This window comes from Syngnathus leptorhynchus, chromosome 6, assembly GCF_054491065.1.
Source record: "Syngnathus leptorhynchus isolate UIUO chromosome 6, UIUO_Slep, whole genome shotgun sequence".
Taxonomy (NCBI): domain Eukaryota; kingdom Metazoa; phylum Chordata; class Actinopteri; order Syngnathiformes; family Syngnathidae; genus Syngnathus; species Syngnathus leptorhynchus.
In genome coordinates, this window is record NC_141200.1 from 10278350 (window position 1) to 10412202 (window position 133853).

The 133853-nt window shown below is 39.9% G+C and overlaps 7 protein-coding genes and 1 long non-coding RNA gene across 11 annotated transcripts; 5 read left to right on the forward strand and 3 right to left on the reverse strand.

Moving 5' to 3' along the window:
* Positions 1 to 2458: 2458 nt before the first annotated feature.
* ptpn5 (protein tyrosine phosphatase non-receptor type 5) lies at positions 2459 to 10846 on the reverse strand. Of its 2 annotated transcripts, XM_085914562.1 has the most exons (13): positions 10727 to 10846; positions 10577 to 10678; positions 9622 to 9744; positions 9212 to 9298; positions 7775 to 8031; positions 6893 to 7085; positions 6443 to 6527; positions 6061 to 6140; positions 5799 to 5936; positions 5601 to 5711; positions 4429 to 4589; positions 4138 to 4251; positions 2459 to 3677 (listed from the first exon to the last, which is right to left on the reverse strand). In XM_085914562.1, exons 1-13 carry the CDS (start codon positions 10844 to 10846, stop codon positions 3584 to 3586), a joined length of 1665 nt encoding a protein of 554 aa, XP_085770688.1. In that variant the 3' UTR covers positions 2459 to 3583. The 2 variants fall into 2 exon arrangements, with proteins under 2 accessions (XP_085770688.1, XP_085770687.1); XM_085914561.1 differs by having other exon boundaries at positions 10577 to 10846.
* A 10675-nt stretch (positions 10847 to 21521) lies between these two features.
* ptprjb.2 (protein tyrosine phosphatase receptor type Jb, tandem duplicate 2) lies at positions 21522 to 45194 on the forward strand. Its single transcript, XM_085914794.1, has 29 exons — positions 21522 to 21678; positions 31601 to 31622; positions 31782 to 31973; positions 32483 to 32743; positions 33210 to 33461; positions 33962 to 34219; positions 34340 to 34612; positions 35278 to 35541; positions 35769 to 36035; positions 36122 to 36367; positions 36441 to 36704; positions 37299 to 37559; positions 37636 to 37896; positions 38119 to 38388; positions 38517 to 38783; positions 39233 to 39508; positions 39580 to 39729; positions 39854 to 40058; positions 40402 to 40517; positions 40609 to 40696; positions 40775 to 40819; positions 40984 to 41071; positions 41161 to 41251; positions 41840 to 41916; positions 42051 to 42185; positions 42573 to 42689; positions 42761 to 42921; positions 43540 to 43675; positions 43749 to 45194. The coding sequence occupies exons 1-29, from the start codon at positions 21610 to 21612 to the stop codon at positions 43905 to 43907; spliced, it is 5271 nt and encodes a 1756-aa protein (XP_085770920.1). The 5' UTR covers positions 21522 to 21609; the 3' UTR covers positions 43908 to 45194.
* Positions 45195 to 46276: 1082 nt separating this feature from the next.
* On the forward strand, positions 46277 to 66694 carry osbpl5 (oxysterol binding protein-like 5). Of its 3 annotated transcripts, XM_085914571.1 has the most exons (24): positions 46280 to 46509; positions 46911 to 47073; positions 52569 to 52630; positions 54395 to 54552; positions 54673 to 54746; positions 56352 to 56432; positions 56709 to 56810; positions 56924 to 57127; positions 57355 to 57439; positions 57695 to 57857; positions 59547 to 59763; positions 59876 to 60060; positions 60141 to 60222; positions 60641 to 60739; positions 60927 to 61023; positions 61402 to 61500; positions 61629 to 61726; positions 61799 to 61888; positions 62243 to 62379; positions 62569 to 62748; positions 62848 to 62977; positions 63181 to 63295; positions 64171 to 64264; positions 64679 to 66693. In XM_085914571.1, exons 2-24 carry the CDS (start codon positions 47068 to 47070, stop codon positions 64812 to 64814), a joined length of 2694 nt encoding a protein of 897 aa, XP_085770697.1. In that variant the 5' UTR covers positions 46280 to 46509; positions 46911 to 47067; the 3' UTR covers positions 64815 to 66693. The 3 variants fall into 3 exon arrangements, with proteins under 3 accessions (XP_085770696.1, XP_085770697.1, XP_085770698.1); XM_085914570.1 differs by having other exon boundaries at positions 46277 to 46509; positions 61629 to 61888; positions 64679 to 66694; XM_085914572.1 differs by lacking the exon at positions 46911 to 47073.
* Positions 66695 to 78872: 12178 nt separating this feature from the next.
* Positions 78873 to 80175, reverse strand: phlda2 (pleckstrin homology-like domain, family A, member 2). The gene is made up of 2 exons (XM_085914408.1): positions 79591 to 80175; positions 78873 to 79210 (listed from the first exon to the last, which is right to left on the reverse strand). Exon 1 carries the CDS (start codon positions 80048 to 80050, stop codon positions 79634 to 79636), a length of 417 nt encoding a protein of 138 aa, XP_085770534.1. The 5' UTR covers positions 80051 to 80175; the 3' UTR covers positions 78873 to 79210; positions 79591 to 79633.
* A 2898-nt stretch (positions 80176 to 83073) lies between these two features.
* LOC147055921 (uncharacterized) lies at positions 83074 to 85234 on the forward strand. Its single transcript, XR_015066321.1, has 3 exons — positions 83074 to 83169; positions 84504 to 84627; positions 84861 to 85234. It is a non-coding gene; the product is annotated as an uncharacterized LOC147055921 (long non-coding RNA).
* Positions 85235 to 87137: 1903 nt separating this feature from the next.
* On the reverse strand, positions 87138 to 95507 carry nap1l4a (nucleosome assembly protein 1-like 4a). Its single transcript, XM_085913736.1, has 16 exons — positions 95395 to 95507; positions 94549 to 94582; positions 94326 to 94398; positions 93721 to 93862; positions 93245 to 93331; positions 92650 to 92784; positions 92497 to 92568; positions 92278 to 92417; positions 91247 to 91392; positions 90085 to 90107; positions 89868 to 89981; positions 89766 to 89795; positions 89434 to 89496; positions 89034 to 89091; positions 88676 to 88699; positions 87138 to 88353 (listed from the first exon to the last, which is right to left on the reverse strand). Exons 2-16 carry the CDS (start codon positions 94562 to 94564, stop codon positions 88328 to 88330), a joined length of 1149 nt encoding a protein of 382 aa, XP_085769862.1. The 5' UTR covers positions 94565 to 94582; positions 95395 to 95507; the 3' UTR covers positions 87138 to 88327.
* A 9781-nt stretch (positions 95508 to 105288) lies between these two features.
* th (tyrosine hydroxylase) lies at positions 105289 to 111771 on the forward strand. The gene is made up of 13 exons (XM_085913344.1): positions 105289 to 105372; positions 105880 to 106083; positions 106155 to 106329; positions 107558 to 107646; positions 107749 to 107816; positions 107914 to 107964; positions 108657 to 108802; positions 108890 to 109025; positions 109554 to 109623; positions 109988 to 110044; positions 110121 to 110216; positions 110310 to 110443; positions 111198 to 111771. Exons 1-13 carry the CDS (start codon positions 105289 to 105291, stop codon positions 111355 to 111357), a joined length of 1470 nt encoding a protein of 489 aa, XP_085769470.1. The 3' UTR covers positions 111358 to 111771.
* A 2617-nt stretch (positions 111772 to 114388) lies between these two features.
* igf2b (insulin-like growth factor 2b) lies at positions 114389 to 119994 on the forward strand. Its single transcript, XM_085913346.1, has 4 exons — positions 114389 to 114675; positions 115307 to 115457; positions 116786 to 116967; positions 118169 to 119994. The coding sequence occupies exons 1-4, from the start codon at positions 114598 to 114600 to the stop codon at positions 118406 to 118408; spliced, it is 651 nt and encodes a 216-aa protein (XP_085769472.1). The 5' UTR covers positions 114389 to 114597; the 3' UTR covers positions 118409 to 119994.
* The last annotated feature ends 13859 nt before the right edge of the window (positions 119995 to 133853 follow it).

Sequence of the window (133853 nt, forward strand, 5' to 3'; positions counted from 1 at the left end):
AAATTTTGGGTGATAAAGCACTAATGGGAAACTATATATATATTACAGCATATTATTTAAGCCCACTAAAAGCAACAAAAATACTTATAAATTGAGTGTAAATGTGTCATCTAGTTTATTATGTTTGACCTAAAAAAACAGCAAATGCGACCACAATGAAGTAAACCAATTTTGCCAACAGCTTTAACATCAGACTTCACCTTTAAGTAATGATACAATTAAAAAAAGGTACAAAATGTCTGACAAAATGGTTTAAAAAAACCTAATGAATTATGTTGAATAATTAATTGGATGAAAGACAATATGCTAGAGATTTAGAAAAAAGTTCTGGAAGGTGTGGCGTTTCAGCAGGTACTTCAGCTCCTGCCCTCCATTCCAAAAACAAGAATGTTTGGTTAATTGAAGGCTAAATTTTCATGAGGTATGCATGTAAATATTTGTTTTTGCGACTCCGGCCACCGGCTGGCAGTTGAAGGTGTATCCTGCTCTTGCCCAAAGTCAACCAGGATAAGCTCCAGCACACGGCCGTTTAGTGAGCATAAACTGTGCAGAAAATGAATGGAGGATTATACTCTTTCTCAATACTATTTCAATAATTTAAAAAACAATTTAAAAACACACTACCCTTGGCTGTGAGGATTTTTGATTGCTTGTTGGGGCCCACTTGTGATCACATAGCTGGGTTTGCTTGTTCTGTATAAAATAATGAATATACTGCAATATTTGATATCTAGTTTTCTCTAACGACCCCTGAGGGTAATGCTGAGAACCCTGACATTTATCATCATACATTTCCTCATGAAGTCATTTTTATTGTTTTACTCACTTTTCTGAACTATTAGCACGTCTGCCTCGCAGTTCTGAGGTTTGGAGTTCGAATTTTGGCTCAGGCTTTACTGTGTGGAGTTAATGTGTTCTTTTGGGTTTTCTGTGGGTATTGCTCACATTTCAAAAACATGCATGATATGTTACAAGGACATGCGCTACAGAGATGAAGTATCAATTCATCACTATGCAAATTTGTAACAGACAATAAAAAAAAAGAAAGAAATTGATATATACTTATTAACTCATAAAGATTTTGTGCCCAAGTGACCAGCTGATTGGTAGTACAGTGCAATAGACACCAATACTTTTTATTTTCCTACACTGACATCTAGTGGCACTGCTATTCCACTGCACCATTGTTGTGCAAGTACAAGTGAAGGAGAAATTTTTATGTGAATGAAATAAAATAAAAGCAAGGCAGGTTCATGAAAATTTTATTTGCAAAAATTCACAACTGAAAGCAATACTGCTGCAGAGAAAAGGAATACTGACTGCTGGTTTGCTGTATTTTCACTATTTTGCTATTTTTATGTCATAATTTATTTCCTTATTCTTACAATGAGATCATGTATGCACTGTAAACAAGAATTATTTTTTTTGTAAATTTCATAGACATAATCAGAGCATTAGGTAGAGATGTTTCTTTCGCCATTATTTTATGCTGGAATCTACACTTTCAATTCAATTGTCGTATTAGATTTTGTTAAAGAAAAAACATGTACGTCTGAACTGTTTTAGCTGCCTTGCACATTGCGATTAATTTAGTTGTTTGAGAGTCAAAGATAGACTGCTGTGGGAAGGTGTTACTCAGTCTGAGGTAAAATTCTCTGAGAAAACAATAAAAACATTCACATATGGCAAAGCATATTAAAGCAAAGCTTCAACGATAACATAATACCACTGAAGACTAAACATAATTGAAATTGTGTGTACTACAAGACAGCTTGTTACATTTTGTTCCGTCTTCAGTCTTGCAATAAAAATGGACGTTTTTTGTAATTCACAGTATGGCCGAGGTATGTATGTACATCATGGTGGAGATGGAAAATGTACACACGGCATCTACACAAAAGGATTGTATCAAAATGTTCTAAAAATATCTCTGGTTGGTTTCACAAAAAGCAAACTGTATCAAAAGCATTGGCTGAGAGCAAGCAATATAGAAGGCTTTAACGCCACTTTACACAACAAAAAGCAGGACAACCAATCACGTCGCTTTGATTGTGAACCTACAGCATCCCGTACAGCACATGCAATGCGTTAAACAATACAGGAGGAAAAAAAAAAAAAAAAAAAACCTTCACAACTAAACATAAGAGAAACAACCTTAGTTGTACCATTGTGCTTCGTACAGATTAGGCTTGACCTGTCTATACAACAATCATGGGCGTCTTACTTTACGTATGTGCTGAAGCTACAACTGAGAGCAGAGGCATTACAGGGCAAGTGGCTCTGAGGAGAACGATAGAAACAGGACACTTACTAGCATCTTTTTGAACATGTCGTAATTGGTTTGAATTGCAGCTCCCTCTCAACTTCGCTGGCTCTGTGATGTCTCTGACAGTTTGTCTATGTGGCTTGAACACAAGAGATGTATGTACACTGTAAACGTCATGAACCATGAGAACTGCACACAACTAGTGCACTGTAGGATGCACAAAAATTCTAATGAGTTCACTAAGAAGTGTTTTACATTTCTTTGTTCCATTACATTGCACATGCCTTGAAGGAACACTTAGCACCATGCAACCTGAAGATGAGGTGGCTCCCTAATGTATCAAATACAGAAACAGGTCTTTTGTATGTGAGTGTGTGCGTGCGTGTGTCTTTAAAATCATATTAGTAAGATGTGATGTATAAGAGGTGTCCAAAATCATAATAGTAAGATGTGATGGAAAAAGATAACCAACCAAAATTTAATGTAATACTGGGGTGTAATAGTGTTTTTCTTATTTTATAAGGAAATACAGGAGAGTTGACCAGCAACTGGCAGAAAACTGAAATAAATGCATGTAAAGTTGCCAATAACCATTGATGTATGGAAACTCTAACGAATCATCCGCAAGACGTTCAGCTAAGAAATTCTGGAAATATTCAGTTGGACTCTTTTCACAGTAGTAATGTCAAATGTCACGACATTTTGAGTGCTGTAATCTGAACATTTATCTTAATGAAAGAGCATTTTCTACTGTCATAAATGGATATGTAGCAAAATCATTTCTCAAAAATACATTTCTTGTCTTTAAATAATTAGTGGCAACTAGTTTAATCCAATCTGGTTTGAAACTACACAAAGGTTGAAAATATATCTCAGTTTCTTGCTCTATATATTCAAGAGTTATACTTAACATTAACATTCCTATTCATTTTGGTTTCCAACTATTAAATTGCTCGCATTTTAACCCCGAATGCACACAAGAGCTCCAGATGCTTGCTCATGACTCTGTGGTGTCTCATGCAGATAAATGGGCTAACCTCAGAATGGCAAATGAGAATATTTCAGAAGAATAAGACTATTATGTTGCAATTTACATGCTTATTTTGTTATTAGGGCAATGTGAATAAGTACAGGTTTCCTGTTCAACAATCCAGCCTGAGCAAGTCTGCCATGGATCAATATAATGATATGGAGGTTTTTTTTTTTTTTTTTAAAGGGTGACACGTGACATGATGCTTGGTACAGTGGTGTGGACCGCCAGAAGCAGCACAGTGTACAGTGGTGTGTCTCGGTGTGGGCGTGGCCACTGTGCAAGCACTATTCTTCGGAGGCGTGAGACAGCTGCTTTTCATACAGGCTGAGAACGTGATGCACAAACTGGTACTGCTCACATGTCTGGATCATCCCGCCCCTGCCAAACACACATTGATAATTAGCTGAGGCACATCACATACAGTCTAAAACACACACACGTGCACACACTTTAAAGAGCATCACGCAAATATCAATTAATTTTTGCTCGATTATTTTTTTAAATGGCACAATAATTCACACTTTTCAAACTGTTAATGTTGCATTTGTCTGCATCATTCATTTCCACAAGGTTCTGCTCAAACTGCTGTTTCATTTTCGATCCCGTCACAACTGTTCGTGTTTACATAAAACACAAGCAGTTTGTTTTGCATTTCGTTTCCTTTAAACTGTAGATGTGAACTGAACCATGACAGTAAAACAAATGTACTGACCCGTGTCACCTGACACCTGACGTTTCACTGTAACAACCGGCCCCATAGCCAATAGAGGTTTAGCTACAGCATAAACATCCAACTCTTTTCTTGACAGACTATAGACAAGGAAGTAGAATCTAGCACCTGTCCAGACGCAGTTGGCAGGTTGTTCCTAAGATGTCAACCACGCCCTCCATCCTTAGCTGCTTGCAGAGGATGGAGGTGGCGATGAAGCAGCCAGTCCGACCGATTCCAGCACTGCAGACACAATCACCGAGAGGAATGTGTTGTCATAACTTTTTGTTCCACCAATGTGACTCATGCTTCAAAAGATGATTGGTAAAAAAGCTAAGCGTTTGATATTGAAGCTGTTTTATTAAAGTGGGACAGTCACTAAACTGCATGCATGAAGATTTACACATTTTAAATAGATACCTGCAATGCACAATTACAGGGCCACTAGTGGGTGGGGCCTCCTCTCTGGCTCTTTCCACTTCCTGTACCAGCTCTAAAAGAGGTGGGGCTTTATCTGGTGTCTTCTGGTCAGGCCATGAGGTGTACCAGTACTGCCGCAGACTCCGCTCCTCATCTCCACACTTGCCAGTGTATACACACACAAACACATGAAATACACACCAACCCATGGGATCGTATTTAATTGTGTTCCTGACGCAGGAGCACAGTAAAGATTTTCTGATCAGCCTTGTTGCTCAATATGTACATAGGAAATTCAACATTTGAGCGCTGTGTGACAGTAATGAGTGCAGAGTGAGATAGTAGAGTCAAAAAATTATTTCCTCTCCTGAACTGATTTTGGTGCCCAATCGCATTCACAGGCTCTCCTTGTGCCTAAGTCCAACAATGATTAATAATTAGACTTTTCCAGGGACTGCAATGTAAACAAGGGTTAATAAGTAGGTATGAAGTAATAAGGTAGTTTGTCCCAAGAACAGAGGCCAGACCTTTTCACACTACTTTTTTTTATTTGCCTCTTTTAACATATTAATAGCACTTCATGAAATTAACTTTGAGTCACCTGTAATTTTGAGATACTAGCATAGACTAAATCAAACATAAACCATGGACAATTAATCATATGAGCTTACAATGGAATTGTTTACTGTATTGTGAAACATCTGTCCATACGTCTGTCCATCCATGCGTCTGTCTATCCATACGTCTGTCCATCCATACGTCTTTCCGTCCGTCCGTCTGTTCGTCCGTTCGTTCGTCCGTCCATCCACCCATCCACCCATCAATCCATCCATCCATCCATCCATCCATCCATCCATCCATCCATCCATCCATCCATCCATCCATCGCGCCAGCTATCCATGGAGAACATGCAAACTTCAAACAGGAAACCCGGATCTGAGTTTTAAACCCACAACCTGCCGAATATGAAGCAGATACATTATCTCGGCTTATATTATCCGATAAAATAAAAAGTACTTCTGTAAAGGTTCTAGCAGGGTTTTGAAATCTTCAATGAACTTGAAATTTTAGGTACCTCAACACGGAAACCTTGACTGTGAAGCAGACCCGATAAAGTCTGTTTTCAATTGTTGTTGTTGTTTTTGTCACGTTTTTACCCTTTCGTGCCTTACCTTCAAAGTAAACACCCTCAGACTGTAGTCGTCCTCCTGTGTTACCGTGACAACGGTGATTTCAATCCCCTCATGGGTCACAGTGTCCTCAGGCCAGTACTCGGCACATTTCTGGAACACGTCACAGACAAAATAGCACAAAATTCAAGAACACGATGGATCACAAATACCACAATATTATCATCACTAGCACCCAACCTCATTTTTCTCCTCCAAGTTGGTGATCATTACAATGATGGGGGTCCTTTCCTGCCACACCATTCTCCAGAAGTCCCCCACCGTGTTTACTGTTGGACCCTGCGTGGCGATGTATGCACGCTCTTCACCTCCATAACCCTGAATAAAATCATCATTTTGTTTTTACAAAAATATAGATTGTCTTTTGGAAACATTTTGAAAAATATGATGAAAAAAAGCTGACATCATCCACGGATAATGATAAATCAACAATTTGACTTACTTTGAGATAATTGCCATTGATGTAAGTAATGAGGAAATCATCTTCATCTTGTGACTTTAGGATCACTCTGCTGTGTGTGTCTGGAGGTAAGCAGTATTAACAACAGACAAAAGGAAATGGGAGACACATTTTACTTTTCCATCCTGCACAAAGAAAGTCTGCTGATAAAATCCCAACCTAACAACACTCTGTTTTGATGGCCATTGTGATGTGATGATCATTAATAATATTGCTCATCTTTTCAAGGACGTCCCCAAATCCTCACTCAGTATAATCTCTCTCTCTCTTTGTCTAGTGTTAGTCTATATCATTAAATCATGATCATCTTTTCTTATGTTATTAATACCACCAATGAAATGATGTTGGAAATCGCCGTACTCACTGGGTAAGATGGTTTTGTAGCGGTTCTTTCTCACAAGCCCTGGGTAGTTGTACTCCTTAGGGTCCACAAAGTTCATTGGCGTTTCCTGCAAATGGACAAATAACAAACAGGAACAATCAAGGCGCAGCAACAATTAGCTACTGTTATGTGGGAGGTGCAATCCATTCCATAAACAAATTAAAATGTTATTTTGTAATACTTAGCAATTGGATATGATTGAGGATTATATGACTAGTTTGAAATTTTAAACACCAATTGCCTGACAGACTGTCGAATCATCTGTGAGTTTATATGTAAATGAAGCTCAGTATCCATCCTTCTTTCGCCCACTGACAAACAGAGGCAAAGCTTCCGGGTGCACAGAGCTCCGTTGGGTGAACACTAAGAGCGGGTAAGTCCTTGTTTCTTTGATAAGTGTGTAGGTGGCTGAGCTACTCTTGCTGCACTCACATAGAACTCCGCCTGCAGGGCCTGGTCATCCATAGCCCGTGTGTGTAGCATGGCAGGGGTGAGAATATGTGTGCCCTGCCGGAGGTACTCTTGGGCCGACTGGTCCCTTGGGGAAAGCTGGGCTCCATACCCGTAAGGCTCCGTGCAGCCCGGTGTACACATGTCCAAGGTCAGGGAAACATTGGAGCCTCTCCTGTGTGGAAAATGTCAGTTCAAATAAAATACCTACATACAAAGCCTTTGTGGCCGTTTTACCATTGTGCTTTGCATGAATATAATTTAAAAGAGCACCATGGCTTGAAAATTAGTCAGCTACTTAGGCGGTCACAGAACGACTTCAACTTTGGGTTTAATGGTTCGTGTTAACTTCTGAATCGGAAAATGCTATATTTGTTTATGTTAGCCTATTTTAGAGCGACATGAATATAATTTGAAAAATGTTGACATATTCAACAGGATGTAAATACTCTTTGGCAACTGTAACCTGTAAGCATTTTTACTGCTGAGCGCATCCGCGGGTTCAATTCTGGCTCCGGCCTTTCTGTGTGGAGTTTGCATGTTCTCCCCGTGCCTGCGTGGGTTTCCTCCGAGTACTCCAGTTTCCTCCCATGTCCCAAAAACATGGGCCAATTGACCTCTCCAAATTCCCCGTAGGTGTGAATGTGAGTGCAGATGGTTGTTTGTCTTTATGTGCCCTGCAACTGGCTGGCAACAATTTAAGGATGTCGCCGGCTTACTGCCCAAAGTCAGCTAAGTTAGGCTCCAGCATGCTCGGGATATCAAAAGCTGTGCTTTGAAGTTCCACAAAAAACAGCAATTTAAAAAAAAGAATGCACAAGCCACATCGATGCAACAACAAACTCCTTGGGGATGGAAACAAACCTCTCTTGAAGCCCCACCGGTGTGACTGTGAGAGTTGCAGCATCTCCCTCTGGCTTGCTGTCGGTTCCCATTTCAAAGACTGGAGTCTGAGGAACGGCATCCAGATCCATCAGGTCCTCTTGGGCGTCCGTCCACTCTGACAGGGTGAAGGAAGGCTGACGGCTCACAGACTGACGTCTGTCTCCAATGTCTCTTGAAGTGCTTCCAGGTGGCCTCAAGCCAGTGCCGTATCGCCACCTACACACCATGTGGACGACCTGAAGATAGATGAATGAAGGAGAATGCGATATGTAGCCACTTGTCAGTCAAGCATACCATTTCAAGAAAAAAAATGTCAAGAATGTCTTTAGGATTCCATAAATAAAGCATAAATTGATCATGAAAAGCGATTTAATCTCCATCTGCAGTAATTCACAACAATCAACAAACACAGTTAGCCATAACTAAAACCACACAAATAATTAGGTAACAGTTTACGATTACGTAGTAGTGGTGGGAAAAGGATGCAAATCTTTTGATTTAAGATCTATGGCAGCAATAACCTCAACCAAATGTTCTCTGTCATTGGAGATCAACCCTGCACAATGGTCAGGTTGAGCCCCCCCTGATATACTACAGTATGATGAATAACTAGTTTTGAAATTAAAAACTAGTACAAACTGTTAAATAAAATAAAAAAAAGAACGGTAATAAAACTTGTGAGCAAGATCTCTATTTGTAAAGACAATGCGTAATTTTAGTATTGACACATAAAGTCGATGCAGAATTTGTCTTGGCGGGCCAAATATAATTATACTGCAGGCCAAATTCGGCCCATGGGCCAGCATTTGACACCCCTGCTCTTTTCTCTTTGCTCTTTTATTTTTCTTCTGTTAAAAACATTCTGTTGCTGATTTACTCCTGTCCATTGGGTCATTGGCTTTGACATAGTATCATGTCAAAACTGTGATTATCGCTAATGCTAGTTCAACTACATAAGGAGGCCAGAGTGGTGGAAAAGAACAAACACTGCGGAGACTTCAAGCTCATTTCAGTTCAGGAGTACGGGAGGCATGGCTAGCCGGTTGAAAACAGAGATGGAAATCGTGCATCCTCTTATAAAAATCTCTTCCTTTTTCCCCCCGAATCCCCAAAAACCTGAATCATGTATCAAACTATGGGTCAGAAATCGAGACAGCAATCAAATTGTGATTATCTCTGGGGTATTGCTACAGACCTGTTTCACAATTTTATTCCTTCAATGCTAAGTATATCCGATTCAGTGATCGTCAATTGCCCTGTATCGAAACACACTTAATATACGCAACACATGCACACAGTCATCACAATAATTGACCAAAATGCACATCAACATGCATTAAGTAAGGTTATTACTCATCTAAGAATGACAAAGGTGTGGAATTGGGCATACAAGTGTGTTACATAGTTTGTGCATACCATAGAAACACAGATGGTCACTCCAATGCCTACAGTGGCGTAGATGATCCATGTTTGTTGTGTTGTGTTTACCACATCCTTCATAGACTGACAAGAGCAGAGAGAGAGAGAGAGAGAAATTGAACACTGGATGTATCACATCTTTGCATTTTGCTTTCATACGTATATACAAGACACAACCTTGAACTTTTTGCTGATATCTGTATTTACTATTGTTGCCATGCTATACAAACTCAGCTAGGGTGATATGGGAAGTCTGTAATAAGTCACATAGTCACATATCTTATCCTAAATGAAATGATGTAAAGTATCAAAATATGACAGTCCAACAAATAAACTGTTGATTATTTACAGCCATTCTGATGGCGTATAAAGAAAACCAATCAGATTGTGTCATTTCTCAAACTTACATCCATTCCAAATATTGGGTGGCAGGGTAAGACAAAGCCCAGATAGAAGTCGATGACCTGGAGGGCTTTATAGATGGAGGCGAAGGGCCCGTTTCCTTCCACCACAAAGAACATCCAGTACCCCTGAGAAGACAGAGCCAAGGTAGACTGTCACAGCGCTGCCCTTCATTCACATGAGAGCAGCACCAAGGCTGTTTTCAGGTGAAAAGAATGGAGCAAAGAAAAGAGCATGGCCAGTTACACAACCATTGAAAAAGGTACAAATTGTCCAAGTGCAGTCTGGTATCCTAATCAGTGGTGGATTTTCAAGGCCTCTCTTATTTCAGTCTATTGTGTACACAGCGATGCGAGGTTTTGTGTGTGATTTAAAAAGGCAGGAAGAAAAGGACAAGCACCTTTCCCATTCCTATTAGTGGACATGTTGATGATAATTCTGCTTATTCTAATCATTGTGAGTGTGTCTTTTAACAGCAACATAGGCCATAGCTATTCTACAATAGCTGACCTTGTAATTGGAACTGGACTCTTGTTAAAGAAGTTTTATGGTAGCCTATACAGTAGATATGCAAATCATGTATGTTACATTTTGTTTTCTTCAAGGGTTGCACAAAATGAAATAATCTGGATTAAGATATATTTTGAAGTAGAGGATACATACATACCAAAATGTAAATGATTTTATTGTGTGTATTATGCAACCACTTGACAAAATGATATGGATTATGAGTACACCGTAAAAAAATAAAATAAATAAATAAATAAAAAAAATGGGAGGTGCACACTGGGATCCATGTATTGGTTGACAGCCATTTTTTTCCATCCATCCATCCATCCATCCATCCATCCATCCATCCATCCATCCGCACTGCACGTCCTCACTGAAGTCAGGTGAGTGAACCATTGTGTGCATCTTTTTTTAGTTTCATTCCACATCCATTTGCATCCATTCACATACCGTGACTTGGGAGATGACAAAGAGGGCGGCCCAGTAGTGGAACTGGACCACCAAACTGTAGACTTTATGCAAAAACACTTCTTCTTGTCGTGAACTTTGCCCCTCTGTGCTTTCATCTTTTCTTCCGAGCAATTCTTCCGTTTTTGAGGCTCCATCTACTCTTTTTCCTGTCTTTGTGGGCTCATCCAGCCAAACAGGGTCCTCATCAGGCCTTAGGAAGATGGAGTCCTCGGTGTGGGAGCGGGTGGAGCTGCTCAGGCGTCGGGTCATGATCCTCCTGTCGATAGAAGGCTCCTACGTATCGTGAAGCATTTGACACATTAATGCTGCGTACACAAGGCAGTTGAAAACAGTTCAAACTACATGGCAATCAATACACAGTACAGATTCCAATGGACAAACGTCAATTGGTGAAATTGTGGTCTATTACAGATGTTTGAAATAAATAAATAAATAATAAATAAAAGCACTTGCTCTGAAACATCTAACTATCCACTGTGGGTCATTGTTACTTATTACTTAGCTTACAAACAACAAAATAGTGTACATAATATCATTATTTCCAGTTCAATGACCTTCTCATTGCCTCTCACTGTGTTTGTCAGTTTGTGTGTGATGGGTGTGATATTTGAAATGAGAGCGAACGAGTGAGTGGGGATGTGTGTGCGTGTGTCAGTGCGCGCGCATGTGTGTGTGTTTGTGTATGTGTGTGTGTGTGTGCATGTGAGTGAGCGAGAGATTCTCCATTGTGGAGGGATGAGTCAGGGGTGATGTGTTTACAGCCCTGTCCGTCGCCTTGGCAACAGAGTGGCTCTCATCCCTGTCATCCGTTCTGAGCATTATCATCTACTGACAACAGACACTCACTCACATATATGCATGCATGCGTGCGTGCACACACACACACGCACACACTCACACACACACACACACACACACACACACACACACACACACACACACACACACACACACACACATGCACACGCAAAGAAATGGTCCTATTATTTTTTAAATGAACATTACACTACCTTGTTTCGTATGAAATTGTGTATTAAATGTTGCCCTTTCTGCATCCATTGCAGCCTACTCAAGGTTGTCAAGGTTTTTCAGTTTTCCTCTACTTTCCTGAGTTTTCCCTTGCTCTTCTGGGTGTTAAGATAAGGGGATGTTGAAAATATTTGTCAACTGTGGGCAATGAAGCCCTTTGAGACATCTCTATGATCAAGGGCTTTACAAACAAACTTGACTTGACAATTCCATTTTTTGAAAACTAGCTGGAACTCAATACTTAGTATTGCTGGCAGTAAGTCACATTTGTTTCCACGGAGGTTGCTTTTTGTCACGGATTTTGTTCATGACCTTTATAGACTGAATTTATCTGCAAAGCCTAAACTTTGCCCGATTTGGTGGGCAGTATTAGGCCTATGCTTTTTGCAGAGCTTCATCAAGCTCTTGCTGGAATAGTATGCAGTCTTCGACAGGGAGATTTTTCTGCAAAGAGATTCAGACTCGTGGTGCCTTTCGGCAAAGCTCTCTATTTGGTGTCTGATTTACATTACCACCCTAACCTATGGTCACGATCTCATGCGATGTGTCATGACCAAACGAGCAAGATTAGGGCTGAAGTGACTGAAATGTGGTCCCTCCATTCCGAGTCCATGCTTTCCCTTTGAGGTGTAAGGTGACAAGCACCATAAAGCCGCTGGTCCTCCTCATTGATTGGATCCAGTTGAGGTCATTTGGGCATCTGGTTAGGGTACAGTTTCCGATGCCTCTCCTTCACAATTTGACCAGGATAAGGAACTCAAGATTTCACACCAGACCAAACCACTGGTGTATCTCTGGTCTGTGGTTGTATTTGACTTTAAGTCTTTACCTTATTGTCATTGTGAACTTTTTTGTACTCCAGTGGAATAACAACTTTGAGTCATCTCATCCACATGCAAAATCTATTTTGAGGTCCAAGCAGTGAGCAATTGATGCAATACAATTTCAGTTTAAGCTTTGTGATGGTATTTGAATGTGAAAGCTTGTCAAGTAGTTTGCAACTATTATTATTTTTTTGATTTATCAATGACTACAAATAAGACAAAAGATACGGAAAGCAGCCAGTCGGTCGCATGGTTCACTCACTTAAGGTAGAGCGAAGAAAAGGATGGCGTGGGAGTCAGATCACATGATGAAGATAAATCCTGTATCTTGCCGCAACCAGTCAACCTTGGCCATTGAGAAGCAACCTACAAGGCAGAAGATGTCAGACATTCTACATATGAATAAAGACATTATTAGACCGTCTAAAGACAACCTAAATCATTTCCCAAAAATACCCACGGAAGCCTGGTTGTGACTCAAGCACGAGCAGTCCTGGTGAGGCAGGGTTAGTAATGCTCCATCTGAGTAGCACTCTTGTCAGCTGCCAGCTGTGCGATCATGCGAGGATGTAAGGTGACACGGTAAACTGTTAATGTCTTCCTTCTTTTCCTTCCCTCACTCTCCCTTGCAAAGAGGCAAAGTTAAATCCAGCCGGACACCCTCCCCAAAAACATTCCGATTGCTCCAGTTTGCAATCTGTATGCACGAGCTCTCTTTTCTCTCGTCTGCAATGGTTTCACTCCGCGCCATGCTGTGAAGAGCTCCGAGCTAAATCAGACCACGTCCCCGTGTGTGTTTACAGGTGATGCATGCGATGAAGATACACCGCTGAGTGTTTTTCTCTCTCCGCTTGCTGTGAAGGTGATTTTGAATTGATGACACCAGTTCGCCCAGCCTGTAGCCATGGCAACAGGCGTACATACAACATACATGAATGCAAAGGCGAACGCTGGGGAAAATTGTGTGTAGGAGGAACTGTGAAATTTCGCAGGGTGCAGATGGGCAGGTGAGTGGATACAGGGATGAATGGGAAGCGCAGTAGGCTGAGTTACTGAGTGACGCAGTGAGGCTGGCGTTTTGGTCACCATGGCAACCCAGATATTATAATGAGCACTCACACGCCCATACACACTCAACCACAGGCTCAAGCGGGAAAAAATCATGTTCAAGTTTGTCAACTAATACTGGTTCTCTTTGCTTTTCAAGGTAAAAGTCTTAGTGTTTAGAACACTTTGTCGGTTTCCCGGTGTTTTATAATTAACTGGTATATTTCTACTATTATGATCAGATAATTCAAAACCTAATTCATTTTAGGTAACATGTAATATTTGTGGTGGCTATGAATGATAGCAAAAAAAGTGTTTGAAGGTAAGCATGAACTAAGAATATATGTTGTCTATATTTGTGGTAGAACTCAACTTCAAGTTAACTTTAACTTCACAACATCATGCACTCACATGCACACATACATATCTGTTGTAAACAGTGAACCCTGAAATGACTCACACTCTGGGCAAATTCATTTTGAACTACATCGTATTTTGGAGCTTGATGAATGGACAGAGGAACGGACGGACGGGTTGAGGGACGAGCAGATGGATGGAGGGATGGACGGATGGATGAACGATAGACGGATATACGGATGGACAGATAGATGGACGGATTTTCTATTGATATAGATAGATAGATGGATAGATGGATAGATGGATAGATGGATAGATAGATAGATAGATAGATAGATAGATAGATAGATAGATAGATAGATAGATAGATAGATAGATAGATAGATAGATAGATAGATAGATAGATAGATAGATAGATAGATAGATAGATAGATAGATAGATAGATAGATAGATAGATAGATAGATAGATAGATAGATAGATAGATAGATAGATAGATAGATAGATAGATAGATAGATAGATAGATAGATAGATAGATAGATAGATAGATAGATAGATAGATAGATAGATAGATAGATAGATAGATAGATAGATAGATAGATAGATAGATAGATAGATAGATAGATAGATAGATAGATAGATAGATAGCGTGATAACTTGATCTGATAACAGAAACAAAATATAATTTAAAAAGGAAATCTAGCCATGATAATATGGACACATATAAAGAGGATTTAAGATGTGTCAAAGCTGATTTGATCTGGTTTCTCAATGAGGGTCCTCCATCTTTGAATCCTTAAAAACCCCCGCCCCCCTCATCTTCATATAGATCATTTACATTGTATTGATCTGCACTCTTTGACACATCAAAGCAAGTGGAAACAAAACCATTCAAGTTAACGGGATCCTGGACTAGGGGCCGGCATTAGAAGGGGAACAAGGGGAATTACTGTCATTATTTTTCTCTTTGAGTGACAGATGGCTCATGTTTTAATGGATGTTCCTGATGATCCTTCTTCCTCTGTCTGGAAAATAATGGAAGCATAACAGCATGTCACCATGTGCCCATTCTATTTTTATATTATTGCACTGCTTTCCGAAGGTCTGGTGTGCAGGTTTTACTAACCATTTCTAGTGGCTTCTTTCCTTTTTTTCAAAGGGAAAATAATAGGGGGACATCAACCGCTGGCAAGAGGCATGCAGTATAATAACAGTATTTTATCCTTAAATTCACTTTGCAATGGCAGTGTAGTAAACCACAGAGATTTTTACAAGACGTATTCTTAAATTCTGGAGCTAGTTTTTAGGTACAACATTGTTTCCTTCTTCCTGGTCAAAACATCGCCTACTTCATTGCTACTTGTTGCAACAATGTACAGTTCAACAATATCAGTCTTAAACGTCAGTACGTAAGTTAAACAAAATGTATCTTAAATATATATAGTGATATATATATATATATGCTTGCTCACTTACATTAGACAAGACCAGCCATCTTAAAATGTGATCATTTTAGCAATACCAGTTTGTCTTGTTTTTCTGCAATTCTTGATCCTTGGTATGCATTTAAAATACCATGGCAACTGTAAAAATGGTGTAAATTGTTATGCTTTATGTTGAATGTGTCATCTGGTGGAGCTAACGGGGCAGCACCCACTTTGCCCCGAATGACAACAACTCACTACAGACCATCTCTATACTCACTACAGACCATTTCTATAATGTCAAGAATAAAATGTACAGCTACAGCAGTATTTCCTCTTTTTCATGCTGACTCAAAGCTGAGTATCATGTGTGGAGCTGAAGTGCTAAAGAGGACGGATGCCCTTTCTGAAGAGTGATGATAGAACGGAAACATGAGATGGAGTCACCTGGGCCAAGACCAAGCTCATTGACCTCTCATAGATGATCATTAATACAAACAGTAGCTTACAAGGAATGACCTTGGAGTTCAAATGTGATATCCTGCAAGTGCATTGTGATGGGACGCAATTAATCGCCATCATTCGTTTACCAGACACAGACTTTCTGCAACATTTGTAGGAATTAAAAGAAAAATCTCATCTCCATCACATGTAAACATACAATTTTGCTTAAGCTGTACTGCATGAATAATTAAAATATACTGCATAGCAAATGGATTTACAGGCTGAAGGAGTTAAATCTGCATTTTGCGGCGACAGAAAATGATATGACATGAATGCGCTGCATCACAACACCGAAGGCAAGAATGGCAATCCCGGGCAGTCATTCATACTTGGACAAAAGACCATTCATATCACGTTGCTATCTACGGTGTGCTCAAGCAAACCACACGAAGCAGACAGGGATGGATTAGTAATGAATCACCCATGGGAGGTGGACTGTTGCATCTCTCGCTGGTAACTCCCCCATCGTCTCACACACACATACACACGCATCACTAAAGCTTTAAATGATAAGAAAACAATGTGAAAATACAAGGTTGATGAAGAACCAACCTGTTGTTCATGCAGGCTACATCATGGTACCTTTTCACAGCCAGGAGAACACAGCAGCCATATGAACCACGGGGGCTTCATTGTGCTATTGGTATTCACCTCATGTCGCACAACCACAGACGGAGGAAGAGGGGGGGGGGGGAACCGAGCGAGGAGAGGGAGGGCCGGACCACTCATCCCCAGTCTTAAGTCTGGTTAGGATAAGTCTTCTTACCTGACTGAGCTTTCCTTCAAACGGCCATCTGGCGCTCTTTTCCCTCTGAGCCAAAGAGCAGCAAGCCAAACACCAATTCCTTTGCTGCTCCCCTGCCTGCTGGAGATGGAGCGTGCTCGCATGCGAGGAAGAGACCGACCGACCGACCGACTGACCGACGGGGACGGGTTGGAAGATGCGTGCGAGGTTAGCGGAGGCCAAGGGGACTTATGCGCTGGGTGTTTGCGTGTGATGGGTTGGCTATTGTTTGTATCCTGGAGCAGAGTGGCAGCAGCAGCTTCATCTAGGTATATGCAGCAAGAGGCTGTGTGGTAGCCTTGGCAACAGAGCGAGAACGAGGGAGTACGAGTGAGAGAGGAGAGAAGGAGAGAGAGGGAGAGAGAGGGAGGGAAAGTGGATTCATCACATAAATCTTCCAATATTTTGCTTACTATAATGTGCTCAACTCATTTGTTTTACATTCATACAGTTTTTAATACGACAGCAGTGGTGTCCAAACTGTGGCCCCGGGGGGCCATTTGTGGCCTGATGTCCATTTTCAACCATATATTGTAGAAATAATATTTGAATGTTATTTTTCATTTTTTTAGATGGTGGGGGTTGGATGGTCAACTGTAAAAATGTGGCTGTTTAAAAAGTGGAGAGAGAAAGAGGACTACCACCAATCCTACTGCAAACTAAAATTTCTAGCTGGAGATGTACATCAGCCATTATCTGATGGAAAATGCATACAATATTTCACTAGATTTTATATTTTATAACTATTTCAAACAAAAAATGTCACGGAAGTACAAACAATTTTCAATATGGCAATTGCCAATTACAACAATTAATTCCAGTCCTTTTCCCTAAACTTGATAGTCTGAAACAGAAGCTGCAAAACTAAGACTGAGGCATGAATCGAGCAAAGTGATTACGAATTGTGAGGTAGGTTTGTACGGATGTTACGGGGACATCTAGTGTTCACTTCTGGATTGACTTCCAGCCAAGTGGATGTCTCCTATGTACATAGTAACGGAAACATTCCTGACTGTTAGAAAATAATCTCACTGTTGCATTATTTAATTGTGTTAGGGATCTCAATTTATTTCATAGCATTTCTCATCTTAGCAAATACATATCTCAGTTTCCAAAAGGAGTAAAAATACTTTCAAGTTTGATATATTATTTTTGGTTTCAAAATGCTCTGTAGTAAATACAAATCGAGATGTCATCTGCTTGATGTTGTCATGCCATTTGATTATTATCTGCGTAAAGGAATTTTATGCAGGAATTGAAATCAAATATATCAAATTCATTATAGAATGTTGAACAGGGGATGCTTTGAGAATAATTGTCAATTGATTGTCTATGTGAAGCCCTTTGAGACTGCTTGTGATTTAGGGCTATACAAATAAACTTGACTTGACTTGACTTGACTTAACTAAATTGGCAATAAACACATTTCTTCAAACATTTTGAGCAACAGATAATTCCGTAACACACAACCGACTGTACCCTGAGAAATTTACATTTTATTCTGTCCCAGAAATGAAAGAAAAAGATGGCCAAGCTGTTGGTGGTAAAACTAGAGCGAAGAGTGGGCACATGAGCAGAGTATAAGTGAGAAAATGAAAACTGTGACTGCATCTAGCCTGGGTGTGACTGACAGGAAAGATGACTCCTTTGGTCTCACACCCAGCAAAATGTTTTTATACTACGAGTGTGAAGCGGAAGTGGGACATTTTCAGATCTTCCTCCCATTTTCATACAGTGACTGTTACTACATGTGTGTTTGCTGCTTGTGTGAGTGAGTGTGTGTTTGTGTATGTACGTATATTTTTCCTGTAAAGCAAAACAGTAAAAATCTAAATTGGGAAGTAGAAAATAATCACCAGGGCCCAGATCCCTTGCTAGTCATTCTCTGATGGTAACCATCCACCCATGGAAACAACATCATTTCAAATATTGAACTTGTTTACTCTGACATTTCAATCCAAACAACACAGCGCGACAATGACAAATATAAACACAACATTCGTCTGACATAGGGGCAATTATGACAATTTGCTTGGCATAAACAAACAACTGAGGCACATGGTTGTGGAGATGGGGAGATGAGATGGGATAGCAAAACAGGGATAACGTCTGTTATGAGAACATTGCTCAAGCATAATTGCGTCAAGCTAAAAACAAATTTAAAGGGATACTGGTCTTGGTTGTACAGATGGTAGCGCAAGTGTCGATTGTATTAGGGAAAATTTTTGTCATCACTGTGTTCCATGGTATGTTTAATACATATGGACAACATCGTCACTTGACTTTACACGCATATTTTGGAAATGTAGGTTTGAGAAAGAGAAAAGGCTGAGATATTATTGGGTGAAAAATCAAACATTCATGCACGCATGCTAAAAGAAGCGCACCCAATCACATTCAAACTCATGTCAAATTGAAGTCAGCAAACACCTGATTTACCTGAAATAAATTCCAGACGTTGTAGTTGTGGGTTCTTGACATTTTTTGTTGTTTTCTAGGAAAAGTCTGACGGTTTTGTGCGAACATTGCAAGCGAATTGTTCATAATTTTGCTCCATATTAAAGCTCAGGGTGAAAAAAAAAACCAACACCCTAAATGACCCCTAACCTCAAACCAGTTACTTTTTGGGCAAAAACAAATAATACAGAGGATCACATTAAGTTCAGTGTGTCCTTTATAGTTGTATTTTTATAGTGTTGTTTATTTAAAATTTGATTGCAAATTTTTATCTGTTTTGTGGTATCACTTACAGTATACAAAAACAGGGCCACACGCCTTTTGGTAGAAGACATGCCAGAACACAAAAAATCATTCTACATACTGTTTGATGATGTTCTTTTTTATTTGCAAATCCCAAAACCAGTGGGACTCGCAATTCTTCGACGATCAGTTCTGACACTGACAACAATAGTTGGTAGTGAGCAGCAATCTACATGTCGTTGACAATGTGAAGTAACCAAATCTTAAAAAAAAAAAAAAAACGGACAATGGAAAACCTCGAGTCATGTTACTATTCCGAATTATCAGCACACAGAAGGCGGTGGAAAAGGTGGTATTTATTGAAATGCCTCGAAGGCATCCTCCCACATTGTTTCATGACCTTAACACAGAAGGAAACTTGCCTTCTTGCCGTGTACTAACTTCTTCGAGACTATGGCTTGAACACTTTATTATCATTGATAAAACATCCATTAAGAGTTCATGGCTGACAGCCAATACATACAAGCATGCATTTGTGCATTCTTCCATTGTCTTCTTTATTTTCTTTGGAACGTCAAACGCTTTGGTTTATTTCCTGCTTATAACATCTTTGAAGGAGGGAAACCACTCATCTTATCAGCCCGATGTTTGGAACTCCAACAAGGTCTTTGTGCCGCACGTCTCTTTGAAGATCTTTCCAACCACATTGCTAAAACAGAGGACACAATTAGAAGTTTTCTTTTGAGGGGTGAGGCGCTTAGGATTACATAACTAAATTGTATAATATTTCAAATTGCATACTGCAACACACACACACATTAACACACATAGTGGGGCAAAAAAATATTTAGTCAGCCACCAATTGTGCAATTGTGCATGACATTCTCCCAATCCTCTTCTGGATCATCCAAATGCTCTCTAGCAAACTTCAGACGGGCCTGGACATGTACTGGCTTAAGCAGAGGGGACACATCTGGCACTCCAGGATTTGAGTCCCTGGTGACATAATGTGTTACTGATGCTAGTCTTTGTTACTTTGGGGCCATCTCTCTGAAGGTCATTCACTAGATCCCCCCGCTGTGGTTTTGGAATTTTTGTTCACCGTCTTTGTGATCATTCTGACCCCACGGGGTGAGATCTTGCGTGGAGCTCCAGATCGAGGCCATTATTGACCAAATAGTTTCACCATAGTTTGCAAAGAAATTCTTTAAAAATCAGACGATGTGATTTTCTGGATTGTTTTTTTTTCATTTTGTCTCTCATAGTTGAAGTGTACCTATAATGAAAATGACAGGCATCTCTCATCTTGTAAGTGGGAGAACTTGCACAATTGGTGGCTGACTAAATACTTTTTTACCACGCTGTGTGTGTGTGTGTGTGTGTGTGTGTGTGTGTGTGTGTGTGTGTGTGTGTGTGTGTGTGTGTGTGTGTGCGCGCGAGGGACTTTTTTTGTATGTTTGTAATTGTTTATAGACGCCACAAGAGAGTAAAAAGGGTAAAATGGGACTTTTGTATGTTTGTAACTGATTATAGATGCCACAAGAGGGCGACAAAGCTGCAATAATGTCTAAATGAAGCTCCTCAACTCACCTCAAGATACTTCCTTGTCAGAAAGATTTTAAAAGATGGTGACAAAACAACACTGTTGAGGGAATGTCACACTTAGTGTATTTTCTAATATTGCAGCGAGTGAAACAAAAAAAAAACATATCTATGGCTCTATTGAAGTGTTGAAGTAAAGAGTTGCACATCTTTATTTATGTGCAGAGGCAAGTCTAGTTGACCATGTTGTAGATTTATCAATTCACCAAATGTCCTTGCAAAAATCCCATTTGTATTCCCATTTGAAATACTTCTCCTTATACTTCACATACACAGCAATATCATCACCTTTGTCCACTGTAAAGAAGATCAAGATAACTTAAAGGGAGTTTTTCTGCAAATATTTTCCTTGGCTTCTCTGTTGAGTACCCTCGAAAGGGGACGATGCATTCCTTCACCGTCTGTGGCCAAGTTATGGTCGGAATGTGGAGCGACTCCTTCAATTCTGCTTGACCAACTTTCCCTCCGTGTTGATGATGGCGAGGAAGAGTAGGAGGAGGCGGGGGGGGGGGGGGGGGGGGGGGAGGAGAGGGAGGGGAGGGGGGGGGCGGTGTCCACTACTTAATGCAACTTTCGCCCAATGACGCGCTCCTCCTTGTTCCCACAGAGAAACAATTTCCCCATCTTACTTAGCCCTTCTTATGTCGTGACAAAGAAACAACAAAGACGTGATTTTCGGCATGTCAAGTGGGTAAGAAAAAAAAAAGTTTTTACGTGAACTTTGTTTGAATAATAGTAGTCATGAAGACGTCGCAGCTGCGCGTCATCGCTTCTCTGTGGAGTTTTCTTCAGTTCAGCGCACTCATAAAGGTAAGACTAATTTCTTTAGCGCTTTCAGTCACGTTTGAGAAGAACGGAGGTTTTCCAAAAGTGCCACTTTGCTTGGATTAAAGGAATGCTCAACCAGTCAAGAATGGATGAGTGCACCTGTTGCGTTTCAGGCTGACTGTTTCGCTACTGGTGCAAAGTTTGCGGAGAAATTTCACACAAGGATGGAGTTTTGTTACAATGGCTGCAATCATGCTATGAATGGGATTTTTTTAATCTGGGTTAAATCCACGTCATCGCATCATAAATACTGTGACATTTAGTTAAGTCAAAAAGGTTAACAATGGTTGACTGTGAAGCAGAAGACAAGACTGGAGTGTATTAATTTAGATTTAGAATTCTGGTTACAAACAATAAGTGAAGTTTCTTGAAAATAAATAATAAAAATGAAAAATTCTAACAATAATAATAAAATAAGAAATATAAGAAAAATAAGAAAATGTTCCATAATACTTGCACACATTTTTTTATTCAAATGTCTTTATAAGTGTAGCATCAGATATTTTATGATTTAAAATTTGCATATTTGAATGTAAGTGTGAATCCAATTCATCACCTGGAAGCCTGTGGGATACAATAATGGTCAGATTTGACTGACAGTGTCAATGAAGTTCAATCAATCGATCGACTGACCAACTCAAAATGCTTCACATAAAAATAAATGCATAATATTGTGGTTGTAGTTTGCACTCAAAATGGTTCACATAAAAATAAATGCATAATATTGTGGTTGTAGTTTGCTGTGATGAACTTCATTGCCAGACTAACCCTAACCCTAACCCTAACCCCTAACACTAATACAACTTCAACCACAACAACATATTGCCATTGTACGCATTAATAGTATAAATCTAATATTTGTAAAGGTGGGATTAATAATACAGCACTTACATTGCCTACATTTGCATCATAAAGTGTAATGTAATGAAGTGTCGCAAAAGTATAGAGGAGAAGCATGGTTATCTATACTGGTTTGTGGATATGTAATATCCAGAGTCATCTAGATTCATCCAGAGTAAACCAGTGTAAAAAATGCATCCCAGTGAAATGTCATTACGTAAATCTGTGTCTGTGGATTGGCCCCACCTGTCCTCGCTGCACTGGTCTTTCAGGATAGAAAAAGGCGAGAGGGGGTGAGAATGGTATGCGGATGTGCGTGGCCAATACCGATGGGTCAGGATTGGAATGAGATACAGTTTACATCACTACCAGTTTTTAGCGATCCAACCTGGTAAAGAGAAATTCGAATTGTTTCCAGTAGTATCTTCTACTTCAATATCTGTCAATGGGCTGACTTTACATCCAGTATGTATGACACAGCAGTGACAACAATGACAAGTGTCCATTGTCTCATCGTCGACATGGTGCATTTAGCCTTACATAAGAAACCACACTGCAATATAACATCCTGTTCAGTTTTGTGCACGTTAAGGGCCATAACACATTCCCACCATCTCTCGGCTGTGTGCACTGGAGTGAACGCAGAAGTGTTTTATTTCTGTAGTGTACAACTTGTAACTGAGGAAGTTGGGCTGAACATTCACAGTATGCCAACTAAAGGTATCATCAGGTTGTTATTGAATTTGTATAAAACACAAAAAGACAGAAAGCAATAAGAGTCCATTTAAAGAACAATGTATATTATGAAGACCTGCGAGAAATGATGAACTGCTTCGATCATGAGTTGTGTTGATATCCGTAGTTCACATGATCTCATCAGTTCACATAGATTCTCATTATACACTGTATTTTAGTCGACTCCTTCAGATCATAGCAAACCTCATTATTAGCTTTACACAATATTGAAACAATTCAACAAGGGCATATTTTGTTGGAGAAAAAACCCCCAATATATGCAACAAAGGAAGTTCAACCTGAAAAGGGGAAATATTAAAGTTCCTCTTTTTTTTTTTTTGCATGCTGATACTATACCCATATGTTTCTTCATCTCTTACCATCAAACAAGAATAGAACAGCATACTTAACTCTGATTTCTTTTAAAGGAGACACTTTGTGATTTTATTTTTTTTCTCAATTTCTCAGTTTTTAGCGTTTGGCCCTCTCCACTTTCCTAATGCTCTGAGACGTAGCAGTTCCTATATAGTAATAAAGTTGATGGCATTTTGTTAAAAGAAGGTGGACTCAGTCTTATTGAGCTTCAAGCAAACATATCTGTTTGCAGCCACTTCCCATTGCATGTTAACCACATGAACGCTTCCTGTAAATGCGTGGCTCAATGTCATACAACTACAATCATTCTTCAAAGTTCATGTATACATCACTCAGTCATATGTCAACTTCAAACGCCCGCAGCAAATATTAAAACGATTGTCTTCAATATTTTAAATTTTATGAACAAAAAACGTCTTCCTCGCCAGACGACATCTTACTGACAAACACGCTAGTTACTGTCCATAACGTCCCAAATATTGCCTCGTTCCTTTTCATAATTTAACAGGTTGACAAATACTAAAGTCTCCTACACACATTTAAACAATAGCCCGTAAATAAGGTGGATAGAACCAAAAAAGAAACTTGATGTACTTATATAGCGATTGACAGCAATTCGTGTTTTTCGAGGAGACTTATTTTTTACAATGTATATCAATTCCCGGCATCTTACTAACACCTGTTGCATGTTCATCTGGGAATACCCAAAGGTCTTATAGAGCACTTGACACACCCTATTTTTTGTCTTGCTGAAATCACGCCATTTGATAGGGGAAGAAACCCTTTCTCATTTAAGTGAGCCAGGTTTAATCCTACAATAAGGATGAATTTTGGACTCTGGCCATAAATTAAAAAGGGCTCTGGAACATCGGCCTGCATATTTAGCCATGTTGCTGGCGGAGAAATTCTTCTTCGGGTTGGTTATTATTACTGATAAAAGAGTTACTTAGTTGTTAAACTTAATACTTGGATGGACAGGTACTTACTATTTATATACAATAGATTGAAAAGTAAATTTTAAATGCTATGTTCCCTTTAAAGTAGCTAAGCAGCCAATAAAGGTTTTATTATGGTGACTTTTACTTTCCATTATGTACTTTTCGAAATGAAAAAAAAAAGAATACAACACTTTTTTTTTTGCTAATTCTTTGTTGCAAATCGTATGCTCTGTTGATTGATGTTTGTTAATATTTGAAACGGGAAATTTGCCATGACTTCATACTGTCCAGTTGAACCTATTGTGGTACACACCAGCTCAAACCAGAACTGAATAAGCACAATGCTTCCTTGTGTCCCTTCATCTGATCAATTAGTTACCAACCCTGTGAACTTCTGAGAGGTCAGACGGTTTGTTTCATCAAAACAGCATTAGGCTTAGCGGGGAATCTGGCCTTCTCATTCCAGGGGAAGAATTTAGTCCTATGTTGGGGTTCAAAATACTAAAATATATATTGACACGTATTACCTGTAAACTGAAGATAAATGTGACATGAATTGAAAAGCCCTGTGCCTGCTTAATGACCAATAAGTACTTCAAAAATCAACACAAAACAGTACAGGGGCGGCACATGCGAACTAACTTGATCCTCACGCTCAAATGATTCAGGAAAAGTACAACACTTTGCATGAGTTTATCATAGTATGGAGCGAATGGCCATGCCTTTATATGGTTTCATTCACTCTCAGCCGGGCCCACTCAAATGAAAAGGTGGTGACACTGCTATCAGTGGGAAACATCTTAGAACAAGGAAATGGAACGTTTGGTAACTTGGCCTGTAGTGAGTATCGACACTATTCTGTGTGTACATACCACTTGTCATTTGGTTCATGCTACTTTTCCTTGCTGAACAAATGACGTATGCAAAAGCGTAATAATACTGTAGTCGTAAAACTGGGAAATAGAATAAATACAAGTGAATAAAAGTCTCTGTCGAATGCTTTTTGTCTAACTGTAGCTAAATGAGCAAAATGTTCCACATAATTGTCTGAATCACAAAGGTCACAATTCAAGTTTTTCTCCGTGGAATGCCGCAGCCTCCGCCCACTCACTAAAACACTTGAGAGGCATGATGATGGTCCAGTTTTCAATTAACATAGTTGCCCGTTACCAAAGCGGCTCCTTCAGTCTGTGCATGTACATGATGAGTTACAAAGAGTCACAGTTCCCCCACTTCATGTAAATGAGACACAGACGTCAAAGCCCTTATTGTCAGCAAAGAGCAGATAATTTTATCTGTGACCTCTGTGCAGGTCAGGGTCAAATGAGGCAGTCAGGTTGAAAAAAAAAAAAAAAAAAAAAGAAGAGACCTTTTATCTTTCGTTTTCTGCTAAAAATGTAGATTTACCTAAGAGTAAGACTTAAGAGTTTTGAATTTAAGATTTGAGAGTTGTGGTTTGAATCTCGGCTCTGGCTCTTCTGTTCACGTGGTTTCCTTGGGCTTTCTTCCTCATTCCGCAAACATGCATTGTCCATAGCTGGCAACATGATTCGTTATAGTTACTTGTTTATGAGTGCTTTCTAAGCGTCACAGTTTACCCCTGCTTACAGTTTCTTGTGTAGTATCGTACTTGGTCAGCCTCGACCTGCCACAGGACACAAGCGATTCTAAATTTGCCCCTTGAGTGCTGACATCAAATTCACTCACTAGCAGATGTCAGTAGAAGCCAAATATGGCAGCCCCATGAGACAGTTAAAAATAGGTGTGATTCTTGTGTGCGTAAATTGTATACCAAAAATGAATATCTTGTTTAGACTTGTATCTCAGGGTAGGGCACAGTGTAACTAAATCTCCAAAAAAAGAGGCAAAAGTTCTTATTTGAACTTTTTGTCACTCCAAAATGCCGCATGCAAAACTGGCATATAAAACAATTGAGAAAACGACAAATGTCCGCTAGAAAAATGCTATTTTACAGTATAAATCTAATAACTAGTATCAAGAACATGGAAAACAAAAGCACGTTTGGGTTCAAATGTCAAGTTCTTTATATCAGTGGTCCCCAACCTTTTTAGCACCATGGACAAGATTACTGCAATGCAAGTTATTTATTGTGCAGCCCGGTACCAAATGATCCACGGACCGGTACCGGTCCACAGCCCAGGGGTTGGGGACCGCTGCTTTACAGAACGCTATGTATATGACTCGTAACCATGGCAGAAGCTCCCGGTGAAAAGAGGTAGACAGTTTTCTTTGCTGCTTGCTTTTTTTTTTGGGTGGTTGGCATATTTGTTCATTTTTTCAAATTTGTGGAAGATTATAATGAAATATTTTAAGCCTTTTCTCCTCGACTACAATGTCAAATGACAATATGTTAGCGAGGATTGACAAGCAATACATTCGCCGGCAATACAAAGTGGGTAAGCCGTAGACCTCCAAACATTATCAGAGGACGTTTTCTTCACATTTGTGCTCCAATGGTTGTCTGCAGCTCACCGTGTATGCTTGTACAGAACTGTGCTCGGGGACAGTATTTCCATGTCCTCTGATCTGCACAGTGATAGAAGAGTCAAGGCTCTGTTGTGGGTGGTGGATACCTGGAGAAACACGCACACACAGAAGCACACACACACTTTGGTAAGATTCAGTATTTGGAATTACCCATTTTGCAAATGGCCAGTGTTACTATGTTGCGCTCACAGTCGTGCTATCACATATAAACAATCTGATTGGCAATGCACAGACAGATAACAGTCCAGATGGATTAACTTTCCAATTATAAGGGAGGGAGAAGAGTCCATTCTGTTCAGTTTGAACCTAATGTTTGTTTTTCAAGATGTTCGAAAAATAGTTTACAAGCCTTCAAATAAAATTGACAACAATGTTATGGTTAATTCAGTTTTGAGTCTGACATAAATACTTTGACTGGAAGTTGAGCATATTCTAGATATTTTTAAATGTGGTAAAGTTTTGAAGGAAATTGCCGCCATAAAAATTAAAGATAACATTTTATGCTGGGAAATATTGTGTTTGTTTCTGTGTCCATGGTAAACATTCACACTCGAGTATCAACAGCCGTCTCCATGAGTTAAAACGCTTTTACTGCTTTGACTTTATGGGTGTACGCTTTTTCCCATGCCCCAGGCACAACGCATTCTCTGGCACGATCAGGCCTCCTGTTACGAACTAGATGGCGAGATGATGAGAGGTAGTTTGTGAAGATTCAGGCCAAAGTCATCATGGTAACTAAATTGGCTGAACAGAGAATGAAGTATTAGGGGCTTGTTACTTACATGAAGTATCATACTGATATTCTTAAAATTCTTGCCACTTGGGCTATAATAACGAAACAAACATGTTCTCAAGACACCTGAGAGCTGTCGCAAATTGTGAATAAAGCACTCTTTGTAATTTCTACCATATTTAAAATGATTAGCATGACATTCAACAAACTAATAATCATCAAGTCACTGGAATGTGTTATCCATACTCGTCGCCATGCCCATCTACCAAAAGACCTCCTTAATACTGAGGTCTGACGACAGGTCTGGTGTTACTCAAAGTCTTGTGGTACTTTTTGTTCTTGGAACTGACCTTAATAAGCCTGAGGTATGAAGTACAGCACAATATTTACCTTCAAATCCCTTTATGTTGATCTGTTATCTGGGGTCTCTGGGTGGGTACAGGAAAGTCATGTTTGCACTGAAACAATGAATGTTTCCCAGGAGAAACCTCTGAGCCAATCAACTTTACAAAGGCTGACTCTGACCTTTGAAAATGAATTAGTGAAATGTGAAATTTAGTCAAGTTGCCGCGGTGATAAATGTGCACATTGTCCCAATGCTTGACATGAAAGGAGAGCAGTGAAAGGGGCTGTCAATCAATCTGTAAACATGAGCATTAATTAAAAACCTGCACTTTAAAAACACTGGTCAACAGCAAATTTTGGATCAACGATGGCTTTTTGTGTCCCTGAATGTATTTTTAATGCCATTTGAAATGATGAATGAAAAAGTACTGGGAGGAAAGACAGCCAGCACATATCCCAATTCTTTTGTCACCAATGAATTGTGTTTCATAGTTTTTGTTCTGAATTGTCATTCGGCACACTTATTGCAACGAGCTGATATGGATGTTTTAAAGTTTATTTTTGTTTGTTTCGTGTATTGTTGGCCCGGGGATCCAAAATGTCACATAAGATGTTGTATTTATATCAACATTATTGATGATATGCAAAAATCGAGATCATTCAAGCTGGAGTTTTACTTTTTTGTTCTTGGTGCTTTTGTGTTCCAAGTCATCAGACTATAAGAAGCTGAGGTCAATAAGGTCCACCCTTGAGTGACAGCGTTGAAGGTGATGTCTTGGTTGTGCTGAGTCTCGTTACAGAGGAAGGAACTTGGGTGTTATCGGAAAGCACGCAGCAAAGATGGGCTGAGCGAGACGCGGGCGGATCGGCTGCCTTTGGGGTTGATGTAATGTTTATGTAGCCGTCGGTGTGGCCACTTCCTCCTCCTCCTCTTTCCCAGACTCCGTCAAAGGGCACAGACTGAGGACACAGAGCCAGAGGGTCAATAGCTGAGTCCCAGCTAAAATGTTTGACCATTCCAAAAAGATTCCAGCATTTAAACATGACTTTTTATTCCAAGGAATCCTTTCCCTCCTGGGATTTTAGAGTACAGTTTACATCTTCTCAGTGAGTCATTTCCGTGGCTTAATGGCTTGAAACATTGTTTTGTTTATTTTGGCAGACGAAAATATGTGATACTTCTGCACATGATGAAAGTATTCAAAGCACATCTAGTCTAAATGCTCAGAGACAGTTTAACACGAATATCTCGATAAAAACAAGACTGTCAAAGTATTATAAGTGATCTTTCACATCTATTTTTCGTTCTATTTGCACTAAAGTCAGACATTTTGTCGACAAGTTTAAATCGATCTATTTAGTGACTGATTAGTCAGTATCTGGAGTTCTGTAAAAAAATGACATCATAAATGACTGAATTTGACTACATTTCCTTGGTGGATAATAGGGAAAAATAACAATTAGTTATTTCAAATATATATGTTATTCAAAGTTGGGTGGCAGGCTCTCTCTCTATGTTTTGAACTAATGTTTTCATAACAATGTCAATATTGAGCAAAATAATCGTGTCAGAAAGAATTGGGCTTCTCATAGCAAACTTACTTTGTATCACAAGTTGAAACTAAAACAACATCACCTCTGCTGGTTGTATTGTTGTAATTGTAAAAGACATGATCATCAGTTCAATCTCATCAGTCCTCATGCCCATCCATAGTATTGCCATTTGTGTAGTTGGCTACATCAGGAAGTGGTACGCATGGGCACAATTTGGCAGCCAGCAGTAGGGTTGCTAGTCATTCAGTTTCAACGTGTTTCCTGTCGAAAGAAGATATGTGACATTGCAGGGGGACAATTGCTTCCTTCAGAATGACAATGCAATCGAAAGGGAACTTTCTCAAAAATGAGACTCCCATCCTTCAATCCTTGAGACTGTCACACTGGAATATGTCCTCAACTCAGTGACATCTTTGCTGAAGATAATTTTGTTGTATTCCAACTCACTTGGGGAAAATGACTACTTCATCCAATTTCACAAGGCCAAGAAAGATAGACATGGTAGTTGATTCCAGTTGTGTTCTCCATCAGCGCATTGTCTGCATCATGTCCTTTGGCAGACTGACATCAATTCAGCACAATAAGAATGCTTGTTGCTTTCATTTGCAGCGTGAAAGCCGAGAAAACTGACCGTGCTCCTGCTTTGTCACGCAGACTGGATAGTCAAGAATTGTGTGAAAGAACAAATTGCCGAATTACATATCTGTGAGCTATTCTTTCAAATAAAATCCATTCAAAACGATTGGATGTTTTTGATCAGCGTTACCAACAAAAACCAGAATGCCCCCTAAACTCAAACAAATTGGTTAATGGCAGAGGTAGTGGCTCTCAGAATTCCAGCCAAAACAATGACACCAAGAGCAAACTTTAAAAAATGTCAAATATGCATTTTGCTTTTTTTTTTTCCTTTTGTGGAAGTTTTGTGAAACTTTAGCCAAAGGAAAGACCAGCGTCAACAAGACATGTTAAGAACTCAAGAATATAATGTAAAAATCCATCCAATGTTAATTAAAAATGCCTTCCTGCTTTTATGCTGTTTCATTTTCCAAATGGGGTTTAAAAATAATAGCTTTGATAAGATTTCCGGAGCAAACTGTTTGACCTTTGAGGTTGCACGCAAATTATGCTCAAGTCAACAACTGCCTGAACAGCCTTGACACGCTCTGCAGCCTTGACCCTCTCAAGGGGCACTCAGATTTGGAAAGAATAGAGGCCCAAAGGGTTTGGGAGGAAGGCTACAGTCACCATTGTAAATAAAAAAAGAAACTAATGCAAAGTTTGGTCTTCAGGGAGAGGTGGGTGGTTGTGCTGCATTAATTAGATAAGCCTTGGAACGCTGACTATTTGAATAGAAGAATACAACTGAAGTTGTGGTACGTGACCTATAGTGATAAAAGGTCAAATAATTTTGGTAAGCTAATTATCAGGTTTATGAAGGACTTTTTTTAAATTGATATTTTAGCCATTAACTGAATGCGTCAACTATAACAGACATTCATGACATTAAACTGCTAAAAATATTAATTACAAGAATTAAAAATGAGTGTTAATTGTTATTAGTTTGCGATGCTCTAACCACAATAGTTTTTTTTCTTTTCTTAGCAATGCAGTTTCGAGAAACAATGAGCTAATTGAGGAGCAACTTTCTAACTTTGCATCTTTTTTTTTTTTTTCTACTGCAAATGAATCCCAGGGCACTGAAGTCATTTTTAAAACCAAAATAAGATAATGAATGAATATTTTTATTTAAAAAAAACTAGAATTAACATTTTTTATTTTTTAAATTTACTTTGTGTGTGCATGTTTGTTTCTGATTGATAATTCAATACTGACATCTGCTGTTGCATGAGACTAAAAGGTGTTTTTATTCTTCCAGGGCTCCCTTGGAAACTGTAAAGGTGGGTCATTTTACACACTGCAAATATTCTTCGGCTAAATATAGGATTTTCTTTATGAATAGCTTGTCTTTTTTTCATATTGCTAATTCAAATGACAAAAATAATTGGGAAGCTTGTTTCTTTTCATTGTGGTCCAATTCTTGTTCCTCTGTTTCACAGATAAGCTATGTGACAGCAATGAAACAATAAGTTTAATAACAACAACAACAACGATCACACTCGCCTCGCCTTCCAGTTGTATTCTATTCGTTGGGAACGTCTCTGGAGATGGTTCACTCACTGAGTTGACTCCTGGAGCCATTTATCATGTCTTCCTCAACTGTTCCAACTGCTGTCAAGAGATCACAATGAGTGAGTCAAACTGAAAAAAAGGAAATTATGCACAACAACTATGTGAACTGTGTTTGGCAATCATAGGACAACGTAAGAAATAAGCCCTTTGACTCACAATACAGCCTCTCAGCTGGGATGCAATCCAGATCTCATTTCCGCCCTGACCAGAATGTGAAAAATATTCATTTGCGCAATATTATTTGAGCAATATTATTCTTAATATTGAAATAGTCACACCCACGTGCGCCCAACCATGCATTCTCTTGTGTTTCTCCGGGGTTGGGTCACGAGGGCAATAGCTTAAATAGGGGAGCCCAGACCTTTCTTCGTCAAACTCTTCCAGGGGTATTCCGAGGCATTACCAGGCCATCCTGGAAACTTACGCTTTTACGCCCATCAAGTCGAATGGAAAGCCCACTTGTGGAGTTTTGGTATTTTTGTAGACGGGCGCAATTAGAAAGTGGCCTTTGCGCCGTTGTTGGAGTGAACACAGACGACTTGATTCCTTTATGTCCCCTTTTGCTCAGAGCCTCAAAAAGTCAGCCTTCTTGAAGTCGGCCAGGTCACTACATCCTCAATGGAGGTGAGCTGGAGCAAACCAGAAGGAAACTACTCGTTCTACATGGTACGATGGACTGATGGAAAAATTGACAATCAAGAAAATGTGACTCAAACATGGATAAATATAACAGAATTGTCTGCTGGGACCATGTACACTGTAAATGTAAATACAGTGGCAGATGACAAAGTGACTGAAGGCGATACTGCAGCTGTGTCCCATTACACAAGTAAGTGCTTTTTTTTTTTATTGTGATTAACAAAATAATGGATAACTGACAAAACTACGGCACACTAGCTCATTTGTTTGATTTGATTTGACATTCTTTTATTAGTCCCACACAGGGAAATTCCAGTATATAGCAGCCAACAGTGTTAGAAAACAACAGAGCTGCTGTAAGAGGCTGCCGCTTGTTCAGCGGCAGAAGTAAAAAAGATAAAATAAAAAAAAAAGAAACACTTTCCAAAAACATATAATATAACAATACATCAGAAAACATCACACTGGCAATAATGCAAACATAATTATCACTTTTCATGCCTTGTTGTTTGAAGCTGTTTTAGATTAAAGAGGAGAGATCAATTTGGCAGTGAACAGAAAGTCAAGGAGCATGTTTTAGCTTTATCTCTTCACAGTTGATAAAGAAAACTTGCTATTTTTTGTGAGCTAATTTTGTTCTCAATCCTGTCATGTAGAACCAGGCATCATTCGCGAACTCTCTGCTTCTGCAAATACATCCGCAATATCTCTGAAATGGATACCACCTCATGGTGAGGTGTTCTTATATAGGATTAAGTGGCACAACGATGGACCGCAGTTCAACACAAATGATGACTTCACTGTGCGATCAGACTTGGCCTCTGGTACATCATACACAGTCACAATTGTTTGCATTGCTGGAGACAACCAAACGGAGGGAGAACCTTACATATTTGACCAAGTCACAAGTAAGATATCTCTGCTAGCATGGCAAATAGAAATGTACAATATTGTTGGTCTTCTGTTGAAGAAATTGAACTCACTCAAACATACTATCTTGAAATTAATTTGAGATTTTTACCAAAACGTACAGTGCATTGACATCTCGACCTAGAAAACAAAGAGATTGTCATTTGGATATTTACATATTTTTTTTCTAAGCACATCAGTGCAATGTTGAGATGCCACTGGTAAGTATAGAAAAATGAAGAACACTATAACTCATTTGAAACTTGGAGGAGTCTGGTCTAGGGTTGCATCTTCATGACTCTGTGCAGTGTACAATGAAATCTCAAAATTTAATTCTGCTGCCTACTGTCAGAGAATTTGGTCTCTGTTGGATTAACAGACATGGGAAGGCATACAAACCAATAGAAAGACACCATAATTCATAAGGGTACACTATCATACTGTTTCATTGGTAGTGGACTGCAAAACTAGCCTAAGATTTGACTTTCTTATTTTCCAGGGCCTGAGAGGCCTGAAAATATTACAGTTACTCCAGGGACTGACTACCTGATAATTAAGTGGACCTTACCCCAAGGGAGAGCTGATTTCTATGAGGTGAACATCTCCAATACAGATCTGTTATATTCCTCCAGCAAAAACACAACAGTCACCACAGCCGAATTTTACGATTTGTATCCGGGGAGAGTTTTTCTCATCACAGTCACCGCTATCGCTGGAAATCTAGGCAACACAGCCGACCAGATTCCATTCGCTACCGGTAAATTGACTTTTTAAGATGTTTCCCAGATTGACCATGATCTGAATTAGTATTTATAGTTGGACATAAAATATGTGAATATCTGAAGCTGTTTTTTTTTTTCTTTTTACAAATGTTCAGTTCCAACACCACCTCGTTCACTCAAGATCATGCAAAGTACAAATTCTTCACTTCACCTTCGATGGGAGACTCCCGCCAAGATGGAGGGTTCTCCCTTTATCAGTTACCATATTACCTACCAAAGACCAGGTGGTGAAATACAGATCACTAACACCACCGATAACAGCATGGTGCTGTTACAGCTCTCTTCTGGAACATTGTACAACACATCCGTGTACACAATTGGACCCCAAAAATTGATGAGCTCTGCTGTGCATATTTCAGGATACACCTGTGAGTACACCACCAAAGCTTAACAATTTCTGTTTTCCTTTTGCTGTCCTGTTATATGTTAGCATACAAATGCTCCTCTGTTTTTAGTGATGTTTAAACTCAATCTGCTATTCTGCTAAAAAAATATGCACACCAACTGTCATGGCAACCTCAGTGTATATCTCTTCATCCATTTTATAAAAGTCTAGGGCTTTTCTTCTTATGACTTCTAGAACATGGCAGCCGTATTTGCTCTTCTAAAAGTGTGCTCACTCGTCCAACTTTCTTCAGTTGTATCAGTGTCAATACTTTGATTTTTTTTTTTCCGTGCCCAACCCTGTGTTACACCTTGTGGCCAGTCCTATCAATACAACCTCAATAAATGTAACATGGTCCAACCCGTATGGAGTGCAGACATCTTACAAATACTTGGTTCAAACCGAACACTTTTGAATGAACAAACAGTCATTGATAACAACACCGATGTACATGGTCTGGAACCTGGAACTAAGTACCATGTTATTGTCACCACATTCGCAGGAGAAAGTAAATCCAAGAGAGAGCAGACATTCACTTACACATGAAAGACAAAATCACTGCATTATCTTGACATGGTCATATTGATTATTACAAAAAGATTTGTCTTATGTTGATTCTGACCAAAACCTGTTCTCTGTTTTGTGTAGTGCCTAAAGCTGTGACTGAACTCAAAGTTCAGGATTATAACACAACAACCATCCAGTTGATATGGTCCAGATCAAGTGACTACAAAGATACTTATAGCTATCTGCTGAATGCATACCAGGATGAAACTCTGGTTCAGAATGGGACAACTAAAAGACAAACTTATACCTTCTTCAATCTGATCCCTGGAACTCTTTACAGTTTTGAGGTGGTCACAGTTGTAGAGGGGCTGAAGTCAACATCGGAATACACATCACAATACACAAGTATGGCCTCATTCGTCTGTAATATCAAATAATAAGAATAAGAATAAGAATTGGTACATAGTACACTTAAATATAAAATATACAACGGAGCAATATAATAGGCAAAATCGTGAGCATTACATTTATTTATATTCATATTATATACATTTGCATTCTTGCAAATAAAGGCCTTATAGTACCTTATGCATTCTAGCCACTGTAATCCGATATTTGTCTTCTTTTTTCAGAACCTGAGATAGTTTCAGACATCTGGGTCATAGGGACAACAACTAATATGTCTGTCTTTTGGACTGCTCCAATGGGCCACGTGGATTCCTACACCGTACACCTGTTGAACAAAGACTCAGGATCTGAAAGTTCAAAAGAGGGTCTGAGTAACTCAACTCTTAGCACATTATTTACGAATCTGAAGCCAGGGACGCTTTATTGTGTGGTGGTGATAAGCAAAAGTGGAACTTTGCAAAGTGACAATTCAACTTACTGCAACGCAACTTGTGAGTTAACTCATCATGGTTTGAAGAGGATTTGTATTTCATTTTCAAACAGTGACTAATAAAAGTATTCTTTTTCTCTTGCTAAGTTCCAAACTCTCCTGGGCCCATAAGCGTTGACCTCCAGACTGTCAGCTCTATCAATTTCACTTGGCACCAACCAGATGATATGGATCATAATCAATACAACTACAGTGTCAATGGCCTTTTCATAACCCCAAATAATTGGTTTGTTTTGAACAAGCTCAATTCTGGAAGCCCGTACTCTATTTCTGTTGAAACAATTGGTGTGATGGGCTATAAAAGCACAGCGGTAAAAGCAACGTTTTATACAAGTAAGTAAATTAGCATCGAAGAATAACTGTAAATCCATAATACTTATGTTGTTTTTGATTCCATTTTTCTCAGAACCATTTTCGGCGACCATGCTGAAAGCGGCAGAAATTACCACAAATGCTGTCATGTTGGTGTGGCAACAACCAGAAATGAATCGTAGCTACTCATACTTGGTGCATGTCACTGACGGATTATTTCAATCAGACGAATTGGTCTCCACAACATTGTCTGCCAATGTCTCTGGCCTTCTCTCTGGCAACAACTACACCTTCAGCGTCACCACAAAAGCAGCAGATGGCACTCCGGCAGCTCCACAGATCAAATCCTTCTTTACACGTATGTACTATGTGAGCATCCTCTTCAAAGAATTTGGTAACAACAACTATCATCAATAATATTTCTTGTATTAATTTGAGATCAAAGAATATTAAATTCAACTTAAAATAGGTTGATTTGACGAAAGAAAACTCGATTGCCAAAATTGAAAGACATTTTTGAGTTTTAATGCTCAAGCTGATGAATCTCGTTGAGAAAAATGAAGCAGTTTGATTTGTTTGATTTTTGTCTGCAATTTATACTGTAAATATCCGGAGTGATATTTGAAATATTGCTCTAAAACTCTCCTTGTAAAATGTGTTTAGAATTTCAGAGTGAAAAAACTACTTTTTTTTTCCAAGTAAATATCACTGAAAAATCTGAAAAAAATAACCGCTGTTTTGGAACATTTTGGAGAAAATATTCCAATAATACTAATAATATTTTATATTACTGTACTGATCAAAAATACTCGGCAGGCACAGTTATATCCACTTTGGTTGAAAATAATCTGAGATAGCAAATTGGACTCATGATATATAGTATGTTAAATGATGCTTATCGGACAGCCATTCTCATTTTCATCAAAGGAAACTTTCTGCCTGTGTTTTATAGGACCACATGCGATTAATGAACTTAAGGCGCTCACCTTAAACTCAACTGCAATCCAACTGAATTGGAAGGAAGCGCTGCAACACAAACCTGAATACACCTATTGGGTTGAGACAACTGGTTGTGGCTTCCAAAACCAAACTGTGACAAAGGACGTTACAGTCATTTCAAACCTCCAACCTGGGACACTGTGTACGTTCTGTGTTTTTGTCCAAGCAGGGGATGGCATACAAGGGGAAAAACGCTGCATTTCCCAGTACACAAGTAAGACTTGAATTTGCCATTTGATTGAAAGCACTTACTTCTCTTCATTTGTTAAACTCAAGTCATTGTTTTGCAGTGCCTGAGGCAGTCCAACTCGGGATCTCCAGTCAAGGCTCAAATATGTCAGTCCTGGTGTCCTGGATTATCCCACAAGGGAATGTCGAGTCATATAGTGTTCACCTCAACAGCTCTTCTACTAATCAATCACAGCCAGTGGAGGCTACCAATAACTCCTTGCTTTTCGAGGGGCTATCTGCTGGTAGTCTGTACAGCGCCAAGGTCATATCCCATTCTGGACCATTCAACGTGTCATCGGAATTTGTTACAAATGCTACCTGTAAGTACCAATTTGTTCATGCCATACTTAGCTACACACTCACCAGCCACTGTATTAGGTACACCATCACATTATGCAACCAACGTTGAGCATGGTTGTTTCATTTGAGCATTTGTCATCTTGAAATTTGTACATAACCTAACATAACACAAACTAACAGAACATCACATGACATTAGTTTACATGTTGATGTTAACACACTGTATTTCCCAATTCCCAAAGTTCCAAACCGACCTGGGCCTATTGAGATCCTTACAAAGTCGACAAACTCAATAGAAGCAAGGTGGACAGACGCCCCCTTGATGAATGGTACATCATTCTTCTACCAGCTAACACGAGCACCATCGGAGGAAAGTGGATACATCAATACCACTAACTCCGGTCATACCTTTGACAACTTGATCTCTGGGACTCCCTACAACATATCCGTAACAACAATTGGGGTCTTGGGTTTTCGGAGTGAAGTGGTTCATGCCTATTTGGTCACCACAGGTAAGCATGCGTTTGTTTATTTATGTATTTATTTAATTATATCTGTCTGTCTGTATGTATTTTTTTATTTTATCATGCGCAAATGTGTCTGATCTCAGGGTTAATGCTTACCTCTCCGATTCCCTTAGAACCCTTGCATGTGCAGTTTCTCAACTCTTCTGCAAAGGAGGACAATATAACAGTCACATGGTTTCAACCTGATGAATACAAGGAAAGCTACGTTTATAATTTGACCTGGCAAAACTCAGACTGGCCTATCAATAACAGTACTGTGACTGACCAAACGATGTATACTATCAAAAACCTGGTCCCTGGCAGTAGGTATAACATTTCTGTTGTCTCTGAGACAAAGGATGGAACTCAGAGTGCTCCCAAAAGGATTTCCACCTGCACGGGTATGATCACAATATCTTACACTCACAATAATGCACCAGTGTGCACTATTCCTATTTTTTTTAGCAAATTTAGCAACTCCATTTTTTTTACTTTCAAATTTTGGAGGCAGTCTCTAAAAAATACATTGTGGCCACAAATGGTTCTACAACCTACAGAGGCCTGCAGGATTTATCAAAAGAAAGAAATAAAATCAATCAGAAATGATTTTTGTTTTGCTCATTGTATGTTTTGCTGCCCAAACCACAAATGCATATCCCTTATTATTTTATCCCTTATATATTTTATATCTTATTATTATATTACTTAAGGAATAAGTAAAATCATCAATAAAACCGTAATAAACGTTACAGTCTATAAACTGTTCACACTGCGCAGGTTGTAAATTCTTAAATAACCTTGTGTGTCTAATAAGTGTTAAAATTACGTTATTTTTGTTAATCTATTTCAGATGCAAACCCGGTGAGAAATCCAACATGCAACGGTCCAGACAATCCAAATGCAGAAATTGTCTTGTCCTGGACTAAACCCAGGGGGGAATTTCATGACATTCGCATCACTATTAATGATGCGGAAATGATGATTGGGGCAAGCCCCTGTAACCAAAGCTGTAGCCAGACCATCTCCAACCTAAGTCACTTCACTTCATACGAGATAATGATGGAGACACTGAGCTGTGGAGAGCCTTCTATTCCAAAGCTTCTACACTGCATGACTGGCATTACAGGTTAGACTTATTTTAAATGTAGCTTTCCTTTTACAGACAAAATCACAATTTTTGCTGTCGTGTTTTGGCAGACCCACCGATTCCAGCAAACTATGAGTCGCTAACTATTGTGAACGAGAAAGTATACAACAAATTCACAATTCTAATCAATTCCAGCCTGATAGTTGAAACCAGTGGGCCAGTCACTCATTTTGGTGTGTTGGTGGGGGAAAACATAAAAGGTTTGTTTCATTCATTTTTGTTTCCACACTATTGTAGTTTCATCATTGTCCCAAGAAATTGAAGAATTGTTTGCTTGGCAAGACTATTAAACTGATAATCATTCTCCTATGTCTGTACCTTCAGAATCTGACATGGCTAATACAACCAGATTCTTGGGAAACACATATAAACAGTGGATTGGCAAACAAACTACAGTATATCTGGCAACCATCAAGGAGAGAAATGGTCAATCACGGAGTCAAGAGAACATGTTGTCTGTAGATATTGGAGATGGTTCAGAATGGGCGGGCTACACCAATGGACCCCTTCATGGCAACCAAAGATACCAGTAAGACTTTAAAACATACCGCTGCATTTAGCAGATCAATTATTTGTCATCCATCCATCCATCCATCCATCCATCCATCCATCCATCCATCCATCCATCCATCCATCCATCCACCCATCAAACGAATTAGTTTGCCTGCATATGTAAATGAAAAACAGTAGAATGGACGGAATCAATTTGGATGTGAACACAGAATCCAATCACATGTCGTCAATATTTTTTAGCCTAGCTATGAATTTATTGCCTTCATTATGCAACACTTATTACATTATTATTACTCGGGAAAAACTTACAGCTTTAGTTGTTTTGATTTTGTCTCACTTTTATTTATTTTATCTTGCAGGTATGCCATCGTATTATTCACTAGATTGTCTCTGCAAGACAACCTAATTATGTCTTATGAATCGAGGGTCTCAATCACAAATTTCTATCCAATGGTAAAACTCCCCCAAGACCCAGGTACCATGCAAGTTCTAAATGAACTGTCTCATTTCATGTGCTCACTTTCTTTTTCTTGAAAACTTACTCATGATCTTTGCTAATGTCATAGTTGTCATCAGTGTCGCTGTCGGAGCAACCCTTGGGATTTTTAGCATCCTCTTCATCATTCTCATTGGCTTCATTGTTTACTGGAAAAGGTTTGTGACATTCACCAAGTCCCGTCATCTGACATATGTAAAAGTCACACCTTTCAACTCATGGTCACTATGCTGTAGGTTATCCAAAAAAGAATCCTCAGACATCCAGATTCATTCCTTGAGGTAAAATATGTTCATTTCAATCATATTTCTATGTATACCAACAGGAGATTTCACTTAAACTTTGTATTCCATAACTGTCCGTCAGTGCTGTTTGTGAACCTTCAAAGATCACGAGAGAAAAACTGAATTGGTTTCTTGTTACTGCACTCTTGTCCTTTGAGCAGAAATGCAGCAGTGAGGGTGGAGGACTATGAAGCTTACTACAAGAAGCAGAAAGCGGACTCCAACTGTGGTTTTGCAGAGGAGTTTGAGGTGAAACTTTTGTGAAACATCTTGTCCATGTCAGTCAACTAGCAAGATTCACTACTAACATTACGTTTTGGTTTTTACTGTCTTTCTAGGACCTAAGGCTGGTTGGTACATCTCAGTCAAAAGCATGTGCCCTTATGCAAGAGAACAAAGCCAAGAATCGCTACAACAATGTACTTCCCTGTGAGTCACCTTCCAGACTACTTAAAAATCAAAAATACTTCTCGTCTGCCTCTCACTACCTTTTGTCGTACAAACCATTCATGTCTCGGCCATATGCCACTAAAATAGTGTACACCGTGAAATTACATAGATGCTCCTGCATAATCGAATGATATCCAGTACAAGAGCTGAAGCATTTTTATAAAAATAAAAGATAATGTTGCTCACTTATGTTTGTCACATAACTAAGAATTGTACTGTTATTGTTAGTGCTGTTATTTCACAACAGATTTTTTTTTTTTTTGCTAAGTACACTGCCTTTTTCTCCACAACGTACAGTTAATAGAAGAGATCTTACATCAAATTTCAGATAGTGTTCCACATGGCATGATCTCATCGTGTCAAATTGAGAATCCGCGTACTGTCTGTCAGGATCATCGTTGCAAAATCTGAATTTTGATACAGCTCTAATATTGGATGTTGTGTCGTAAGGGTGTACTTATGAATTGTCATGATCGGCAATAGCAAGTTTGCAACAACACGAAAAAAAAATTCATAAAATACTCATTTTCATCATAATTCCCATGTCCCACTTGTCATACTTCCTAGATGATTCTTCTCGAGTGAAACTCTCTATCATTCATGGAAATCCATTTGATGACTACATCAATGCTAACTACATGCCGGTGCGTACTGACTCCTTCTGCCTGAGCCATTGCTTCATCATTTCTCACCCATTGTCTTCATCACTTCAGTCAATCTCAAGTTATTGTTTGGACTGTTTGAATGTTTATGCATGGACTGTTGTTTCATTTGGCAGGGTTACAACTCCAAAAAGGAGTTCATCGCAGCCCAGGGTCCTTTGCCTGGCACTGTCAAGGATTTTTGGAGGATGATATGGGAGAAGAATGTGCACACCCTGGTCATGCTTACACGCTGTAATGAGCAAGGCAGAGTGAGTACACACACAACACACACAAAATTTGTTTTTAGTATTGCTGAACAAAATCATGTTCAGAGATACATTGCATGTCTGTTTTTTTGGGGTTTTTTTTGGTTGGTTGCTTGCTTGTTTTCTTTTTTTCTTTCTTTCTTGCTAAATTAAAATGTGCTTACAATTGTGACATTTTAGAATGAATATTCACTTTACATTATACATTTTATTTTGTACATTTTACTAATACACTTTACTTTTTTTCCAAAACAAAAAAACAACAGAGACCAATAAACTGTACTGTATGACAACAGTGATATGACATAAGTTTAGGAAGGATTGAATAATTTTAAATGTATACATTTAATCATGTTTTCATGTAAATCATTCATTATTTTCTTTCCACAGGTCAAATGTGAGCAGTACTGGCATTCAAGCACCAAGCACTTTGAATACATCCGCGTTACAACAACCTCTGAAATACCCCTTGATGACTGGACCATTCGGGACTTTGAAATTAAAAATGTGAGGGGAATTTAGGCAATTGTTACATCATTTGTCTTCCTGTATTAATCCACGTAGATGTATGCCCATAGGTGAAAACAGCAGAGACTCGTTCAATTCGTCAATTCCACTTCACAGCCTGGCCCGACCACGGGGTGCCGGAAACTACAGAGCTTCTCATCAGCTTCAGACACCTGGTCAGAGAACACATGGACCAATATTCCACCAACTCCCCCACTGTGGTGCACTGCAGGTTTGTCAGAACAATCAGTGAGGGAAACTTTGACAGTGTTTGTAGTTTGGGGGAGAGATTCACTGACAGACAAACTGCATGTCGTCAAAGTCAAAGTCTGCTTTTTTGTCAATTTCTCCACGTTAAGACACACAAAGAGATTGAAATTACGTTTCCCACCGTCCCACGGTGACTAGACACATTACACAACACATACAAGCAAATAGCACAAAGAGTAAAAACAATAGATAAGAGCGATGAATCAGTAATAAGCAAATAACCTAAAAAAATAAATCAGGTACTTACTGTAACTAAGATAATTACATATTGTGTACATAACTCCTTCAAATAATATTGATGTGAAATTGGTGCTTTAAATGGGCTTACGTACTGTAAAGCTTCATTGTTAAATCCACTTTTATTTTGCGTCATGAATTTTCTTGACGGAATTTCAATTCTACTCCATGCAATTTGAATTTCAATAGCAATTGTCCTTCCCTTTTGCCACGTCACTTCAAATTCAAAAACAGAAGTGGAATTTAAGGGTCAATCTCAATTCAATTCAGAATTTTGTACAGTCCTAGTACTAGATACGAACACGTGCACCGCTTCAATGTTCAATGTCTTTCTCTGTTTCAGTGCTGGGGTGGGCCGCACTGGCACCTTCATAGCCATTGATCGTCTCATCTTCCAAATTGAAAGGGAAAATGTAGTGGATGTTTTTGGTGTTGTCCATGAGCTGCGCATGCACCGCCCACTCATGGTGCAAACAGAGGTACAACACTATATTCAGTGATCTTTTTGTAATTGTCAGCTGTGATTAACATCTTGATTTTATGTCTGTGCAGGATCAGTATGTGATCTTGAACCAATGTGCAATGGACATAATCCGATCAAGAACTGGAACTAATGTGGATCTAATCTATCAAAACACCGCCGCACTCACCATTTATGAGAATGTGGAACCCAGAAAAGATTATTATAAACACGGGTGCAACAATACTTAAGCCAGTTTGAAGCACTCAGGTAGTTGACTTCATTTTTAATTTTTATAGCTAAGAAAAGGGAGTGCTTTTCTAAAACGTCTCCTGACAAATTCATGTTTTAGGAATCTTCTGAATCAAAAACTTGTATTGTTTTCTATCTTGTAAATGGTTAAATATTCAAATATTGTTAAATACCATATAGTAAACATGTATGGTAGTTTCCTAAAGCATATTTGGATTGTGTAGCTGTCTACTGTAATTATGCTGGCCTAATACTGTATATGATTGGCTCAGGTTTATGGGCGTTATTATTGCTGACACTTGTAAAGTGTAAAAAGAAATTGTCTTAAAATGAACTGTTGGTCCTGTGAAACCAGCAGATGGCACTCAAGTGAAACCCATATTGCAAGAGTGCTATCATTATTGACCAATGTAAATAGAACTGAATAGATTATTATGGCTTTGCACATTTTATGTTACTTTACTTATGTTATTTTTTATGTAGGTTTTTTTGTATAGTGTGTATTGTATATTTTTATGCACTGACGTGAACAATGCACTGGATGCATTTATGTTTCTCTTCTAAACATTTGTAAGTAAAGAAGCAGGTTTTATTAGATGTATCATTTGGCCAGTTTGGAAAAGTCATCATTGTGTATTATGCGGTCACAACTATCTTTGAATGGAATCGTTGATGTACATTCCCCCCATGTCAATTCCTGCTGAGAATATTGTCAAAGACATGTATATAAGATGAACATTTTTCTAATTTTGTCTACATTTAAAAATGACATTTTCTAATAATGAGACTGGTATATTCTTTGAAAACATTATTAAAAACCCAGTGTTATAGTTTTGTCAGAAGCACTTTAAGGAAATCAGGAAGTGCATACTCTGGATGGAAAAAAAAAAAAGTCCAGAACTTAGTTTAAGTTTGTATTAATTCCTACGAGATGCTTGCTGGTACAATGCAAAACTGTAAATGACCCATATTTATCCTTCGTGTGTGATGTGTAAAGCAAAATACGGAGCATGGTGATTATATTAAATGTCTTGCCTGCTTGTGTGAGTACCATTAAAGGGCGCTCATTGATATGGTATTTTAAAGAATGCCAACTTTAATGCAAATACATTGGTATACACACCACAATAACTCTGTTTTTCCCGCCCTGAAAGATGTCCAAACCTATATCTTTTTTTTTTTTTTTTTATCAATGTATAACCGTGCTTAAACATTTTGTGTAAGTCTTATTTTTACAATACAAAAATATGTTTAACAGGGTAAAATGTATTTTTTTTTTTTTTTTTTTTTTACCAAAGGTGAGATACTTACCTCACAAAGGTTTGTCTTTTTGGTGTGTTTTTTATTTACAATTGGCACATCCGTTTTTCTAAATATATGAAAGGGTAATTGTGAGGAAGCCAAAGTATCTGGAGAAAGCATCAAGACAACATGTCAAATTCAGAAATGTGAGTCATATTTGCTATCCACCAAAAATTATTAGCACTTCCCCAGTGGCTTTTTATGAGGTGTACCTTATTTACCCATCATGCGCTGTAGGAAAATATTGCCGCTTCTGCTGCTGCTGATGATGAGTCTCAAAACAAACACAATGTTCTCAGTGTGGATTTTTTTTTTGCTCATAGCAGTAGTTTGAAACAACACATGAGAATACACACAAGAAAGAAAAACCTTTCCTGCTCAGTTTGAGGCCAAAAATTCTCAAAGAGGGAACATTTAAAAAGACACACAGCAAACCACACTGGTGAGAAACCTTTTTCATGCTCAGTTTGTGGCCAAAAATTCTCTGACAAGAGAACCTTAAACAGACATACAGGAATCCACACTGGTGAGAAACCTTTTTCAAGCTCAGTTTGTGGCCAAATATTCTCTGACAAGAGAACCTTAAAAAGACATAAAATAATCCACACTGGTGAGAAACCTTTTTCATGCTCAGTTTGTGACCAAAAATACTTTTGTAAGGAACACTTAAAAATTCATACAAGAATCCACACTGGCGAGAAACCTTTTTCATGCTCAGTTTGTGGCCAAGTATTCTGCTGGAAGAGAAGCTTAACAGAGCACTCAAGAACGCACACTGGTGAGAAACCAGTGTTGTTGTTGTTGTTGTTGTTGTTGTTTTTTGCAGCATCAGATGATGCAGTGCAGGTAATGTTGCCATAAATGCCATTGGGTATCACATTTTACTACATTATGAGCAGCCGTTTTTATTTTGATGTCATTAAAAACAAGTTAAATTCAATGTATATATTTAAAACGTATGATATTTACATTAATTTTGAACATTTATTACATATGAAGCATACCACGATCGTAGTCATGCTGTCGTGTTGTCAAAATGAAGATGTTGTACGCTGCTTTGGCCGTAGAGGGCGCTAATGCTCCCAGTGCAGTCGTAATGACACGGCGGTCCAAGCGGGCTTGGCAGTGAGTCGCCTCCAGCTCTGGAGTCACCCTCAACGCTCTCCATGTTGAGACTGAGCAACTTCTTCACACCACAACGCTCCACCGATCTTGAGGCGGTTCCCGCCTCCATCCTTGTCGATATGACGCCGAACTGGGACGGGAGCTCGGAGACAACTGCATGAATCGTGAAACACAGTAAGTTTGCGTTTTTTTGAGGGCTTCCTTGCCGCATCACGTCGGTTGAGATAACTTGCTATTTTTAGCTAACGTTACTTGGATTTGTCGGAATAACGTGCGATCGGGAGTGTTATTGTCTGCCGCGTGCTTGCAAAGTAAAAGAGTATACTGATCAGCAAGTATTCGGACATTTTGTTCTTTGAAGCAACGGTTATGTTTTTGGGGCTAGTACTTAACGGTTCGCCGTTGCCGTTAGGAGGAATTCGCCCACTTTTGTGTGTTGTGGGGTAGGGCGCAGGCTAACGTGTCTAGCTTAGCGTTTGCGACTCCCAAGTCAGGATTCGCCACGTTAGCGAGCTAGCCGAGCCTCATGCCCAGTTTTTTTTTTTCTTTTCTTGCTACACTATACCACTTGACAGAATGGCAGCCATAAACATTGTACTCGACCCTGGAAAGCAAAACACGTCTCTCTTTGGATGCAAGTCCCATTGATGGTGTGGTCTTATCAACGTAAAATGGTAATACGAAGACCTAAAAGGCACATGTGACAGAAGTCCCTCAACATGAACAGCAAGGATGAATGTGAGTAGGATAAGATGATTCACGATGCGCCAATGCAACGTGTGAAAGAAATCAAGTGGTTTGCCATGGCGTGGGATTCAAAGATCACATTGACTGGCTGGAAGACGTTCAAATTGTGTAATGTGGAGGCGTTGTCATTTTCTGATTTGGGGGTGTGAACAGAATACAAGCAGGTTCCAAATGGCAAAATGCTTGACCCTCCCCCCTGTTTTCATCAAGGGCAAGTGTTTGTGGAACAATCTCGACTTTCTTTACTACAGTTAGTGGATATATCCTATGTTTACACTATCATCGGATTATTGTGACACCCGGTGCCATCTTTGATGTGTTGATAAAAAAGAAACATGCTGTGCTAACTGTGTCATCCAGCTCTGCTCAGCCTCTCTCCCATTAGTGTTGACATAGATAAAAAGATCATACAGAAATGTGTCTTTTATGTTCGAAGAAAATAAGATTTTCCTTACTAATGGATTGTTCATTCAACATTTGGTTGTGCCTTAAAACAATTGAGTGTAGTTTGGCTGCCTCTAGTGCTGTTGATTTAGTCTGTACGTACTAGTTTGTTGGCTGAAGGAGGACAAGGGGATATCAACTGTTAGATGCTGAGCTGCCTCCATGCTGACCTCCGCTATTAAAGTCCTCCAGGCAGCATTATTCTGCTTGAATTGAAATAAGGATTCGGTAACAGTCAATGAAGGATGAGCACAAAAAATTCTGTTGAAACCAGGTAATAAATTCATTTTTAATTGGCTGAGCAAATTTGCCGCTTTATAGTTCAGCCTGCTTGGCACCGATCGTACCATTTTCAACAACGACAGCGTAATAATGTATATTTTTTAAATCAGGACATTAAAGTAAAATTCCAATTAAGTTTGAACATTGTGTCAAACATAAATCAAAACAGAATACAATGATTTACAAATCATGTGCAACCTACATTTCATTGAACACGCTCCAAAACAAGGTAGTTAATGTTCAAACTGATCAACTTTATTGTGTATAGCAAATAATCATTAACTTGGAATTCTATGGCTGCAACATGTTAAAAAAAAAAAAAAAAGCTGGAACAGGTGGCCATAAAAACTAATAAAGTTGAGGAACTGACTTCTACAGGTTTCAGTCTTCCCAGAGCTTGCTGATCGGCTGATCGGCCCGGCCCTCCAGGACCGGAATTGGGCATCCGTGACATATCTGCAATTTCACCCTCCAACTGTTTGTAATCCAAGAGCAATAAAGTCTTAAAGACTAGTTGTGATGTGTAATAATCTACTAGTGAATGACACTCTACACAAGTAGAATGTCATTCTGATGAGTAGTACTGACAGGCCAAAGGAAGGAAGTAGGTCAAACGATCAATAAAAATCCACCCTACTTAGGTCTGTGTTACTTTATATGCTAATATCTAATGTCCTTTTAATGAAAGCTAACCCTCCATTAACAACACACACACAAGTGTATATATATATATATATATATATATATATATATATATATATATATATATATATATATATATATATATATATAGCTTTAATAATGATTGACATCTCCTGGCGTCGCTCAGTTAACGCTAACGTCTGCTCTTGACGAGTGACGCTCTACCTTGCTCAGGCGGGGATTTTTAATGGTGTTGCTCCATAAGCCTATCAACTAGAACTCCGGCTTTGCTTGGCTGTTGGATGATAAATGAGGAGAGAGTGCTGGAGGAGATTGATGCTTAGTGAGAATTTGAAGAGCTCTTTGAGTCCTGTTTTGTGGGTGATATCTGCTGTGTTTTAATCACTGCTTGCTTGGTGGAGCAAGCAGCAAGTCACAACAGATGTCCCAGCTTCCACGCTGCGCAGTGGTAAATACTTAAAAGACGCCATTTTCAAGCAGACACTCTGGAGCTGACCTCTGCACCCATATCCCTGCTCTGAAACCAGCTGCGGCTTGTGTTGCTTGCCCTCTGTCACCCTTCACATTATAATTTCAATATATATACTTTAGACATACAGTGCAGCCTAAAAGTCTCTGTAAAGTGAGAGTAATTGAGTTTAGATTTATTCAGCAATTTTGTTATTGGCGATCAGTTTGAAGGAGTAGGAAGTTAGCGTTTATCGATATCGGTGGGGAAATCATCATTCTGTCATGCACTAAGAGCGAGAGGCAGACTGTTTAGGTCTCATCTCTGCAAGCAGCCAATCATATTGGAGCGGGACATGCCCTGTTTAGAAGTCTGACAAAGAAAAGAAAAGTTCATTACCATGATAGACAGTTTTATCGGTTATTAAAACACAACACGGTGGTAAACCGTCAAACTGGTAATCGGCTCGTGCCAAGTACTTATCCCCCGGCTTTTTCCTCCATACCTTTTAAATACCTGTGCCGTTTTATCTGTATTTGTCACCAGCTTGCCTTGAAATATGTTTGCTGATTTTACCAGCCATCCCAGAAAGCCACGAACATAAGTAGCATTCTTTGGCAGGCTGCTCTGCCATGAAAGTTGTCATTTTATAAAATATGTTAATTGCACCTGAGTGCTTCTGTAAAGTGCACCACAAAAATCCTCTGCTGTTTTTGAAACTTTGACTTGTAATACAGTGGTTGCACTCGGGTTGTTTGTGGCTCAGCCTTGCAGTGTTCCTCTGTGACATAATTGTTTCGCCTTCATGACCATTGGAGAAATCTGGACTGATATGTTCTATTTTGAATCCGTCCCACTGCCCCCAGAGAGCAAAGATTTAGCCATTGATATTGCGGCAAGATTCCTGTTGCTATTTTTTCGATGGTTAAGTACAGCTGTACACTATGTTGTTCATCCCCAAAGGTCCCTCTCTTTAAAATGTTACATTTTTCCCACAGAAAAGTCATGCATTTGAATGCATTGGGCAGTGGAAATAACACTTATTACACATCTAAAACAATGTAAACACCATTGTAGAAGCCCATAACATAACAGCCAATAATGTAAAAACCAAGCTATTAATAGAAGTGTCAAAATGAATCAAATAATCGTCAACTGTCTTAATAATAGCCTTTGGGGCCATCTCAAAATGTAGTGAAAACACAAACTTTTAGATGTTTTAGCAAACACATGAGATTACATTATGTGAAAAAGAGGTCACATGATCCACAAGGTTAATTTCAAGGTCATATCGGTCAAAGGCTAATGTCGTTAAGATTACGTATGGGGAAGTAACAAAAAGAAAAGCTCATTACCATGATGGATAGTTTTCTCAATAATTGAAACGTTCATTTATTTATTTTAAACTGGTGCTCCCTCAGACAGAACTTGCCAATTCTTGAACTCTAGGAATTGCTAATATTTCTTATTCTTTCAATGGGTGGAAATGATTACAAGGAAGAAATTGTTGATGTCACAGGTACATACACACACACACACACACTTGAGCAAGTACCTAATTACCCTTGAGGTTTGTTCCTAGGCTGCAGGTTATGTGCTTGTGTATTTTTAGAGCGATTTTGACGTCATACCTCCAATTATTATTATTATTTCATTTTTATGTCTTGAGAGATTACCCAACAATTTGTGCATCTTATAATCAATCAATAACCACTTCTCCTGACCGATCTCGAGACAAATTTAAGGAGCCATTTAGTAGGGTTAAATCAGGGGTCTCAAATAGGGATTCTCAATAAGGCTTTGTTTTTTACACTGATAAGCGATATTTTCCTGTTCCTCCAGTCAAGCCAAGTAGAATTTATTTATATAGCCCTTGGTCACAAAAACATCTGAAAGGGTTTCACATGCCCAAATTCGACAATTATTCTTGACATCCCCTGAGCTTAACCACCAGGAGGGAAAGGAAAAACTCCCCAAATCCCTACTGGGAAACAATGAGAAACCTTGAGAAGGGACTGCAGATGGGAGGAAACGTATACTGAACCAGTACTTTTATTTTGTTTCTAACAAAGGATGGTTGTTCATATATGAGCGGTTCAGAAAATGAATGGGTGGATAAAGTAGTATGGATGATAACTGATCCAACCTACATTGACCACACATTAGTTGGATTTAGTATGAATTTATTAACAATTAACCAATCGTTAATTTTCACCTTCATCCCTAAAAATGTGTCTGTCTGTAAAAGAAAATGTTTTTAATTCAATGTCAGTAGTGGATAAGCAAGAAATGTGACATTCAGGATTCCTTGTTGTTACAAGTAAGCATACACTTAACACCCAGGTGAGTCCTCAGGTTTCGCAACAGGATTTGTTTCCAGGATAGTGGAGAATCAATTCAGTTGAGTTTTTTTTCTACACACTGTGCATGGAAAACAGTGACCATGTTACATAATTTAGCACTGCCCCTATATATTTTCAGGCAGCAAGTGTTGACCGTCATGATGAGTCACTTCTACTTGGTGTCATTTATATTTCATATTCCATTTGCGACTCTGTTATTTTTTTTTTCTTTCTTTTTTTTCTTTGTGTATGTGACATGTCACCCTGATCAACAATGGCAAATGTGGCTTTGAGACGTATTAATCAGATGTAGAAAAAGCTCAGTGGTGAAACCAACGCTTATTCAGGAACTGGTTCCCACCTGCCATTGTTTGTCATCACAGATATAAGAAGGCAATATTTGTTAAGTATTCATTATGAATAATACTAAAAGCCAACAACCTGTTTATGTTATTTTGTTTTAGCTATGAATTGGGCCACATCCAATAAGCCTAATGCACGATGAATCAAAGAACAGAAAAGAATGCTGGCAAGCATAATGTCCTCTGGCCTGTGATCTATCTTGGTTTGCTAGTAATGTCACTTGATATCAGTCTGCTACTACTAGACAGGTTACAGATAACAATGCTTTGTGTTTAGCACAGTGAAACGTGCCATTCTTATTAAATGAGTCATTGTTCGTCATTGTCGTTGCTATCAAACCTATTCCTTACACTTTGCATTTCAAACATTAAAAAAATATATTGTTTCAAGCCCCATTTACAGACCATACAAAGATGGAATGTTATTTATTTTTTTCCTATGGCTTGCACAGAAGGTTCAGAAGACAACACATTTCGTAAGAGCAACACATCAGCAGCTTTGGAATATGCTTGCAAACTACCAGTATTATGCTCCTACTTTGTTTCGTTCAAACTCACTCGACCTGCACCCAGCTGTGTGTTTAGTAAAACTTTAAATGCGATAAGTACATATTTGTGTTCTGTTCACACTTTGAATGGTGTTGGTGTCAGTTGAAATTTTAGCCGCAATATCCTGAACATCATAGGGCGAGTCAACATTCAAATATGGTACGTCTTTATTTGCAGCTTTACAAAGTTAGTAGTAGGCTACCAGCGGTGTGTGTACAGTTGGCAAATAATCTCATAAAGGAACCTCCCTTAGGACTGGGCCTGGTGCCGGGAGAGTTGAGTCTCCTCTCCACCCGCCTTAGTGAAGAGCATCGGAAGGAGGAAGTGAGGATATAAGGCCCTCGGGACTTCGTGTTTCTAAGTGACGGCTTGTTGTGTGTTTGTGCATCCCTACAGGTGAGACAGGTGGCTTTGACAAAGGCCTCTGGATGTGGTGTGTACTGCAACTCAGGTGAAAGGTAAGCTGAGCTCTCCCCTACTTGGCCACCACTTTCACACCTTAATAATTAATAAGATCAGATCAATTAGCAGTATGATGATTTATCCTCTATTGAAATGACTATTATTTTCTGTTTATGTTAAACTTGCTTATTTGCCTGGTAACTTTGTTTACAAGGCATTTCCTGATGGATGCTCATTCATTAGTGCGTTTGTTTTACTCATCGTACATTCCTATGATTTTTGCATTTAAAAGTTTGTCATTTGGTATAAATGCCGATACCAGTGGTAATGTTTGTGATGCAGCAGACATCACGAATATTAATTACGCAGAACTAAGAAGAACTTATCTGTTCTTTATTTTGAATGAGAAGACAAGAAATGTTTGATTTTGCACAAGGACCTCTTGGATGGAGGTTAGCTGGAGAGTACTTATTCATCTTGAATATGGTTGGAAAGGGTAATGACTATGTACGGCTTCTTTTTCAGCCATCTATCTTTAGAGGAGTATATTTTAGTGACTTCTGAAAAGATAATTGTACCGTTCGCCGTCTATATTTATGTCGCTAGTATCAAGTATACAGGAGTCAGCTGAGTGTTGTCTGATGATAGAATATGGCATTTTCTAATTATTTCTTGGGGGCAGCCAATCCTTAAGACTAGATTCAAGTTGATTTAGAATGACTGTTGTAGTGTGAATAATGCAATCTGACCAACATTCTAATATTTCTTTAAAAAATTCACCCAGTATTTACTGGAAGAGGTTCTAGCTCCATGCAATCGTCCAAATCCGAATCAGTATAAAATAATTGTTAGGTTTCAAGGCTGTTTTCATAGGGCTTCTTTCTTTACCCATGACACATGATTATGTTCTCATACTCTGTAGCCTTCCATTCTAAACTGGGTCATTGACGACCATGCTGCCACTAACCTTCTGAACCATAGCACATTTACCCTCAGGGAAAGGGTATATCACTACAGTAGGGTAAAGATGGCAAAGATGGTTTTGAGTCGCCACAGTCCTACATAACAATGGCGGCCCTTTTTTAGTTGACTTTTGGCTGGAAGGCATTCTCTTCATTCAAATCCTTTAAATATACCTTCACTATTGGCAAGACCCAGAATAGAATATTACCACACAGCCTCCCACTGAGCTAAAAAGGAATTTCTTTCATGGTGTAAGCTTTGCATGTGTAACTATCATTTTGTCGTAGGTGATTTAGTACAAAGTACCTATAGGTACATATAAGTCCATAATTCACAATTGAACCTATTTAAATATTGAGTAGTTTGTCAGTATTCTTGCAGAAAAATCTGAAGATAATAGATTAGATAGCTCGAGTGGCGCACATTGTTTGTTTTGAATCTCCCGATTGACAGCACCTTTCGCCATCAAGATGTATTCTCCAAGTCAATGGTGGCTTTTTAGATCCACACCACTATGTTTGGGAATGTGTAGCAAGTCTTGAGACTCAGCTTTCTTGCAGCTGATTGGGAGCTTGGTGGAGTAGCATTTGCTATGGGCGGGAATTGATCAAGAGGTGCAACACAAACTATCTTTATTCATAGACAATGATGAGCTTGTCACTAGTAATCGTTGTGCCTGTGTAAGAATGACAAGTTAAGTGTACAGTAATGTTTTTTTTCAACAGAGGGTGGGAGTTTAATAGATCCGTATGTGTGACATTGTGACACAAATAAAATTGGTTCTTGTTTAAAAAAATATATATATCGCGATAACTACATGTTATTTATACTGTCATTTTTATCTGCCCTTTCCACAGACAGGGTGAGCTGATTGTTAGGATGAAGGAGGAGAGTTTGTACCACCGAAGGTTGTCGTTGTGTCCAAATGCCTCTTCCCCACCCAAAATTGACCCCCGCATCCTCACACGAAACCTTTCTTATGGGGGAGACAACGATCTCTACAACCTCAGCTCAGGTAAGTTAGCCACGTTCAAACGACCTGAGCGGCTATTCATCATTAACGTGTGGCCCGGTCAATCTGTCAGATGACTGAATCCCTCAGTTCATGTGCCTGTGTGTTGTGGGTTCCCACCAGGCAGTGAGACAGACAGGCAAGATATCTCCCTGATGACTAATGAACTTAGTCCTGCCCAGTCACCAGGCAGCAAGGTAAGAACACAGATTCTGATTGGGCAACTTCATAAGAGTTTCCCCAAACATTTTTTTTAATACCACCTGATCAGTTGTTTAGGGTAAATTTGCAGGCCATTATTGTGGTTGGAAAAAAAAAAAGTGTGTTTTTGTCAAGGCCTCGAGGGAACCACAGGCAAATTAGTCCTTTAACATCTCATGCTGCCCCTTGTGTTTCTGTGTTATTTGTTCCACTGTCTTAATTTGTTTTCAAGTCATCCTGTCCCTCTCATTTGTTTTAATTGGTTGCAAATATCAACAAGAATTGGTCAGTACATAATTGACTGGCATATAGATGTCTTGTACATATCGTTGCTTTACCGTAACTTTACGGGAACTAAAAAAAAAAAAGAAAATTCAGTGGACACTTTTGAACATAACTATAACAATTTGCATACCAACTGTAAACTCATATTCGCCGTTCCCTTGTCAAGACTCTTAAATATATTGTGATGTAAAAAAATAATAAAAATAGAGCCCCATTGTTACCGTTTCTGGTGCCCAGAGAAACATTTGGACTGTGTGAAGGTGCACTGTTTACTCATCACCTCACCATGGTAGACATTGGCAAATGCCTCTTTGCATTTGGTGGCAAGAGGTTTTTGCCCTCTCATCTACGACCTAAAAGCAGAGGTGGCCTGGACATTAATAATTGTATCCCGGGTTGCCCCTTTGGCACGGCAGCTGAGCTTATGACTGACATGGGCCCACAGTTCTATTCAGAGCACAAGACAGCAGGTGCTAAGGTTCTGAGGGTGAAAATTCACCTCACTCCAGCGTACCACCAACCTGGAAACATCACTTCATCATTCTATGAAAGCCGCTCTGCAGGCCAGCCTCACGGACAGCAACTGGGCCACACGTCCCCTGTGGGTCATGCTGTTTCCCCGCTTTACCCCAAGGAGGACCTCTAGCCCTCATCTGCGAAAGTTTATATTTTATGGTTGTTTTATGACCAGCCACTGCGTGTCCCAGGGAAATTCCATCCGGATGCCTCCCCTTGGTCCACTTCATTGATGTGGTGATTTTGTTCCCATTCCCATATTTGCTTCGCCCAGTTATCGGACCCCACTGCATCCCCCATGAGGGGCCCTCCAGTCTGGTGGAGGCAGAGGTTAAGAGCTTTGTGGTGGACAAGGAGGTAAACCAAAATGGAGATAAACCAAAATATCTGTGGACCGCCTCAGACCTGTTTTTGTGGCCATTGAGGTGCTGCTGAATATGTCGTGGGCGCCCTTCCTCTGCAGTATTTGGGCTGGCACCAGCTCCTGACCTCTACCTGAACCCTGATACTGCTACTGCTAAGTGCAGTTGCTTCTGAGGCTATAACCACTATCCATCACATTGACTGTTTTTCTCTTGACACTTTATGCACTTTTTTAATTTGGGGTGGCTGTGTTGTGACCCACAAAAGTGACTTTAAGGGAGAGGAGGATATTACAGCAATTTCATGAAAGGGGTTAAAGGGACTGATTCGTGTGGATAGTATAGAAAAATGACTCGCCTTCGTCTCCCTGTCTCATGACTGCATTGTTTGCTGCTTGACCATCATTAAAAGCCACTTCTCTTCCTTCTTTCCTCCAGTCTGAGTCTAGGATGTTTAATGGTCTGGAAAAGGACTGTCCCTCACCAACAGAAAAGCTTGCTCGGAAGGAGTCTCTTAAGGTTTGCACATGCGTCATTCAGTATCATCATCAGCTCATTCCATTCATAATTAAAAAAATAAAACATACAAAAATATCTTATGCCAATTTCCCTCAGGTATTAGTTCTAATAAATATGAATTCCACCCTTAAAAACTTCATTTGACTACTAAAGTTTTTCAAATCACCGAATACATTGTATTGTTTTATTGGATTCTGCATCCATCCAGAGTTGTACTTGGTTTATGTACTAAGGGCATTGTTTTGATAATTTAGCTTTCTTTTTCCTCTACAACAGGTCCAAAAGCAGAATTACCGTCAAGAAAAGAAGCGGGCTGCGAAAGAATTGTTCAGTGCTCTGAAAGACCCGAGCGTTGTCATTATGTCAGACTGGCTAAAGGTAAAGTTGCTGAAGCTATGCACTGTTTATTTTCTACTTGTATCATGTGTTCCCATTTTTAGGGTGAGGTGTGATGATTAAAATGTCACTCCGTTACCTTTGTTATTTTTCAGATCCGTGGCTCTTTAAAGAGTTGGACCAAGCTGTGGTGTGCCCTGAAACCTGGTGTTCTTTTGATCTATAAGACCCCTAAAACTGACCACTGGGTTGGCACTGTCCTGCTGAGTTCCTGCAAGCTCATCGAGAGGCCCTCAAAGAAGGATGGGTTCTGCTTCAAGCTTTACCATCCACTAGACAAATCCATTTGGGCTGTCAAGGTCAGACATGTTTGTAGTCTGGGTGCCCCGATCGATTAGCCATCAATTGCTGGTGGCTACAGTTACTGTAATTAGGCCTTGCCGGGTCAACTCCCTCCTTTCTGCTACATAAAACACTGAAAAAAACATCATTAGATATTCATTATAAGAATAAAACTAATACGTTTTTTGAAGAATTGCTCTGTTCCACTCCATGATGTATCACACATTTTGATCTGAATGTTTAGGGTCCCAAAGGAGAGAATGTAGGCTCCATCACACAGCCTTTACCAAGCAACTACCTGATCTTCAGAGCATCCTCTGAGTCTGATGGTGAGTACGTGATTGTCATTGTGAAAGCTCAAAGTTTTTGTTCTTCACATGGCTCCAGATTATTTCTTTTATACTAAAAGCAGAAGGAAAGTTTGAGGGATGCACACTGTAAATTGTATTCATTTTGAGTTTATTGACAAAAAAAGGAAATAGTTGAAGTGTTTCAGGTTTTAAGGGGGGGAAACTCCCCCATTTGAGCAATTCTTCAATGTATTGTACAAGCTCTTCTTTAAACCTACATATTTGCCACTTCAGGCCGATGCTGGATGGATGCACTGGAGCTTGCTCTGAGTTGCTCCAGCCTCTACAAACTAACAGCCAAGTCTGGAAAAGAAGGGGATATCAGCACAACTTCTGAGTCTTCCCACTTCCTCCATCTTCTTCAGTCTACCACACTAGCAGACACAGAGCTTTTGCAGTAAGTCATAACGCACTCATATTGCAGCATTCTACACGGCAGTGATACATAACTGCGGTGCTGTGGCACATTGGTGTGGCTCATCAGGTGTGTGTTAGTCCTCCAAATGTAAAGAACAAAAAATTCTTGAGGGGCACCATGTATCCACCTTTTGCCATTGCTGCAAAACCTTTCAACTAAAGAGACCCAGATAGCACACCAAGTCATTTTTGGAGTAAATTGAGACAAGATGACTTGAAGATTTCTTTTGCTCCATTTTGTGCCGTTCGAATGTCAACGGTGTGATTTTGCTCAGTAAAGGTTGTCACGTGCTTTTCTTTAGCAGATTGATCCCAAATGAAAGTTATCCCAGGTTTACATTCTGCAGCAGTTGCATCAGCTTTGTGCTTAAGGTTCATTTGTATGCCATTATGTTTTTTGTAATAGTTTGCATTTTTGGCTTTTCTTGCATTATGCTCTTTAAAATAATGTATTATAAAACTCCTGTTAGAATCCCTCAAGATAGCCATTTCTCCACCCTCTTTTCTGTGGTTTCACATTGTATGACACAATCATCAGGCCTCCTCCAGCCAATGACAAAAGCCAACTGAGTCACATGACTGAGAAGCAGGAAAGTCATGAAAAATGTGAGCTGTGTACCTTTCAGAAAGATTGTTATCATCCAGCACACGTTAACAAACGCATACTGTAGTTATGTAGCACTGAAAAAAGCTTTTTTACAATCGGACACTAATTAGGACGGCAACTGCTCGTATATACTACGCCTGGATTTACTTTACATTTACTTGAGAATAACTAACCGAAGATTGTCACTTTGCCGATGAGTGTTTTAGATTGAAGGAACACTTTGATGCCTCTGGTGTAGAACATTTTAGTGTTGGTGAGTTTGAGATTTGATTTTACTTTGTTCTGGAATGCGATTTTTCTGGTCTGTCAACTTGGTCGTTTGGTTTTCTCAGTTGTTTTTCTTGCTTTTTGTGATAAATCCCGTTCTTTGTTGTTAAATCTTGGACTAGAGTGTAAGTCGACTTATTTCATTTGAGTATGTGTATTTGTGTTCTTGTCTTGGGGGTCATTGTTTGTGAATAGGCTGAGGCACAGCGGATGCACGGACCTCCAATGACAGTCCATAAATTGGCTTTTCATTTGGATTTGCTCTCCTACTTTTTTGGACCCTTACAAAGATTTGACTATAATTGTTATATTCCAAGTACCTATTACTATTTATATTGTAACACTAATCAGTGTCTTTTAAATTAATGAAATAAAAAAAAAATTGAATACCATACACATGTTAAAATGTCCAACAGTGACATCTAGCGGCTCTATGAGTCCAATATAGTAAATGAATACAAAATACAAACACACTTAAATACACCGTGTTGTGGAAAACGTCGTTTTTAATGATTCATTTTTATTTAAGAAGAATTTTAAAAAGGGTCCAGAATGAGTGTGTTCCAAATCACACTGCTTAGCCTCCCTGGCTACATGGAATCTCAGATTCAAATGGCGCAGCATTAGTTGTCCTTACTGTGGAAAAGTGGACCAGAGCTATGCTTTCAAAATGGACCTTGTCAGGGCTGTTCACAGCTGCCCGTGTGTGAGGCGGCCAAAAGTAGTCTGCAAAATGTTATAAGAGTAGTTAAAGTGTGACTGATCTTGATGTTACTATATCTCTGTTCCTAAAAGGTTGAATGAGTCTGTGCTGCTGGGTAATCACCACATGGACCATGACAGATTTTCTGACAAGTCAGAGCGTGACGGTCACGATGACTGGGATGCCTCTGCAATTGATAATGGAGGAAGGTTGACAGAGGAGAGTGACATGGACCAATCAGATGAACCGATTTCTCCCGTGCCACAGGGTACAATTTACGTCGAGCAGGGCACAGAAGAGATGGCTGAGGTGAGAGGTCATGTACACAAGGTGTCCCTTGTTGTGTGGATTACAATTTTGTTCACAAACTTGCAGCTATGATTGAGGAACTCATGTCCCAGGTATGTTTTGTGTTTCTCAGGCTGGGGAGTCATCCCAAGTTGAGACTGTTTCAGAGGAAAACAAGGGTATGATCTGGGGTATTTTGAAGCAGCTGCGACCGGGCATGGACCTCTCAAAAGTGGTGCTGCCTACATTCATCTTGGAGCCTCGCTCCTTCCTGGACAAGCTATCAGACTACTACTATCACGCTGACCTACTCTCACAGTCAGTATTGCTGTATACCTGTAACATCATTTCTGATGTTCTCTCTTGTCGCACTATTTAATGATTACTAACTCCCTTAGAGCGGCACAGGAGGACAGTGCATATGGCCGAATGAAGCAGGTTGTCAGATGGTATTTGTCTGGTTTTTACAAGAAGCCTAAGGTAAGATATGGTTCAGGTTAAAACATTTTTACCCTATTGGCTCCGGTAGAAGACAACCCTAGATTAGAGCTTCTGGGACAAGAAACTGTAAATGACAAGCTGGTCTAATATCTTTTTAAATGGAAGTCTAAAAGTTAACTGACTAATATTTGAAATTCAAACAACATTTGCATTTTCATTCACGTTAATCTATTAACATTAGTCTGTGGAATATATATATATGACCTACGACCTATTGCTCCTGTTAATTTTTTGGAAATCGATTGCGTTTGTGGCCGCATACGTTCCAATAAAGTTAATGATCATGTTTATGCTCATAAGTTAATTGTATAATTGCCTCAGAACACATTTGTAAAATAAGTTACAGATGTATTGGTCAATTCATGGAAATATTCCTTCCTGATTGCATCTTCTCTAGGGTCTAAAGAAGCCTTACAATCCAATATTGGGGGAAACATTTCGGTGCTGTTGGCCTCATCCCCAAAGTGAAGGCTGCACTTTCTACATAGCTGAACAGGTACGCTTGAATCTGGAAACAGGAATTCAAATAGGTTGTGAAATTCTGCAAGCCCACTTGAAATTCAAACAACATTCACGTGCATGCACTTTCACAAATGTACCAAGTTTGAAACTGGAGTCTGGACTGCCCCGTTTTTACTCTGCAGCTCACAATGCCAGTGTCACAAATTAGTTTCTTTTTCTAGGTTTCGCACCATCCGCCCATTTCTGCCTTTTATGTCTGCAATAGGAAAGATGGTTTTTCCATCAGTGGAAGCATCTTAGCAAAATCCAAATTCTATGGTATGTAGTATACACGGTGTTCTTTTCAATGCTTGATAATCATGCATGACCAACAACTTTCTCTTACACCATTCCCTCATGCATTTTGATAGCAATTAGCAGTTGTTCAAAATTAAACATAGTCTGACTACATCATTTTTTTTCCTTTTGATACTGTATTTATTTTAGTACATTGTCATTTTATTTATATTTCATCTTATTTATTTTTAATTTAACCAGTATGTCATTTTATTTACATTTCATCTCATTTATTTTTAATTTAAGCAGTAACATTTGAACCTGTTTTACACTTGGTAGTGACTGGATATTTGCTTCAAAAGAAGGTTTGGCGCAAATGTTAACATTAACTAACTTGTACTCTTCTGCTCTGTTGTGTAGGTAACTCTCTGTCTGCTATCCTGGATGGAAAAGCGAGACTGCTCTTTCTGAGCAGGGAGGAGGAGTATGTCATCACAATGCCCTACGCTCATTGCAAAGGTAACTAAATGTCCACTTTCACTTAACATTTATAAATATGACACTGCCTGTGAAAAAGTCAGTTTTCAGCTTGCACATTGTGAGATGAAATTCTAGCTTCACATGCACTGGATGTCTGTCCGCGAAAGGTATCCTGTATGGGACGATGACACTAGAGCTGGGTGGAAAGGTTACCATTGAGTGTGAGAAAAACAAGTGTTTCACTGAGCTGGAGTTCAAGTTAAAGGTAAATTGGCAACATCCGCTGTTTCATTCGAGCTTCATGGTCTGCATCAATTATTTTGCTTACTGCATGCAGCCATTCCTGGGAGGCGCCTCTTCCGTGAATCAGATCAGTGGCAAGATCTTTGTGGGAGATGAGCTCGCTGCCACTGTCGATGGACATTGGGTACCTAAACCTTTCTCTTTTTTTTTTTAAACGTGTTTTTCAAACCCTCGGGTATGACAATGATTCATTGATTTGTAGATTTTGAAATGTCATTTATAATTTCAAAAATGTACATAGTACCTACATATGGTACAACCAAGTTGCTCCCAAGAATCTCATGACGTCCGGGGTCCTGTTCTGAAAGTAGCTCAGCAGTGAAGTTAAACTGCGGATATGACGATTATTAAATCATTGTTGTTCAGTGTCCTAACAAACTAAATTATAAGTATTAATATAAATGGAAAATGTGTTCTTGTTTATTTATTGATTGATTTCCTGCCTTTCGTGACAATTGGTTTGACATTTTCGAATTAGGACGGTGAAGTTTTTATTCATGAGAAGCGCTCCGGACAGCAGGCAACCTTGTGGAACCCGAGCCCAGAAGTCCGCAGCAGTCGTCTCAAGAGACGTGTTGTCCTCTTTGACCAGCAGGGAGAGTTTGAGTCTGAAAGGTAAATCAGGTCTCTCAGTAGAAGAATAAAATGATCAAGTGGCTTTTTTGTCACAATTGTATCAATGTAGCTCTTGGCAATCTAGCTTAAATGGAGTGATACTAGTTATTATTTTACCTCATCTATGTACAGTTCCATTTATATCCATGTAGCGAATTGTCCTTCAATATGTGTTTTTCTCACTTACAGGCTGTGGCAACACGTGACCAGAGCGATCACAGAGCGTGACCAAGTGCAAGCCACACAGGAAAAGTTTGTGCTTGAAGAAGCTCAACGCAAAGAGTCCAGGGAGCGGGGAGACAAACCCTGGACCCCACGACTTTTCTATCAGGACCCAGTGACCTTAGAATGGACCTACAAGCATGTGGAGTAAGAACTTTGGAAACCTTTCAGACTCTTCGTTTTTAGGTTCACACCTGTAATGAGAACTGACCTGTTGAATGACCGGTCCCGTAATGGTTTCTTTAGAGCCGAGCCGTGGGAGCCAGAGCGTTGTCTAGTTCAATTTGAGAGAGGTGGAGTTATTCAAACGTTGGAGAAAACGCAGAGACAGCACAATGGACTCTCTTACAGTGACAGCTGGCCCAGCCAACGCAAGGTTTCTTAGTCGCCCATCTTTACACATTTGTTAAAGCTCATTAGGATTTTGAACAAGTAAATATTATTTTTAGAGACCAACGAGTCATAGTGACCTCAACCGGCTGCATTATCAATTTAAGTACCTTGTGTAGCCAAATTTTACATGTACACTGTGCGGTATCCAGCTAATGGCAACTGAAGTATCAAATCTTATTTTTTCAGGCTAAAGTGAATGGGACACACAGGAAAGCCAGCAGTCAGCCATCCAGCTGCAGCCAGAACACTGAGAGCAGCAGCAGCACCCCAGAACCGACACACGAGTCCTCTGATAATGACGGTGAGGCGCTAACAGAGTGCCATGGCCGTGACCCGGCAGAAATCTTAATACTTGTGACTTTGCTGTCATTTTTACGTGGATGCAATATTCTTAGATCATTTGACACTCTTCCACATTTCATTTATATTACTGTATATAAATAAATAAATAAAAATGTAGAACTGATCTGAATTCAAACTCTAAATCTGGCTGTCAAGTAAAGATTGTTTAATTAAAAAAGAGCACACAATTACAATCACTTAGGTGAGAAATAGAGAAACCATATGCATGTGTGGTCTAATGTCAAATCAGCGCTTTAAAGATGCTGTTTTGATTTTTTTTTTACCAAATTATTATAGTTTCTGAGAATATTTTATGGAACCCGTTTAGTCTTATTTCGAATTACAGACATTCCTCGGTTTATGATGGTACGACCTACGACGTTTCGAGGTTATGAACGAGTTTGAGCAGCAGTAGTAGTCGTCACACAAAACAAAAAGGCACATTCAAATACTGACGTACTCGCAGTTTTTTTCCATTTCATGTTATTGCAACCAGTTACTGTAATGAAGACTCTTTAAAGTACAAATTCAGGTTATGTTGCCAATCTGAAGTTTTAGTGAGTAGAAGAACAATGAAGTCTGTCACGATTAGATTTTGGTGTTGATCCTTTTCGTTTCATTTGTATATAAGACCAATTTTCATCCATGTACTTAAATTCATTATGACCAATGAAAAAAATCTTAACAAATCTGACCGGTTGAGTAGTGTTGAAGTCAGCTCATATCTATGGACATTGAGTTTGTTTTTTTGCTTAGTATTTTCTAAGATTTTGTTGTGGCTAGGGATTTGTTAGATGTTGTCATTGACTATTGTTTAATATTTGAAACCATCAGAGTTCTCAAACCACTGTGCACGCTGCAGTAAGGACATGGCTCTCCTCCAGACCTCCATCACTTCCATACAGAAGACACAGCAAGATATTCAGAGGTGATACAACTCACAACAGCAATGTTTTTGCTATTTTACTCGAGCATCTTCATTGGTTTTTAATACACGAGAACCCACACGATGAGGAAAACATGGCATGTTTGTGCCAACCATTTTTAGAGTTTGTGGCATACTCATGATAAACACCACTCACATAAGGTTTTCACCGAGTATCCTCAAGGCCTGTCACAATAATTACTTTGTATTATGCTTCCGCTCGATAAAGTGGAAAACATTTTCCTTTCGTTTGCATGCGAGGAGTCGGGAAAAATGGGGTTGACCATGCATACACACACACGTACGTCAGGATTTTGCAAATGGAAAGAGTTTGTTGTTCCCTGAGCAATTTCATTCATGTTTCTTTGGCTGTGTGTGTTTATTTTCCTTAAAAGCACTCCTTGCCTGTCTTTGTAGGAACCTGGCCGCTCTGAGTCGCCAGCTCACTCAGCAGAGGGCAGCAGACAACAGTGTGTCATGGATGAGTCGGCACTGTGTGATCGTCTGTTTGGTGCTCCTCTCACACGTTTTCCTCCGCTACTTCTACGCCTGAGAAGCTCGGGTCTCCGTCCAGCCCTGATCTGAGATTTGATCCCTCCCACAAGCACAAACTAATCAACTGGGCGGGCCCAGAACTCAGACGAGAGTTGGGTGAAGGACTTATCCTATTCTTTTTCTTATATGGAGTGGCTTAGCATGAACATTATAGCAATAAACACAGCCAATGCCTGTCAGACATCTTCAGATAGAAATGACTCCCACCCACCCCCCCACCGAGTGTAGCCAAATTGAAAGAGCACCGGCACCCACGCACTTTGGACAGGAGATGAGGGATGACAGAAAGGGTTATCAAAGATGGTCTTTCAATACAAAAAAAAAAAGTTGTACAACAAAGAATGATTTGTAAGAGTATCAACAGAGACCACCATCCCTTAGTGTCTTTATCGACTTGCCCTGCAATACTGTCTATCTGTGAATGTGTTTGTGTGTTGTTTGTATAAATCGTAGGCCCTACACGCGCCGGTAGATCACCGCGCCAAAGTTTCGTACAACTTCCACTCCAGAAATTGGGCCTTAAAACCGCTGATGCCAAAAAAAGGAAAACACGTCACGCACGACACATAGAAATGAACGAAGGAACATCTTTCAACAGTACAATTTAGTGTTTTGTATTTACTGTAGGCACACATCAGCTCTGTCTCGTCTTGTAATGACAATAATTTTACCAAAACAGTATTTATAATCCGAAAAGACAAAGAGTTATTGTTTACAGGGAGCACTGTGTGTGTTTCTAGTGACACATACTATGTGTAGGAAGATTGGCTAATGTGGGTCAAGAGTGAGAGCCATACAAAGTGTCTTTATATTTGTGTGCCTGCTGTGGCACAATGGATGGGGGACGATTGCGTAGCACTGTTTGGTTAATGCTGGATGCAGCATTTGGAGTTAGGATTAATATCGAGCAAAATTGCTTTGGCCAATGGAATAATTTGTGCGAATGCCTCCTACATAGCATCCAGACAGGTCTACAGTTTGACATGTTTTTTTTTTGAGTCAGAAGTGTCTGACTACTTCACTCATCCGTAAAGATGATCTACAAATGCACTTAACACTCTTGTAACCCAGAATGATCACCAACCTTTGTATGATTTGATCTGTTGCTCCAGTTAACTAGATGTCTGCAACAGATGGGTTAAGCAGCATGCAACTCAAATAACCTGTAATGCTCATCTACTTTATTCTTATTATTATTTTTTTAATGTCAAGTTGCCCATGGCGGAAACTGGCTAACAATGTTTCTCACAACCCCCAGAAACAAGTGACTTTGAAAATGTAAAAAAAAAAAATTCATGATTTGGTTGTATGTGTTCTTTTAGAAGGTATGTACATATTTGTCTGCAGTGCTTTTGTGCTCTGTGATAAAAAGAAATTTCAGAATGTATTTATTGTGTGATTTTACCCCCTTGGTAACTAAAGTAATCTTAAATCTTCGGGACCAGGGATGACAATCTTGCTCCCAGAGTTGCGTGCTGTTCTCATGTATGTGTTTTAGTTTGTGAGAAAGCCATTGATTTATGCTAAACGCAAAGCTATGTCTGTGACTTTGTTAGTTATTAGCATTTTCTAATATTTCAGTTCAGTGCCCAGTTTGTAACATTTCAGTCCAGTGCCAGAACTGATCTACCCAACGGGAGCAAATTTTAGCGATGAAAGTCGACTATGAATGAATGATTTTGTGTACTTTTTTTTTTTTTTTTTCCATTATTTTCCTGTTTTTATACTCGATCACCAATTTCCGAGATTGTATATGCCACTTCCTTTTGTTATATTGAACAAGAACTCAATGATGCCCTTTTTTTTTTTTTTTCCATTCACACTTGTTGCACACTGTAGCACTACAGTAAAACAGTTTTAACCCTTACACTGCCTTGTTTCTTTAATAATGTTTGACTGTCGAAATGTTGTGCCTCTAAAATGTTATGAGCTGTAACTGATTATTAGTAATTAGTTCGAAGCGCATCATTTGTTGAAACAATCAGATTCAACCAAAATACACAGGGCATTCGTGAAAGCGGAGTAAGTTTCAGATTATTGGGCTTCTTCCCCTATAAGACAAGATAAATAGACAAACAGGAAGGCAGGCAGACAGACAGTGGTCAAATGATTTAACATACATTTGGTGAGTTAACTGCATCTGTAGTTGTGCATGTGGAATGCATCCGCTCGTGGGTGATTGTTTTCTCCTGAGCCTGTCCCTTGCACTGATTACTAAATGATGAATCCAGAGTCATACACATGGTGGAATCCTCTTCCAGTTTTGTGGAAGTGGGCGAGAGGATGAGGATTCTTTTAACTTTCTAAAAAATAATTAACATACCAGGTATGTTTGTTTTTATTTACCATAGACACACAATATAAAATAAAAGGATTTTTTTTATTATTATTAATATTATTATTTTAATTATTATTTTATTATTAATTATAATTAACTGTTATAACTGTAGGTATAATATAATGTAATGGTAGAATTTTACATTTAATATGCATTGTTTACAAATTTAACAACAAAATTACATTAGTTTGCCCGTCTTTGCACACGGCCCAAATGCTTTGAGTCAGGGTTCGTTCAAAGTTTCAAAATTTGGCAAAGACAGACATTTGTTTGAACGACCACAAAGGATTGAGGTAGGGACGCAACCAATGATTATTATAATAATGAATTAATCGTCTATTTTATTGATTAATCAAATCGCTTTACAGAAAATGGGACATGATTTCAATTCAAAAGTCCAGAAAAACATTTGGTCCATAACTGTGTTTTAAAATAGCCCCAAAAAATGTTCATCTCTTTTCTTTAATGTTATCTACCTTTATATCCAAATATATTATCCTCTGATGACAGATCGGAGAGTAAGTATTCTCCGATCTGACAGGCTGAAATTCTTGGGAGATATCTAAACAATTAATTGATTTACTTAAAAATCAATTAATCATTGCATCTCTAGATTCAAAGAGGTTCCCAGGGGAATCCCACTGAAAATCGGGTGAGTCCATGTGCATGTTCAAAATCAAACCGCTATTCCATTCTAAATGTGTCAGAGTGTTAAATAATATCGTCTTGGGATATTTTGAGTCACTGTGCTGGAAAAGCTTTGTCTAAAAATGTCGTTTTTGTTCGTCTATGTGCCAAGATAAGAAAAGCTTCCTGTTTTATTTGCTTTCTTTTACTGTGGTTTGCCCCCCCCCCCCCCCCCCTCAGCCTGATCTAAGTGGGAGGCCAGCCACACTGAGGTGTGCTTCGGCATTTGTTTTGGACTCTGGCAGGATTATTGTTTGCTCATTTCCAGCTCGTGCAAACCCATCTCGAAAAAAGCCAGACTGCTGTTTGAGGCAAGGCAGAGGACTTGTTGGGACAAGTCTTCCACTAAAGAGAAATAGTAGGATTGAAAGGGGAGGGGGTTGGGGGGGCGGGGGTGTCTGGCTGAGTGTTTTTCAATATGTGTCTCATGATCCAACTTGCCTGCAGCGTGTTTGACATGTAGAGGCAAGATTCTTTGCTGGTAGCTTGAAATGACGGCGCACTTCGCCTGTAATGATTACTCATGGGTCATTACGACCCATTGAAAAGACAAATCACACCTTTTCTTTTCTATGGACTCCATTTATCCGTACCACACACACACACACACACTCAAACAATATTGAAATTATGGAATAACGTTTGCTTCACAGTTGAATCCTGGGTTTGTACTCTTGACTCACAAACTCCTGTGTTTTCCCACATGCATGTTAGATAATTGAGGACTGTCAATTGCACATCAGTGACCTTTGACCTGTCCACCTTTTGAATAGTGCTTTGTCTATATGTGCACTGCGATTGTCTGCCAACCAGTCCAGGGTGTGAATGTGAGTATGAATGATTGGGGTTTTTTTTTTTGAATATATATTATCTATGCCCTTCGCTGGTGGGTGGCCAGTTCAGGGTCTACCAGAGCTCCCTATTTGGTATTGTAAAATATAAATCCAGCTTCCCAGTAACCTTAACGAGGACAAACACTACTGTTTATTGCTGTGCACCACTGGTGTAATTTGAAACATTTGTATTTTGTAAGAATTTTAAAATTATGATGAAAAAAAAAAAGAGGCATCAGTTAGAATGATCAGTATTATCTTTCAGTCATTCATCTTTATCCATTTGTCCTTGAAAGAAATACCACCCTTTCCGTTTCAAAGTTCAATGCTGACTCACCAAAGCTTCGTCTGTCTTGATCGGAAAGATGAATCATTGACATTCGCTTGTTTCCCTTTAGGGATGGGCACTGATTTGTTTGGGAATAGTGTGGTGCCACTTCTTGTCGGTTGTGGGAGGTTGGTGGTGCGATTATTAAGAAAAAAAAAAATGGGCGGCGGTGGTGATGGTGGCTCTGAGCACACTGGAGCTGAGGATCCACTTTGTCTAAAACCGCCAGATGATGTAATAATGATCAGTTAGAGCCCCAATGTTGATAAATCACTTCCGGCCAGGTATATGCAAACTACAACGTTCTCTCTTCTCTCCATGTGTACATTATCGAAATACTATATTGTGAGTTACAGGAGAGAGTACTTGCTGAGACTTGTGCCAGAGCTTTAAAAAAAAAGAAATTAAAAAATGGCCTGCGGCAGATTTACGGCCAACAAATTTAGTAATCTCTCCATAAATAGCTCCAATTAATCATAAATTAGAAAGGCATTCTCAGGAGTGGCAAAAAGACTCACACTCCTTATTTAGATTATGGAAGGTAACAAAATAGACTTTGAAATGTATTTGGATACAAAGCGTATTTTATGAAAATATGAATATGAAATGAAAGCTAGCTCAAATTCTGCCAAGAAAAAAGTAATTTGCCACAAGTTAAATTCTGATAGAATAGTGGGAAAGCACCATCCTCTCTCTACCATTTACCATTCTTCCAAAGTTGCAAAAAGTCTGTTCAAGCACATCTAACCATGGAAAAAAAGGGGGTATTGCTTCCTTTTTTTTAATCAGGCCTCCCAAATGTTTAAAGACAGCGTGATGGCCAAGGTGACCTGTGACCTGTAGCGCATGTTTGCAGTCTTGCGTAGTCACATGTTAAGTAAATATAGCCGAGCCATTTGCATGACTTACTTGTTTGATCTTGTTGCCTCACCCTGTTTAGTTGCGCTAAGTTAGATGCAGTTACCCGCTTCTATTTTATGCCATGACTCGTTTCCGTCATCTCAGCATGGTGAAGTTGTGTGAGTGCGATGATGCCGTTCACCTTCTTAAATGGTGGCTGAAGCTGTTAGTTAATTGGAGTTCAACTAAAAACTGCTATTGAAAGATCTAATCGTTATTGAAAGATGGTTGAAAGGATGTTTTTAATGCAAGCTAGTGCTGTTTGTCTTTTTTTAAAAACAATTAAAATTGTGCTGCTTCTCTGCACTCGAGGAATTAAGACCAAATTCATCCAACAAGACATAAACGTAGGGGAGATTTGTCAACCATTAAATTGCCACCAATGGGATGATGAAAATTATACATGACAACACATACAAGCTGAAATCTGATTGGACAATAAACTCCTCAAAATTGTTGATTTTATTGAAAATAATGCCTTTTCTCATGGAAAAGTATTATTCACGTTAACGGGGCATATAAAAAAAAACACATTCGGGCATTTTAGTGTGCAGAATTGCAGCTACAGTGACAGTTTACATTGTAAATCTGCTAAAGTAGTCACATGAACTTATAGTAGTTCATCTCATTGTGAGTTTTGATGATCTCCACTACCATGACTGAAGAATGTTATATTTTGTGAAGCTCACAAGGCTGCTTCTATTTGATGTTACATCCAGCACATCATCCAGCTCCATGTCGAAAGATAATAAGTCGCATCACACACAAAGCACAGACAAGTGCCATTTTATAACTCTTTGCCAAATTTTCCACAGTAGAGGCCTTTATAACAACGCTGATGTCCTTTGGAACAAGAACTTGACCTCTTTGCGGCTCATTTCTATGTAGGCTGCCCACTCAGCTCTTCCATCTAGGCCCAGATTCCTTCAGACCTCCCTGCGCGGGTGCGAGAAGCAAAGGGTTGCCGAGGTTGAGCAGCAGGCTTTGAAGGAGGCTCCAGTGACTCATTACTCAACAATCCACTCACCCTCCATGTACCCGACCCCCACCCCCCCCTCCTCGAAAACATCTCTCTCCTCACCTCGGCCAAAACCCCTGCCCCTGGGGCCTGGATAGCAGACGCTCGCCAGTCTTTGAATGAAGAAAGCAGATTGTGTTTCAGATTTCTGTGAAAGGGCTCCTCTGTGTTGTATTGTGTAAAAGGATGTCTGACCAGTGGATGGGAAGCAGTACCATGACAGATCCAGCAGGTGGCACATTTTCTAACTTCCTCCGATAGATTTGAGATTTTATACAGAAAATGGATTCAATGAAATGATAGACCTAATTTAGAAGTCTTTTGCTGAATATTTGTGTGATTTCCTGACTTCTGGATTCCAAAACCTTTAGTTTTTCATTGAACAGCCTGGTGCTTGTTTTTTTCTTGACACCAAATACCACATTAAAATATTTTGCTCTCCAATACCACTATAATGACCAACATTAAAATATATTGTGAATAAAAGCATATTTATTATTATTGTAAACCACTGTGAATCAGTTTGAATTTTAACATGTCTCGAATATAGTATATTAAAAAAAAAAACATGCAATCTGCAATATTCTTCAATATTGTAAATCAAACTTAGATCAAGCTGAGCTATAATAAACTAATGTAGTGTAGTGGAATTTAATTCAGTGATTCTTACATGCCACACTTTGATGTTCACTAGCCTTGATGTTGTTCCATGACTTTTTCCTCCTCAAGGCCTTGCAACATCTGTTTGAAAAGAGATTCTAAAGCAAATCCATTCCAAATTCAAATGAACTCATCTGTCATGCAAACGGCTGGAATCTTGTTTCCTAACTATTCCCTGGGTGCTGTGAAAAGGTACACTTTGAAATCAGGTTCCCACAGCCAGCTCACGCAGCTTTGTACTGCACCTTATGGAAATTAAAAGCATACGTCGCGATCATGTTTTAGCCATTGTCTGAGGAGAGCTGTATGTTTTTGACATTCTGCCGTGTGTCTGCATATAGTTGTGTGCGTTAAAGATGACATCTGTGGGAGATGACATCATTGGGACTTCCTTTCTGGATACACAAGGCCTAAAATTGCATTCCCAAGTAACCAGTGATTCATATAATTTCAATTGCATATGTGGGAAAATATGACTTTTTATGTAAACTGTGCTCAGATTTTTGACATGGAATGTATGTGGATTTCCCCCATACTGCCACAGGATATATAGTATATTCAATTATTTTCTCTTTGGAAATGTCATGATGTTATATGTTCCACACAATTTTTTCAGCAGGGAAAAATAAAAAAGATTTTCTGTCCTCTTCCGGACAGCTGGAAACTAAGCTTCAATACAAGTGATGTAAAAAATATATGCATCTTGGCCAACATCATAATTATCATTTCCTTAAATGATTTTAAAAACGATTGTCTTCCTTGAGCGGAGGAAAGTTGCTAAATGTAAAATACATCGCAACAGTTTTCTATTGTGACTACTCACGCCAATATTTAAACCACTCTGACAGTGTCCAACCCAAAATTAGCCATTACTGCCTGTGTAAAGATAAAGAAATCTCATTAGATTTCATGAGGACAACCTAATAAAGTGTGTTGTGCGGGCACTTCTGTCTAATTTGATTAATGCTGCATGCAAAACAATTGTTGAATATCTGCCAAAAGGTTGCCACTTTGCTCAGTCATGAGGGCAGCGTTTGGACTGAGGGGACCATTGTTCTACTTGGGAAAGACCCTTAAGTCATGACAAACAGCACTTCCTCCTTTTACAAGGCTGAGTCTCCCTATTTCCTTCCTCTATATGTTGGAGGTTTATATAATGTGTGAAGGGGCTTCAAATTAGGGTCAAGTAGTGCCAGGCTTGACTTGTAGTATCAGAAGCCATATGAGTTGTCCTAGCTATTCTTTTACCAGACGTGCTGCTCCTGGGTGATTGTGAAAGTATGCAGACATAAAATGAAGCCACCACCCAGTTTGCACATTGCTCGCAACACACCTTGGTTTGGAGCTCAATCTGGAGTGATTGATTGACACGTTTGGCAGTCAGCTCAAAGCCGAGGTGAACCGTGACTTGAGCCAAGTAGCCAAACAATGTGATGGATCTGGTATGGCAACAATGGCTTGTGTGAGAAAAGACATTTTGGAATTCTAACCTTTTACATTTGAAATACAGAAATGCTGGGCCAATTATTACTAAGATGTGCTTGGTGTGAGATTGATTCATCTCATTCATCGGAATCACTTGTTGGCATTATACAAAATGTCTGATGCTCATCCCCGACTTCATTTTCAAGTGTGGAAAATAACCTTGAAATTCCCTGCTAGAAAATACTCATATAATCAACTCAAGTACAAATGTATCAAGGCAGTGATTGATGATGAATTTTTGTTTGCTCAAAAAAAAACTTTCCCATAAGAAATCGTTTAACAGATTCCTACTGAGGGTGTAGCAGTATCTTTGGAATGAATGATTTGGCACACCATTTTAACTCGCAGATTCTTCCTCTTGCACTAAGTGGATTTTCCCCACATGACCTTAATTGACTCATTCAAGTTACTTTCTCTTTCTTGCGGTCATTTTTAACACCATCACTTTCATGTCAATTACACAATCTGCTGTATCGGCGTTTTGAACTACACTTTAATGACTATATTGACTGTATCTCTTTAAATTCTACGTATTTAGATCCAGTGGCTTTAGTTCAACATGTCTGAAAGAGAATACTTGATGAAGGAATTGTATTGCTGAAAAAAACTAAGTTCTCATGTTTGACATTCAGACAGGGAGATATCATGTTTTTGTAATCTGTTCTTGGTCATTTGTTTCTCCACCCACTCAGGCAGGTGCGAGAAAGACAAATGTCTCCTTGGAGCTTTTTTTTGACTGTGTGAACAGCTTCAAATCTTCTCACCGCTCTCATCAGACAGTCACTGTGTAACTCCCTCTCCTCTTGTAAGCTGTATCATGTGTGCTTTAAAACAATACAGATGGATGCTCATGTTTTGCTGTCAATTTTGCATCACCTTTACATTTTCTCGCTAGACTGGTCAAGGTCATTCCAACATATCATCACCATTCACTTTTTGTGGTGCTGATTTAAGTTCATTTTGTGTATTTTATTTCCTGGGGATGCATATGACATATGATAAATGGAATGACCCCAGACACTGTTGGTCAATGCTAGTAAAGAAAACCCACCTCTACTGCGCCTTTAAAGATGTGATTCTTGTGGCAGCTCAAATAGAAAATGCTTATTTTTAAAACTTGTATGTATGTTAACTAACATGTATTCTGTCTGTTAAATCATAGCGTTATTATCTTTGAAAAGGCAACACATCACTTGGATTTGTTTTTTTATTGTAAATGTAATGGGCATGAGTGAGAAGCTAAACACTCGCAGATGATTGGTCTTTTTACATTGTTGTTTTTATTTTTGATGTTGTCGCTTTGTACATATTCAATTTCAAATCGGGTTGGATTAAAGTCCTCCTCTGAAGTCTCTATCTAGTGTAAATCTTTGTGACGCCTTCATGTACTCATCTTCAGATGTCCACCTCCTTCCTGCCTTGCAGACATTCCTGACAACGTCTCCTGTCTCAGCCTGAAGCTTTTCTCTAGACAGCTGAGGCCCAACAACATGATCCCCAGAAGCCTGCCCTTATAGCAACCCTGCATGTGTGTGTGTGTGTGTGTGTATACTATACGTGTTACATTCACAAGATTCCCTTTGAAAAACAGACTCGCTCGCTATATTTAGGACTATATTGCCACACTTTAACATGTAAATGCTTGTTTTATTTCCAATGTTTCCCTGGAGACAATGTTATTGCAAGCCCAGTCAACGTCAGTGAAAATACTCACAAAAGCATGACAAGTAGTCATAATTACAGATATTTTGATTTCTATCTTGTGATTCCTCACTAGCTTTTTGTTACGCAATGAATCCTTATATTGTTATCTCTAGTATCTCTATTGAGTCTTGGTGCCCAAAGCTGTTTGTGTCACTAACTGCACTTCACTAACTGGGCCAGAGAAGAGGCGGAGATGTGAATGAACTTTCCCAGTGAGTCACTGAGCAAAAATGAATGTCCGTTAAAAATATAAACATTGTTGTCATGACGGCACACAAAGAATCGGGTCTGTTCTATTTTACTTAATTGTAGGAATGATCCATGAATGTGAATGCCAGTGAATTATTTAAAACCGAAACAAAAAAGGGACTTTTGGTGCAAGATTCCATCCACTGTGTCGTATTTCAACGCTTCCTTTGATTAAATCTCATTTCACCTGAGCCGGTGTGTGTCTGACTGACGTATAGGCACAGGTATGTGGTCACCTGAGTGATGTGTGACGTTGTAAAATACCAAAGAAGGGTGTTTCCAGTAAACCAGGCTGTTTAACATCTCTTCTCGTTGGAGATGACCTCATAATAAGCAACTCTTGAATGTTTGTCACGAGCAAAGTGTTTGCATCATATCCTGGTGGTCTGCCATGTTTGGGTTTGAGAGCTTTTATATTTATACATAACTCTGACGGTGTTTCATCCCGTTAGCGTCACCTTTCATGTCTTTACCGGAAGCAAGGTCTGTTTGTTAGCTTCCTGTAAGCAGAAGTGACAGCCATATTAGAGCGATATTCACTATAAAACCAGGAGGTCCAAATGCTAGTTTGTGATCATTTAAAGGAGATATATTTGGTATTTCTTTCACAAATGAAAAATATTTTCAGGTGTCCCGATAACATGTTTGTGTTATTTGTTTCGCAAAATATATATATAATAATAATAATAATAGAATATAATATATATAATATATATATAATATAAGATAAATGAGTTTCTGATTGATTGATTTATGGTTGCGGTTTCAAACTCATACTTATTCAAGGTATAATAATACATTGACATAAATGATAAGATAAAAATATTATCTAATAAAAGTCCTTCATAGAGATCCGGACATCTCTGATAAAAGGATTTCTTTTTCAAAAACACACAAGTCCAACTACTGTATAAAATGACATTAAAATGGTTTTATATTTTGCTTTGTGGATAAAAAAATAAACAATAGATGAGCATGGTAGTCTCTTGAATTACTACTTCACCTTAATTTACTATAAAATGTAGATATTTTGTGATGTGAGATCAATTAGAATGTCTCCAAAATAAGTTTTGAAACAGAATAATTATTAATGCTGCATCCTGCATGTCCCAGTGTGCTTATCTTTTTCAACAATTTGAAACAATGCATTCACTGTGATGCCGCCAGTACGTCATGGGGATGTGCTCCACGAGAGGATGTTTGTATAGTTAGCACAAGGCGGAAGATACATTGTCCACGTCTACGTCTTAGTGCGTGTGGGTCCAGGGTTCATTACGCACATTACAATAGCCGCCTGATGTACAACTCCTGACCTGCTGCTGAGTCAGGAATGTCCCCCCCCAGAGTAGTGCTAAACGTTGAGCGCTCACAAAGAAGAACGAGTAACCTTCCCACAACAACAAAAAACGTCAGCCCACATGATCTTATGGGCTCTTTGGCTCAGGCACCACCACGTTATGGGCAAGAGATCAAAGCGGTGGCAATTTGTTGGACCATATTTTTAGAAGGGAGGCCCCATCCACCTTCATTGGAGCACAATCCCACTTCAAAGCCGGTTAAAGGACCGCGACCCCAACATGCACTTCCCCCGACTGCGTTAGACTTCCTTCACCTCTGACCTCGACACATGTGTCTGACAAAACGCCTCTACTCCATTTTCTTTACTTGGCCTCGCTCTTTTCAAGAACATACTATTCCAATATAATATATCATTAGAAACAGGGATAATATTAGTATTCATGTATACAGTAGCAGTGCAGCCAACATTGGGAACTAATTAATCATAACGTGCACACGCTAACTGTGCCATTCTTTGAAAAATCGTCAAGCAGCCGATTCTTTTCTGCACTGTTCAAAGCATGACTGAACTCGATTTCTCTTGTGTTGTTCTCCAGCTATTCATGTCTACAGAATACATGATGTGTACGGGGAAGGAATAACATTCCGATTTGAATTTTTAAGCTTCTTCTTGGAGACTTGGATACATCTTTCAGGTGCTTAAGTGCGGTATCTTTTGCCCATTTGTATTTTAAAAATCGATGTGGTTAAAACTTCAGTGTACTGTAATTAGTATGCTGTGTTTTTGTGACAGCTGAAGTCACTGTTTTCATTGATGGCCCACGTGGAAGGAAATACAGGCATATCCTGACTTGAAGGCAGGCAGCAAGCCTCACTGCACCTGTTTGGGATTTGGCTGACCGTTCTGTGCCAAGCTGGATGATCCGGCATAGTGACGGTATGTCCTTTGACCTGTGCACGCACGGCACATCTGGTAATTTAGTTGCGGAAAGTTGCCAAAACGATCAAGTCTAGCAGAGTCGGTAGATTTGGGTGAATTTGGTGGGGGCAGGTTCTGAGCTCCGCCAACATGGTGGATGTCATTGTGTTTTGTGCATAATTATGAGCAGTGGGCATCAAATGAATCATAATTTGGACTAACTTGCACTAGTCATGCCCAGAGTCCACCCTAGTTTATTAAAAGAGCAATTGAGTTAGTAATTGACATTTATTTCCATTAACATTGGTTTTACTTCATATGTAAACTGAGGTGAAATTTCAAGTACATAAAACACTTTTTGATTTCCATATTATGTATTTTATGTGCCCTCTTTGCATCCATTGCAGCCTGGTGATCCTGAAAGGGGGATCCTTCCATCTGTGGTCCCTTCTCAATGTTTCTCTTTTTTGTTTTTGTTTTTCCTTGCCCTTTTGGGAGCTCAAGATCAGGAGATGCTTTGAGAATAATTGTCAATTGTTTGTCTATGTGAAGCCTTTTGAGACTACTTGTGATTTAAGGCTATACAAATAAACTTGACTTGACTTGAATGAAGTTCAATCCAATAAGGAAGTGTTAGAGAAAAGAATATGACCACATTCCTTGACAACTGTTAGAAAAACACCCAACAACGCATAATTAATCATGCGAGGCATATTGCGAAACACCACAAATGTGCCAGATCAACCACACCTAAAGTGTGTTCGGAAGAGCTAAACTACTCTGCTTATCATCTATGAGCTCAGCTTCAAAGGCTCCCACAGACAATAAAAAATCCACATTCCACCTGACTCGGAAAGGAAAGGGACTTTCCGGTCCGCCCTTCTCCTTTGACTGAGCATGACTGGCATTTTCTAAGAAATGTAGCCGCTGACAACTTTCCCAGAGTGAACTATATACAGTTACTGCCTCTCAGGACATAAGATATGGGCAGAGCCTCACAGTGCAGGCTGGGAATGAATATGCCACTGCTTGGATGGATATAGCACATATGTCTTGAAGCCCAAGTCTAAGTTGTTTCAACTCATCAGCATTTTAATAAGTGCAGCGTCTTCTTCATGCATAGTATGCAAGATTTGCCATTCAGAGACTTTAATTACAATGTTACCAAAAGCCAAGTCCTAATTGCTTCCTGTACTGTTTAGAGGTGCCAAAATTGCTCACAAGAATTTACTGTTAAAAGTAAATAAACCGAAATACAAATTCAACTTTAAGTAAAAGATGAAATGTACTATCAGTTATACCAAATACCCATTTTGATAACTTGGAACAACAACAACAAAAAATAAACCAAGTCATCATTTAAGTTTAAAAAAGTAAAACATGTATTCTGACAAAGTTTGGAGTAGAAAATACGAGAAGTAAAAAGTAAAAGAAATAAAACCCATCTTAAAACTAAATGAATGTAGACGCCGCAAAAATATACTACAGATCATTTTTCTCACATAGTGAGAAATTTAGCAAAAAAAAAATGAAAAAGGCTGAAGAAAAATGAATCCGCTGCACCTTCTTCCAGATATACACTAACGTTCAAGCAATTCTAACAAACTCTTCAGGGGAAGTAATGAAATGCTTCAGATTATGTTAAAAAGATGCACATATATTTATTGAAATAAATATAGAAACACATACCACGCTTTGAAACAAGCAAATAATTTAAACAATACAAGTGCAGTTTACCAGTAGACACTATATCCTGGAAACAAATAAATTAACAGACATTCTTCTTTTTCTGTTGCTCCAATGAGAGCAAACTTCACTTGTCAGTCCATGTGAGTGAAGTTAGGAAAATCTCTGCCGGACATGAGAGTCATTGCGACAAGCTCAGTCCACAATCCATGGCTGGACTGGATGACGTCATCTTTCCCTTTGCTTGGTCCTTGAATGATTATTTCTTGTGTGGGCCACGCACACATCCTGAAGGGGAACAAGGAGATGAGATTTGAGAAACATTATAAGAGAATTAGGTCATAGGATAAAAGCGAACCTTCAGAGGAGATGGAATTACTTTGTGTAGTTTTGTATTATAGATTTCAGTTTTATTGTGCTTAAAATGTATTCGCTTGTATTTAAATTGGTTTCATTTCACAATACTTTTCTATTGCAAATTGACAGTTTACAAAGCGGTTCAGAAAATGGATGGATGGATGGATGGATGGATGGATGGATGGATGGATGGATGGATGGATGGATGGATGGATGGATGGATGGATGGATGGATGGATGGATGGATGGATGGATAATACAAAGCTCCTTGTAATTCAGTTTAGAGCAAAAATTGGAGGATTTGAACTGACCATATTAGGAGAAGAGAGTGAGGCTTGGGTGGGGCGGGGGTTCTCAGGGAGCCCTCGCCATGTGCCTTTCATGCTGGTCCGGGGACGCGCTCTCGTTGTCCTGGCGCGTCTTGAAGTCTTGGATGGCCTTGCGGTTTTGGTAGTCGATGAGGGCCATGGTGATCACAGCATTCCAGCAGTTGTCCTCTCCCGGACAGCGGAAGTCGATCTCCTTGTCGTCCGTGGTGACGATGGTGAAGTAGACGAATTTGCCGGTGCGCTCCACGCAGTCCACCTTCTTGATGCACTGCAACTTGAGCTCTTTGCCCCTGGTGCGTTTTTGCGTGTCGGCGTACATGTTGAGGCTGTCTGGGGTCAGGACGCAGGTCTTCCTCTTCCAGAACTGGAGCAAGTTGTCGCTTCTTTTCTCCAGCTCGCCCTCTTTGAGCACCTGGGAGATCTCGGCCGCGGACATTTTCATTTTTTTGGGAGAGAATGTTCTTCCGAAAGTTGCCTAGGTCAACTTGGGTTAAAGCAGCTCGAGGAAGGAGCCTTTCGTCGTGTCGGCGTAATCCACGGTAGCTTTTTATGAATGAAGCGCAACGTGGAGGGCACCTTTATAGCCCGGCCCTGGCCTGGGCCCCGCCCACCTGACGTCAGTTGCTTTTGGGAATGCATCAGCAGCTGTCAGTGGGTTGATTCAAGGCTGACTCTATGTGTGTGGGCGAAAGGCTTGGAAAGCTCAGAGGCCAAAGGAAGTGGACCAAAAAGGTGGACCAAACCACGGCGCACCCACCATGTTAATGAGTTACTAACCCCTCATCCTACTGTGGGGATCAGTCCAAATGGTGCCCTTCTCAGCTAGTTTTGGTTATCAAGAAAGAACCATTACATTTACAGTATGGAGGAAGAAGCTATTTTTTGGTCATATGTTTTCAATAAATAATCATTTTCAAACAAATCAAGTGAAACTGTTTCATTTTCTTCAGCACCCCCTGATGATCTAGTTCCTTAAATCTCCACTATATAGGTCTTATTATTGGCCACTGTTTTCCAGCATCATAATAAAGGTGCAAATTTAGCTCCAAAAGTAATTTTACACAGAATATTTAATAATGATGAAGTCAGGTGGCCCCTGATAAAGTTTTCAGGAAAGTTTTGTGAATCTGTTTTTGGTGTGGGTGGCTGTCAAGCCACTAAAAGCCACACCCAAACGAGTCTGAGGCACTAAAACACACAGGAATGGAGGAAAAAGGGTCATAAAGTCACAACACAAAAAGTTTGGTGTTGCTTCACTGTTTCACAAGACACAAAGACAGTGGAAAGGACAATATACTTTCTTTTGTAAAAAAAATAAAAAATAAAATGTTCCACTCACAAAGTACCAATTATGAGTCAAAATGACGCCATTTTCCTTTTGCTGTGTTATTATCCACACATGCATCTCATTCTAGAACTGACTTCATCACATGACTCATGTTTGCTGTGCATCGCCCGTCTCCTGGAGTTTGTTTAGGAAGCTGACAGTCATTAAGTCTCCACTACAAACAAGCCTGACCCCTCGAGGAACCTCCTGGAGCTCCAGCTCTGTCTACCTCGTTAATCCTTTTTTATTCAGAAAATAGCACCACGTACTCATCTGTTGATCCTTCCTCCTCACTTTGTTTTAGGGATCTTTGGTGTTGCCTGGAGGTGTGCGCACCTGGTGTGACTGTTTTGAGGAAACTTTGTGGTGAAGGCATGCCCGGGCTCTGTGACTCAGCGTGGGTGGCAGCAAGCTGCAGTGGAACACTTTGCTTGCCAAAGGAAGACCCAGTGACTCAGTCGGACTCCATGCATGAGTGTTTGTCAAAGGAGACATGAAGTATACTATAAATATAGAACAAAGTTTTAGATGACAAAACATAAATACTATAATAGTCTTGTAGGCATGGAGCAATTAGTATGATGAAGTCCGTCAAACCACACGATAAACTTACCAGGACATAGAAATCTCCTGATCGAAGTTGTTAGCAACAATTTTATTTCGATCTTTAAAATGATTTGTGTTGTCTTGTCAGTTTTCGAGAACAATTTGGAATATTTTTTAGAGCATTATAATCATTAAATCATCATCATTTTAGACTCTAAAAAAACTTAAGAAGTAATTTTACCAATATGACATCATTGGGTGGAAATAATAACGGAGAGCACAACCCTGTCGTGTGGCCGCACAATTGCAGCGATCATAAAAACTGAACGTGTGGGAGTGTGTCAAATGGATCCAGGAGGAGTTTTGTTTTGTCGTGAGCGTTGTGGCAGCCTTGAAGTTAACATCAGCACTTTCCGGCCCCCGCTCTTTGTACATAGACTAAACTGCGGCGCCAGGGACACACAACGGAAACATGATAACGTGCCATGTGGAAATACAGAGGAGGATAGTAATTATCACATAAAAAGACAACCCCCCAGAAACCCTTTTGTGTTTCTTTCTCCTTTCAGCATAAGGGAGTTTTTGTCAGCCGGGGGCAGCGGGTGTGATACATCAGGTGAGAAGTGTTTGCTTGTCTTGTTGGGGCATGAAGTGCCTGTTTTGTTCATTATGAATCACAGCACTGAAAACACATATTATATTAGCTTTAAATAGTTGGCGTTGAAAATAACTGTGGTTATAATGATCCATATGTGTCAGAACCTGTGTGATAGTAACTGTAATAAATACTGTATAAATATTCCTTGACTGATTCTGAACAGTCTGGTGACCAGTTCAGAGTGTAATTCATATTTGACCAGGGCCCAGCTGGGACAGGCTCCACTCCAGCTCCTTGTGACCTCCTCAACAGGATAAGAATGGATGGATGGATGGATGATTAAGAAGATAAGAATGGATGAATGGATGGCTTAAAAAGTCGTATAATTATTTTATTTTTGGCCCTAAACCCCACCCTTAGAGTTCACTTGTGGGGTGTTACTTATTCCAGTCATTGTGGTAAAGGCAATTCCAGTCAATGAATGCACAACAACAGATGTAACGGTTTAATGTCTAACAGTGTTAGTGATTGTGTGTGTCAGCATTTGTACATAGGGTACACATTTTGGGAATACATTTAATACAACGAAACCTCAAACATTAATTTGACCTCAAATCGCCCATTGAAAAAAAAAGAAAAAGAAAATCTTCTGTTCCCTTATTTATTTTTATTTTTATTTTTATTTTTACTTATTTATCTAAATCATAATCCATAAAACAGAATATCAGTGTTTTCCATTGTTCATGTGTCACATAAACTGTACAACTTAAATGAATCTTAAAGAATAAATCTTTTCAAAAGGGGAAGTAAAAAATAAGCAAGTGTACAAATCCTCATAACGGAGATGTGGCAATGTACAGAACCAACCAATTACATTCAACCTCATGTTAAATGGGAATCAATTCAACACATATTTAAACACCCTTTAAAGTGCCTCTGAATATATTCATACGTATAATGTGAATTTTGTCTTTTTCGTCTTTTTGCTTTTTGGCAGAAGTTCGGAAGTTACATGCAAACATTGACTCCTTATAATTCCATCCATCTCGAGGAAGACCCCAAGTTACAGTTGTAGAAGAACATCCCCAAAGTATGTACTGTAAGTCTGATGTTCTTTTGGCGTTTGAGCCAAACATACCTTTTTGTATTATGGGCAAAAAGTCCAATCTTGGTTTTGTTGGACTATAACAAAATAATAAAAAATAAACGGGAAATTGTGTAGTTGTTTTACAAATTATTTAAGACACATAAATAATGGAAAAGGTTTTCTTTAAAAAGATATCTTGGGCACCTTTTTTTTTTTTTTTACATCACAAAAAGGTACTTAAAGAGGGGTGTGTAGACTTTTTATGTCCATTGTCATCTTACCACTGTAGAAATTAGTCTAGAAAAGCAAAGAAAAAGACAAATGCTTGCATGACTCCATTTAATCCTGTTGAGTTAATACTCATAGTTGGAGTTTTAAAATATACATATTTGTGCCAAAATGTCATCAATCCTTCACCTTGAGACATCCCATCATATTTGACATGATAGTCCATTCAAGTAAGTGATGTGGCACTGACAAGGCTCGCTATGTTTTTGATGTTAAGCCTTCTTACCGAAGCTATTTCAACATAAAACACATTCTGTCTCGGTCGCGATAAATCGAGTAACAAATTTCCACATGGCTTTTGGATTTCTACACATTAATGCTGATAAATCAGTGCGAGGCCGTGTGTTGATATACATCGTAATATCCGGTGAAAGCCTGCTAGGCTATACATAGCCGGGATGACAATAGGGAGCAGTGTAGCTGAGCTTGTTGTGATGACCTGTTGACATGCACAGCAGAAGCCCGCAGGTAACAGCTGCACTGTGACACACGCATTCACACAGATGCACACTCTTGGGAACCAGTTGTAAAAGTCGTAACTGCGCCTTTTGCTCTTTGGTGAAATGCCCTCGCCATGAGACTCTAGCAGCTATTTTGAAGCATTGTTCCGATAAGCCCAGTGTGTGTGTGTGCACGGGTGGCATTCAGCAGCGTGGGAAAAAGAACAAATGGCTGATGAGTGGCAAACATAGCGTTGCCAGAGGAACTGTTGGAGAAAAAAAAAAAAAAAACACCTCTACCATGCATTCTTCACCAGTCAGTTACATAGCATGTTCACTTCCTGTTTGGAAGAAGGCATCTTGATAACAATAAGATCAGGCTAAAAATAAAATCAACATCTCTGGCATACCTGTGGTGCACAAAAATGTGGACTATTTCCTTGTGACACACAGCGCAGCATATTTCTTCACGTGATCCTACTTACGTTGACAAATGCAGCGACAGAATGTCATTAGACAGTAAATGTCAGGCCGTATTAATTGCACCGTCGTCAATTAAAGAGTCTGCGGTGAGAGCTAATGTATCTATCTACCTCTGTCCCGTTCCAGGGACTTTGTCAAAGAATGACAGCTATGCAGGTCTGCCGTCGCCCTGCCTGTCCTATAATGAAGTGTCTGCAAAGCCTCAAAGAAGATCATGTGATCAACATGGACTATTTCTATATTATTGAAGGTAATCCGTGATAGAAGCAGGGCCATGGGTGGGATTTTGCACTTGACGGGTTTAGGCCTCACGCTTGACCTACAGCCAGGGTAACAAATAGCATGGATATGGTGTGGCAGACTATGAATGAACCAGAAGTATATTTATTGTTTGGCCTAGCTGAAAAACCTGGTGACATCTTTTCTTGATGACAGATGACATAACTACATAGAATAACCGCAAATAATCTTCTATCTGCATAGACGCGTGATCCATGTGTCAACACCAGCAACAGACGATGAGCTCTTCATCACGCTCGGTGACTTGTAAAGGTCACCGGAAGGTCATCAGCATAAGTGAGCCTCTATCCCTCTCATTCTCTCATGAAGGAGATTTGGCTCGCATCGCTTCCGAACGCACAAAAGAGTCCACACAAGCCGAGTCGTTCACATACTCTGTGGTCACGTACACACAGTTTATAAGTGTTGCCAAGAGCACCTTGGAGCCAAGAGCGCAACAGTGGCTTCGACTGCAGCTGCCGGAGGGATGAAGAGAGCGCCCTGTGTGCACTTGTGCTCAATGAGGAAGAGAAGATGGCAAGCCCACTTTTGGTCTTTACCTTTTTTTCACTTTTAGAACTTACAGAATTGCTAACCGACTCATTTTGGATTTTGAGCAGATTAGGTTCAAGACTCTATTTGGGTGGGCGGAAGAGCTTTAAATAGACGCCATTTTAGATACTTTGGTGTATTGAAATTAAATCCGACATTCATAGAACATTTTGGTGGTAACTGCCCTCATGTCCCGCACGGACTCATCTGATGGGTTCAAGAAACTGTCCTCTTGTTTAGAGTTGAAGTTAAAGTGGCCAGCGTTAATGTTCTGACTGCTGTATGCACATTTGCTCCTCTTATTTATTTATTTATTTATTTATTGCTCTTATTCATTCATCGCATGTGCCTTCTTGTTTTTACTTTTTGTGTTGTTTACTTGAATGTTTTGTTTGTCCGCGGAACAATATAATATAATATGTAATATGTCTTGTCACCGTGGGATAGTAGGAAACGAAATTTCGATCTCTGTGTGTCTTGACGTGAAGAAATTGACAATAAAGCAGACTTTGACTTTGATAGAGGCTGAAATCTGATTTAATCTAACAGCCACAACAAAATAGCTACTGGGTAGCAGTGTAGCCAAGACACGAATCATTTGAATCACAATCACCTAAAAAGTCGAATCGGAAAGCGCATTTCCAAATCAGTATTGTAAAGTGTGTCACTGGATTCAAACAAGTGCTTCGAAGAAAATCACAGCGTGTTCTACGCTGGGGAATGATTAGGCCAGTCTGTGTTTCCAATGAAAGGTCAAGTGTGGAAAATCAAGGTAGGGATGTGTCTTGTTGTCGGCAACCATTATCAAGATTTGTGTCTAAACGTAAAAATAACATTTTGACCTTCGGCATTGTGTGGCATCTACAAGTTCGGCCAGGTACGTAAAACATGTATGTTCGATTTATGGAAGCCCCTAAATTGTCAAAAAGTGTAAGTTTATCAGTTCAATGTTGCCCTTAGAAGTCTAATTTGCATCTTAGCGAAAGGAAAATGAAATGAAAGTCTTTAGATAGAATGAGTCTTTGTTAGTAAATCCCACACACAGCATCAATAGCACATTGTTTTGCGGTCAAACCACCAAAACTAATCAAAATTTTAGTCCAAGAGAACAGACTGGAAAATATGCACGACATTAAACCAAAAGGCATTTTAACATAAGTCTGGACTTGATTGTCACCTCGATCGAAGCCAGACGTCTCATTTTCTCACGCCGCCACCTCGACTCACCCAAGGTTTGAACACACACAGCTGAGAAGTGAGTCTGTACAAGGTGAGTGACACGATAAGAACAAAACACAGGTTTCTAAATAAGACACCAGCCCAGCCCTTCACCTCTCCTCCAGAAACCTCAAAGCACTTGGCCATATCTCCCATGATGCATTACAACGGTCTCTCACAAGAGCGGACACTCTCTTCTCTATCTGCGGGACTGGATTCCTGACATTCTGGTTCTCTTGCCACGACGCTTGGCACTTTAGCAAATTCTTCAAGGGTGAAGTCGGCTCTGCTGTGAATGAGAAAGACCATGGTCCACTCCTCTCATGTTGGTGCTTGTTGATATTCGAGCGATGTGAAAATGTATGTTAATTACTTCAAAGTTTTGGAACACTTAAAGCAGATGTTGGGTTACATACTCCTGTCACCTGCCAATCTTATATTACCAAATCATTTTGGACAATTGTATGCTCACAGGGCTGTGTCCCTGGAGCACTAAGTATAAAATGATCTGGAAGAAAAGGCACTTGTCAGTCGTACAAGTAAAATTAGTACATTTTATAATTGATAAATTGTTTAGAAATAGAGTTGCTCAACCTCCTAACCGTTTTAGTAAATATTCTAGCTCACTGAATGATTCCTAACCTAGATTGCCAGATTTAATTTTGAATTTAAGATAAGCAGTGAAGTCAAGACATTCACAGAAACACACGATTCATTGGTGCACAACTTTAATAGAATATTTTAACTCTGTACAAATTGAAGAGAATAAGCCAAGTTAACAAGTTAAGGCCATTTGTTGGCACAGGACCCCGTGTGATACATTTCAGGACAACAACCACAACTCAGACGCAAGTGACCAGCTCAATACAATCAAGAGAAGCAGGCGATTTGCTTTATTGCTTCTGATGACCTGCCAACAAGGGTATCCAAACTAAAAGAGAATCGAAAGGGCAGTAGAAAAAAACATTGGCAACACGTTTTCAACAAATGATTCAAAAACAAACCCACATACAATAAAAAAAAAAAAAACAACAACTTTAAATGCTGATTACAATGTACAAGTGGGGACACAATTGAAGAAAACATTCAATTAGGCTTGCTAGAGCAGAAAACAGCCAAACAACCTGCATGCTGTCACGGATTTGAAAGGTCAGAGTTGGCTTCCGTCTGTCCTTGTGCGGCGATATACTGACTGGACTGATCGGGAGCTTTAGTAGGGCACAGGAAGTGCTAACATTCTGTTAAATGCTTGTTTAAATTGGCATCTGAACGCAGCATTGCGTCAAACACTTTCCCACGATTAAACGTTCAAAATTGGAACATGGCAGTTTTGAATCAATTGGAGGCTAGCCTCCACCCATGTGGCTTCCTGAAAAGCATCACTACACTGCTGCATGACACCAGAATAAATAATTCAATGACAACCACAAGTATGAAACAAAACTAAATGTTATACATTGAGAGGAAAAAAAAACACAAAAAAAACCCCAGCCAAAATTGACTTTGCTCTGCAGTTCCCTAGTGATATCGTGTTGATGTTAAAAAACCCTGAGTAACAGATCCATAGCAACTTAATTTTATGAGTCCTTTAAGTTTCATTTTTTCTATGACGTGCTGAGATTTTTGGCAGTAATGCACTCCACTTTAGCAGAAAGATGAAAATTGCCAGGATACGTCCGTTTGGAACGAGAAAGATGCCAAACATAGGCGTTGTGAGCAAAAACAACAAACAAACAAAAAAAAAAAACCCAAAGTCATGCACTTGCTGTTTGGTTTGTATCTATTGCGTTTGGATGACCATTCATAGAAGTGGGCTGCAAGAAGAGGACTGGCTGATTGGCTGAATTGAAGGATAGCAGGTCTCCTTGTCCACTGGTCACCGTGGTTACTGCTGCTTGCATTCAGCAGGTTGGGCGGGTGCTTCTTTCTGTGCGAGACAAACATTCAACTCAGACAAGGAGGGGAGCGAGGTTTGGCTAAATGGAACTATTGGCTGACAGCGAGAAGCAGCTAACAGGAAATGCAGCGAGTTTAAACCCGCTTTGGTGCAACACGGATGGTGGGGGAGCAGCCTTAGAGTAGACGGAGCAAAAAAGAGGAGCGGGACAGGATGCCCAGGATGTGAGATTGAGGATCACCAAAACGCAACCTTTGATTACAGGAATAGAGAAGCCAAAGAAGCAAGCGCAAAAAGACAGTTTTGAATGGATGGAGACTGCAGTAGGCAGCCATTCCTAGTTCCTCCTTACCTAGAAATGCATGATTGATTAGGCCTGTGGTGGGAGGAAAGACAATGTCATGCAGACGTTCAACAAGCTCATCGAACCTAATTCTACTCAAATAGACAGTCTCTTTTGAAACGAGGCCCACACTCACAATGAAGAGCCAAAGTGCTTCAGACAGAAATGAATGGGATGATGTCATGCTGGTCAATTCAGGTCATGTGTGTTATCCCAATTTACAAATACAGCTATTTTAAGGTGTTTCACAAGCTAGCACTTTGGCAAATAAGGTAAGTATAAAGGCCCCGTAAGAGAAACATCAATTAACTCAAGCACTTGGTTTAATAGAAACATAAGATAAATGAATAGAACAATCGAAGCTCACACGGTGTGAATAGCGGCGGCGGCAACGGCGCCGTGCACGCGCCAGGCTTACAGGGGCACTGCACCGAGATGGTAATTGGATACATATGGACACCAACACTTGCAGATACGGGGATTATATGTTTCAAGGTTTTGAATGGTGCACAATGTAGTCATTTGAGCACCCGCATATCATGTGGCATTTGAAGGCACACTCAGAACTTTACGGGTTTTTATTTGACTATTTGATCGAAATGTTTTTGTCACATACACGCTGTCATTGTGACTACTAGTGCGTGTGCAGAGGTTAATGACAGACGACTACAAATTTGTGTTGCCTTACTGCGGTAGGAATGGAAGCAAGGACTCTATAACGCGATATGAACACAAGAAATGACCAAAGAACATATACTCATACACACCCTCGGGTCAAAGTCTCCATCGTCATCATCGTCGTCATCGTCGTCATCATCATCGTCTTGCTCCTGACAAGCATAAAGAAAGATAAACTATTCAAATCAGGGCATAGAAGGTGTTAAAGAACCTTACTTTGTGGCATAGACTACACAGCATCCCAGTTTTCTACTAACTGTCTTATTAAAATTGTAAATACTACGATTGGTTCACACTACAGGTCTTAATGCTCATGTCGGATTCTTGGGGTAAAATCAGATTTTTTTGGGAGGGTAAGCGTTCAACATTAAATGTGACCTCAGTCCATTTCGTATTCAGCGAGTTAAGAAAAATGACAAACCTCATCGCCTTCTTCTAGTTCCTCATCAAACTGTAGTTTAAAAAAACAACAACATGTTAATTCCACCACGTATATTCCACCAAAGATCACATATTTACTTACACTGTCGTCATCTTCCATTGCCTCTCCTGTGAAATACAGCACTGCTCTGGGAATTATTCTCTCACGGAAGAAATGTCCGATCTCAAAGTCAAAAGTTAGCTCAGAGTCCTCGTCCTAGTTTGGAAAAAAATAAACAAAATTAGTGTTGATTAAAGAGTGCAATTAACCAGGTCATAGCTGCACGACAAATGCTCGGGGATTTTTGACAGCAACTCACCATTTCACCACCGTCTGGTGAAGCTGTGGAGGAAAACAGAAATATAATATTATAATCAGCAAAAACCTCAGTCTATCAATCTATCTATACACACCCACACACAATACAACCATTTATATTGACAAAGTGCTTCACATGTAGCATTAATCCTGGGAGGGGGAGGTGTATGACTTGATTGGAATCATGAGAAACAAAGGAAATACAGAAAGCAAAGTAAAACTCATTTTTTTTTGTCATTTGCTATTCTATAAGCAAATCGGGGGGAAGTTTGAAAATCAGCTAACACATTTTGGGAAAAAAAGGCCATTAATCGCCAAGCCCTTGCATACAACATTTGAACAATACAAATCGGAATATGAACTAATTCAATACAATAGATGAATGCAGCAAGGAAGCTCAGAGTAGCTAAGAAAAAGCTATTCGTATTCTCCAATCACAGCTTGATATTAGACAAAGAGACAAACATGGGTTGAACCAATCAGATGTCAGGTCAGCCTCCGAAGAGAGAACCTGCCCAGACATGTCAGATACAAACAGAGACATTTCTGTAACCAGGAATGCCTACAAGGAGTTACTAGACCAATGTTATAGCGCATTATCTGGAAATATGACCAGTAGGATCTGGCCTTACCCTTAAGATTGACGCTATAGAATCTATACATACACTAATTTGGGTAGCATCATCATGGTTGCTGTTTGAATTGATTGTAAGAATTAAACAGGACGTTGCATCAGTTTAGTCGTGGAACTAGAGAGTTTCAGGAGAGTTCAACGTCAACCCAGACACAGTGTAGTTAAAATATTGTCCAATCGTGGCGACCTCTAGTGTTGAGTTTAGTTTAAAGCAGCGAGCTGCTTGTGGGCAATTGAGGACACGTCAATTGATAGCGCCTCCTCTTAAGGGCTTTTTCTCAAAGCAGACTGCAGAATTGGCAAGTTGGGATCGAACGTCAAGCTACCAAACTTGTAGCTGTAAGTGAGAAGTATATTAAATCGCAAATATATTTGTAGATTGGGGGAAAACGTGAAAATTGCAGCTGTATTCGTGTGAATCATTTGGACACAACTCGACCCATATTGTAAAACAATGTCTTGAGTAGTATACAAATACAGTTTACAAGGAATATACAAATAATGACGAAGCCCATGCACCAACACTCACCTTTGACCGGGTTGAAGAAGTTGAAAAAGGAGGGGTTGTAGACCTGTTTGGTGACTGTGCGGACTGTGCCACGACCTTTGTGCTTCTGCTTTTTCTTGATCGTTTTCACAGTCACATCCTTCCCCTTGTGCCAATCTATCGGACAGCTGCGGGGAGAAAGAAAACCAAGGTTAGTTATTACCAACATTGCTTACTTGTTGTAGACAACCACATTTTACCCTAACAGGCATCCAACTGTTGTTTATTACTGTGTGTGATATATACTGTATAAAGCATAAAAGTAAAAAAGTGATTTCTTCCATTTGTCAGCCCTCAACTGGATGACAACTAGCAGCAGCTAATCTAGGCATTTTATACAAAAATGGGTTTTTGAAATAAAATTTCACCTGTGGTCTGCACTCTCTACAAATCTATAGCATGACCCATTGGCATTCAATTGTGAAATCTATGCATCTGTTTAAACTACACTGTACAAACTTTAGATCAATCTTTGAGAATTACCACCATCTCATGTTGTTTAGACATTTGAGTCCAAAGAATAATCCAAGGGTGTATTCAGACCTGACTGTTTGGTCCACTTTAAAAGGACCAGGGTTAGATTCTAACGCTGGTCTGGAGCGTTTATGCAGATAATGCAAACAAATCCTGGTGCGGATGAGAGAACCGGACCGAGACCCACTTTTTAAAGTGGTCTCAGTTCACTTCCAAACAAACTCTGGAGCGGTTCGCTTCAGGCGTGAATACAAATGGCGTAGATAAGAACCAATAGGACAAATATGCAGACCAGGAATACAGAGTGTAGGACTCGCATATTTTCCTCCATTTCTGAGTCTGTGCTCTGTGTGCCGCCCTGGTCATTACTGTCCAATGGGAGCAGATCGTCACAAGTGCGGATGAGTTTCCAAAATATACTTCATTTGCAAAATGTACAGTCTGAATAGAAACCGCACAAAATGTCCGCTTTTGGTCCAGACCATAGGACTTTTCTGGTTTGAATACACCATAAGAAGCCTGCCAAGTGCGTATCTCACCCGGCACAGTCGATGATCTCTGGGCCCTCAAAAGAGAAAGGCTCTGTAGCATCAGGCTCAGACTTCATTTTGTAGACTTTAGTAAGGACAGCATTATTGAAGTAACTGTTGGGCTCAAAGTGGAACTCCAGAGTGAAACTCTGAAATTCCAAAATAAGATTACAATGTTTGCAATCATATTTAGGAGTCGTCTTGTTTATTTAACGCATCAATACTGACCATGGGCTGTCCCGGTTCGGAAAACTTGACTTGAATATCTTTCAGGTGCTTCAGGATTGGCTCGTCATGTTCCTGGCAGAAAACCAAAAGTTAATACAAAGGTTAAGAAATGGGCCGGGAGATACTTGTGTTCGAGTGAAGCGTTAAATGTACTTGGATCAGATCAGACAGCATGTCTGCGTTCCTGAATATAGTGAGCCAGAAGTCCGGGATGCCTTTTGGGTCTTCCATCGGTACAGCATCATCCTTTTTAGCAGAGTCAATAGCTATTTTTTTCTTCATCTGCTCCTGCAGCAAAAGGACAGACAACAACCAGTAAGTCTGGTCTATATACAGTATTGAGATATTTTTTTTTCTCTCTTAAATTTAACTTTTAAAAAAGGAACCACGAGTCTTGACTAGAATCCAGGCATAAATCCCATTAATTAAATAGTCAAGACACATTTCTAGAGTCATTGGAACTACTTTACACCACAGAGAGGTAAAATGGTTGTTAGGAGGGGGCAGAAAAGGTGCTCAACACAGGGACAGATGCTGGGTTGGTTTGACTCCACCCCCAGACACCTACATACTCAGCATTGCATGAGGCAGAACGCCCCATGCCCCCAAAATAGCGCAGTTTCAATTACATATACATTTTAAGCATGCTATAATTCTTTAGCCTATCTGTATTTTGAAGGCAGATGTCAGAAACCCCGGAAGCTCCTTGTGTGGTCTCCTTTAAGAGTTCACTGAAAGCTCCACTTACAGATAGCTCATCCTCTTCATCTTTGTCACTGTTCCACTCACACTCTGCATCTGTGGGTTCCACTGTGCCCGTGACAATCTCTCTTCGCTGTGACACAACACACAGTAGTGTCAATGATTAAAGAGAGCAATTGCAAACAGGCATAGATCACAATAAGACTGAAATATCACTCCTTCCATTTTCTGAACCGTTTTATCCTCATGGAGTTTGAGTGCTGCACGCACAGGTGCAGGCAAACCTTAACCGCCAATCATTAGGGCAACGGAGAATGGCTTGGTTCTTGTGACTAGCTCCGGAAATAGCCTCGACAACAGTCGGCTACTCGTTGTACTAGTATACACTATAGCACTATGGATGCAGTCCAACCAATTTCAGGTTGAACAAGAGCGGCATCTGGCGCCACTTAAGAGTGTCCATAAGCCCACGGGTACACTCGAGCATTTTGTTGGACTCTTAAGATAACAGTTAAAGAATACCTTTTCATACAATGGCCGATAGAGGGTAGCATACTTCCTCTCCAGTTCATGAACCTCTTCGTAAAACTTGGCTTCGATGTTGCCACACTGCACCTGAAGCCTTTTCAAGGCATGCACTCGCCTCGTCACTGATTTGGGAAGGCTGTGGTAGAACGTACAGCAAAAGGTTTTCAGGGGGCACTGTTGTGACTGTCATCTCTGAATCTTCAGGACAAAATGTTCAATATACAAAACCAACAATCATAAGAAAACATTAATATCAGTCAATTGTGATTTTGTTTATAACAACCTTTTTAAAATAGGGTTTTGTGGACACTGTAATGTGCAGAGTTGCTCCTACCAGTGCATTCATTGTAAACGCTTATTTGCTTTACATGCTGCTCCGAAAGCAGTATCTTTCATTCATCATTCAATTTTCTTGCAACGGACAAGTTGCAGTTGATTTATTTTCAGTTAATACTACCTGAGTTGGTGTTGCATTTTAAGCACAGTCAAACCACCTTACAATAATGTAGCATAGCATAGTATGGAAACAAAACATGACCTCATCACTAGCCTGTGTAGTTTAAGTGTTTTGAGTAACCTACAATGCAACTCATACCAACCTTTCCACCGCATGCAAGTTAACAGTTTTGTCCATTTGTCCGAGAGGATTCTGCAACCCCGGCTCCCCTTTACCTGCCAAAATGTGTGCGAATGAAGTCTCATTCATAAGGTCAATCAAACTTGTTCAATTGTGCATTAAGACGACCTTTAACTTAATCAAGACAGCAAAATGACAGCAATGCTTCACCGGGTTGTACAAGGCCAACTCAAAGGTGCACTTACCTTTATTGACCTCCATTACAGAGATGCTGCTTTCCTGTGAATAATAGAAAACAAAGATAAAGCTACCACAAGTAGCGAGAGTGAATGCGTGTTACTTTCCGCACGGGATTGATCAATAACACCATCAGAAACAAGTCCCTTACGCCACGGTCTCCAACATGAGGCACAAAGAAATCCTCGTTATTACAAAGGGGCATACGTATTTGCAAAGAGCCCAGGTGTGACGGGCACAAGGTGGCGAGCAAGCGCGGGCCGATGACGAAGTGACGCGCTGGCTGGCAGCTGAGCTAGCCTACGACAAACAAAGTTGGCGTCTGCTCGCGAGTGAAAGCGCCCTCGACGCCCAATGACAGTTACACAGTGGAATTAAACGCAGACTAGGTGCACGATTTCAAACCGTCTAAGTTTGGCTTCCTGGCAGTCACTACTGAACAAGAATAGGCGGCGTTGCACGTTTGACAGGGCTAAAGCGCTAGCTGACGAGCAACAAAGTACGAAGCAACGTGTTGTGTGACTAGTCATTAAACTGCCACAGTAAAATAATGGTGTAACAGTCATTGTGCAGATGCCAAAAGTCGCGCAGGATCATAATCGGCAAAAAAGGTGACTTCATAACACCACTGTGCACGTGTTAACTCCGTTTAACATACAGCTGTTAGCTCCTTGCTAGCAGCATTGGTAAGCTAGTAGTTGCTGGCTACCGTTAGCACTGTAGTTGTTTAAAGTGGAGACAAAGTAACTTTGAGCCAGTTCACCTGAAGTCCTTATAGAAGAGTTTACGATCTCCAAAGACTGCTTCAACTGCTCGTTACGATTACTTAGCACCGATTAAAGGGATCTTTTTACCTGTGACGTCGGGCGATCAAGTCACAGTTCTCACGCGTCTTCGACTCTTCTTCCTTGGTGTGACGACTTATATTTCAGCGATGTACGACTGCCCTCTGCTGATCAACATAATAATTATTACTAATATTAATCAAATTGATGGCTAAATTCCGTTTTCTTGGCTGTCAGTAAACATGCCAAGCTGCCCACCCCAAATATAACATTTATGGAAAAGCCATACATTCATTGCATAATTTTAAAATAACTTAAAGAGCTTTACATAGAAGCTATGCCAATCAATTAATTTTCTTTTGATTCTTAAAAGTCAAATATTCCTCACCAAGGAAAGGTACATTTTTATGGACTGTCATGCTATTCATTACGTACCAAAATGGAAACAATCGGTGCGATATAATTAAATTATGAAATAAGAATTTGTTATATAAAAATTCAATAAGCTCGACACTAATTTAAAATGTTGTCTTAACAGAGGTTTACAGGTCGTAGGCCCGCAGCTCACCTTAAACATACTAATATCAGACAAGCTATATTTCATACATGTTTTGGTAGTGATTTAAATCAGTTTTAGTGTTTCTGTGCAACAATGCACAAGGCCCATAATTAAAATGTGAAATGTGGACACACGTTTTTTTAGTTTGGGTGAGCGTGGTTAGATGACCACCAGATGGCCTCATAGTTCTTCATCTCATGCAGTGAGTTTCTTTGGTGAATGGACCGAAATTTCCACTGCCAGATCAAATTAGTTGCAGGCATATCTTTCAATATTTTGTCAATGTTATGATTATTGCTTTATATTTGCCTCATTTATAGATTCGCAAAGACACTTTCTTATTGCTTATTATGTTGTCAAAACCTTTATTGAACACAAATAGCCTGTGGTTTAATTGATCAGTCTTGGCAATTATAGCAAACGTGATGGTGGGTCAGGGAAAGTAGGAGTAAAAGTAAAAAAGTAAAATATCTAGTAATACGATTCAAATGTTTGTCACTTGACTTTTTTTAAACTGAAAACCAAAATGAAGATATTATCTATATGCCAAATTCAATTACAAGTGACTCGTACAGTGTACTAAATGAGTGGCCATTGCTTGGAGTCACTTTTTGTCAACATGCACAATATGCCCATATTACCCTAAATGCTTTTTTATTTTGCTTCTCATTGTTAATTAAGTGTCAAATTAGCACATCTGCAGCCTCTTGGCACTCATTTACAATGTATAAATAGAATAGTGTCTCTTTATGTGCCCCTTCTATTTATACCCTAACCAGCAAAATGAGTTGGTCAAGCATTGGTCATAATTTCTTAAATGATTCATCTTTTCCTTTTTTTTTTGACGAGGAAACATGCTCTTTACAGAAATAGCATATGCTGTAAAAGGCATAAAGTCACCAAAATCAGGCCCTCTCTCTGTTTGCTATCAACTGCTGCAACGTGCGCACACTTGAGAGGAAGTGACAGTACCGGGGTCCCTCAGGGTATGATTGTGGTGACCAGGCTTTGTGCCTGTCACAGTGTGACATTTACCAGAACAGATCTGTACTCACAAAGAAAATCAAATGTGATTGTACCATTTAGGATCGAGCCACAAATGTAGACAAATATACAGTAATTGCTGATTTTCTAAAATTGTGGATGATTGTGGCGCATTTATAGATGGAATTTGTCTAAACGCACACACATGGTCAAATGTTGGTACCCTCTGATTCAAGAAAGAATAACCCACATTGTTCACTGAATAACTCGAAAATGACGAGATGAATTGAAACTGAAACATAGAGAACCTCATACCTGTTGTGAAATGTGGAGACAGCTTGGTTCAGATCTGGAGCTGCTGGCTGCATCCAGCTCACAGAATGGCTAGAAACTAAACTTTGGACAATTCTGAAAAGACCATTTGAAAATCCGCAAGGATCTGAAATTTGCAGTCTGGAGAAGGCATCATTTACGGCAGAGATGTTTGAAGAAATTTGCCCACAAGATGCGGAATACCTGTTGACAGGTGTATAAGTCAGTCTCATGGAAAGAGCTTTTTTTTTCCCAGGCAATTTTATTAAAAATAATAATAACCATCGTTATCCTCATCATCATATGGCACAAAAAGCACTGCTTTCAAAAATGTTTTGTACAGTCTCAATGTCAATTTCTATTTTTTTTTGAGGGGGGGTATTTTTTTTTCTTCAGTGGCTTGAATAACTCATTGCAGTATGGCTGTATGACTTTGTACTTAGACATAACAGATTTATTAAAAAGTATATCTTGTGAAGCTTTGTCGGCTTTTCCTTTCTTAGGTGCCACATTCACAAAGACAATGGTGACACCTGCAACTCTTGCTCAAAGCTGCACTCCAAAGCATTGAGCTTTGAGCCCCACACCCAAATAACGAAGCTAATTGTTTTGTTTTTGTACCATGCCCTCTCTCTAAATGGGCTGAAGCACACACCTGGCTGTTTGGATGCAAAATACGCTGGTGCCTTTCCAATTATGATGGTGACATGAATGCACTCACTTTAAATCTGTAAAGTGTGCAAACATACAGATCCTGCAAAAGAGAACAGTCTAATGTGTTCATCGCTGTATAGCCGTCCCAGAAAGACTTTCTGGAATCTTTTGGAAGTAATTCCCCCTGAGCAGGTACTATTAAAGACAAATATACTTGTAGTTGGAACACATAGCGGCCCTCTAAAAATTCCCACGGCAAAGTTGGCAGCAGTGATGTGCTACTATGTAGAAAACTGATTGACTATTGTACGCAAATCCACAAACCTTATGAATGGTATAAAATATATGAAAAAAGTGCATCAGTAGTTCCGCTAAGCATGAAGTTAACATTAGTGTATAGCTAGACTTTTTAATGTCACTCATTTATATTTTTAGATGTGACATAGGTTAGAAATTGGATACAATTAGCATGTCCTATTTTTATCTTCAATATGGGGAGGTATTTGCAAGAGAGAAATTGTTATTTATTGTTAGCTTTCCCAAATTTCTTTGTCCGTAATATGAACGCTTCGGTCAATGCAATCAATCTGTCAACATCAATGTCGCACTTTTGACAGGTGTATTGTTCATCTTTTATTTCCCCATGTATTGTAATGATTTGACTTTTCAACCAATATATTTTGAGACCCAATCTTTGTCTGTGATCAAATCAGTCTTTTATTCGGAGAGTTAAAAGTGCGAGTCGCAATGATGTCGCGCAAACACAAGCATCAACAGAAGACAAAAGAAAACATGAAGTGGTGAAAGCACTCGTCTGTTTCTGGTGATTCAACACGGAGAACGAGCGTACAACGTGGCCCACCTCATTCCACTGTGGTATTGGGTTTTTTGAATGAAGTGGTCAAGCTCCCAGATGGCACGGATGGTGTTATCGATATGACCGGAGGGACAGGGCCTGTGTTTACGAGCAGTCCTGCCCCCGCATCCTCTGTTGTCCATTAAGCCGCTCTCATTCTAACATGGGTAATGGCCTATTTGTACACCATAATCAGAGAGACACACACATTCACACTGACTATAGAAAGCCATCAAAATAAGACACAGCAAAGCAGCCCCATTGACACAGCTGCAGTCATTATTCACAAGGGGACGTCTGGGGTAGGGGGGGCTGCAAGGATGGCAAATGGAACTACTATCTCATCTGATGTGGCTGTTCTACATGCACAACAAATTTAGCTGAATCATTGATCTGGTTTATAGCAGGCGGAAATCTCTGCTCTGTGCAATTTGAGTGCAATTTACTTTCATTTGCACCAATAAGCAATTTTAATCATAACGTCTTTATTTTTGATTCATTGCCCACTGCAACCTCTGTTGTTCCTTTTAGCCACCAACAACAATCACCGAAAACACCTTTGAGCCCATGCAGCCACACAGAGTCGGTGACTGTGAGTTGACAAAATGTTTCCTGCAATTTGAGGATTTCACGCTTGACAACAAAACAATTTATTTATATTTTGACAGTAAAGGACTTTCAATGAATGTCAAACTAACTTCCAGCCATCATGGTTTTTAAAACTTATGGTCTGCAAAAACATGCAATGGTAAAAAAGTGAATAGTGTATGCACGAGTTCATCAGGGTTTGACTTAGACAATAGAGTTTCCCTTTCATAACAAAAGAGGTTTGATTTATTTACCTAAAAAATACAATGCATTCACAATTCACATGCTGCCAGAGAGTATTAAAAACAATCCAGCAGTTGAAAAGTTTAGTGCGATACCCATTATTAGTGGTTGAAGAGGCTAATAACCGATATTTTAAGCCGATATTCATTTGAAATAAAAAGGAACACTTTGGCAAAACGTTTTATTTAACAACACTTAAATGCATTTAAATGCCCTGTTTATTAAACAGCAGCATTTCAGATTTATATGTTCTTTCAGTTCAAGTTCAAAAACTAAATGGTGGGTTTGGTGGAGAAGAACTCCGAGAACTAAACCACCATATTTCCTCCCATATTCCAAAAACATGCATGGTAGGCAGATTGAACACTCCAAAGTGCCCATAGTTGTGATTATGAGCATGAATAGTCTATGTGTGCCCTGTGACTAGTTGGCGACCAGTTCACGGTGTACCCTGCCCAAAGTCAGCTGGGATGGGCTCCAGTACGCCCGCGACTATGGTAAGGGAAAGCGATTCAGAAATAAGATGGATGGATGGATGGAAAGTTGTTACAGGTATAGGCAGATACGTACCACAAGCAAGTGTTGTGTATTTGCGGCCCCAGCTGCTTGATGTTCATTAAGCACTAGCGGGACGCTGCAGGCTGGTGGATGACAGCAGCCCATTAAGAAAAGGTAAATCTAATCGGGAGTCTCTAGTTCCACACAGCTTACGTGTCACTGCTAGAGGGTAGACAGCCAATATTAGAACGTCATAGCACTGTTACTACCGCCCTGACCCCAGTAGCCAGAACAGTGCTAATGGTTGAACAACGCGGGCCTAATCACTTTATATATATATAAAAAAAAACAGGGGTGCTGTGCCTCTGCACATCAGTCTGTAAACTGCCCTGCATCAATAACGTTCTTAAGAAAAAAATAATAATCAATGAATCAATTTTGATCAATTAGATTGTGTGGACCTCTTGTAATCCAACATTCATATTATTAACAGGTTGTGCAGAGTCTTGGAGGATTGGGAGCAAAAATAAAGCAGAATGTGATGTTGATTCAGTCTCTACTCGTTGCATTACAATCAGATGGCGTGCTATAGCAACCACGTTGCTAAGGCGCTTGTTTCAAAAAACATTACTTCGCTCAACATGGCAATGGTATTGAAACAAAAGTTTAGAACTTTCCTTTCCCTTGATGGTAACCATTCAGACTGCCTGAAAGTGAAAAGATGGAGGTTGAGCAAGCAATCTGCAAAGGTTTTCAGCTGCTCAGTCAACTTGGCATGTTACTCAAGAACCTGTAGTAACTTGTATACATATATTTTATTTGGGTTTTTTGTTTTGTATGTGAAATGTTAGATGTAGTGATGTTGGAAAAATTGAACCTTTGTAATCGTTTTTTTATTTTACATTTAGTAATAACATTTAATTTAATAACATACCAAACAAATGAGAACACAACGCAATGAAAAAATACTTGGTCACACTTGAATCTGAATATGTTTGTGTCGTGCTATTTTCAGATTAAACACTGCCCTGCATGTGAATTTGGCTTTTGGTCCTCTGATTGAACCAGCAGGGAATCCTGACTTACTATGACTCATCAATTCTTTCCACCATCCTGTTGCGCTTATGGAAAATAGCTCATCAATGGCCATAACAAGACCAGAGTCAAACCCATCAAAAGTGACATTTTGCTCCATTGTGAAACAAAGCAAAACAGCAGCATATCAAATATGTATTGCCAAAGGCAATGTGCATGCATCATCACATCACTTCGAAAGTCAAATCTTACTGATGAACAACTTCAATGAAACTTTAGATGCATCTTTGTGTTCTGTCAAAGTTGTTGTGGATGACCTTAATTGACTATAAAGCCGTGTAATACAGACCTCTCCAGTTAACTTGTGCGCGGCAGTTAAGTGTGCGGCAACAGCCTCAAGCAATTATACAGTTTTTCCGCAGTCATATGTTAGATTGTCCTTGAAATTTGGTAAACACTAAGTCTAAGTTTTTTTAAAAACAATTCATACGAATAGCAAAACATCATAGATCCTTTGCAACAGCCAGTCTCTTTCTCAAAATTTGAATCCCTCAAAGATACTTGTCAATAAAATTATCAGTGCATTTGAATGACAATTCCTTGAGGCATTATTCTGATGAGTCAAAGCTAAGTCAAACAAACTAGTCCTGTTGTCAATTATTTGCTTACGACTCTAAGCGGATGTGCTACATATTACATATATCAGTATTTAGAGGGGCAAGTGAAATGCATGGGGCTAGGGCAATTGTTATTGCCCTATAAAATATTACATGCTTGCATGGCACAAATGCAGCAGTGCAAACACATATACACGCTTCAAACGACTTGCACATTAAATTTCCATCAATCAAACAAAATGCCATTGCTTCTTTGCATTTTTAATGTTTGAGTGTTGAGCAATGAACTGTCGTGACACCAGTGTGTTGGGAAAACACCACTTGAGGCCAACTCTGGATGATTCCCAATATACACATGCCGTGTTTGTCTTTCCTTGCCCATTTCCAGTTTACCTCAATGAGTTCCCTTTTATCTTCATACAACATTGGTAGAGTATTTGGGTATGGATGTGTTTATGCGTCGGGCAAGACGTAAAATTGGGCAATACATTTTGGTACATAGTTCAAGATACTTTCACCTTACAAGCCCATCTGCGACCCAAAATTGGTACATGTTCTTTTTGGAACGTAACCCCAGCGAAAAACGAGGGATTACCGTACACTTGACGTATGACAACTTGTTCAACCAATTTATATATAAAGACCAACATAATGAACTAATACAAAAATGTTGCGGTGTGTGAGGCAATTTAATAGAGACCCCTTATTATACATTTTGATCAACATGACATAAGCAATTGATAATGTCGGAAACACCGGCCAATTTACGTGATCATCTGCACGGATGCATTTGCGACGTTTTCTTTTTTGCCGTTTTTTTTCTCTTTGTCAGGGGAGATTGAAAAACTATTATCGGACAATATTTTGTATATCCGTTTCTCTTCATCAACAAAATGTGTTGTGATGCTAAACTCAAAGGTAACTGACGTTCTGCCGCCCTGCGAAGAAAGAAATGCGGAGGATGATGGATAATAGTCCAGCTGGCCTTGTTAGGTGCAATTAACCCGTCTGAGGTTCCACAATTACGCAGGCAAAAGCTGACACTTACAATGGCACAATGCAACCACTGAATCAATGCATAATTGTAATAATTATAATCCCGGTGTAATTTGCAAGTATTTCCAAAACTTTTGAAAAAAAAAAAAAGCCAGAGTTGGAAAAACAGAGATAAGAATGCTGGAGAGGTGTCACCTCTTCACAATTGTGTCAAAAGTTAGTTGGCAGGGGTTGACACAAATGCCTCAGCTAGCTAATAAGACATTACTTGGAATTCGGAAGCACTTGTTTGAATATCCATCCACTCCTCCATGCACACCTCCATCAATTACATTTCTTCTGCTTACCCATAAATGGGTTGCGATGGTAGCAGCTTAAGTAAGGAACACTCAGATGTCCCTCTCCACAGCCACATTGCGTTGGTTTTCCAAGGAGTTCCAAATCCAGGTGGGAGACATATAGTCATCTCACTTGCATGTCTTGCTTGGGCTTTCCCCAGGGCCTTCTCTCTGAAACGTGCCTGTAACATCTCATCAGGGAAGCATCCTCACCAGATGCCTAAGACGTCTCATCTGGATTCTTTCTATACAAAAAAGCAACGGCTTCAACCTGAGCCCCTCCCTGAGCTTCTCACCTTATTTCTAAAAAAAAAAGGGGGGGGGGGCGTACAACCAGTGAAGGGAACTCTTTTTGATTAATTGAAATTATCCTTTCAGTCATGACCCGCAGTTCATGACCACTTGGCTACAATTGGTCCTAGTAAGAGTTGGAAATCAGTGCTTGATGAACACAAGTGGCTAAAGCCCAACTGTGGCAGGGTTTTTATTTTTTGGACCTGGATTTAACACCTCTGTTGATGAAGACATCAGACATCTGTAAATAAGATATATGTTGCTCTCCAACACACGCAGGCACGCGCACACACACGCATGCACAAACACACAAAAACACACACACACACACGCACACACACACACGCACACACACACACTTGAAATAAAGTATTAACTACGGTGTGAATAATTATGCTTAATTGCAAATAAATGTCAAGCGTTGCATTGTTTTCTCTTTCAGAAAATAACACTTTCAACAAAAGGTCAAAATAATGAAAAAGGGAACCTTGAATTTCCCCTTCGGGAAGCAAATCAATTTAATTTTTCACCCTTAAACATTCGAGTTACTTCTAAAGATTTAAAGTTGCATTTAAATTGTCATATTCTGACAAACAGTTTGTTATTATTGCCATTTTAATAATGACCTGCTTTGGGGTTTAAAATAATCTGTAAGAAAACAATTTAAGTCTCTAGTAGGAGTGTTAAAATTCATGAAATAAATGTACAATACATGTCAAATCAAACAAGAGTAAGACATCTCGTGTAATATTATACTGGCCTGAGCAATAATACAAAAGTGTCAGCTGATTAGCCCATATAAGATTACAATATGGACCTATCATCGCAATGAAGAATTTATCGTCATTCCAACAAGGTAGAAATATATCGTAAGTCTATTCGTTGTTCCAATCGTTTGTTTTATATTTCAACCTTTCCCTCTCTGTGCTCCGCAAAAGGGGTCAGAATAGTCATAAGCCAGAGGCTATAATGCTCTCCAGCATTTTGAGCCACTTGGCTCAGGTTGGACAAGAAACGTCGAAGCGCAGAGTCACACATGCCTCTTCTGCACCCCTTCAAGGTTGCAGCCATAGCATTTGACCAGAGGTCCGCAGATAATCTTTTTACCGCTGCCTGCCTGTGGGCAACGTACATCACTCCACAATCACGTTAAGCAGCTAAGTCCTCAGCCAAAAGCAATAGGCTACAAATATATGTGATGCGCTTGTTGCTGAGGTAAGACAGAGACCGCCCTAAACAGGGTATGAGCAGTGTACATCGTGGGTGTATGTGTGTGTTTTGTCCCCCCTACAACATGAAATCTAATTTCGAGGAGATGCACAGATTGGATTGACCTGATAAAGTGACTAAATTCTCCACGGTTAACCCCCCCACCTCACCCACCCATTCTAACCTAACATTTAGGCCTGAAGTAAAGACTTTGATTATCGTGTGATTGCAGTGTCTACAAATTGGTATATATATATATATATATATATATATATATATATATATATATATATATATATATATATATATATATATATATATATATATATATATATATATATATATATATATATATATATATATATATATATATATATATATATATGCGTACGTGCGTCTACTACATACAGTATATATATTATATATAGTAATAGTTAGTAATAGTTAACTACTGAGTATGGTTAAATTAAAGCACGTAGTATCTTGTATATATGTGACGTTAAGAAATGTGGGTATATAAGAAAGGTTAGGGTTAGGTGTGTATTTAAGATACGTTAATAGCAACATGAAGTATAGTTATTAAGTACGGTACACATTTGCTCTCGAATATAAATACTAAGTGCACGTGCACTGCTGAATTGACCTAAGTTTGTTTGACGTCAGAAACTGTAAACAACTGAGCGTATAAAAAGAAGGACGCTTCTGTCTGAGGAGGAAAAAAAACGGAACGCGGTGGAAGGCGCACTCAGACGCTCATTGACTTGTACCAGCTCACGCAAGATGCCACTTTCGAGCAGCTCCACATCTTCATCCAAGAGCATCCGCAGAGCAGCATCCGAACTGGAAAGGTCGGACTCCATTACGGTAGGAATAAGAGAAACTTTCTTGCGCGCTGCATTGTCTTTCTTGCGCGCAGCGTTTTACGCACCATGAGGTACAATGAACAATTGAAGGTGACATAGACTGCCACCCCTGTTTCCGCAAATAATCAAACATAATGCAAATCTCAATGAGCACTGCTGGACATATTCGAATATATGACTATTTTTAAATGATGTATTTGATTTCATTTTTCACATTTGGTTTTGGTGGCTGGCTATAATTCAAAACATCAACGTTTATACCCCCCCCCCCCCTTTCTTTTTAACCGTCCATTACCAATGTAAAGTTGAATGAATTAATTAATTTGTCCATTGTATACCTCACTTTATGAGGCTTATCTAGTATTGATTTGTTTCTTTTTTAATCAGTGTGCTTTTGCAGGCATTTGGAGGAATGATAGTTTTTTTTTTTTTGGGGTGCACCAAGGTCATTTTTGTGTCGTCAATATTCACTTTGTAATAAGTTATATATAAGTTTCCTTTGAAACAGTCACAGCGCTTCCTAGGACGACGGCAGAGCTTGATTGACGATGCACGGAAGGAGCGTGAGGCAGCCGCAGCCGCAGCAGAGGCTGCAGAGGCCAGCGAGCAAATAGTGTTCGAAGAGGACGACGGAAAAGCCCTTGTCAACCTCTTCTTCACTTTAGCCAGCAACAAGACGCCTGTGCTTTCGAAGACTCTCAAAGTGTTTGAGGTATAGGCTCTGGGTCAAATATTTTTCCCAATACGTTGACATTAATTGGGAGGTCATTATCTGTGTTTCAGACATTCGAAGCAAAGATCCATCATCTGGAGACTCGACCATGCCGCAAGCCCAAGGACAGTCTGCACAGCCTGGAGTATTTTGTCCGCTGTGAGATGCACGTCTCCGACGTCAGCACTCTTATCAGCTCAATCAAAAGAAATGCAGAAGATGTCAAGACCACCAAGGAAGTCAAATGTAAGGCTTTCCAATTCCTGTATTCAACACTAAATTTTTACCTCTTGAAAAAGTAAAGGGACCACAGCAAAATGATCAGTACTGTACAAACATGCAAATCTTTGTTTGGATGCAAAGTAACTGGAGTAATTTGTCATTGTCTGTAAACGCCTCGTGATGAGCTCAACGAGGATATGCGATCCTAAATTTTGAAGTCCTCTTGTTTGTCTTTTGTTTTATCTTGCTGTGGTCTCTTGATCTCTAACAGAGCTGTATCTGTGAGATTATAATTCAATATATATTTTAGTTTATGTGCACAAATCTAATACTGCATAAAAGGGCTTTTATATATAGGCATTACGAGGAATTTTGTTTTTTTTCTATTAGAAAAACTCCTAATGATATAGGCAACCTGATTGAGCAAATAAGAGGTTTTACCACTTACATTGTAGCTCCCTTTTATCCCATAGTTTTTTGCTAAACAATTTTTATTATTATTGTTATTATAATCATTATTATTATTACTATTATTATTATTATTATTATTACATTTTGGTTACCTACATTGAAGGTTCTTTGAATCAGAAATACCAACTACATAGTAGCTGTTTGTCGAATTCTTGTATCTCAAATTTAGACTTTGAAGTGATCCAAAATATGGTCAATTTAGCATTTCTAAAACAACAAATCTCATGGTGGGCCAAGACTTTTAACAGTTGTACAGTATTCTATTTCCAAAAATAAAAACCTACTATACTTGATATTAACCCAGAATTATAAGGTGTTGTCCTTCAATTAGTTTGCTTGAACAGATTGATTTCCTTTGTCCAGCGTGACTCGTATGTAGCCCATGCCCCATGAGGACAGAGAATGATTATTTATTGATCCATAGAGAGGAAATTTTACACCATTACAGAGTAGATTGTTAAAAAGAAGACACAAATAATTCAATAAGCTAAAAAAAAATCATAAAAATTGGTAACATAAATGATAAGGCCCACCACTTCAAAATGTAAATGAATGTTTTCTTTGGCCACTGTCAGTCGTGTACCCTTCTCATCAACTTTCTTCCTGACACCAGGATTAGCATTTATTTCAAAGTTAATAATCATTGACTATCATGCCACCTTAAACTGTCACGTATTCCCTTAAACCACACCACACTTCATTTGTTTTCCATTCACAATGCTTCTTTGTCCATTAAATTGCTTTTATGGTTCGCTTGTTCACATAATATCTCTTTTTCCAGTTCACTGGTTTCCAAAGAAAATAGCAGACTTGGATAAATGTCACCATCTGAACACCAAATTTGATCCAGACTTGGATCATGATCATCCCGTAAGTCAAGACCTTGCATGGCAAATACGGGCAAACAATTGTTCTTAATGGCATTGGCCAAGAAAATTAGATCAGTGTTTCTGATTAATTTGATTTGAATAGGGCTTCACAGACCCCGTCTACAGACAGAGGAGGAAAATGATTGGAGACATTGCCTTTGGATACAGACAGTAAGAGACGTATTTTAAGCAGCCGAGTGGCTACTGTCCAAACAACCTTACAAGATAACAAACAAACTGACACAAGTACACATTTGTCTGTCCACAGCGGAGCGACGATTCCCAGGGTGGAATATACAGATGAGGAAATTGCTACTTGGTGAGGGTTGTTGTATATTTCTATTTCAATTTCTCCCGTTAACAAGGAAACGCACGAATCTCACGAGAGGTTCAGCCATAAAGTTTGGTTGTGTTGTTTTGTTGTCTCCACTCTTGAGTGCCATACTGTCACTGAGGACTGTGTGATGTGACTTTCATGGCTATTGTGCTCAATTATTTACACATGAACGGCAGTATCAAAGCAGTCCATTAGAGTAGGCAGCCTGTAATTTGAGCAGATTTTTCCGACATGGAGTTCATTTTCAGCTCAGTTCATGCCAAGTTCATCCATCGTTAAGAAATACTGTAGCTATAATGTTTGAACTTCATGTGGGTTCCAAGACAATATTCTAAAACACGCCAAGGTTTTACTTAACTTTTGATTCATGTGGTCAGGTCGAGAAGCTGAATTCATTTATAAAAACACAATCTACCCACAATGTTATTGGTTTATTAAAATGGATAATATTTTTTCACAAAATTAAGACAAAATATGGCTTGAGAACAAGCCATGTTGTGGCCATGTCTGTCACTGTCACTTTTCCTCACTTTTTGCATATTTCAATAGGTTTGACGAATGGAATTTTCACACCAAAAAAGGCATGAGACTGTGAATATTGATTTAAAATAAATAACAATAGTCAGACTGTGTTTTGGTATGAAGAAATCACACAATTCTTCATCTCTTGCCAGGAGGGAAGTCTACTCGACTCTGAGGGACTTGTACAGCACGCATGCCTGTAGTGAGTACCTTGAGGCCTTCCGTCTCCTGGAAAGACATTGTGGCTACAGTCCAAACAACATTCCCCAGCTGGAAGATGTGTCCCGCTTCCTTAAAGGTATGAAGCAGCACTTTGTTTAAAAGACTCGTTGCAGATGTGATACATATGTGATGAGAACACTATTTCATCTCCTAAAACACACAGAGCGCACTGGCTTTCTGCTGCGTCCGGTAGCAGGTCTCCTTTCGGCTAGAGATTTCCTGGCAAGTTTGGCGTTCCGGGTGTTTCAGTGCACCCAGTACATCCGACATGGCTCGTCTCCTATGCATTCCCCAGAACCGTGGGTATACCAGAGTTACGCCAACCGAAAACGAATGATTGAGGGCACAAACTGAGTAGTCATCCTTCCCCTATTTCAAATTTGGACAAATTGTTGTTATCCCCCTGTTGATGAGGAAAAAAAAAACATTAACCAAAATACTACTATTACATTTTCAAATTAACCAATGAAAATCAAACATTTCTTTTGAATTGTGGTCAACTGAATTATTTAAAATATACTCACAAAACTGGTCTTGAAAATAATGTTAGCAAAACTGCCTGACGTAAGGTGGAGAAGTCTCAAATTGTTGGATTGCAAGAAGTGCCTCAAAGATTTCTGCAACAAAAGTGTGACCATTATTTTTGTGTAGGTTGGTGATTTTTTTTCCAAAGCACATTTTAATACACAACGTAGAAGTTTCTCAATGATCGTTCAATCTCCCACCTGCCCTCTTTGCTTTGACAAGAAAAAAAACATGCAGTAGATTAAGTATGAGCTGTAGGTCCACAGGAGCACATTTTTTTGTCTGTTTCTCTTTCCATCCAGCGACTGCGTCCACGAACTTTTAGGCCACGTCCCCATGCTGGCAGACCGCACATTCGCACAGTTTTCCCAGGTAATCCAACTCAAGTTAATTCTTGACAACCGACCCATTTGACAATTACCAGGCGAGTCTCAATACTAGAAGTATATTCAAATGTGCCAAAGATACCGTCCAGTTATGATATAATCTTTAGGTCCAGTTTTACAATGTTTACATTGTGGTTGTGGTTGAATGCACTGTATCACACTGGTAGCAGATTCTTTTCTGTGTTTACTTCCTTTTGCAATAAAACAAACAGTAAACTTGCGTCAGTCAGCATTGAAAAGGCAGATTTAAAAACAAATTGAACACATTAGAGAGCACAAATAGTAAGAATGTTGTGATGAGCCAGTGTGTTCCTCTCCGTATCAAAACATCATTGGATTATTTTCTGCAGAATCTTGGCCTGGCATCACTAGGTGCTTCGGATGAAGATATTGAAAAACTATCCACAGTAAGACCAACAGTGTAAACACAAATACTGTAGATGTACTTCATTCAACACTTGATTTGCATGGTGGTTCTTCCAGCTGTACTGGTTCACTGTGGAGTACGGCTTGTGCAAACAAAATGGTGAAGTGAGGGCTTACGGCGCCGGACTGCTTTCTTCATACGGAGAACTTGTGGTAGGTTTCGCCCTCATTTGTGTTTTAATTTTCTCTTAATTTAAAAAGATGCAGCAGCCAACTCCACCTTGTATTCATTCCCTCTCCGTGCAGCACTCTCTCTCCGATGAACCAGAAACGAGGGCGTTTGATCCAGAAGCTGCGGCGGTGCAGCCCTACCAAGACCAGACCTACCAGCCCGTCTACTTCATTTCAGAGAGTTTTTCTGATGCAAAGGAAAAATTCAGGTAGAGTGCTGCCACCTGGATGCAAACCCTTGGCAAATACAGATTTCAAGTGAAAAAGAACATAAGATAAACAAACAACAAACAGAAGGAAGACAGGAAGGTTATGCAAGGACAAGGTCAGAGAACAGCCATCCATCCCTGGAGGCCACAAACTTTTGTAGGTCAGCCAGAAGACAGCTGTTACTAATGTAGGCCCTCTTACCATAGCAAAATACTGCCGTTTTATTTGGCATACACATCAAATGCTGCCTTGCAAAACAAATAGCTTTGGTGAGTGTTTTGACAGGATTTAGTCACACTCCGTATGAAAATAGCAGCAAGGGAATGTTTATCAAAATAGAATCGATACGAACAAAAGTACGATGAATATCATTACATAGGAGAATATTTCTCATGCGGACATTTTGGTTTCTGCACGCACGCATAGTGTGCTCTAAGGCCAAGTGAAACATTGGTGCTGCACCAAGGTATTTTTTTTACCGCTTATACTGCCACAGGTGAGCTGGAGCCTCAGCCAGCTAACCACAGGAAAGTCTTTGTTCACATTTACACCTGTGAACCATTCATAAACATACCTGTACACAGACAAAACGCATGCATGGCAAGTAGATTGTGAAAAGTCCACCCAGAAAAGTCCAAGCCAAGTTTCAAAGGCAGAAAACTCTTGATTGCAAGCCAGACTTGCTCCACTGTGCCGTGCGACCTCAAGTGCTCCTTATTCTTTATTTTTTTGGCTTTGTTTGTGTGAAACCAGGACATTTGTTGCCGGTATCCACCGCCCCTTCTCAGTGAAGTTCGATCCCTACACCAGCAGCATTGAAGTCCTGGATAACCCCTTGAAGATCCAAGGAAGCTTGGAAGGAGTGAAGGATGAATTGAAGATGCTGACGGATGCCCTCGGTGTTTTGTCCTGAAAATGGACCCTTGACCTTCCTGTCTTCCCACCCCACCTTGTTGTTGTTTGCTTGCTCTCTGCTGTGCTCTGCAACACCCAAAGTGTGACAAGCCTTGTGTGTTTGGTGCCTCCACTCTGATGGAGTTTAGAATGAAAATCTGATCTTCTAGTAGCTGGCCAAAAAAAAAAAAAAAGATTGCAACCATTTCAACCTCAATGTCAACACTTAAGATGATGTTTCCAAAGATGTTCAGTGCCTCTTGTGGTGTAGAGGCAGCAATGGCCATACAGTCTGTAAAAGAAAAGATGTGTCGTGTTGAAATTAAAATGTAATGTAAATCAAAATCAAAGACCTAAATAAGAAAAGAGTATGTTTAGATTATTTTATAATCAGGAACATATACATCGATGCTGTATAAAATCAAATCATATTGTATCACCTGTCCGCTGTAAGACAAATGCTGTGCGAGTATTTCAGCTATTTTTATTTAAGATGGTCAATGTATTTTTTCCATTTATGTGTTGAGTGTCAATGCATGATTAAGGAAATAAAACCACAAAGCAATGATGAGCTGTTGATCATTGCGTTACTGAATAGCTAAACCACTAAAATACCCCATATTTACATCCCGTCATTATTTTTATCTCCAACTATTAATTTTCTATTCTGCTTGTCTTTGGTCACATGTAAGCCACATCCATGCCAATTGACTTTGGGTTAGAGGCGGTGCCTACCTTGTTCTCGTTTCCATCCAATCTTAAAGCCCATAAAAACAAATAATTCCATTCATCTAATATGCATGTTTTTGGAAACCTGAAGGAAGCCGGAGTGCCTGAAGAAATCCCAAACAAGCACGTGGAGAACAGTTAAACTCCACACACAACCTTAAGCCGAGGTTTGCACCCAACTACCAACCAGTCTGCCGTCTGCCTCATCAAAGGTTTTTCACATAACATTAAATCACCCTACCTTCATGTCATTATGTTTTAGCAAGAATCGGCCACGTGAATGTAACAGTATCCTTACTATTTTGGTTGCAGCTTGCAGTGGTGTCAAGCATGACAGGTGTGTGGTATCTGGGTTACTTGATTCAGTTAGATGAGGACAAAATCAAAAGAGCTCTCAGTGAAATGCAGTGCACCACTGCACTTCTGTTTTTGAAATATTTTCATTCTTTGTGGGTTTAGTTTGACCGATAAAAGCTTTACCATGCATTGTAATTTATAACTGACATTTTAGTAAAAAAAAAAATCCCACCTGTTGCTGAACTGAACCCTTAATTCATAAATATAACTGAATATAATAATATAGTCCACATAATCATAATGATTTATTAATTCATTGTTTGTGGGTTTAGTTTGACCAATAAAAGCTTTACCTTGCAACGTAATTTATAACTCTGACATTTCAGAAAAACATTCCACCTGTTGCTGTACCCAACCCTTCATAATAATGTTAATAATAATAATAATAATAATAATTAGTAGTACTAATAGTAGTACAAAAACCAGATGTGCTTGAAAAAAAACACAGACACGTTCTGAATCTAGTGCAAAAAATAGAAAACTTAACTTGCATCTCTGATTCAAACAATTTGTTAAAAAAATGAGTTGACCAGCGTTATAGGAATATTTGTTATTTGTTCATCTCCTGTAGTTGTGCCAGCAATGTATAGTACCGGAGAGCATAATTAAATGCATTAGAAGCCAAAAGATGCACTCAGTCTGTGCATCAACCTGTTGCCCTCCATCTCATACAATAGACAGTTCTATCTTCTGGCAAGTATACCAGCAGCGTGTTGAATCAAAAAGGCCTGTATTGTACACTGATAGGAAATAACAAAATGTCAGTATTCATACTATTTGCCACATGGTTATTTGGAGCTATGTGAGTGTATTGGCTCAATAAAATTTATGAAATGCAGTCTAAGACTGGCTACCAGACAATCACAAGGCAGTATAAATAAACACACAGTTTCAGCAATTAGCATTTCCAATTAATCTAACTTGCATGTTTTAATGCAAGTCTTAATACTCTTGGAAAACCTCCACAAGCATGTGGAGAACATGCAAGTCAACACAGGGAAATTTTAACCTCAACCTGAAAGACTATTGGGCCGATTTGCTAACCTTTGAAACACTGTGCTGCTCATCTATAAATCGATAAATTATTTTTTATCTTCTTTTTGTCTCTACTTCTTGATTGTTTTAATTCAGAAGAAAATGCGGTGGTTTATTACCTTCTTGACAAGGTGCTTGCATTGTAGTGTTTTGCCACAGGAGGGTGCTGCTAACCAGTATTTTAAATGCGTGGTCCTTCAAGACAGAAGCGGCACGTTTATTGAACCATCCTACTGTCAATCGTGAGTTCTCAATGAAAAAAAGGCCGAAGCAGTGAAAGTGGCACGTTTAAGCATAACTAAATCACCATACGAATGAGGTGTTTGTACAGGGTGTCATGCAAGGTTGGTTGCATCACGAATCATGACGTCAGAATTGAGAAATCCAGTGGGAACGGGATGACAGCGTAAGGATGACATCATGCCTACATCCTCACCTGCTATGTGCCGTTCATCACTGTGCGTGACGTCATTTCACTTCATCAATTAGTTTTTCTTACTTCCTCACATGAGGGCGGTGTGCGCCTTTTGCGGCGGGTGCACCTTCAGTTGTCGGACTCGGTCACCCTGACTTTTGGGTCCATCAAACTGTCACTGAGAGGCACTGCTGTATCACTCTCCTCTTGACTCACTGACACCCCTTGGTCAGTCCACGAAAGTTGACCTCATCAATTTTAACGCAGTGTGAGAAATGTGGAGAATGTGCGTAGGTGATGTGAAGAGTCCCGTGGAGATAGTTTGACCTGGTGCGTAAACGCTGTAGAACATGATCATAGGTTCTGATCTTCCTTCAATAGGGCTTGTCTTTTTCCTTATGTTTCTCTTCTAGAGCATTTTTGTGAAAGACGTCTCCATGTTTTTTTAACCGTGCCGTGAGGAGGAAGGGAGGAGCGAGGGGTGGAGTGTGGGGTGTATAGTGGGCGTGTTTTGGTATATAATACTTCTCCCTCAGAAGTTTGGTCTGTCGCCTCGGTCTCTGGGACAGCCTCTCACACATCATCAAACTAACCAACCGGGGAAACTAACTCACCTGCAAGCACCCGACCACGCCAGACCAACCTTTTCATTCCTTTCTTTCATTTTTCTTTTTTTTTTTTTGGGTTTTTTTGTTTTTTGTTTGGTGACTACTGCCGACTGTCATGGAGACCCTGCGATCGAGACCCGGACACAAATCATTTTGCCACACCTGCAGGACAACGGAGGAGAGCAGACGAAAGGTCAGCAATAATTAACAGTAACTTTTACACATGCACTTTTTTTAATGACTGTTTGCACGTGGGTCATTGAATACAATAAATAAATACAATGAGAAAATCTGAAATATAAATGCACGACTTAATGCAAAAGTTCAAAGTGCCTTTTATGCCATGAGTGAATTTGCATTACTGGCATTTCATGCAAAAGCTAAATCAGAAGGATTAAAATTTGGAGGTAATTTGGTGTGCCGGCTGGTGCAGGACTTGGAGCAAACAGCTGGTCTTATTTGCCGGCAGATAGGGGGCGGTAGGCGAGGGTCAGTTTGCTCAATAAAGGGTGCGCAAGGGGGAAAACAAATGCTGAGTCTAGCTTTTCTGATAGTTAACTATCGAGCAGCCGCTCTTGCAAAGTCTGGCATGTTGCGCAAGCAAGAGGTAAAACGGCACTTGTCTTGCAATTTTCCTCCACAATTAGCTCTTCTCCCTCCCTCCCCGGTGCCGAGTTGAGACCGTGGCATTTAAAATCACGCAGAAAGCGGGCTGATTTAGTTTTTAAATGAAGAAGTTAGGAAAAACTGCAAAAAGTAATGTGTCGTTTTGAATGGAATAATTTGGGTGTAAATTCACCTTCCGTGTATGTGTGTGCTTGCAGGTCAAGAAGATGTCCTCATCCAGCCGTTCGTTGCTCTTTGCACTGGCACTCACCCTCTATGCGGTGGAGATGACCTCGGCAGAGACCCTGTGTGGGGGAGAGCTGGTGGACGCGCTTCAATTCGTCTGCGAAGACAGAGGCTTCTATTTCAGTACGTTTGTGCGCGCGTAACGGCACTGCGCAATTGTGTGGCCTTAAATCATTTGCGTGCCTGTGCGCGTGCCCCCCCTCCATCCTTTAAAAGAAAACAGATTTGTTTGCATAGCTGATACTATTTGCCTATTTGCTCCGTCTGGGCGTCAAACATTCATACACACACGCACACAAGAGAAACGAAGGAGACAGCTGTGTCTCGAGTGTTAGTCCCGATGCGCACCACAGGCCTGCACACCGACCGCACTGTACCGCTCATTGCATATGAAAGGCCGGCGAGCCGTGAAGCCGCATACAACACAATGAGTTGCTTGTTTACCAGTAAAGTAATAGCACCCCAAGAGGCATACCAGTCACCACCACCCTAGTGTGCTCAGACCACATAGACCACCGTGGTCCAAGGATGTCTGTGTGAGTGTGTGTGCAATTTTTTTTTTTTTTTTTTTTTAATATATGCCAGATCATTAACTTGTGTGGCATAATAATGGCAAGACACGTAAAGCATTAAGTGTTTGCATTGTGGTGGATTGTTAATCCCTGAGTGGATAAACTGCGACACACATCCGAGATATTGTTTGGTATGCACAACATGCACACTCAGGAGAAAAATCTCACTTTTGACACACATAGGCAATTTCTCTGAACATGGCTTTTTTTCACAGACCATTATCTAATTTGGATGATTTCTCCTCCCTACTTTCTTTTTCTCCTTTTCCTTCCTGCAATCAAATCTCTCCTGTGTCTCGTGAGATTTCTCCAACATTGTGTGGGGCGCGGGTCTTCAAATGAGCCCTTTATTGATCGTTGACGGCATTCCCCCTGTAGAACATTGAAACACTCAGCCCCTTTTTTCTTCTCTCGTGCTTTTCTTTCCCGTCATTACTCTGTTCCTCTTTTGATTTGCATTCACCTCCTGTTTTTCAAGGCTCACACACTCACTCCTGCGCCGATTCCCCCCGGGCTGTTTTCTCTACCTCTTTGCCCCTCCTCATCCTTGTTATCTCTGCTGACTTGACAAAGGACAAGGTCGCAGAGGAGTTTCCATTTTATGTATTTGCTCACCTAAGGGACGGGCTGGCTCGCCTGGCCCACTACATGGTGTTTACATGGGCACTTGCTCATTAAGGGACTTCCAGATAGTCCTCGTCAGATTATCTTCTCCAAACAAAAAGATTTGTTGCAGTTGCTCATAGATTTCCTGTTATCCTCTTTGCTGCGCTACGATTGTAATCCTGCAAAAACAACCTAGATTCATTTCTGAAGAGAGTGTGTGTTCCTTGCTTCAGGCCTTCTTTGCCTTACGTTCTGTTTTGCATCTCTCCGCAGGTAGGCCTACCAGCAGGGGGAACGCCAGGCGCACCCAGAATCGTGGGATAGTGGAGGAGTGTTGTTTCCGTAGCTGTGACCTCAACCTTCTGGAGCAGTACTGTGCCAAACCCGCCAAGTCAGAAAGAGATGTGTCGGCCACCTCTCTACAGGTCGTACCGGTGATGCCTCCATTAAAGCAGGTGTGCATCACAGCAACAACAACAACACAACAGTCTGGGAACCAGTGAAATCCTACTCCTCCCATCATGTTGTCCTCTGTTCACCTCTGCCTCACCCCTATATCCCTGACACGCTGTACAGACCGTCTTGTTAGATGAGCTAATGATAACGTAAAGTGCTGACCGTCGTGGAAATCGTCCAGCCAGTGGCAGCACATTGTGCCCAAGAAAGGAAAAGCTCACACACTGACTGCTGGTCCGTGACGCAAACAATGTGTTCTGAGTGTAAGATTATTCGCTTATTACTCATGTAACTGCGATTGCACTGGAACGTAGCATGCGTTTGAATTTAAAAAAAAAAAAAAAAAAAAGCTCACAGAGCCCTTAGAATCTCCCTCACACGTGTAGCAAATTGTCAAAGTGCTTCACCGGGGCCATCAGAAGACACAGTAATGGCTGCGCTCCTGACCTTTTACAATCCCCTGCAATCCCTTTATGCTTGGTCATGTTCACGTGTCAGTGACAAGCAGTTGAATGAACGGTGCAATCGTAAATCCATAGGAGAAAAGTAAGCGGACCTTTAGTCCAGAGAAGGAGGGGGGGGGGGGACGCCGGTGCGGAATTAGTTTGGACATGTCCCTAGTTTGTCCGGGCAGGGAGAGTTGATGGGTACAGCCTGCTCTGAGGGCCAGCTGTTCTTAAGCTATTGAGCGAGCCTCAAGTGAATGAAGGGGGATAAACACTCTTCAAGTGGCAGGACCAAAACAAGCCATTCACATGGATCACTGGCTACCGGCGCATAAATTCCAGGCCCCCTGCTAACGTTCCTACTTGTTTCTCATTCAGTGGTACTCAGCGAAACACCTAGCATTGTTAAATTTGCCATGTTTATATGGTCATTCAGTATGCAGCAGTTAGGCCATTATGCAGGTCGTTTGGTGAGCATTTGCGTTCCCCTCATATGTAGACGAGACGGGAGCCCATCCTTTTTCGACGCTTGTTAAAGAGGCAGAACTAAGCACTTGTTGACAGCTTCTCTCAGTTGAGGAAACCAAAACAAGTACTGTTTGGAAGCCGGCCAAGGCTATTATGACTTGCCGCTTTGAGAATCACATTTGATCAGGCGCAAAATAAGCATATCACCCGTAATGAACTGACTCCATCTTCTCCCCTTTGCTTCTGTTTTTTTTTTCTTTCTTATTTTGCCGGCATGCCGCAAAAGGAAGCCCCGAGGAAGCAGCATGTGCCCGTGAAGTATTCCAAATACGAGCAGTGGCAGAGGAAGGCGGCCCAGCGACTCCGGAGGGGTGTCCCCGCCATCCTGAGAGCCAAAAAGTTCCGAAGGCAGGCGGAGAAGATGAGAGCCCAGGAGGAAGCAAGCTTCCACAGGCCCCTGATCAGCCTGCCCAGCAAACTACCGCCTGTCTTGCTCACCACGAACAACTATGTCAACCACAAATGAGCCCGTTGCCAGCCCTTTGCACAGACAAGTGTTTGCAAGGACAAAAAAGCCTAGGGGATTATAGCTTTGTCTCTGACGTCATTTCTGTGGCAGTCCTCTTTGACCTCCCCTGCCCTGTCCGAGCCCCACGCCCCTACGCCCCCACCCTCACCCCCAGCCCATTCTCATCCACCACTTCTTGACCCTCTGCCCTCTTTCTAATACCCCTCCAACCCTACCGCCGTCCTCCGGAACACAAACATGTCTTCACATTCTTCCTGTCTGAACTTTTTTTTTCGCTAGCTCTTTCAGTCACTGACACAAAAGGCACAAACACAAGTGATGAACAAAAAGTTAACAATTCGGCTGAATGCCATTCAGGTGGACCCGTAAGCAAAACAGTTAATGGAAGAGAGCAAGGAGATGTGGTTTGCAAGTGTCAAGAGGACACCCAACGGAATGATTTTTTTTTTTTTTTTTTTGTCCTTGTGAAGACGACCCAACGTGGAGAAGCTTGCATGACAGAATCCATTCCACATGTTTTTTTTTTCCTGAAGCAAAAAAAGAAGAAAATCTGTTAGTTTTTATTTTTTTTATTTTTATCTTTTTTTTTTTTTTTTTTTTGTTTGCACCGCTACCTTTAAAGGGACTTCCACACTGTAAGGAATTATTTTATAAAATTAGATTCCTGTTCCAGCACCTTTTGATCACAAACAAAAAGCAGAAAAGAGTCTGCAAAATTGCACATTGCCACGGATTACGTCAAACTAAAGAAAAATATATGGCACTATTTTTTTATGAACAATGAACGTGTAGCTTAAAAAATGCCATGGTGCTAGCTTTGGGAAAGGACTCAAAGAAGAGGTTAAAAAGCACGTTTGTTTTTTTCGTTGAATATATTATTACTTTCCGTTTTAAGGAAAGTGTGACTGAAACAAAAGAGAGAAAGATGGGGGAGCTCCTGGCAGCGGCAAAGTCAAGGGGGAAGTGTCACTGAGAAACTATGGGGGCGAAGAGGGCATCAAGGCTCAAAGGAAGTGCTGGTGGCTGCTCAACACAAGTTTGCTGGCATACACGGGAAGGGGGACAAAAGACCCTGGCCCTGTCCCTCCTGTCTTCCGTCCCGGAGGCAGATGGACGCAGGAAATTTAATATGGGACACTGTGGACTGCCTGGATTGGGACAGGACAAAAGTCCTGGGACAGTACTTCCTGTTTACCGTGGCTTTGCGGACTGCTCCGACAGGAAGTGTCATGGCATGGACAAGTGGGATAATTGAAGATTTTATTTTAGTTTAATTTGATTGTTTCTTGTTTTCTTTTCATATCAACATTTCAATGAAAAAAAGGAAACCCCTGTCTGTTTCTGGTACCATGACATTCCTGTTTTTCCATGTTAGGCATCCTCATGGTTATTTTATGATGTTACTTTACCGTTGTAAAACAAAAAGGCACAGACATTTTGATTCAAAGGGAAAAAACAGCAATAATGTCAACTAACATTTATTTCTTATTTTATATCAGTAGTATTCACATGCGTTTGCCCGAAAACAAATACTTGAATATATCTATCTATACATATATAATTATAGTTTTATATATATATATATATATATATATATATATATATATATATATATATATATATATATATATATATATATATATATATATATATATATATATATATATATATGCATATGTGTGTGTGTGTGTGTATATATATATATAATATATGCATATGTGTGTATATATGCATATATATGCATGCATATATATATATATATATATATATATATGCATAGATATATAATTAGTTTCCAGGGACATTGTGTTATTTCCTATAGTCTGAGCTGTATCTTGCGTAATGAGCCGTCAAGCTTTTTTTGTTTGTTTGTTGGAATACAAATAAGGGCACTGTATAAAGGCATTATTTATTTTGTTATAAAATATATTTGAAAATTGGTCCAAATAATATGCGCAGCACTGATGCTCAACTGACGGATTTATTTTGTATGATCTCTGTTTTCCAATTGGAGCTGTAAGGCTTTTTTCTAGATGCTTTGTACCAAAAATAATGTCTTTTATTCCCCATTTTATTTGCCATAAATACTTAAATTAATATTTTAACAGCATCATGTAGTCTGAATTTTGTTGGCATGTTATGTCACAAAAATAGTCACATACTCTTATTAAAAATGATCTGCATGGATCTTCAGAAACCTGTCAATGTTCCGAGGGAAACGGAAAGTATCAGTGAGTAACTTGATGAACCGAAACTGTTCAACATCAGTTGTATTCAATCAACCCACTATGTTTTGAAGCCACTTTAGTATTGATGGCGGGGGAATGTCAAGACCTTAATTAAATAATGTCTTCATAATTGTACACGGTGTCCTGCCATCTTGTAAGGGTCATCTTTTTTATGTGCCAGTGCTGCAGATGTCGTCATAAATAGTGTGCTGGTTGGATCAAATGTCATGAGAGGGTCCTAACTTGCGCAGTGCACCTTTACACTCATTGGAGGTTAGCGTAATGGTCATTGAGTTGCTCCTTCTATCCATCTCTCCATCTCTCTCTCGCTCTATCTATCTGGATGGTTCTTCTACATAATCTGACAATGGCCTTGATCTTACATATGAAGCATCACCTTCCATCCGTGCAAGCATTATGTGTTTTAATGAAGGGCTAATGCAGCCATAGGATTCGGGTAAAGAAATAAGCGCTCTGCAGGGAAGAGTGTAATAGTTCCTGAATATGACATAATTGTGCGGCGGAAGATAAGGAGTTGTTCTTTAGACCCTTCCATAATCATGTGACAAACCACTGAAGGCCATGTCGGACACTTTACCACTTCTTTCTGAAATAGGTTATGCATCACTTAAATGAAGCATCGATATTCACCAAGTTGAGGTGAATACATCAATACATCTATATTTTTTTCTGTCAGATAGCGTCCATATCCTTCTCGGATTATATTCTACTTTCGATGTGCAAAGAGACAGACAGTGCAATTATTATTATTATTGTTATTATTATTATGCTGGGACTGCATTCATTCACTATTGCAATGTTCAAACAGGCTACTCTGTTGTTATGTTGAAAGACAACCACTTGTTTTGCTAAATATGAAGAGATATCATGCCGAGCAATGGCAACTTCTTCTTTGTCACTAGCTCACTCAGCCTGTGTGTATTTTATTGATTTAACCTCCGCACGCTAGAACGTCCGAAATGCACAATTCATGTACTTTGATTTTTAATATCAATAAAAAAACATTTTATCAAACGTACAACATGTATAACAGTTCTGTGCATTGTCCACCTTACGTAATGGCTCGCTGCTTGTGCAAAATTTGCATTGTGTGTTCCTCTTGGCCTTTTTTGGACCTCTGTGAGAAGCAGTCAAAAGTTCTGTGCGGTGTAAATGATTCATCGTGTCTTGAGGCTTTCCAAAGAATTTTCTGTGGCTTTCACTTGCTGCCCCTCCCCACCTTTTCTCCACCTCTGCCTGGCTTCATATCTGTCCTTCTGTTCTCTGCATAGTGATAGGACAAAATGTGCACATCACCACTCACGTAGTAGAAGGCAGGATGGCTGGATGCACTAACTCTCCTGCGTGCCACACTAAATGTGGCCTGTTGTTACCTCCCTCCTGCAGAGGCATACTACTAATGGAGCAAGTTCCCATTCTGTAGCTATGTTTGGAGGCCAACATGTCTCAAATTATCACTTGCATATTTGGAAAATGGCATGACCTGCTTTTGCAGATATGCATGTGCATGTACGCAGCCACCCATGTTTTTTCTGTTACTGGGCAGATTTACAGTTAAAGGTCTTCCCGGAATGGAACCGTTTCTGGGGAATGTTTTATCATGGCGTTTACATTGGGTTGTCAGTGTTGTTTAATTTTACCATCATAGAGTTAAAGCTCCAAAATGAGAAATGCCACGTTCCTTTATTGCACAGTTCTGTTTCATGTCTGCGTGATACTGTGTGGCCTTCATAAATCACATCAATTCGGCTTTCCAACGATTGATGTCGTTTTACCATGTCTCGTGCATGATACAACTGTCACTGCAGATTTTCAAGCTCCATGCAGGTGACTGTTCCCTCCAGCACCTGCTCTGGCCTCACCTCTTTGGGCCAGGTTGGTCTGGTTCCCAAGTTTGTTTTTTAAATTAAGCCAAAGTTATATTTTAGTGCTTAGGTTGAGGAAGCTTTTAAACTGATAGGTGCTAGATATTTTGTAGAATCCGTAGCACGGTGAATATTATTTACTTAGCCAAGTTTTTGTCTGATTACTGGTTATCAATAGAAACATTTGTGGGCTATTTTCATCATCAGGCACCCTCACAATATCTTAATGGTTGGATCATTATTTTGACAAAACGTCAATTGCCTAATTTTTTTTTCTAAAACATGCATACATATGTAGTGTTTTACATCTAGTTACATTTACCAGGCTTAATGTTTTGAATATATTCTCTCAAAATTGCCCTAAACGATCGTTGAAATCATTTCTTTCCAAAAAAAAGGGAAGCAGGACAATGGCATGCATTTTTAATTGGCCTGTATACATTGACATAATGGCAATAAAAAATAGTAATAAATCACATGTTTAAGATTGGATAAAACAAAGAAATGCCATTTGTGAGGGGCGTATCTACGCTATGTAATGTTGACTTAATTGTCAACAAACGCCTATGCACCTCTGCATGTACGACATTCATTTGAAGTACATCCTCCAACACCATCACATCATAATTCTAATAAATGAAGACTTCGAAAAAGACAGAGCAGTACAAACCAATAATCTCAAATGACCACATTCATCCCATCAGAGAGGCCTCCTGAATGGCAGAGTGGAGTGGAGATGTGGGTGGCACAACTCTCCCAGGCCTGACACTGGAAACTGCCAAAGAGCACACTAGAGTTAGTTGTGGTTGGCTGGATGCACGGGATGCATGTAAGGCCGGGCCAACTATTGAGGAGCAGGGTTCGTCAAACCCAGACCATCGCAGGCCAGTGTGGCCACACAGGCCAATTAAGACGGGCCTTCTCTCTTTTCTTTTCCTCCTATAGACTGTCTCTCTCTCTCTCTCTCTCTCTCTCTCTCTCTCTCTCTCTCTCTCTCTCTCTCTCTCTCTCTCTCTCTCTCTCTCTCTCTCTCTCTCGTACTCCCTCTGTCTTTCTCTCAACCTTCACAAAGCATGCTAACACATTCCTCTTATCCCACTTTGCCTCTCTAATTGCATTGGGCTGAAAAGAGGGATGGAGAGAGGGAAATGAGACTGAGAGAAAGGGACAGAGAGAGGGAAAAAGGGGGTCATACCACACACCCTAAATGAACAGGACAAACTGTACCGGCGGCCCCTGGAAGAGTCCACGTTGCTGTGTGCAGTTTGCGTCAGGTGGATCCACAATGTGAGCATGAATCACCTCTCTGTTCATTTATTCCACAGATATCAAAAGAATTTGGCTAATTTTCAAGAAGCCACGTATTTCGCAAATCAAAAATATCACTCAGTCTGAACCCTTGCATGGGCTCAGAGTATAAAGAGGGGATTGTGTTTCTTCAGCGCCCCACAAAACGATCTAATTGTCGATTCTTAATCAACCTGTCGCTGTGTGGAGGCTTCCCAAATTATGTAACTGTCGGTTCTCATATATGTACAAAGAAGTCGACGTTTTAGTTTTGTAAACTAGCATGATGAGGGTCTTGGAGTTTCTCACTGATTAATTGAAAGCAAAGATGTCGCGTTTCGAACCCAATTTTGGGGTCCTCAAGCCCCCATAAATTGAATCGCACCACCACTAAAATTCAAGAGGTTCTATTTCTGTTTTTTATGATCATCCCGTGTCTAAAAAAAAAAAAATGTTACAGCTAATCCCTTCCACAAGTGGCCTCTAGCTCAAGACCAGCACATCATTATCATTAGCTAGATTAGGAAAGTTCAAAGATGTTGTCGTAGCATTGGCAGCCAGAGATCCGCAACAACGTTAATGTTTATTGTATTTTGTGTGGAACAGTTGAGGATAGTTTCCACATTTTCTGGCCCTGACAGTCATTGGCCAGAAACTTTTTTTTTTCCCAACCACCCTCAGAAAGTTCCAGAAAACAACAACAACAGTCTTATGCGTTTTCCCCACTCCCTATACCTCACCTCCCCACAAAAAAGAAAATCCACAAACAATTTGCGGGAACCGAACTGCAAAATACGTGGGGGCTCTCTGTATTACACAAGTCAATTTATGAATGAATTTTATATGTTCGTTACATTTCGTGTCAAAGTCCGAGGTCCATTCTTTAATATTTATAATCTAGTGCTGGTTTACTTCTGATAAAATGCATGTGTAGAGGTGCTACTGTATGAAAAAGTGTTTTCTTTCACCAGGAATTAGTAGGGTTGTTTGTTTTGTAAATCAAATCAATTTGCATTTGTTTTCATCTAAATAACCTTTATCAGATTTGAGGTTTTAGTCATAGACTTTCCCAAAAGTGTTATGCTTCCCTTTCACAGAAATTGAATAAAAATGTTAAAACTGGGAAATTAATCTTGCCTGGCTTCTCAAAACCCTTGATCGAAACAAATCATAACATCTAGTAAACGATGAAAAATGATTCCAGATTTGAAAAACATGACCAAAACAAATTAGTTAAGTTACTGTTTGTCCTTTTATAGTCTGTGCCTGACTGTCTAAAAAAAGAAGACAAAAAAATGACAAGAAGGAAACACACAACCCACTCACATTCTAAACATAGACTGTTTTGGATGCTGCATCTTAAAATATTGCAATTTTGAGGCTTCTGGTGTCTCTGTCAACACACCATCAAACTGTCGGAGCCTTTGTGGATTTGACATGATGTGCGCTAGGCTGAATTGTGGAGGGAAGCAGTTTAGCCATATAAAATCACAACAGTAGAGGAAGTGGTTTTCTCTGCGGTCACCGGGTCACCGCATGATACCTTTCACTGGAAAACAAGGGGTCACAGCTTAACACTGAAAGATACTCTAAGTGTGATGTAGAGGCTTCCTGCTCTTCTTTTTCTCACAGGATCTCACAAGATTTTATACCAAACAATATGTGCTGGGTAAACAGTGTCTTCTTACATTTATTGATTTCTTTAAAAGAATAATAAATATAAAAAAAAAAAAAACAATCGACTAAAAGGTGTTTGCTTAAGAGAGAACTGATCGGCGGGGCACTTCTAAATGCACAACGTTGCACTTAATTGGACAGGGAGGTCAGCATCTTGCAACGTTTAAGGTTTCTGACTTTGTAACGTTAACATTATGCAGGTGGGTCCTTACTTCACTCTCCCAGGGCATTCATCATTGTTGCACGTCAGAGTCACAACGTGGAGGTCACCAGGGTACTATTTGGACTGCGCACATGCGCGCGCGCACACACACGCACACACACACACAGACATTTTTCTCAGGCTCGTTTCAGGATATCAAAAGCAAGACAGCAGAGGGAATTGTGGCTTCCATGATGTCAGCATCCAATGGCTCATTGAAAACAACGCTTTTCAAATAACAAGACATAGATTTAGAGTGTTCGCCCATGTTGTGTTGGAAGAAGAAAATAAAGCAGACTACACAATAACCAAGGACACCCCCGTCCGTCTGTGTTTGAACAACATGTAATTTCAGATCAGCATAGGAGTTCCCATTCTGAGGGGAAAATAGCAATGCCTCTAAATTACAAGCCTTATACCTGTCACTCCAATATAACTTCCATTGAGAATATATCATTTTTGTCCATTGTAAGCACATTTTGTGTACCTCCTATACTGTCGTTATTGTTGCCTCCTTAACAAGTAAAATTACCACACGGGAGCGACAATCACTGCCAACTTCTGTTCCGCATATCTTGCCAGTTTAATAAGCCATACGCCGATCCCTGTGGATGTTATTATGTGCTTTTGAATGACAAGTGTTGACTTGGACCTTTGTACGACACGAGTGGTTGCCAGTGTGTGTAAGCAGCTGTCATGCTTTCTCTCTCTGTCTCTCTCTGTCTCTCTCCTCTCTCTCTCTCTCTCTCTCTCTCTCTCTCTCTCTCTCTCTCTCTCTCTCTCTCGCTCTCTATCTCTCTCGCTCTCTATCTCACTCACACACACACACACACACACACACACACACACACACACACACACACACACACACACACACACACACACACGGTGCTAAAGAATTTAAGCATACAGATACAGTGAAGGTTCCTCTCTTTGCAGCCAGATGAGCATTGTGGTTATCTTCCCCACATAAACAAGATAAGCTCCATTTTGTTGGCCCCCACCAGTCTTGGGGTTACAGAGTTCTTTCCCGTCTCCCTTGCTTTTCCTCTTCCTCTCTTTGATTCATTTCCCCCTTGTTTTTCTCCCTTTTTGGCAACTTCTGTGAACAGGATTCGGCAGACAAATATAAATATCATTGCTGAAAATCATAAAAATATTTTTGTAATGATGATTCCATTGTGAATTTTGGCTGCTCTTTTGTGAGTAGAAAATCAGCTGATGACACATGAGCGTACATGCATAGGCAACACTCCACAGAGGAGTGAAAATATTGGCTTAAGAAGGGCACTGCGTCGGTGCCATTTGGCCGCTTCAAGCCATTGTCTGTTGAGACATGCCATGGAAGCTGGCAGCACTTGTTTGTGTATGCTGTGCCATCTTTTAGCCCAAGACTGTCAATTTCATTCTCATGGTTCAGTAAGGTTGATGGGAAGGGCTGCACAAATACCACAAGTGAAAGACAATGCATGAATGTGAGAGCACTTTCATATATAACAGCAACGCCGCCAGTCTGGCAAACACAAGGGATGGCAGGTTGGCTACGAAAGGGCATAAATGTATACCAACACAAAAAGACAAACGGCCACGGGCAAACATAGGCACAATATACATTATGTTTACACATGAAGATGTAAACAAAAACAAACTTGCGCATACAGAGTGCGTTTGTCTTCACATAATTCCACTAATGATGGGTGGCACTATGATGTTTGTGTGTGCTCCCAAAGAATTGGCATTACTACTTGGACGAAAGCTGCAGCCAACAGCAGACTATTAACAAAACGTTTTCTTTGTTTGCCTTTTCCCATTTTTTTTTCTTCCGTGGCACCAAGCAAATAATGGTCTGCTTATGCCAGACAGCAGTTTGCAGATTACAGGAGTTTGACCCTGGAACAGATTATTACTCATATTTTTTTGGTGTTTCAAAGTCTGATCAAATCTGAAGATGACCAATTTTCTATACCGCTTGACCACCCACGGTGGTCGCGGGCGTGCTGGAGCAGGCGGGGGACTCCCTGAACTGGTGGCCAGCCAATCGCAGTGGTTTAGATCCATAAAAATAATATTTTTCTGTCACTGGAAGAATATAGAATTTTGCCTGGGGCCTACAAAGAGAATCTATTCCGTTTGTATTATCTCTCATTGCACAGCGATTTTCTCAGAGTGAGCTACATAAATTCCACGTGTGCTGACAGGTAAGCAATAAATCTCCAGAGGCTTGCTCCTAGACAGACCTTGTGCGTACACAGTGTACTAGGACTTGAAATTGTAGGCTCAAGGGAAAAAGGGCTGGGTTAAAAAGTAATTGCTAAAACGATGAATGCAAATCTATATGATGAATATGGATGGCTGATTGATGCAGGGAAACATTGCATAATTCATTGCAAAAAAAAAGATCAACTGAACAAATCAGAGTCAAACTGTCAGAAAAACCTCGATGAACTGCACAAGCAATGTTTTCAATAAGCTTCCTAATCACATATCAATAGTCCTAATGGTAAATATTACTATTGATACAAGTAAAAAATAAAACAGCAACCCCCCTGTATTTATTTATTTTAATTCACAATAAAATGTTCTTGATTTTACCTGAACTTTAATGGTGAGTCACATGGCGCATGGAGAAAGTGGAGAAAGAAGTGGAGAGAGGGAAGACTGCTTGAAAAGGATGCCACATGCCACGAGACAGCATCACTACATAGAAACACTATCTTCAAATTCCAAAGCTAAGCAGAGCTACTGAATTAGCACATATTAGCATCAACTAACAGATGCTTACTTCTCACTTCTAATAACAAGCAATTTTCGGTGATGTTGACGTGGAAGTGTGTGTGTGGGGGTGGTTCTTTCCGCATGGCATTGTGTCTTTTGCATGCACCATATGCAAGGATCTGCGACACTAATTGGCAAGTGTAATTCATTAGTTGGTGATGAAGTGCTGCCTCCACGAGTCACACTCTTGTCTAGTAATAGCAGTTCGCTCCTAAAAGCAATCTCATGTGGAGTGGGCTTTAATTCTCCCTTGGGGTGTTTTGAAGAGCACATGTAAAAGATATGATATTAGTACACGTGAAAACTCTTTGGAACTGTGAAACATGTGCGGGATGTGCCCTCTAAGGCATTTAAATTTTCTTCATTCCTAACTGTCAGACAAGTGTATAAAATAGAGAACCGTAAAAGCAATAAAAAGCAGTCACGAACATGTAGGGGAAGGCAAATGCTGAGGCTTTTTTTTCCCCACAACTTAACTTCCATATGCAAATCAGTCAGTCCGTAGGGGAAGGCAAATGCTGAGGCTTTTTTTTTCCCACAACTTAACTTCCATATGCAGATCAGTCAGTCCTTGAGGTACTAAAGAATGAGGAAATCTGGATTTATGTGTATTTTGCCGCTATCATGTCATGTAATGGTTAGTCTCTGATTCGGCCTCTTCGTCCTTGCCCTGATAGCGGCAGAAAAACGCTTCAAGTTTGAGTTTGTCTGACGTCAGCTGTTAGCCCTGAAGGTTTGGCCACCTGCGGCCCTCGGTGCGATAAACAATGGGAGCTGCTCAGCTCTGACTTCTACAAATTTTTGTGTGGAACAAACTGTACCTGTCCATGAACTCTGGTCTCTTTTAACACCTGTAGCTGCGTAGACATCTGCTCTGACTGTATTAGGAGCATCTGCTGGTTAGTGGGAGAGAGGCAGAAGCTGTGGGAGGTCCTGCGTCGACACTCTTGAGTAGCCTCTCGATTACTTTACTACAGGTCAAAAATAATATCTGAATGATATGAAACTTTTGAGTGAGTTACATTTTGTGACAAAAATGCACAAAATCAGCTCTCGCAATTAACGTTGGTTTACTTTTCAACTATTTTGTGCCAACCTTTAATGGTTGATTTTATGCATGAAAAGTAACGTCTCTTGCGTCATTTAAGTTGCCCACCCCTGCAGTACAGAATGTAAAAAGCGAAACTGAAAGCTCGACTGCTCTCGTTTGCTAGTGGCAACTTTGGCCCATTCAAGATTCCCGCACTTAATTTCCAATAAAGGTTTTACAAGTCAGGAGAAAGACAGAGTTCTCACAATTGTCTGTCAAAGCAAACAAAGAAAGCTAGTAAAACATCCCCACACAGACAACAAAGCTTATGAATAAAGATATTGTTGTATGACAACTTTGGCCAAATAAAACATTCCAGGGTTGTTTTTGGAAGTTTGACAGCAAATCATCCTGGAGGACTTTAAGCGGGGACAGTGTGGTCCCCACCCCCAATCTCCCCTCTTAAATGTCCTCGTCCACCTGTCCCAGAACACATTCCAGCACTATCACATGTTGTGTGTTCTCTGTAGGGAGAATGCGGATGGATCATCAAGGGGTCCTTGGCTGGTCTGGAGCCTGCTGGTGTATGGAGAGATGACGTCTCGCAGCTCAACTCACAGAAGAGCTCGGCTCCCCAGTATCAGAGGCCCGTTTGGCAAGTGGGGGGAAGGGGAACAAAAGCAGAAAAACAGGGAGATTAAGGAACACAATAACACTTTTTTTGTATCATTTACATGTCTAATCAAGATGTCTCTCTTGCACAGGATGAAAGGAAGAGGCCTGAGAAAAACAACACATTGAAGGAAAATAACATGCAGAGGTCGCTTTGTTTTTGTGGGCGGGATTTCCCCTTTTTCACCCCCTCATAAACAACACTCATGACAAGTTGCTAGAATATAGGCGATGAATCTTGAATATTATATGTATAGCCTGATCCAGTGTAATGTTGACGTGTTTGAAAGAATGCATCAATTGTAGGAAAATAAAATGCTGAATTTGTGATTTTGTGAATTTATTAATAGCACAAGGCAAAGAGGTAACTCGTGGGACTTTGCGGGAGAGATGTGTAAGAGGTTTGAGCCCATAACAGGTGCCAAACAAAACAGAGACGATGAGAAAAACATGGTGGGGTTAGCTCACAGCCGGGCTTCCCGCTAACAAAGTGTCACAAACAAAACTGGGACCGTGCGTTTGAGTGTTTCTGGATGATGTTGGGGAGCTTTTGTGTGTTGGAGTGTGCCAGTGTCTGCAGCTGTATGTGTGCAATGAGTAAAAACAGTTCAAGGAAATGAATAAGGTACGTTCACTGCTCTATTTTCATTATTTCTATCTGTCTGAGTGTGTCTGCTTTGCTTCACCACAAATTCCCAAGAACAGGTATGAAGAGTATTCCCTGAAGTTTTTGAGGGTGGTACTCACATGCCCCTGGATTAGCATGTATTTACTTTACCCAATTGGCAGTTCAAACCCAATTTTTACGTCTTCTCTGTATGTGAGCCAGTGGTGGAGCAAGACTTTAATCATTGGGGAGGCCAGAGGATGGCCGAGGGTATCTCAGAGGCTCCACAAAACAAAAACTTGGAAACACGTTATCAACAATCAAAATTCATTTTTATATTGAATAAAATCCACACACCCAGAACTAGTCGCCAAACAATCGCATGAGGCCAAATCACAATTCACAATCACTTGCACCACATTAAAATAATTTGGAGTCTTCATTGAAGCTAATATGTACACAGTTTTGGAATATGAGAAAACCCACACAAAAAGGCTAAAGTCCAGATTCAAACCTGCAGCATCAGGATCATGCTAACCATTTGTACATTGTGAGACCACAAACATCCCTAAAAGTGTCCCCACCCCGATATTTTTCATGGGCCGAAACGATGTTGCGGACAGTGACAGGGGGGTACTGACGGATATTCCAACGTGTCAAAGGCATGACGTGCACACTCAATGAAGTCGCAATACGCAAATTGGTGCCCGCCATCAGCGATGGAATAATGGTGCCCGCCATCAGCGATGGTGCCCTACGTGCTTTGCAAACTGGCCCTGCTTTAATCCATAAAAGGATTTGGTGGACATAAATGAGATCCAAAATTACTCGTGGCGCTTTTGGCAATGCCTTCAACGTATACAACATTTGTGCTGAAGTAGAATAACATTGAGACAAAGCTTAGCGATCCTTTGTGCCAAATCATATAATAAACACTTTTTTATTAGTTTTAAGTGAGGTTGTCCCAACATTATTAAATGTATGGTCTTTGTTTGAGACAGACAAGTTGTTTTCCATATGAGGCTTGGCTGTCCTCAGCTGCATGGACTCTCGAGAGCTTCAGGACATGGCCGTCTGTACACATTCCAGCCCTATTGCTGACACTTAAAAAAAACAATATATCACGTAACATAAAGTATATACACTATACGTTCAAAACATCTGTGATTAAATAAATCATGTTGAGCATATGTTTTTTTCTTCCTTCAATCAGTTGCCTGGGCTCATTCATGGAGCTTGAAAGCCGGCTCACAATGAGATCAAATTCCTCAGTAAAAGAGAACAACATGCTGTCCTGACACAACCTGTAGGAGCGATCCCTGGTGGTGTCATTAATAGCAGGGAAAGCGCTTTCCGTGCTCAAACTGCTCGCCTGCCATTCAGCACCTTTGGCGGAGTAAAGCGTACATCTTTCTTCCCTCACAGAGTTTAGAAGGCCCCACTGGATAAAAGTGCTGACTGCACGTTTTTCTGTAACTTGATCGGATGCAGGTGCTGTTGGCTACATAAAGCTAAGTAAAATTGTAAACGTTGCCACTAGAACACATGCAAAGCCCGCAGCATCATTTCCACTGGCTGTGATGGGTCACTTTTTTTCCTTTGCGAACCCAATCAATTTTTCGGCGCGTTTACCAATTGGATCAATGGCACATTGTACGAATAATGACTATCACGGTTCAAATTCAATACAGTGCTCACACAAGATTTTTCTTTTTTCTTTAAATTTGCACAAGTGCATATACTTGTTGTTGGCCCATGTTACAAATACTACCAAAGAGGGATACATTGATCATAACCAAAGATTCAAACCATACATTCAAGTATTATGGTGGAGGCATGGTTTTAATAGGCATCATTGAAGTTCTAGACATTTTTATGTGAACTTTTAAAGCTCTTCATATTGGTCTACGGCGTAAAACCAATGACAATAACTTTTATTTTTTTAATCCCACCCTTTAAACCTTAAGGCAAAACATTGCTGACATTTCCCAGATTGTGTAAATTCCGAATCCCCCGCCAAATTCCTAAATTAGCGCAAGAAAGAACTTGTTTGTTGTTTCATCTGATACCGATGCATCAGAATGCACGACAGCCAGCAGCAAACTCCTCGTAACCATATGAGTAAACACTTCACTTACAGAAGCTATTTGTTTCCCCTGGCTGCTGAAGATCCATGATGTGCGTATTGAAGAATGGAGCAAGGTGATTAGAGATTAGAGAAGTCCTAACCCTCAGGCCCAGGAATTCCAGGGCTGGTATTTGAGCAACACGCCAGGCCAGAGCAGACGAGCCCAAACCCCCCACTGGGTAACTTCAGACTTATACAACACTTGTGTAGCACACACACGCACACACACACACATACACACGCAACAATAAGCAGACAGTCCCCTACCCCCTTCCTTTTGTTGTTGTTTTCTCATCTCCCCTTACAATGGAAAGGCATCTCCACTCTAGAAGAGGCCAGATTGAGTCATTTGCTCTCCATCTCCTTCATAGTGGTTACAGTCTTGGACTTTAAGCAGCCAAAGGATTTGTTATTACGGGGACAGCGTACTGTATCTTGCCGGCCTCTATGGGACACTGTAGATGTTGTTGGGCCAAACAAAAGGCAGCTTCAACTTGTGGAGATCACAACTTGTGGCCCCCGCCGCATCAAGGCATGGATGAACTGCTGTCAATAAAAAGCTCCTTTGATTTTGAGCATTGTTTTCTCTCGCTGGCTTGCTCTCGATGATAAGTCAGCAAATCTGCTATCATACAAGGCCCTGGCCTACTTTTGCGCAGGAATTCGACCTATGACATCGGTCTGCTGCAAAGAGGCCAAAGTCTGTCTGACACAAGCCCAATAAAGTCCAGGTGGACTATCTTAAAGATTTTCTGTTTGGAATTCCCCATCACCTCCTTGCTGTCTCATTGATTAGCATGTGCAGACAAGCCAGAGAGACATAATACATATCCTGTAATCTAACAAAGAAGAATGAAAAGTGACCAAATATATTGTTTTTTTCATGTGATGTTTACATCTCTAACATGAATAGAAGCAGACCAAAGGTGGGCAAAGAAATAAAGGCTCTC

Excerpts from the sequence above, each read along its gene's own strand:
- ptpn5 (XM_085914561.1), bottom strand. The coding sequence starts at position 10,846 with ATGACCCGACGCCTGAGCAGCTCCACCCGCTCCCACACCGAGGACTCC. Across the intron at positions 8,032-9,211 it reads TGACCATCTGTGTTTCTATG|GTCGTCCACATGGTGTGTAG; the intron begins GTATGCACAAAC and ends ATCTATCTTCAG. Across the intron at positions 4,590-5,600 it reads TGAGGGTGTTTACTTTGAAG|TGTGGAGATGAGGAGCGGAG; the intron begins GTAAGGCACGAA and ends TACACTGGCAAG.
- ptprjb.2 (XM_085914794.1), top strand. The coding sequence starts at position 21,610 with ATGAAGACGTCGCAGCTGCGCGTCATCGCTTCTCTGTGGAGTTTTCTT. Across the intron at positions 31,974-32,482 it reads CTGTCAAGAGATCACAATGA|AGCCTCAAAAAGTCAGCCTT; the intron begins GTGAGTCAAACT and ends CCTTTTGCTCAG. Across the intron at positions 38,389-38,516 it reads TGCCTATTTGGTCACCACAG|AACCCTTGCATGTGCAGTTT; the intron begins GTAAGCATGCGT and ends CGATTCCCTTAG.
- osbpl5 (XM_085914570.1), top strand. Across the intron at positions 59,764-59,875 it reads GCACAGAAGAGATGGCTGAG|GCTGGGGAGTCATCCCAAGT; the intron begins GTGAGAGGTCAT and ends TGTGTTTCTCAG. Across the intron at positions 61,889-62,242 it reads CCACTGTCGATGGACATTGG|GACGGTGAAGTTTTTATTCA; the intron begins GTACCTAAACCT and ends TTTTCGAATTAG.
- phlda2 (XM_085914408.1), bottom strand. The coding sequence starts at position 80,050 with ATGAAAATGTCCGCGGCCGAGATCTCCCAGGTGCTCAAAGAGGGCGAG.
- nap1l4a (XM_085913736.1), bottom strand. Across the intron at positions 93,863-94,325 it reads AACTTGCATGCGGTGGAAAG|CCTTCCCAAATCAGTGACGA; the intron begins GTTGGTATGAGT and ends GTTCTACCACAG. Across the intron at positions 89,092-89,433 it reads ATGGAGACTTTGACCCGAGG|TGCCCCTGTAAGCCTGGCGC; the intron begins GTGTGTATGAGT and ends ATCTCGGTGCAG.
- th (XM_085913344.1), top strand. The coding sequence starts at position 105,289 with ATGCCACTTTCGAGCAGCTCCACATCTTCATCCAAGAGCATCCGCAGA. Across the intron at positions 107,965-108,656 it reads GATGAGGAAATTGCTACTTG|GAGGGAAGTCTACTCGACTC; the intron begins GTGAGGGTTGTT and ends ATCTCTTGCCAG. Across the intron at positions 110,045-110,120 it reads ATATTGAAAAACTATCCACA|CTGTACTGGTTCACTGTGGA; the intron begins GTAAGACCAACA and ends TGGTTCTTCCAG.
- igf2b (XM_085913346.1), top strand. The coding sequence starts at position 114,598 with ATGGAGACCCTGCGATCGAGACCCGGACACAAATCATTTTGCCACACC. Across the intron at positions 115,458-116,785 it reads AGACAGAGGCTTCTATTTCA|GTAGGCCTACCAGCAGGGGG; the intron begins GTACGTTTGTGC and ends ATCTCTCCGCAG. Across the intron at positions 116,968-118,168 it reads TGATGCCTCCATTAAAGCAG|GAAGCCCCGAGGAAGCAGCA; the intron begins GTGTGCATCACA and ends ATGCCGCAAAAG.